The 121,896-nt window shown below is 41.6% G+C and overlaps 1 protein-coding gene across 2 annotated transcripts; it reads right to left on the minus strand.

Annotated features, from left to right (window-relative positions):
- Positions 1-42,798: 42,798 nt before the first annotated feature.
- Positions 42,799-114,008, minus strand: SNCA (synuclein alpha). 2 transcript variants are annotated; one of them, XM_068403573.1, is made up of 6 exons: positions 113,812-114,008; positions 111,899-112,044; positions 104,987-105,028; positions 96,249-96,394; positions 44,411-44,500; positions 42,799-43,406 (listed from the first exon to the last, which is right to left on the minus strand). In XM_068403573.1, exons 2-6 carry the CDS (start codon positions 112,017-112,019, stop codon positions 43,374-43,376), a joined length of 432 nt encoding a protein of 143 aa, XP_068259674.1. In that variant the 5' UTR covers positions 112,020-112,044; positions 113,812-114,008; the 3' UTR covers positions 42,799-43,373. The 2 variants fall into 2 exon arrangements, with proteins under 2 accessions (XP_068259674.1, XP_068259675.1); XM_068403574.1 differs by lacking the exon at positions 113,812-114,008 and adding an exon at positions 112,629-112,701.
- Between the last annotated feature and the right edge of the window lie 7,888 nt (positions 114,009-121,896).

Below are 121,896 nucleotides of genomic sequence, written 5' to 3' on the forward strand. Positions count from 1 at the left end.
CTGCAGCCGTGGCAGAAGCAGGGCCATGCGGGCACGGTGCTTAAATACTTCATAATGTCGGATGTTTCCTTACTTAGCCCACTCTCTCCCCACAGGCTGTATTCAGTGAGCAAATCTCTACTTACTGCTGTAATTCTGAACAGAGCCTGTTCAGAAAGCTGCAAGGTTTATCCCTGACATGTGCCCCTCACTTCATTTTTCCATCTGTTTTCTAAAACATAACCAGACAAAATTATTACTAAATACAGCAATTTTTCCTGCATGCAGCCTGTCGTGTTAGGTTAATGGTTGAACTCGATGATCTTAAAGGTCCCTTCCAACCAAAGCGATTCTATTCTATGAATATTTGCGTTGACTATGTAGTCTGTTGGGCCAGTTCAGATGTGACAGCAAGAACATCCATGTCTTAAGACTCCCTTCGAAGAAAAGCTGCTGTTACATTCAGTCATCCTGAAGTGACTTGCAACAGTCAGAAATCTCCAGTGCTCTCAGATGAGCTGCTTAGATTGTGTCTTGCATCGCCTTTCCTCTACCATAAGGAGAATTCCAGTGTGTGAGTTTACAAAAGGATCAGTCACCTCAGATGATACTCCTTCAGTTTGGAAGGTCTCTCTGCAAGAGCTATCAGCTCCTTCGAGAAAAAGATGTTTGAATTTAAAAAGGTTAATACGGATTCCAGCTGTATCTTCTGAGGATGCAATTAATTTTCTGGAGTCTGGCAGTGAGACTACTGTAGTTGTGTTATTACTAGTGTCCATCTTTTCTATCTACTTACATCTCAACAACTGTTTGCAATTCAGCTTGAACTCTCAAGGCTGTTCTTCAGAGGGAGGTGAGAACAAATTTTCATAATATTTAAAAGGAAATATTTTCTAAGTTAATTATGGGCCTTTTTTGCATTCTGTAAGGCAGCATGGCTCTGCAGTACTTTCATAATCATGAGTTGCCTTCAAACCCACATGACTGATGAAATTTCAGAGTCTCAGAAATCAGTCATCTCAGTTTTGCTGGATATAGCTCTGCTTTACCACCAAACTGCAAAGCAAAATTCACAAAAGCTGCACAATTTCTAAAGGTACACCTGAAATGGCTCAATATTGAGCACAGCTCTTTGCAAAAATTTTACCTACCATTAGAAAGTAGTTGATTGAAAGGGCACATGCAACTTTTCCAGACCTCTCCTGGCCTCTCTAGCCCTGTATAATGAACATTTTCTAATGCCAAAGAAGAAGGAAAGAAACTAAAAGGGATGAACTGCTCAAACAAAGCAAGTCAGAGAGAATTGCAGGGTCCTTACAGACATGATAACAAGAAAAATGAAGGTAGGTTTATTTTGGCAGGAAGAAGCAGTGACTAATAATGCACAAAGGAAGCCTCTATAGAGTGGGAGTTTGAGGTGTGGGTGGGGGAAGAAGTAAGAGGACATCATCAGGAGAAAGAACATTCACATTAGCACAACAGAGTATTTGTATTTTCAGTGTGTGGCTGGGATTCCATTCATGATGCCTCAATGTGTGTCAGTAGTACTCATCAAATCCAGAAACTGCCCCAATGGGATGTCAGGCAAACTGCTACCTACCTTGAAATCTTACAGAGCTAAAAGAAGAATGAGCAGAGAGCATTACATTAGATGCTGAGAGTTTACATTCGACTGAAGAGGAAGAGGAGGAGGGAAACAAGCCCATTATCAGCCAAATCTGCAAACAGAGCTGTACTCCCAATTATAGCTCTACTTAAAAGTAAGCACAAACTGTTCTCTAAGTCAACATCAAAGTAAGTAGCAAGAATCCAGGCGTATTCCTGAATTCCTCCTGAAGTCTATCCATACCAGCACCTGGGAATCCATCAGGGAAATCCAGCTCCAGGGCGCTGAAAATGCCATCATGGAGCTATTACAAAAACACAGACCACAGCAACCTTTCACCACCCCAAATTGTGTCCCTCCGTGTAGGTCTTCAAATGAATTAATTTCTGACTTAAAAGTGGACTTCATTTGCCTAATGCACTATGCTGTTATATGCTATAAAGAGAAGGATAAAAATTGTCAAGTTTATTTTACCTTAAACAAATGAATTTCATATGCCTAAACAAAAGCAGGAGTCACCCCAAAAAGTTCAAGCCTGTCTTCTGATTTTTTTTTTTTTTTTTTTAACCTGCAAATGAACAAGCTGTCAGTCTTTTAGGAGCAACTGGGCTTAAAACCAAGACCCAGCTATATATTGACCTGGTGATATAGTAATAGCAAAGAGGCTGGCCTGGTGCAGGAGCAGCTGAAGGCAATTTGTTTCAGGATCAGCTGTGTAGAGCACTAGTAAGATGCTTCCAGGGCCTGGAAATCCCAGAAGAGGTGAAGAGAGCTTATTCTGTGAGTCCCATCTGCATCTGATGAGCACGCATGTCACAACCCGCTCTTGGTACAACCTGAGAACCCACCACAGATTTTCAGCATTCCCTTGTCTGAAATGTGACAGAAATGGCCAGGGTAGGCCTGAATTAAAAAAAAAACAAACCAAACCAAAACAAAATACCCCACCAAAACCAAACAAAAAAACCCCAGAAAAATCACAAGTGTTAAATAACTGTTCAGTATCAGCTGGACAAAAATACTGCATTTTAAAAAAATAAAGCAGAGCTGACCTTTTAAGAACTGTCTGGAGGGATTTCAACTCAAAGAAGCAGCTTGAAAAGATAAAGAATGGGTAAAAGTGTCCCAGGAGAGAGAAATAAGTATTTAGCCTTTTCAGAGCAATTGAAAATAATTAACCAGGTAACTGTTGCAAAGATAAAACTAGGTACTAGGTGATGAACAGCAGACAAGGGCACATCACTGAAATGACAGACTGTATATAAGAAACACAAAAGGGGGGAAAAAACCCCCTCTAGATTATTGATTAGTTTCCTGGGGATGTTTATGCTGTGTTGATAGCTTAGATTTGGTTCTTCTATATGCTGGGTGCTGAGCTGGGCACCCTACACCAGTACAGTGGTCAGAAGCATAAGCCAAGCTCATCTGGGAAAGCACACACAGGTGAGCACATGCATGTCAGTCATTACTAGTTCCTGCTTAAGACTATATTAGGCTCATGAGATTTTCTGCTGGAAGAGTGTTGGTTCATCTGTGCCTGGAACAGAAAAAGTAAAAGCACCAGAAAATGAAAATAACAAATACTTCCTGAACCTATGAAATAACTTGATTATATGAAAGACATTGTTCCAGGTTAAATCAATCTGAAGCAGGCTTGCTAGCTGGCTTACTAACATCCTAGTCTGAGAAAGAAAAATATATATATTCAAGCATCATCTGAAGAACAGAATATCCAGCAGTTTTACAGTGTGGAGTCAGTAAAATTCTCATCCTTAAGATTATGATTTTGCCTTGAAACCTATATGAATGCCCTCAAAATTATTCAGAACTCAGTCCTATGGCATTTGCAGGACTTTTCTTCACATCAACAAAGATCAGTTGAGTCTTATTGTGTAGTGTAAACTCAACTTGGCTCTGTAGTCAAATTCTTAACACAAAAAAAAGGTAAGTTCAGAGACACATAAATGTATCCTGAGGCTTACAGACATATTCCTCAGCTGTGAAAAAAATGGAGAGAAGCTGAAACTGCAGTTCTGCTTAAAGATTTATAATTTTCAACAGAAAATTTGAATGGGGATCATCCATCCCTGCTGGGCAATTTCTAAGAAAGAATCTGTGTAATTGTGTGGTTGTTACACTTTATATTGTATGCATCTAAATTAAAGTAGGAAAGCCTGTAAGCGTAATCCAACTCAACTATTAGTCAAGTCATCCGTCGTTCTTATTGTAAGTCAGTAATGAGTTGCTGAAAGGACTTCTCTAAGCTGTATGGAAGGGCCTGGAAAAGATCCAGTCACTTTACACATCTAAGAATGTCACCAGGAAGAGAGGAATTAGATGTACAATGCTATATAAACAAATTTTCGGATCACTCCCAATGGTTTTTATCACCCTCTACAATTGTGAGAGACTGAAATGTAAAGTGATTGTCCCAAAGTTTGCTTGTGTGCACCGGCTTGACTGATAAGACAGTTGAACTGTGGAATCCACAAGCTTGTTGATGCAGCACACCACTCTTCTGCTTATCAGTCGCCGACCATTGTCTGGTTTACTCCGCCGAGTGATAAGCGAGGCCTAAGGTGCGTAAACAGCGCATGAGTCGTATGTGCATACGCAAAACTATAACCACACTGTTTCCAAGACACCATTGTCAAGATGATGAAACCCACTCCCTTACCTACATGATATAAAGGAAGACCACCTCTGAGACACGGCACCGGACCACCACAAGACCAAACACCGAAGACAAACAGGACCTGCGGGACACTGCTGGATCCTGGGTGGTGACTATCCTGTCCTTGCTATACTATCCATACTCTCAGCTTATTTTTCCTTCCGTCTCTTGGTTTCTTTTCCGTGTCTTTCCTCTTCTTTCACAAAATATCATTATCCACTTATAGAATATCATTCTCCAAGTAAACATAGCCAACTCTGAATCAATACCATGCCTCTTTTGTGCTTCATCTTTGTCTCTAGGATCAACTAAGAACCTTTCACTGGGGAGGTGAACCCCTGCTCCTGAGTGCACCGGGAGGGAAGCGGGGGCGAATTATTTTTAGGGGGCTCCAACCCACAGGTGGGTGGGGCTGACCACGGATTTTTTAGGGGGCTCTAACCCATACGGGTGGGGCTGACCGTGGAGTTTTTAGGGGGCTCTGATCCATGCTGGCTGGGCAGGGCTGATGGAGGAGGGCTGCGATCTGATCAATCGTAGCTGGTGGACCCCCCGCCCTGGTGGAACCTTATTGGTTCTTGACAACAATATACAGAATCACAGAATCACAGAATCACAGAATGTTAGGGATTGGAAGGGACCTCGAAAGATCATCTAGTCCAATCCCCCTGCCAGGGCAGGATTGCCTAGACCATATCACACAGGAACGCGTCCAGGTGGGTTTTGAATGTCTCCAGAGAAGGAGACTCCACAACCTCTCTGGGCAGCCTGTTCAAGTGTTCAGTCACCCTCACTGTAAAGAAGTTTTTCCTCATATTTAAGTGGAACCTCCTGTGTTCCAGCTTGCACCCATTGCCCCTTGTCCTGTCAAGGGATATCACTGAGAAGAGCCTGGCTCCATCCTCATGACACTTGCCCTTTACATATTTATAAACATTAATTAGGTCACCCCTCAGTCTCCTCTTCTCCAAGCTAAAGAGACCCAGCTCCCTCAGCCTCTCCTCATAAGGGAGATGTTCCACTCCCTTAATCATCTTTGTGGCTCTGCGCTGGACTCTCTCTAGCAGTTCCCTGTCCTTCTTGAACTGAGGGGCCCAGAACTGGACACAATACTCCAGATGCGGCCTCACCAGGGCAGAGTAGAGGGGGAGGAGAACCTCTCTTGACCTGCTGACCACACCCCTTCTAATACACCCCAGGATGCCATTGGCCTTCTTGGCCACAAGGGCACACTGCTGGCTCATGGTCATCCTGTTGTCCACTAGGACCCCCAGGTCCCTTTCCCCTACGCTGCTCTCCAACAGCTCTGCCCCCAACTTGTACTGGTACATGGGGTTGTTCTTGCCCAGATGCAGGACTCTACACTTGCCCTTGTTATATTTCATTAAATTTCTCCCCGCCCAACTCTCCAGCCTGTCCAGGTCTCTCTGAATGGCTGCGCAGCCTTCTGGTGTGTCAGCCACTCCTCCCAGTTTGGTGACATCAGCGAACTTGCTGACAATGCACTCTATTCCCTCATCCAAGTCATTAATGAATATATTGAATAGAACTGGTCCCAGAACCGATCCTTGCGGAACTCCGCTAGACACAGACCTCCAACTGGACTCTGTCCCATTGACCACTACTCTCTGGCTTCTTTCCTTCAGCCAGTTCACAATCCACCTCACTACCCGATCATCCAGACCACACTTCCCCAGTTTAGCTGCGAGGATGCTGTGGGAGACCGTGTCAAACGCTTTACTGAAATCGAGATAGACCACATCCACAGCTTTACCATCATCTATCCACCGGGTAACATCCTCATAAAAGGCTATCAAGTTGGTTGAGCAAGACTTCCCGTTGGTGAAGCCATGCTGAGTGCCCCTAATGATCCCCCTGTCCTTGATGTGCCTAGAGACAGCACCAAGAACAAGTTGTTCCCTTACCTTTCCGGGGATGGAGGTGAGGCTGACCGGTCTATAGTTACCCGGGTCCTCCTTCTTGCCCTTTTTGAAGACTGGAGTGACATTCGCTTTCCTCCAGTCCTCAGGCACCTCTCCCGTTGCCCACGACTTAGCAAAGATGATGGAGAGTGGCCTAGCAATGACTTCCGCCAGCTCCCTCAGCACCCGCGGGTGCATCCCATCAGGGCCCATGGATTTATGGACGTCCAGGTTGCTTAATTGGTCCCTGACCCAGCCCTCATCAACCAAGACAGATTCCTCCTCTATCCTGACTTCTTCTGGGGCCACAGGGGTCCGGGGCTCCTCAGGACAGCCTCCAACAGTATAGACAGAGGCAAAGAAGGCATTCAGTAACTCCGCCTTCTTTTTATCCTCTGTCTCCAGGACCTCCACCTCATTCATCAGTGGGCCTACATTGCCTCTAGTGTTGGCTTTACCTGCAATGTATTTGAAGAAGCCCTTTCTGTTGTCCTTGACCTCTCTTGCAAGGTTTAATTCCAAGGAGGCCTTAGCTTTCCTAGTTGCCTCCCTACATCCTCTGACAACAGACTTATATTCCTCCCAAGTGGCCAGCCCCTCCTTCCACGATCTGTACACCCTCTTCTTCCACTTGAGTTTGCCCAGCAGTTCCCTGTTTAACCATGCAGGTCTCCTGGTACCCTTCCTTGACTTCCTACCTGCTGGGATGCTCTGATCTTGAGCTCGGAAGAAGCAGTCCTTGAATGCTAGCCAACTATCTTGGGCCCCCTTACCTTCTAGTACCCTGTCCCATGGGATTTCCCCTAGCAATTGCTTGAAAAGGCCAAAGTTGGCCCTACTGAAGTTCAGGGTTGTGATTCTGCTAGCTATTCTGTTCCTGCCACATGAGATCCTGAACTCTACCATCTCATGGTCACTACAACCAAGGCTGCCCTCAACCTTCACCTCTTCAACCAGACCCTCCTTGTTAGTGAGGATCAGATCCAGCAGCGCTCCTCTCCTAGTTGGCTCATCCACCATTTGCATCAGAAAGTTATCATCAACGCACTGGAGGAACCTCCTGAACTGGGGATGGCTGGCTGAGTAGGTCTCCCAGCAAATATCAGGGTAGTTGAAATCCCCCACGACAACCAGGCCCTGTAATTGCGAGACTGCTCTCAGCTGCCTGTAGAAGGCCTCATCACCGTCCTCATCCTGATCCGGTGGCCTGTAATAGACACCCACAACAGTATCACCCCTGCCAGCCTGCCCCTTAATTCGCACCCACAAACTCTCAACTCGCTCCTGATCCGCCTCTGGACAGAACTCAATACATTCTAGCTGCTCACTCACATAAAGAGCAACTCCACCACCTCTCCTTAGAGGCCTGTCTTTCCTGAACAGGACATAGCCATCCATGACCACATTCCAGTCATGCGAGGCATCCCACCAAGTCTCTGTAATTGCCACTAGATCATAGCCCCCCGACCGAACACGGATTTCTAACTCCTCCTGCTTATTCCCCATGCTGCGTGCATTGGTGTACAGGCATTTCAGGGAGCGAGCTGGGCACACCGATTTCATCCCAGATTCACCCCCTGAATTCACCCCAGGGGGATGGGAGGCCTCCTGGTCTACCTCAACACTAGAGCGTTGCCCCAGTGGTGCAAGCCCAGCTACCACCCCATCCCCCTTCGAATCTAGTTTAAAGCTCTCCAAATGAGCCCTGCTAATTCCTGTCCCAGAACCCTTTTGCCCCTACGACATAAACCTTTCCCATGTATCACTGTCACGCCTGTTGTCTTATAAAACCAGGTATATACGAAGGTAAAACCAGGTAAATACGAAGGTGAATAATTTGCAGTGGGAACACAGGAACCGTGAGTAGTAACATTTACTTCGGGAATATTTTTGTCAGACACCTGCAGCCTAGGCACTGCAAAGGAAAATCAAAATTAAATCATTCTTCAGAATTACCTTTAAAATCAAAGTCAACCCTGCTAGGCATGAGTTGGGATTATTTAGAGAAGAGGCCTGAATGCTAATGTGCAGTGTTTGGAGGTAACTGATTTGTTTTATAAATCTCATTGGAAATAAAAAGCTATGCCTGATAGATCTAAGACTGCATAAATATTCCCAGTTTGTGCCATGCGTATTCTTTTCTGATCTAAATAATTTAAAATGCTGTGTACAGAAAGCCTACAACAAGTAATGCAGAAACGTAAGAGAGTCTGACATTTCACTCTTGTCGAGTTACTTTGACATTTTGATTTCTTAAATATTCTTTTGAGTTCCTGGGTACTGAATTAATGAATTGAAGGTGCAGAACCTGACCACACTCTGCTCCAGCCTCTGGAGTGATATCCTGAAATCCCTAAACCAGAGCTGGACATGGGGCTCTTAGAAATGCCAGTGTTCCCATGAGAGAGCTGGGCTGGAGGAGCTGGAAGTTTTGGGCTCCTCTGAAGTGACATGTACAGCAGGGATGCCCAGGAGACAGACACCCTGGGGACTCCCTCGCTGCTCTGCAGACCTCGTTGCTGGCAACAAGAATATTATGGTTCCCTGGAGCAGCTGACAAGTGAGGGAAATATTTTTGTTCAAATATATTGTATTCAAGTGCTTCTGAAATCAAATTTTCTTTGATTTCTGGTTCACAGATTTCTGCTTGAAATAGAAGAAATCAAATTAAAAGAATCAAATAATGTCTCAGAAACAGTGGACCCTGCCTGTGCAGCCATCTCTATGTAGCACTGTTCTCTAGAATAAAAGCTGATCTGAGGACATTTCCCATTGCTTTTCTGCTGGTGGATAAAACAATAACATGGATGTCTTGCAGCTTACTTTGGTTACACAAAATAGCATGAGGTAACCACAGCCTTAACACCTGTGCAAGAAACAAACATGCACAATTTTGCCAACATCAATCAATGCAAGAATCTTAAAAACAATGTGTGAAGCAGAAGTAGAAAGCACTCTGGCTCTGATCCATTGCTGCTTTCACTCAAATAATGTATTCATTTAAAAAACATCACCTGCAGCAATCTCTAGCAGAGCAATGAAGGACAGACCGCAATGAATTTACATCAATAGCTGCTAGTTTTCTTTTATGAAGAGGCGAGTTTAATGAACCTCTACAGGGATCGCCAACAGGCATGCTGCTTTCCTTGCCTTTTTCTGAATCATGCCCTATCCCTAAAGGATTTCAGCTTCCTGCTCAGTCGCACCTCAATGAAACTTTGCACCATAAGAGCAAAGGTGACTGGGGAATTGTGTTCCTTCCCACCTTCCCTGAGCAGCACCCTGCAAACCTGCTGCTGTGGCAGCCCGACTGGTGGACATCCTCTCTATCCAAATGATGTCTAAGACAGTTGAATATTATTTTGCTGTCTAAAGTGCAACTTCTGAGAATAAGGTCAAGCAGATGTCTGGAGCAGAGTTCCTTCCCCTCCCACCATGCCTGGCACCTACTAATCTTCTTTTGCTTTCTGGGCAGCTTAGTGGGCTGGCTTTTGTCCTCTAAACAGCAGCTGTGTAGTGGAAACACTTGACCAAAGACTGGCAAAATAGTCTCCGTTTCAGAGAGGAAACAGAGAGGCAGTGTGATTTTTCGTTTGCCATCCTCTCCAGCAGCTCTGCAAAACACCTCTTGCTAACAGGCAGAATCCAGCCGGTTGCAAGACCACGGCACCAGTGCCTCAAAAGAGCTGATGTGCTGAGTGGAGGGTACAAGCCCGCTCCCAGGGCTATGCACAGCCTTTTCCAGAGGTGTTTAAGATATAAGGTATCAGTAGGGCTCTTAACCAAAGACAAGCTTTGGTTAGTTCAGTGTGTAGAACAACAACGGATCAGGAAAGTCTCTGGAGGTCCTGGGAAGTTGGATTTCAGCCACTTAAACAATTTCCTACGATGCTGTTAGACAGTGCAGTCAGCAGAGGCAACACAATTACACACTGAGCCTACGCAGAAGTCAAGACTGGGCTGCCTCTGAAATCACAAAACCAAATTAAAAACAAAATCAGCGACATATACAGAATGACAGCTCTCCTTCTGCATCCAGCTGGATACTACTGCCCCATCTCTTCTTTAATTGGAAAACTGAAACAGTAAGAAAGAAACCCTGAAAACCCAGACTTCAAAGTCTCAAAGTTTAGGCTGACTTAACAGGCGGTGAGATTAGGGCTAGGAACAGGCCCTACCCGTGAAATGGCTGAGACTGTCCCAACACACACTCTGGTGCTCAGTCTCTCCTTACCAGCTGGGAACACTTGCAACCTAAGAAAGGATAGCGCACTCTTCCTCTAGTCAACAAGATAAGAGGTTTCCACTGCTTATACTCAGAAAACAACCTTCCTGAATGGCACCCTGACCGCCTAACTTCAGTGCCTGATGACAGTCTGCTCTCTAGAGATTTTTTGACAGCATGGTGCCCTCAAACAAATGCAATTCCAAGTACCTAGAGAAGGTGTGTGTTGCGACAGCCACATGTGAACACCACTAGTATTGCTCAGAGATACTAGAGCAAGCGAGTGAGCGCTGCTGGGCTGTAGCACCCTTGTGACCAGCAGGTGTCCAGACCCCTAAGCAAGAGGTTGATTCCAGTGTGAACATCCCCATTGCCTTTGGTGATGATTTCCTCCATAACTCCTTGGTAATTTGGAAATGTTATTTTGAGTACCGATACAGCAAAATACTAAATGAAATATTAATCTCTAATTGCTTTAGAAAATTAGTTCCATAGGCATCTTTTGGCATGATTTACTAGATCCATTAAAACTCTAGTAAATATTGGTTAAACTACATGAATTAGAGGCAGGGAGAGAATTTGCAAATGTATTTTTGCTCAGCTTTGCCTCACTGTTGGCACAGATGTCCATGGACGATGATTCATGAATATTCGGGTCAGATTTACTTTTAAGCCCAGAAGTACACTTACACTAAATGAACAACTTCATGATGCAGTTACTCCAGATTTTCTAAGAAAAATTAATCCTGGCAGTTCAAGTTACCCTGGCTGTCAGATAGCCTGCAAAATGTTTTTCTCAAAAGCCTTCACACAGCTTAGAGTGGTCTTTGGGCTTGTTTAATTCATTACAAAAGGCAGAGAGGGAAACTGGCAATATCACTCTCATATGAAAATGTTTCCTAGAAACAGTTAATGTAATTTAAAGAAAAAGAATCAAAGGAGACATTGCTTTTGTATGCTAATCCCTAAGCAGTAGCTAATAGGCTGGAATTTACAGAAAAACATAAGCATTCTGCCTATATTTCAACTTGCTTGCTAAATCTTCATTTACTAACATCGTGGGATACAGAAGAGGTTTTAGGGTGGGGTTTTTTTTCCATTTCAGAAGAGTATATAAAAATTGATTAAGGGTTCTATTAATAATTTAATTGAACATCTACAAGATAATTATAATAGTCTTTGGTAAGAAGTTTGCAATTTGTAATGTTTTGATGCGACTTAATTGGTTAAATTCACTAGATGATATGTGTACGTTACATCGAAGATGAATCCTCCTCATATTTAAGTGCTACATACTATTACAAACAAATTTGTAACAGTTTGGAAGATTAATTTTAAAATGTATCCTTCAGAAACCTTTGCTTCAAAGTTGTCCTAGAGTGCTAGGTCCCAGCTCACTGCAGAAGAAAGAATACAACAGAGTGGTTTCTGTCTGAGAAGGTCCTTCTTTCAGGATGTTTAATGCTGATGACATGGAGAGTTGGCTGGAGGAATGAAACTTGCAGCTAGCAATGTTGTGAACCTTTGCAGCCTCATGCAGGATTCCACCCACGCCAACATCAGCTGAGAAGAAACACTCTTTTCAAATGAATGGTTAAATATGTCCAAGGTGAATGTAACCGGGAAAATGAAGCACTGATGAACAGAGCTTTGAGCAACTGGAGACATCCATTGCAGTTTTTCTCTTTTACTTCAGGTACTTAGGTTGTATCTGTCAATAGACAGAAAATCATGGTCTTTATCTCTATGGCAATATATATCTTGCACAGCCCCTTGGAGACACCTCCATCCAATGGAGATCCTGAAAGGGGAAAATATGGTACAAACAGCATCACTACAAACTCACTTTGGTGAGGTCAGAATTCCGCTACAGTTTTCTCTCTGTGACTTGCCAATCAACACCACCTCTGTCAAATTCATATTTTGGATCGTATTTATATCTACAATACTAGACCAAATGCACTTTAACTTACGTATCTTCAGCAAATCAAATTTCTAATCTAACTTCTGAGCTTAGTGGACCTCTTCCTTTCATACTCAGCAGCCAAATGACCATACTCTCTCAGGCCCAGCAAAAGTACACTTTTACCTTCCTGAAGCTGCTCAACAGCCAGATGGAAAAGTCTACCTTGGCACTAAGTCTTAGCATATTTAATAAAATGGTCCCCACACACCATCCAGAGTACAGACTCAATGTTTTAGCACTGAAACCAGAAGGAGTTTTGTTGTGGACTTAACAGGTGCAAAAGTGGAGCCCTGAGCTCAAGGAATAATTCAGGGTGAAGGTGACAAATTCTGCTTCTGTCTAGGTTTGTGTGCAGGGTAAAAACATATCGTTTATTTCCCGAATAGGCTTTAATCGGGAACTATGTGCTAAATACTATCTGCAGTAATTCTTTGTAAGAAGTTCAGTTTGAGTGTTCACATTCCTCACTGGAGATGTTTTGACCAAACAAAGAGATCACCTGGTACATTTTCATGCCCTTGTTACTCTTCTGAATCACATTTCTACCATCCATATTAATTTTGGTGCACATGCCATTTCAGAACTGATTTTCATTACATTGATATTCATCAAAACTCACATCAAGTGTGTCTTTGGGGAAAATATTCTAGCCACCAAATGAATTCACTAGAAAGAGCGTAGACTGAACATCATGGCAGGGCTTTGAGACCACCTAAGAGCTGTGCCCACATGGAGACTCTTTAAGCTTGCAAGCAGAGCTGGCACTCTGTAGAGATCCTCTGTTCTGGGCTGGAAGTCATTCCTAAAGAACACGCATAAAACGTGAGCAGTTTTTAATCCAGTCCATCTTGAACTATAAACAAAGGTGAGAATAAAGTTGAACAGTACCTACCGAACTGTCCTGCTACAGAATATGTCCTGCATTCTCTGCTATCAAAATGAAATATACAGAATGTTCTGCCATTAAAGCGGGTTTATTACTTAGCAGCCCACAAACACATTCTGCTTTGCCCTTAATAAACTTGCTGCCTTTTATGACTAGCAAAAAGAGCTTGTCTTTCCTCTTAAAAATACTGCTAATCAGTGAGCCCAAATAGAAAGGATTGTAAACTGAAATGAGATATGGGATTTAAGTCTATTTCAGGGAAAGAAAAGGAAAAGGGGAAAGGTGGAAGGGGGAAGGGGGAAGGAAAGGGAAAGGTGAAGGGAAAGGGAAGAGAAGAGAAGAGAAGAGAAGAGAAGAGAAGAGAAGAGAAGAGAAGAAGAAGAGAAGAGAGAATAAAAGGAAAGAAAAGGAAAAGCAGTTTCAGTAGAATCCTTCTGACAAGTTCAAACTGAAAGTGGCCTTTTATTAGCTTTGTCTTCCAGCAAATGTACTGTATTATGCCTTTGTCCCACCACTACCCGGAACATTCTGCAGGACATTGGTGCTGCTGGGCTGCAGAAGAGTACCCCCTGGACCTGCTCCTTGTTGCAATGGCTGAAGTGAAAAATGACCAGGGTATTGATACGAGGTCTAACCAAACACATAATTCGTAAGGAAAATTAATTTGATACCGTTCTTGTGAACCAGGGCAAACACTGCAGATAGAGAAAATTATGAATTTGAGAATGAAAGCTCTTGATTGGGAAAAAAGATAAGAAATTCTGTTTTTAGGAGAATGAATAACACTAAATTGCAGTAGGCTTGTCACTATGAAAAAGTAGGTGAGTGTGTTTAATTAAAAATGCTGCTTTTTCATGTAAGAACAAGCAGTCTGGGCTGTGTCAACATGCTGCCTGCCTAATCGGAGTATAAAAAGAGCTGGTAACAGTGAGGTAAAGTACAAGCCAAGGCAATGTGTATTTCTTCTTTTTTTTTAATTGCCTCTCTACCTCATATTTTTTTTTTTATTCCCAGGCATTGAGCAGCATCACACTCTTTCTCAGATTTGTAGTAAATTGGATCATTCATTTAGGAACTGTCAAACAACAGGAGAAGAATCTAGATGACAGAGGGGGTTTCAGTAAAGACATGCCTTTTGCATATTGAGGTATGTTGGACCCAACAACTTTTGGAGTGCTGTTGGCCCAAAAACCTGTGTTTTTTTTCCAGTTCATTGCAAATTGAGTCTTTGCAGAATGGAAATGGAAGGGAAGGCATGAAGACTCAGTAAGGCTTTTGCATGCACTGTGTATACTGAATGTTTTCCTGATCTGCAGGGGAAGTAAATTTTTACGTCGTACATCTGAGACTCTTAAAAACCTTCAAAGCCATTTTGAGGGAAACAGAACACCACCTGAAGGTCTTTGTCAAATGTTGGAATTGGTTCTGATGGGCTTTGGCTCAGAGTAAGAGGATCCTCCCTGTACACAGCATATCCAAACATTGAATCAGTCAGACTAGGGGAAAAAAAAAAAGGGATTAAATTCCAGAACACAAATACACACCTCCAGCATATTTGACATATTTTCCCATCATCTCAGAATTGCCCAAGAAACGTGAAAAGCATAAAAAACGGTCAAGCTCTATGCATTTAGTATCCTTTAAATTTCTCTAAGTGCTACACTTGCATGCCAGTGATGCTGTAAATAGTTTTCAAGTTATAGTTACCATTAGGAAATAAAGAGAAAGATTTAGATTGTTTGCAAATTACAGCATCCCTTTTCTGTAAACTTCAGATTATGCTTTTAGCACTATGATCTAGTTTCTTTTCTGCATGTACCAGCTTGTTAGGAATAAAAAACTAAAACGAAAAATCTTAATACAAACGAGCAAATTCATTCTCGAATGCAATTACAACAACTCAAAGCTGAAGAGCTGGAGCAAAACAAATTGAATGGATTAAATACTAACACTTTTTCGTTGTTTATACACAAAAAAGAAGAGTTGAGGGAAAGAAGCTTTGAAACCCCTCTTCAGTCTCCAGTGAACCACAATCTGGTTAGGCTGTATTTTTTGGTATATTACCTGACCCCAAGTCAATAGCAGTTCAATGACAGCAGAGATCAGACTTCTAGTGGCAACAGAATCAATAGGCAATGCAAAGCTATGTACACATACAGGTTCTTAAATATGAGGTTAAAAAAAATAATCTTTTTGGTGATCAAAAGACAGAGAAAACTGCTAAAATACATACATTTTCATCTGCAATTTTGCAAAAATGTATTTTATTTAAAGTGAACAGAATACTTTTTTCCTGCAAATTAAGGCCAGCTATTGTTAACTACTGTGTCCTTAGTTTTTTCCTGCCAATATTTTCTTCCTGACAAAGAATTACTGAAGACAGTGTCACAGTTTAAAGCTGGGCCAGCTATTAAACCTGTGGCAGATGCTCTCTGTTAACCCTCCCCCCGCCACCCCGAAGGGAAAAGGAAAGGGAAAAGGGAGAGAGACTCACGGGTTGGAAAGTTAAAACAGTTTTAATAAACTATAATAATGAATAAGAGTATAATAATAATATTGGAATAATCAAATATATACAAATATATACAAAACCAAGATCGAGCTCCCCCGACATTGGCAATGTCGCCACTGGCACTGCAGGGCAGGCTCCGGGAAGGCCCAGGCTGGGCCCAGCAACGGTCGAGAGCTGGATTCAGGGATGCACAGATCGGGATTGGGGGCAGCAGGAAAATGGACAGAGTCCTCTTCGGACACCAGCCATAGCAGAAAGAGAGACCCTCATGATCCCCCCGCTTTATACTGAGAATGACGTGTACGGGATGGAATACCTTCGTTGGTCAATTTTGGGTCACCTGCCCTGTCCGCTCCTCCCTGCAGGTGCGACCCCCCTTCGGCTCTTCACTCGTAAGCAGTGAGGAATTTAGCAGTGACCTTGGTTTCTCTAAGACTAAGTACAGCAAGAGCCTTTCTGTATAACATCCTCTACCGGTGCCTCAGTGATAACTACAAACTTTGAGCGTTATCAGTCCTAGAAGCAGACACTGTCTGCAAAACATGCAGTTACTTTCAGAAAGTGCAGTTACTTAGAAGGGACTTAGCTGAAAGTAAAAATCACTGAAAGGAAAATTGGCCTGGTTTAGGCCAAACCAGGACAGACAGCAATATGGACATACAAAAAAGTGCCAGAACCAAGTGTTTAGCTGACTATGAGTTTGATTTTCTTTCTGCTCCTAAACAGAACGCAGTGAACTTTCTCAAGAGATGTAGTGTTTAAAAAACCAACCAACCAAACAAACAAATATTTATCGTTTGATTATCAAGCAACAGTGGTCATTTGTACCTGTTTTCCGGAGAATCAAGAATCACCTGCTGTCTGTAACACTCACATGAGTAGTGTAACAAGTTATATCTGTGGATATCACAGCATAGGACAGAAATTCAAAAGATACGATATATATTAGTTTTGGCGTGCACAGCTAGTGAATTTGCTCATCCCAAAATTCAAAAAGAAAAAGGAAGATGACCCAGAGAAACTAAGTCAACATCAGTCCCAAGTAAAATTATGGGGAAATTAATACAAGATTCAACTGATTGATAAATAGTGAAGGATGTAATTAATGCTGTCAACACAGTTTTATGGAAAACATCATTGAGGATCTATGGTTTTGTTTAATGTAGAAAACTGCAGGTGCGTAGTGTAGTGTTCATAGACCTTGCTCAAGTACTCAGTTTAGTTTTGCAGCGTGTTCTGATAAAAATTGGCTCATATAAATGGATTTGACTTGACAGGCTGACAGATTTCAAGAACACAATTTTATTAAGGAATCATAATTGAAATCACATTGTTTCTAGTGATTTTTTTTGCATGGAGCTATATTAGATGTGATACAACTCAATTGTTTTCACCAGTCATCCAGAAGTACTTTCAAAAACTTCGATGATCAAATTTTCAGATGGCAAAGACGGGTAGAATGAACATATTGAGATAGACAAGCAGACATACAAACAACAGAGACAATCTGAGAAGCCAAGCCTGGCCATGAAATTTTCATTTTAATAGATTTCAGTGCAAAGCACCGTATCTAAAGACACAGGCTACAGAACAAACTTAGAGCATGACCGTCTCCATCCTGGAGCGGCAACTCAGGGAAGGCTCTTCCACAATGTCCAGAAATCCCACCCTAAGGTCCCAGTGTCATACTACAACAGAAAAACATGTCGTGCAGCAGAAAGAGGAGCATGTGACAGTGACATTGAGCTATGTGTTACTAACTCCTTTGCAAAGCTGCAACAAAGATGCAGAAAAGTTTCCACAATGACCCAAGAGACAAAGAATACACCTTGCACTTGAAAGGCTTGAAGAGGACAATGGGTTTAGTGAGTATCAAAACAAGACTGAAAGGTGATGGGATTACAATGTACGAGCACTTCCCTGGAGGGGGAGCAAGAAGGTCCTGAAATGCTATTTAATCTAGCAAGGAAAAGCGTAACTTGGATCGCTTGATGGAAGCTGGAGAAATTAAAACTGGGAGTAAAATACAACTTTTCATCGTGAGAGTGATTAATCACTGAAGCACATTGTGAATGAAAGCAACCAAGTCTCCATCCCTGGATGTCTTCATGAAGACTGGGTGCCCTTCAGGAACACACATGAATGCAGCAGAGCATTAAGCTCAAACGGTGGCATAGCCTGAGCCATAGGCAGGGTAGTACAAGAAGGGCTCTTGCTACTGTCCAGACTCTGAAGAGTCCCAAGCTCAGCTCCAGGAGCAGGGACCATCCTTATGCCTGCTGGTGATGGGCCAGGGCACAGCTTTGATTTTCCCCTCTGACCTGCACCCTGCCCACAGCTCCCTGCCAGCAGCACTCACTCAGAAAGAGCTTTGGAGAGAAAAGTCATGGTCCCACGCAGAGCAGGGCTGTGCATGTCCTCCCTGCCTGTCAGATCTTCCTCTCCCTGGCACCTAAAAGGAGGAAAAAATGGATGGCTGTTCACATTGCAAGTTCAGCTGGTCATGGCTCCTCCTGGAAGCATCCCTTCTACTCTGGTGGCTCAGGTCCAAGAGGACCTCAGAGCTGCCATTTGACTTCAGGGGCCTGAACACCTTGTTATGGCTCCAGTGCTTCATAAACACAGAACAAAAGGCAGTGTCCCTTAGCCCCGGAAATTAAATAGCACAGATGCAACAGATGCAAATCTATTGGCAAGTGGAAATAAGCATTCCCATATTTCTGTAGTATTCACATGGATCTGCTATAGATGCCAATTAAAACAGCACAACAGCTAACAAATTAAATACATCAGAAGCATAAGGATAAACATTGCACAGGCAAAGGGGTAGGCATGACACTGTAAACCCTACTGCATTTCTCAAGGTGAGCAGGAAAAGAGAAACTGCATGGACACAAAGGTCTCTGAAACAAAGCCCTGCGGGCTGAGCCAGCTGAGGCTGTGTGATTCATGGCGTTAATGATCCTGGCTTCTGGGAAAATCTGGCATTTTGCACGAGAGTTGCAACAGCCAGCTGGACAAGGATCAACTCTGACAGCAATAGCGGCACGTGCTGCAGAAGGAAATGATTAATGCTGAAAGGAGGGTTGAGGATTCAACGTGTTTATATTAACCTGCACTGCACTGTTTCAGATTTCTGCCCCTCCACCCCCTTGGCTAATACCTTCTTGACAAGGTTTCCCTGCGCTGTCCTTCAGGGGGAGGTGCAGCGGCTAGATCTGATCCTGAATAAATGGTGTCTTAGCAAAAGAATAATGAGAGTCTCAGGGGGCAGCTTTCAGGCACAGCAGCTCCAGTCCTGGCCCTGGCAGTAAGTCAGAGCAACCCAAGTTTGTTCTAGCCTGTGACAACCAATTAGGACCACTAAGGGACCACTGATCAGCAGAGATTTGGCATCTGTGCAAAACCCTTTCCCATCCCACTCTTACTCATCCTTCCAACAACACGCCTTCTCCTTGGAGTCCTACGCTAACAGGGGTATGCTGAGGGTCCTCCAAAGGCCCACCTTGCTGAATATAAAGGACAGACAGGGGGATGAGGCATAAACGCATTTTGCTTTTTCAGGAATTCTGCCTGAGGAGTGAAAGGCGGCGACGGCCTCTTTTCTCTTCCATAGACAGACTGTGCTGGGAAGATTTGCCTGCAGCACAGGCAGAGACTGGGAAAGCTGTCATCTCTGAAACACCTAGCAGAGTTTTGCTTACACAAATTCAATTTTTGGTCAGCAGTTCTTTGCTAAGGCAGCAATTCTTGCTATCGTGCCATGCATACTAGTGGGAGTTCGTAGCCTTTATGTATGAGCTGGAGAACAGCATTTGAGGCATGAAACGTGCATTTATGACAGTACAGCACCTAGCACAAGAGAATTTTGAAACCTGATTAGGCTGAAACCCATATGCATTGCCACCCTACAATTAATAACATTATTAGGACTAAGAATTAAAACACAACCTGATCAAGTTCTGCCATGGAAATTGCCCTGTGCCGCTCAGACATGCAGAGACCACCTCTCCATCTCAGCACAGTGAGGCCAGGACCAGACTGCAAGATGCAAAAAAAGTACCTTCACCCCATCCCGATACCACTCAACTAGAGACTGGCTTAAGGCCTGAAGCCTGAGGTTTAATATCCTTCCCAACCCTTACTGTCGCATTTACAATTGCAGCTGGGGTTTAACTGACTGCTTTACAGGATGCGTCACACAGCGCAACTGCTTTCCCATCTCCCCAGGGGCTCTGGAGAGGTAAGGTCATGCTGCATTTCAAAGCAGGTAATCCAGCAGAAAACATCAGCCCAGGACAGGAAACCTTCATACAAGGGCTTTCATGATGCAGCACAGGCAGGCAATGCAGCTAATGCCCAACAGCCCCTGAATTAGATGTGCTCTTTACATTTTCCCATGGCCAGCTCCTACCTTCCCTGTCGAGAACCTGCGTGGGTGGGGGGTTCCTTCACACGTACACCCCCGCTGAACACAGCTGTCCTCAAGCCACACACATATGCCCTCACGAACAGCAGCCAATAACTGAGAATGGCATAAAGGAAATGAGCCTAAAATTAATTACAAAAATAAAAAGGATTTCTTCAAAAATGGAAGGAAGAAAGCCTTGCTTGGTCAAGCAGCAGGAAATACAGGTACATTAGTATTTGCACTGATCTTTACCTCCACTAATAACATTTCCAATAGTATAACTATGAAAAGGATGAGAATAAAAATGAAGCAAACAAACAGAAGGTGGGTAAATACAGCTATTAAACTAAAATCTTTTAAAAGTACAAGCTTGCTGTCTTGAGAGAAACAACGTCCCTTCCATTCCTAATTTGAAAACAAAAACTGTAATATACTAAATCAAGACAAACAATTTAAGGACCAAAAGATGAAAAAAGTGCTGTCTTTCATTGAAAATTTTATACCAGCCAAGGCAGGGATGTATCTGGAAGAGCAAGATGATCTATGGACTTCCTCTCATCACCACATTACCACCTGGTAACTTCAAATCAGAGCGTGTAGCACCATGCCCAAGTCTGCCCAATGCATTCCTGTTATACCTAAGGAAGAGTGGCAGCTTCCACCCGGTCACAAGTCTTTCCAAGCTCTGTGGCTGACTCCAGCTTACAGAGAGTTGGCTGATTCAAAGCCAGCCAAAGCCAAGGGGAATCCTACCCCTGATTTCAATGGATTTTGGAGCAAATCCTGAAATATTTCACATTAAAGCAGTCTTAATCCTGAAGTCTTTTTTTTTTTTTTTTTTTTGTGAAAGAACCCAGGCTAACTGAAATGACCACATCTATTATTCTCAGGAAAAAATCTTGAAGGACTTGCTTTGAGATACATACCTTATTTATCAGGCAGTCTGAGAATCTCTTCAAATCACAGTGATTTTTTTGTGCATTGAACACAAACTACACAGTAGCAGCTGAGCACTTTCAGACTTCAGTTACACTCGAGAAAAAGATGGCAGAATAAGGTTAAAAGGAAATATGCTTTTGTGCAGGACAGCACAAAACTCACTGCAGGATTTTGCCCTTAGCAAACTGAACCAGAAAGCTGCATGTGAGAGCAATTGTCTTGCCATTATGTTTTCAAGGATTTCCTTAGAAGAAAATCTTGTTTCAAACAGGTGAAAGCAAGCACGATTCATTTTCACAGCACACAGTGTCTGATATCTGGGCTAGGAAGCCCTTGAATCTTTATTCTGTCTGTTATCCCTGCTTCACCAACAGCATCAGAGACAGAGGAGTAAGTGAATCGTGGTGGAGGAGATGTCTGCTCTGGATGGCAGGCCGTATTCCTTTCTTTTTGTGCTGAATTTTCTTCTTAGGGCTAATTTCTGAAGGTACTGTCAGAGTAAATACAATATAGAGCTGTAAGGCAGGAGAACGTGAAGGCTTTGCAGAGACAATCTTTCTGAATGAGATGGAGATCAGGAAGAAATAAGATGCACATTTAATTGAAGCCTGAATTACAGAGTAATACAAAGAGGGCAAAGTAATGCCAAATATTTTCTCATTTTTGAGTACTTGACTTTGAAATCTTCTTATATGTTTTGATATATAGCCCTATATGTTTTGTTAATGGGATTTCTAAAAGTTGCTTGTTTCTATATAATTTTTCAGCCCCTCGGGAACTGTTAGGCATCACCTCCTCAGCAATTCCTGATATTTTAATGGGATTTCTTTATACATTCAACCTTTTGACTAATTGCAGAGTCTTTTGCCACTTGAGTTGACAGGGTAACTGAAAGTAGCCATAGATCGTCTGCCTCTGTGGATCAGAGGAGGAGCAAAATTAAACAATTTGTGGATGAACTTAATTGAAGGGTGATGGAGAGGCCCAGGAGATGATGGTGCTAGTTCAGGAAGGCAGCGAGCTGAAGGGGACAGAAACGCTTTTGCTTTCCTTTCCCCACAAAGCAGTCTATCTCCTAAGAGGAGGCTTTGTTTCATCTGCTGACAGAAACCTGCACCAACAATTTCTCATGGGATCGCCTTCCCTGCAGGCCTTCTGCTGCGCTCGTACCTGAGAGACCTTTGCTGGTTTGTGTTTGTGCTATTCTATTCTCACAGCTACTGGAAATTTCTTCGTGTATACTGGGAGTTATTCCCCAGCAGAGTTGATTAATTTTTCATACATGAAATATTCTGGTGTATTTGAAGGCATTTATTTTTCGTGCTTACGTGTTCTCGTGCTGATTCTCCCTCAAAATTATGTCTGAGAATATTACTCTGTCATTTTTCTGTCCCAATATGTCAGGTCTTTTCACCAAAGTCATCGCTACAATATCTAAATCCTAGGCAGTACACTGCCTTTTGACTTACTGCATCCATCGTTGCTCGAAGACACCCATCTGAGGCAGATTCCCATTTCAGCATGAGGAAACAGTGAAGGTATCACTCCACCTTTAAACACGCACGTTTGGGCACAGGCACCTCCACCCAAAGCAGTGGATTCAAAAGCTTCACTCTTCTTTCTGGATTGCCCTCGTCAGCACCAGCTGACACAAAACACATGCAGACCAAAGGGGCAGGCTGGTCATACAGAAATTTAAAGGGTAGAGGAAAAGCCAGAAAATACCTGCATAAACAGTATCTATACACAAACTCCCAGTCTTGCCCTGGGTAGAAGCCTGGTGCACACAGCCACGAGCTGTGCTGGCCCCCAGGTGAGCAGCTTCCTTTTAAAAACAGTTGCCTAATGAATTACGTACATCTCCGTTCACATCCCAGTAATGGTTTGTACTTTTCTTTCCCTGTGAACAGTACAAAGAAATACATTAATATTAATTTAAACCCTAGAGGTTATGGAAATTTTTCAGTAGAATAAAGCCTGATATAGCATAAGAAACAGACTTTACAAATAGAAAACATTACCTGCAACAAGTAGGAAAAAAATGCATTATTAAAAGCAACATGTCATTTTCCATTTAAAACACACCATCAGTTCTTTGCCCTGCCTACAAGCTCCCTTAGAGGCAGACTTGTTGGGCTTGGAGTTGGGGCTAAAATGCTAAAAGAAGATTGAAGAGTGACCTGGAGTAAACTAAACAAATTGCAGTACGAAGCCTGGTGGGTATCTAAACGCTACAGGCTCCTTTGAAAAATCCCATACCATATTAGAAGAGTGACAGGAAAGTCTGCTTCTTATTTTATTGCTCTGAATTGTCCAACTATTTAACGGTCATTGACTAGGAATATTTTTCAGCCAGGATCTAACAATCAAGTACCCCTTGGTGGTGATTATCGAGCACACAACAAATTATAATTCTTCTTAATGAGAATACACTGAATCATAAGTTAACAAGCAGCGACCACGAGTGTATTAAAACTAGTCTAAATTAATATACACATATTTGCAGATTGCAATATGCAGCTGTTTCTCAGCATGAGGATTGCAGTGTATTGCAACAAGCCTATTGCACTGACTGCTGCATTTTTTTTCGCAGTGTTACTCCTAAGGCCGAATATATATTTCCCATAGTTTCACCCAGTAGTAGATTTGCAGCCTATGGGTACTTGACATTCTATATGTAATATGTATATTTAACAAAAATATTTACTTAAAGTAGAGTTCTGTTCAATAGACATGGAAGTGTAATTGGTATATGCGGACAGGGAAGGCTGTAATTTAAGCCCTCTTTAACCTATCAAATCAGTGTATAAGGGCCTTGATGTAACATAAAGAGATGCTTAACAATCATAATAGACTTGTTTCCCTAGAAAAACTCAGGCACTTCCAAAATAACTGAAGCTGAGCATCATGAACAAACTGTTGATAAATGATTGAATCTCGATAGAAATTAAAAAAAAAAGAAAAAAGATGACAGAGAAATGCATGTTTTTAAAAGGAAAAAAAGGAAAAGAATGATGCTACTGTTCCACCCATTTCAATTGACTAAGATCTCTCTCATGGAAAACAACACTGGAGAAAAACAGATCCAGAAAGAAGAAATACCAGCAACCAAGACAGAACACTGCATCAGCTGAAGAGAGATGTAGGAGCGACATGCCAATGCTTTGAGCAGCAGGCTGAACTCCACACAGGCTTTGTCTGGAAAGCTGATTTACCATTTATAATTGATAGGCAGCACTCCAGTAGTTGGGCTAATCACGTCGTTTTTTTGTTTCTAATATTTTCAGGATGCTGTACAGGTTGGAAATGTAACACAGCAACTGGTAGCTTGTAAAAGGGCTGTAAACCTGTACTGAAAGGATAGAAGACATTTGTTTCCATCTTTTCTAAACTGGATTCCAGACAAGGTGCTGTTGGGAATAGGATGCAGTGAGAAATCTGTACTGAATTGACAAACCAACAGCCAGCATTCAGTCCTTTTATCAACCTGGAACCCAGTTCAGACCTGAGGCATCAAATGCTCTATCAGCAAATTTTCAAATGTGCTAGAATTAAAAGTCAAATTTTTATTGCAACTCTCCAGCCCTCTGCACCCACTCCAGATAGAAATAAACTCATTAGTCGAGACTGGAAATAGTGATTAAAATGTATAAAGGGGGAGGAGAACAATAGTATACCCATAAACAGAATCTGTCTTCAGAAGGGAGACATAAAAAGCTGGGGAAGAAATAATGAATTTTATGGAGGCAATGAGAAAACAAAGATAATTAAAAACAAAACCAAACCTCTTCACCATCATGGTGGCCATGTAATAGCTTCCCTACAGGAAAATAAAGGAACTATCATCTGAATATCCATATATGGGGGAAGAAAGCTGCATTTCTCTTGGCACCAGATATAAGTGACGAGTGGGGTTTTTTTAAGTCAGACGAGCACTGAAGAGATTCAACCTCAGCTGCTGTAACACTAGAAACATTCTGGTACCATCGATCTCCAGTCACTAAAGAAATATTATGGTGGCAATGCCCTGTACAGTACTTCAGCAGTTTCTTTCCCAGCCAGACTGAAAAGTATAAGGACTTCCAAATATTTTGAGTCCATGGAAAAGGATTAGTTGCAGTTTTGTGGAAACTGTTTTTATTGAATGGGTCTTTCCTGTTACTTTTGCAGAATAAGTGATGCATTTTATAACACCAAGGTCAGGTATAAGCATCTGGTCAGCTGAGAGGTGAACACCGCATACCCGGAGAAGGTAAAGGGATGACAAAACCTGCTTGCTTGTAGTGAGCAGAATACTGAGCACCACAAATGACCTCCCTGCTGCAGGGTTCAAGCCCATGAGCTCTGGGCAGGACACCTGGCAGAGGCAGGGTCACTGCCATTGCTGCTGCCCCAGCAGCTTCTCTCTGACTGTGCTGCCCAGTCTCTGAATAAGATGGTATGACGATTTCTCTGGAGAGGGAAACATTTGACTTGTCTGTCCAGCTAAGCCATAACTGTATCAATTAATTTCTGGTTTATTAATCCTTTCCTACAAGTGCTTTTAAGTGGAAACATTGCCTGGCCCATGCAGCAGTTTTCTGCTCACACTGCACTTTTCCAGCTCTTCCACCACCTGAGCTCCAATACTCATTGCCCACCTCAAAGCTTCCACTCCACTGATGTAACTGTACAGAGTGCAGAGATTGAGCTGCCTATTTTGAGAGCTAAAATGCAAATAATTACCAATAGTTACACCTTTCTTCCTGCCCATTAGGAATATTTTCCAATCTCCAGGTCTCACGTGTTTTTAGCTGCAGTTAAAAACACTTTTCAGGAATATCACCACATCATAGCCAAAGTGCTAGCAGACTGAATCCATTCCCTGGCCTCATGGGCAGTGACGGACAGAACTGTACCTGCCTCTCCATCTCTCCAGAAACCTTTCCAGCTGGAGAGATGCAGGCAACCTCAGCCCAATGCCCTGCCACCTCCCAGTGATAAACAGAAAGGCAGCTGAAAGCACAGGCTGCAGATGTAACTGCTGCTGTAGGGATACAAAAGATCCCATTTCAAGGCTAGTCTAAAAAGCCCACTGTGCTGTGCATGGAAATCTGCCAGTGCTTCAAGAGCAGGAGGCTTCCTGAGAGGTGACTGAGCACTTAAGGGCCGTTTCAGAGAGCATATAACCATGCATGCCAGGGTGTATTTAAAGATTGCTTCTGTATCTTTTATATTCTGTTATTGTTAATAATGCATCTAAGATTTAAATACTGTGCACACAAGGTCTCTGGTGGGAAGCAATGCCTTTGCAGATAAAACAGTTTAAGCCAACAGTTTCCTTTCGTGCAAGCCCCGTCTGAACCACCAGCTGCGTCTGCCAGAGCGAGCGTTGCCTTAACTCCCCCTCGAGACAGAAAGATGAGGCTGGCAACAAGACACATCTTGGAACAAGTTAAAAAAACCCAACCCAACACAACAGTCCATTAACAGCTCTGTGGAAGTGGTAAGTCTCACATACCCCATTGTAATCAGCAGGCTGAGCACTTTTGGAAGGTGGAGCTTTACAACTTAGCGTTTCAGCTCTGTCCCCGTATTGCCTATGACTTCATGCCAGGGCCCATCCCTGCCGCTGCTTCTTCACCTCCCCATCTGCTTTGAACTCACTGGACATGTAGTGCACAGCAGATGTCTGGAGCTGCCTTCCCTCCTTCCTTCCAGCCATCGATGCCCTTCAGTCAAGTTTCTGCTGAAAGAGCTCTCAGAGCCTCTGTCATGCCCTTGGTCTTTTCAGTTGAGCTAATTTTTGTAACTGTTTGTGTGTCACTGAAATGAAATGCCCCAAACCTACTTTCTGTAGGATCTTTACCAGGCTTCACCTTTGCCCTTTTCCTTGCTCTCTCCGTGATATAACTGATGAGGAAGTCCCTGGAGGTCCCACCTGCCCCCAGCACCAGCACTATACACTTCCCTTGCTTGGGGAAAAAATATACTGCATTTGAACTCTGAGAAGCATGACTGACTATGATTCTGGTGCACAGTTGAGAAGTACTTAATCCTATTTATTTTTAATTAAAGTCTGCAAGACATCAACCTAAAATTTAAGTTTTTGGAACAAAATTTTCACATTTTGACCAAATAGTTGGCAAAGGAGATTAAAATAAAAAAACAACAACAACAACAAAACAACAACAAACAAACGTAAAAATGATCTTTTGGGATTTTTGAGACTCTTAAAGAAGCACTTTTTATGAATTCTGCAATGCAGTTCAGGTTAAGATACATACTCAAAACAATTTACAGTTGATGCAGAATACAACAAAAGCTGTTTCTCTCTGTTAAGGACATCTATAACACAGTTTATCTATTTGAGTCACCTCAGCCTTTACAAAGAGTTTTTCTGATGGCATCAGAGGAGACAACAAGCCTACCTCCCCCAGACAAACTACTAAAACTAGCAGATGAACACTAAATTTAAACAGAACCCATTCTTCCTCTCTTGGAAGGATTTGATGAAGTTTCTCGATATTGTGTCTGCATCTATATGTACAGAATTGAAAATATACCATTTTCTTGTGCCGCTTTTCCTTTTCTTTAAGGAACAATTGAAGTATTATGCAGTCCTTGTCACTGTCAATATTCAAATATTATTTCATACTGTTTTCTTAGCAACTCCTGCTGAGATTCAGAAACAGTTTGCACATAAGGATTACTAATTAAGTTCAGTCTCATTCTTCAGCCTGCCCCCAGCCCACAAAGTAAAATATAGTTGTACTTTGAATTTAGAAGACTGACTAATCATGTAAGACACCTATCATTCATCTGTGCAGAAAGCAGCACTTAGCTGCAGTTTCTACAAGAGGATTCCTGCCTTTTGCCCCTTTGCACAGCTCTGTCTCAAGACAGAAGGACTATTCTGTGGACAGGGAGATAACAGGGCTTCTAACTCACACAGTCCCAAATCACACAGCCTTCAGTCCTAAGGAAAGTACCCATAGGTTTCAATAGCCTACTCTTTACAAGGACTGCTTACCATTAGGAGGTAAAGGATGCTTGACCTAGTATTTATAGTATGCAGCTGGGAGTAAAGGTGCACCTCAAAGTGCTGCCTTAATCTCAGTTTTCATATCTTGGCACTGAGAAAATGCCCTAAAGTCCAAGGAAACCGATGATGACACGATCTCTTTTGGGAAAAACTTGGCTAGAGTAAGTATCTTTTCACAGACCAGGTAGTTATCAGCCTCCAGGCTATTTTTTACAGTCCTAAAATACCTGCTGTTAATATTCATCCTCTACTAACAATATCAAAGCATCATAAGACAGAATAAAAGCCCTGCTACTACATCCTTCACACGTTTACCAATTTTCAGGTTTAGGGTCTTTTTTCAAAAGCTTTTGTAGATAAGAACAAAGTTCCAAGTGAGGAAATATTTGTCAGTGCAGCATCTAAAAAGAGCACATCTGGAACAGAAAGGGGAAAAAAACTTGCAGAGAAGCAGATCTCTAATAGATTGGTTGCATGTCAGAATCTGTCAGCAGATTCTGTGACTCATTCTGTGCTCATTTCTACTGTAATAAATTATTGCTTTTCTAGGCTTGAATTTTCTCACTTGCTGTTTCGCTACAGCACTGCATGAAATAACCCAGCGTTGAGCACTGCACCACAGGAGTGCCACATGCAGTTAATCATTAGCAATATAATTTTGGCAAAGGATGGAGCAGGGCAGTGCAATGTACGAATAAAGAAATATTAATCAAATAAACAACAAGCAGCAGGTGGATTAGAAACAAATGGCATGGCATGATTGCAGTATGTTATTTTACACTGAGTCATCAGCTTGAGTCCAGCCTGGTTTTGTTAATGTTATTGCCATCAGACAGCCACTCATGTTGCTTTGTCTAAACATGGTAGTGACCACAGTCTTTCTGAGATGGAAGGTCCAGATTTTCAAGCACAGAAAGCATGCCTACCAGCAACTAAGGGCAGAAAAAAGAAGCAGAGTATCACTCTGTCTCTGTTCTCCCCTTCTTCACAATAGACCTTTCTCTTTTGCATTTCTGTTCTTGCTCAGCTTCACTACAATCCTCTCGGCACGTCTTCTTTGTCCCAGCCTTTGGGCAGTTGGTGCAAAACCTAGAAGTCATTTCCTAGAAGCCACAGCTGGATGCTGGGAAGTATCAGTGAATACTGGGGTTTCCCCAAACACCCGAGATCGCCTTGAGCTCCAGGGTGGGTAAGTGGAGAAACCAGGAGTGCATGAATAGGGATGAAAAACAAAAGGAAGCTTCTGGTGTGAAAACGACAGAGTGGAAGACTTGCCTTGCTGGACATTTCTGCAGTAGTTTTTCCTGAGATTGGAGGAGGAAGAACTGGCTTTTTTTTCCCCACTTTCCTTGGGGACTTGCCAGTGGGGTTTTTTACTTGCTGAAAGAAGAAATTAAAAACTCAGATTTAAACCCAAAATCAGCCCCCACCTCAAACCCCACACTCTGTGTCTCCTTTAAAATGACCGTTAGGGTAATCCAATGCAAGGGTGATGTGGAAGAGGCTCGCTGAAAGTCAAGAGCTGATGCAAGAAATATTAATTCACTAATATGAAATGAAATATATTTGATGCAGAGTTAAATGAGTGTTTTTAGAGCTGCTCAAACAGAACACGTCTGTTTTCTTCCATTCTAGCAGATGTTGTTTTCCATCTGAGTTACAGACTACAAGTGACAAAAGGATCATGACTTCTAATCAACAGCAATTTAAAAATCAAGAGCAGTCTCTGTGGTGTGACTGCCCATAAGTACTGGGCAGGCTGCAAAGACAAGAACCTCCTCCCAAATAAAAGAGTAAACCAACAAAATCTTACTAGTCATCTCCATCACACTGGCTTGTGTCCTGATATCTTTAGAGCTAAAAATTTATGAGGTCAAGTTTTTAAAAGTATCCACAGAAAGCTGCTATTTAAATCCACAGGTGAAGTGGTTTCGGTGGCAGCACAGTAACCCTGGCTTCCTGGAAACCTACTCAGACAAAAGGTTGTACCTCTCTGTAACCCTGATATTTGTATTTCTGTGTGTCCCCCAGCAAATGACCTAAAGCCTTGAGTTGGAAACTCTCCAGACTTCATCAAGCTCTTCCTCTGTGCGAGACACTTCAGGCTGCGTATGCACATGCAGCACAGAAAGGAGAAAATGGGGAGCAGGAGAAGCAGCAGTGAGGCAGGGATGCACAGGCACTGCAATACAGATGCACTGCCTTGCCTGCACCGAGAGCCTGACTTGGAATTAATTTTATACCATTTTTCCACTAGATTAACTAAAATATAAACAATACACTATCATTCGGTGAATCATGGTGCTGGTTTTCAAGATACCCCACAACAAGGTTAGTCTCAGAAGTTGCAGGGGTCATTCATCTAAAATAATAGCAATGATAGATCAACAGACCATAATGTGTTGTGGGGGGAGTATAGGCCTAAGATATTTCTATCCAGATAGTAACACAGACAGTTTTAAGTCAGCTTCTTATTGCAAGGTAGAAATACTGGAAAGATCTTTCTAGAGTATGTGGTGCTAGAAGTAATATGAAAAATCTTACAAATTTCCACCCAAATTTAAATCCCTCATGGGATATAGTGAATTTTGCCAAAATCTCATTTAGCAGAAAAAAACTAAGTTGCAAAGTAGATTTTGAAATACGAGCATGGATTTCCTTTCTGTTTTGAAACCTTCCAGCTTTATAAACTTATGTAAAATGCAGTATTGCCCCAGCTCTTTCACTTTAAAGGGTTGACCTGTTGTTTATTCAGGACCAGTAAAGCCACAGTCATTTTCAGTACTTTGCTCAGAGAACAAATAGTGATAGCCTGGGATTTGTGCAGAGTTTTCTACCCTATTCTCAAGCCACTATAGAGACAAACTTCTAATTAACTATCAAAAGCAATAGGTAAGTGTTTAAAGCCAGTCTGATTATTCAGGTAGTTTACAATTAAACACAGCTGACCGTTAGCGCTCATACCTGGCTGTAGAAAGGCTTGGGCAACAGGATGAGATTGCCAGTCCTCATACAAGGCACCCGCCCCATGGAGGGGCCCTGTGCCTCGCATCACTGCTTGGTGTCTGCAACGTGGGGGGTGAGAATATGGTTTCCAACAGCATCACTTCAGCGGAGAAGCAGAGATACCCGCCAGAACGCTCCTGTTCCCGTGTTCAAGAGGTAAGGCATGATCGTACAGCTTAGGAGGGGAAACACTTAGCCTTGACCTTGCAGTGACATCCTAACGAAGCAAGAAGCACGCTGAGTGCTGGCTTCTCCTGCTGCTTGATGCTCAGTCGCCAACAGTACTCTACAGTTTACTCACTCTTCCATCAGAAAATGTAAGAACATTGCATTGGAGGTCATTGAGGTACTCAATCCCCAGCAGGTCAGTCTATAATCTAGGGTCTTTTCCCAATTAATTCTGAAAAACAATCTCCCTCACCCTCAAGGGTATGTAATTTGTGGCAAACGGGGGACTGATGGCATTTAAAATGAAAGTATTTCTGTCTTTCCCTGCAATGTTGTTGTTTATTTGCACGGCACTGGGGATATGCCAGATGTTCTGAAAAGTCACCAAAAAGCTCATCTCCCTTTCAGCTTTGTAAATAGCAGCTAATCCATTTACACTCTTCAGGTATGTTTCTTCAACCTGATATTTTAAAGCTCCTGGCCCAATTATGTCTAGGGCCTGAGGATGCTCTCCTAATGCACACAATAAATAATAACTGAAGCACCTGCGATTTCATGGCTATGTAACTACTGTAAAAGTGAGATCTGAAACAGGCTGCACACCTGTCCAGAGAATTTACAATCTCATCAGAAAACACAGAAATGACACCAGCGAGCTGGCCAATAAACTGTACATGACAGTCACAAATACCGATTTTCTTACGAACAATACCATTAAAAATGGCACTGGAAGTACACCACTGCGTGAACCTGGGTGAATGCCAATAGGAAAGTGATAGGTCCCTCTGTGCTTCAGCAAGCTTTCCTCAAGTGATCAGTAAAGACTTGCACACCCACAAAAATTGTAGTAAGTTACTTTTGGAGAAAGTAAATCTGATATGCACCAGCAAAGAGGGAGGCAGAAATGTGAAGCCAGATGCTCTCGGTGGCAGGAGGAGGAAATGGCTTCTTTTAGGATTTTTGAATAGCAAAGTACTGTGCAAAGTGGGATTCAAAAGAAACAGCAAGGTGACCCCAGTCTCCTTTCTGGAGAAGGAAATCAGATTGACAAGCATGAAAATAAACTGCTTGGTTTGGAATGAGTGGATTAATTAAATCTGGACTCTGAGGTCTGCCTGACTTTTAATTGTCCCTATAGTTAAAAATGGATTTTGCTTCTCCACACCTGGTTCTCACCTGGACCACTTATTCCACATGCAAACGCAAACTCACTACACTGTGACATGTAATCACAATCACTGATACAGAAAGATAATTATGGAGAAGCCACCACAATGCTGGTTTCCATTCTCTACCTCTGTTACTTTATTTTCCTTCAGACAGCCAAGCTACCTACTTATTATCTAGTAATGCACCCAAAAAATGAACATATTCACAACCATTTAGTTTGGAAATAACATAAATTTAAGAGGAAAAAGAAAGCAGGTTTTTTTTTTTTACGTCAGCGCATCTCCAATTGTCCTGACCCTGCACTTTCCGTATGTCGTGTCTCTAAAGAGATTCTACTGGGAATTAGGGATGTGCAAGGTTATGACCTGATAGTCAACACATCTTTAGCTTTGTAACTGAATGCTATAGATCAGCAGAAACACAAGGACAAAAGTTAAAAGAGAAAAAAGACTATTCTTTGGTAGGACTGTTTTGGGAACAGTGTCAGAACCATTGTTTGTGAGTGAAATTCTTTCCAGATCCTGGGAATAAAAAAAATGGCTGGGAAGGATGCACTCCAGTTCCTAACACTTGGGCACCACAATACCAGAGCACAAACTAGAGTCTTGCTGCCCCAGTCAACAAGCTCAGACCTGATCAGAGCAAGTCACAGGTCTCCTCCAGCCCAGGGGTCATTGCAGCAGAGATCTGGGTCTTGGGGTCAGCATGTGGCAGCGGCATGACCCCAGGCCAGGGAAGATGGACACACATTAATCTTCAGGTACCTCAGCTGCAAACTGACATTGTGCAAACTAGTGATATCCATGTGAACACTCATGTTTAAGTTTATTTAATGAGAAAACTACAGAATTTTTTGCATTTTACATCTAACTGAGCCCATTCTTTGCTTTTAGTTTAAATTAAGAAGTTGGAGGAAAAGACCTGCTATTGTTCTTTGCCACCAGTAGAACAATAAATGGGATATTAAAAAAAAACATGGTAGAAATGTTTCCTTTTTTAAAAAAGTCATCCTTCTATGAACGGTATGGCTTGGACACTTTTAGCAGTAATACCGGCACGACTCTGGAGAGCCTGCATTCTTTTGAATGCACTTTCCAGCTCAGCTGTCTTGTTGTGCTGTGTTTCTTAAAGTAAGAAAGCCATTCAGCCCTGACAAAAGACATAAAAACGTGTGACAGGAGAAGGCAGAGGAAAAGAAACGTCAAACTGTGGCAACTAGCTACAAATTCGTTTCCAGTTCTTTATCTTCTGCCATATTATGTCCTTATTAGTCAAGGGTGTTAGATTAGCTTCAGAGTTAGCAGTAATAACACCTCTCAGATCTGTGAGCACTTTACAAGTACAGCTATTTCTGTCTTGCTGTTGGGGTCATAAATTCAGTATCTTTCCTACCGCATCACCATAAGCAATTAGCAGAATTTGAATTAAAGTCGGCCTCTATATCTTACATTACAAAAGGATGCCCTTGTTGTGCTACAGTGTTGTAGGATCTGCACTTGTCCATTCATTTAATTTTGTAACGGCAACCCCTCATGCCCATCACAGATGCAAGAGCAGAAGCCGTAGCCCTACACTGGGTGCACTGCTTCTGCAGGTACTGAAGAAACAGCAAAGCAATACTTCCCACTTACCTCTAGAAAGCATCTGCTTTTTTGTGAAAGTGCAGCCACACACTCTTCCTTTCCTTCCCAGTTTCCATGATGAGACAAAGTAAATCTCACTTTTAAGTCAGCATCTTCTCTGCAAATTACATCCCTGTCAGCCAGGTGGAGGTAGAGCTGGTTCAGATGCTCAGTGGTGGGAGCTGGGCAGGCACAGGTACATCATCTTAAACAATGCCAAAATTCTTTGCTGTCGAGTAAATTCAAACTTGATTTTCCATGGCAGCACCTGTGTTTTGTGTAATGAGAAGGCTAGCAGGAACTCGGGCAACAGTTTATGAAGAGCTGAAGCAGCTCGCAGGGGCTGGGCGCTGAACTCTGCTCCAACGCCACCCGAACCCTTCTCCTGTGGATTTCAAAAGGGTCACCAGAGGCAACACACTTGACTCATGAACCTCCAGTTTAACAGTATTATCCTCACACTTCACTACATATTACCACGTTTCAGTAATATCTGGAGTCCCGTTGTACTAGGGAGTGAACAGTTATGGAATAGGTGTTGCCGCTTGTCTGTGGCAAGCTCCGTTCGGTTGCTGGCTGGCCTGAGGCTATCCGCACCCCAGGGCCATAGAGCACTGACACCAATGTGAGGATGCAACAAATGGCATTTATTTAACTGCGCAACAGCCTTATATAGTCGTCTTGTCCCGTACGAACTCGCACGATACTTGCACTTCCTGCTCCTTTCGCCACGCTTACCTTCCGTTACAGCCCGAGCTTTGCCGGTCGCCGTACCCTAATCTACCTACAATAGGCAATGACCTTTTCTCCAGCAACCTTGTAACATGTAAGACAAGACAAAGTGATTAAAGAGAGAAAACAGATGGGTGATTTATCAACATGTTAAATGCCTTTTCTCCCAAAATGCACTCCTCTTGCAGCCAATTCTCTTCTTTCAGATCTACCCACCCTGCCGAGGGAGCGCGCGCTTTTGCTTTCCTTTCCTTGAGTGACTTGCATCAGGCAGCTAACACCCTCCTAGAGCTGCCTTGCCATCAAGCTGCTCCAAGTCAGAGCTGCTCTGCTAACACTCATCTATTCAGGTATATATTCAACCTCAGGATAATTCCCTTTATTTAAGCAACTGTGACAGACAGAGTTTGTATGCCTTAAAAAACTTGTTTGACAACTCTGGCTGGAGGAGGGTATGTGTACTACAGAGGCCTGCAAGTCTGACAAGAGATAAGGGTCTTGGGAACAGAACAATACCCCTGCTGTGCCTTAATTGTTGTGATTTACAACTCTGGCTGGAGGAAGAGAAGTCCTGCGGAGGCAGGATGGTATCTTTTCCTTGGGACCAGCCTACATGTGCAACAGCTTTGCAAGGCCTCAACCATGCTTGTGCAGAAGCGGGGTCATACAGCGGACACCACAACTAGGGGATCACTATCACCAAACACCCCTTGGGGGACCACCGACTCATTTCGAGAACAATCTAAGACTACAAAGTGCAGGCGTCCCAATTAGCATGAGAAGCGAGCAGAGAGGGGAGATGTTACCACCCTCTCCTATCTCACATGCAAATGACCTAAAGTATTTAGACCTTCTCGCTTGGGATGCTGGCGCGCGCTCCCACCCACCACCTGAGGACTGATCCTGCAAGCAATTTACCGGAGGAGCAACTCTGCAAGCAATTTACCAACTCTACAGACAACTTACATCGCTGGATCCAAGGGTGGTGATCTCTCTTTTCCTCTCTCTCATAGTCTCTATCCTCTTTCTCTTTTCCTTTTTCCTTTTCTCTCTTTTCTCAATGCCTTTAGAAACCCAAGACACTTACAACCATGCAACTTTCCCTGTATTAATAAATTGTTCTTAATTTCACACCAGTTATTTGGTGTCATTTCACCTTAATTTACTCCAAGGGATTTATGAACTAGTTGCGACCAGGTCGTAACAGCAACATAGCTTAATGCTATGAAAGAGAGAGAGAGAGACAGACTACCCTGATTTAACATGATGGTTTACAGGAAGAGCTTGTTCATGGTCACATATGAGCCAACGTCCCACTGGCAGTCAAGGGTTCGAAAAACTACGCTGTTCCTAGAAGGCCAACCCCACATAACAAAAGTTTGCCAAGAAATCCATTGTGTAACTACGCAATGCCAGGGTTTCTGGATAGGGTGCTTTTATGATCACGCTCAGTCAAGTGGAACTGGCACCGTGACAAGTGCTTCAGCCCCTGAAAGAGCACTGAACACAACATGGGTGAGAATAAATGCAATTCTTGACTGATGTAGCTGTATCATCAAGATCATGTAATCCAGAAGTGTAGTAGCAACAGTGCATCTTTATTAATATAGTGTATTTCACTGTAAGGGACCAAACAATGCCAGCATCCCTGTGCTGTAGCTGAGATAAGCCACATCTTGATTTGTAGAGTTCTGTGGTTACACCTGCAAAACTCTGGTAATGCAGGTTTGGCCTGTTAGTTGTGAGGCTAGAATTTGGGAGCTTTCAAATATGCTACATAGTATTTATATTAAATGCCTTAAAAATGCTTTCCTTGAATTTGGGATAATCCCCCCCAATGTAGACCATTATTACAATAGTAGCGCTTTATAGTACTTAATGGTAATGCCCATACATACTTACTCGTATGTGTGCATGCACACACAGAGTATCCATTAAAAATACATATATATGAGTATTTTTATGTATCCAGTGTGATCCAGGATGGTGTCCTCAGAAGGATGTGTAAAATCATGTTTCAGACATACTATAAAATGTATGAAATTTGAAAAAAATGAAAGGACAACTCCTTTCCTTTCTTCAAACATTTTCCAAATAGCAGGTCTCTGTCAGCTGCAGTCAACAATAAACCTACATTATAAACACGCAGGCGCTGAACAACTCCTCATGGCAGGAAAAACTCATCTGTCCATGAAATGCGTTAATACAGGAGATCCATACCTTTAGTGCACAGCAACTGCCTTTTGCACAGACTGCAACAGACTGGAATTATCATCATATTTGAATTTGTTGAGCTTTCATAAAACTGAGAATGAAAAAGAAAATTGAAGGCTTTGAATTAACTTTCATTTATTTCACACCTAAGAACATCCAATTATTCAAATGAAATATATCACACTTGCTGCAAATCTGGGCCAGGAGGGAACTCTATTTTGGAGTGAGGGGGCTGAATAAATAGAAGGAGTTTTGTTTCAGGTATCTCGTGGGAGCTGCCATCATCTTTCTTTGCCAATGAAAGTTGCCACTTAGTGGACCGAGATAAGAGATTTCACTTCTTTTTGGCATTATTATGTAGCATTTATAAATCATTGTCTTTACATTTTTACTGTTAACAAATTTGTACACTTCTACTCAACAGCACTGTCTTGTCTTCTTGCTAAGGCTGCTCCTTGTAAGATTCTTCTGGTTTTGGGAATTGGGCAATGTAAGCAATTCAGCAGGATGCTATCTTATCAAATGCTAACATTAGATGACAACTGTTATTTTTGCAAGGTTTCACAGTTTTACAACCGAAACCTCACATGAACAGAACTCCTGATCAAACAACAGAGGGTAACAGTCCTACGGGCATTGCGCAATTCCCTTTTCTATGCAGCAGACTGATAAAATCAGCCTTCATACTTTGTTTTATATTTATTGAGCTAGGACACTCCTCGGTCAATTGCTTTTATTTTCTTGGTACAGAGTACTTCAGGGGGCAGAAAAATAGAAAAGGGAATTCAACATAAAAAGCCAGGTCTCCTCAAACAGCACGGGAATTCTGGCTCACGGAGAGCAAAGCCGCCCTGTTCTGAATTCACTTGGCTCCTTGAGGTGCCTGTCCCTGGAAGCATTGTAAAACCACAGGTATTTTCTATCATTAGCCTCTTACATGAGAAGCACTGCCTGGGGGAGGGAGGCAGGATGAATGCCAGCCAGTTCTCAGCAAGGCTCTCACGCCTGTTTTGCTTCCCCAGCCTCCTCCTCTGCCTTCCTTGAACAGCCACCGTGCCTCCCCACTTCAGCATTTTTGGGCAGTGCCTCTGCCTTGCCACGTCTTTGGATAGAGTAGTGATGGGAGCATCCCCAGGAGGAGACGAGCTGTGGTCCTTGCTCTTTTTAGAGGGAGAGTCAAAGACCAAACCCCATCTCTCCAGGCATGCTTGCAGCCTCATCACAATGTGCTAGGCACAATGGCTGGAATAAGATTTTGCAATAAAATGGATACTTGGCAACGGGGACAGGGTAAGATCTCACCATCTGAAAATTTAGGAGACTAGTGGAGAGAAAGAAACAAATGGGAAAGTGGTGAGACGAGAGAAAAAGAAAGTAAGTTGAGATATCCCAGCAGTTTGCTTTTTGTAACAACATTCTCCTTGTTAAACCTGAAGTTAATAATCAGAAACACAGGGGTGCTCTGGCCTCTTGTAAAGAGGTCTCCTATGCTGCAGCTGAAAAAAGCACACTCCTAAATCTCAGACATTCACCTTTTCCACAGAAATATGCCCTATAGATGTATCAGATGCTGATAGACTGACCTATTCAGAGATGTGAATATTAATGGAAAATGCTGAAAACCCACTTTTATGCCTCCACTGGAGGAAGCATTTTCAAAGCATTTCTTCCAACGTGGAAGAAATCTCATCTGACCTAGTTTCCTACCCTGTTTGTTACCTCCTGGCTGCCTCATCTGAGGTTCCACCTGCTGTTTCTCCATCTGCCAGCCTTTTTCAGATCAGAGGAACCTTCCGACTTACATATTAAATGTCAGGCAGGCTTGAGAAAAGTTGTTTATGTCTGCATTTAAACAGACGATATTTTCCATTAAAAATGCAGCATGGAGACACTGAAGGCTAAGATCTCATTTGCTTTTGGTCCCGTAATTCAAGAGCAAGTCTGCTTATGTGAAAACTGTTGCTATTAGTTTAGACCTGAGTATATCTAAGCAGAATGATGATACCCTGTGAAGACCATTGTTAGTGTCTTTTCCAGTAATACTGAAAGCCTTAAGCTGGGGGCCAAAAAGTACCAGATAATTTAGTCAAAGTCACTGAAGCCTTGTGTGGACTGAAATCAAACCCAAAACCAGTATCAGGGAACCATCCATCTTCTCCCACTTACCTCCTAAGCTATACTAGAGCAGAACACAAAGATTTAGGTTGCATTAATATGTCATTAAATATCAACTACCTGAAGTAGTAATTACCTCTAAGGTTGCAATACTTAAGGGCAACTACTCCATTCAAACCCAACATTTGAGGTATGATGTACCATGTGGTATTTACAGTACGGTATTCTGCCAGTGTATAACATCACAGCACTGCTGAGAAAGCCTGGTGAGGACTTAGCTGTGGGATTTTATGATAATCTTTGTTTTTCTGCTACTTTTGCTATTCTTACATATTCTGCAGAGGGACCTTGATCATCTGATCTCTGCATCTCTGAGTTCTATGCAGACAAGGATCCTCCACACCCACCTAAGTCAATGAAAAGACTCCTTTTATTTTCAGCGAGTTAGGGATGCGAGCCCTGGAGCATGACCTCCACCACGTACCATCTGACAAAAAAAGTACTGTACTGCCAGTGCCTTAGGAAATCCTAGAAGCAAGGGTTTCAGCAGTTATTTTCTCCCTAAAAAGCATATAGAAAAGAACTGGGAACTCATCACATCAGTATGGAATGCCACACATCATTTGTATGAGGAGATCAAATGTATCCTGGAGCTATGAGTGAAGCCATGTGCATGTGAAGCCAGCAGGAATCTTTCCACTGATTTCAGTGAACTTTGGATCAAAGCTTAGAGGCAATTAAGTAGTTCTACATGGCATATTAAGATTTTATGAACATGCATAGGTAGCCATTCTGTACCTGTCTTCTGTTGTGCTCCTGGAAGAATTCAGCCATTAAATGGATGGCCCTGAATTTCTGAGTCTCCCAGTTCTTGGAGGCAGAGGTCTCTACTCTGAGTTTGCAGCAGCTGACTGACGCACTGTCCATGTCAGATGCTTCCATATGAGAATCACGGAGCGTAGACTGCCCATGCTATGAAAGCCAGGATGAGTGAAACACGTGCTTCCTGAAGAGATGCAGGCATGTTACTTTTCCTCGAGTTTAGGACATTTTAATTAATCTTAATTTGTCTACAACTGTCTCGAGGGAAGGAAGCAAAGTCTTGGTGGTGGGAGGAGGGCATTTCTTGCCTTATCCCTCAAACACAATGACTTGAAAGTCATTACACCAAAGGCACATAACACAAGTATTAACACTATGATTTACAGTAATAAAAACATTATTACAATGTGCCTAATTAGGAACCATTATAAGACCAATTAAACTGTCAAAATAGAACAAAAAAGCAACATGTTTTTTCCCTGGAGGACTGGGATTATGCTGAGACTCATTATTAACTCATAATTTGAGGACAGAAGATCGCTTTCAGGTTGAGTTGAAATCTAGGCTCTTAAGGAAAAGAGGGCTCTGAGGTATATTCCTCTCTGGCAGACACTGGTTAAGCAAATGTTATCACAACAGCAGAACCATTTTTTAATATCCAGGGCAGATTCTTAAAAAAATCTGAATAAAACAGTATCTATTTAAGTTCAGCTTTAGCATCCAACACAATTCTGACATTTGCAATCTGCATGTCAGTATTCATCTCACTGCAGGAAATAAGACAAAATGGCACTTAGTTTACCTGGAAAGGATAGTCAGACAGCCCTTAAAGAATCTAATTAAAACGCAGCTTGTTACCAGAGCAGTGCATCACACTGTGCTGCCATAGTAACGAGGGGTCCCACGGACTTTCGGGGCCATCTGAGGGCATGTTTGCAAGAGGCACAAGAACTAAACTGATCGCCTATGGTACATTTTGAATGACCTGAAAACTCTGAATGATTTCCTGATGTTAACCTATGAAAGAAGATAATTAACTCCTGCATGCTCAGACAATGGGCCGGTCTCAGGAGTCAGTTTATTCTTATTACTCTTTTTTTATGAAATAGTGCTCCCCACAGCTTATTTAAACTTATTTGCAACATGTGAGCAAAAAAACAGTTTAATTTGATTCCCTAATAGAGAAACAATAGAGCAATCAAGACCTGTGCGCTGCGGAAGAGAAGATGAACAACAGAAATAGTTATTCTACTTAGGCTGCTATTTCCAGTGCTATTTCCTGAAGTATCAGGCATCTCACTGCTCTCAGTTGTTTTTGGTGGATGAGTCCCTGATAGCACACTGGGAAAAAAAATCACACTACAGCTCTGGCCTGTTCTTCCTTAATCCTTCTACTAGAACAGAAAGATCCTTAAACAGCATCAATAGTTATAAAAGCAGTATCTTACATTGTGCCCTGTCCTGATGTTAATTTTCCATGGCCGCAATCAATAGATTTGCCACGGAGGCATTAAGATGACTTTTAACAGTAAAGACGTCCAAGTCAAGAGATTCTTTTGACACACCTGCCTGTGAAGAAGACTGCAAATTGTTAGTGGGTTGTTGCAGGTTATCAGGAAAGATTTCTGCTGCTGCAAAAGAGTGCAGCACTTGAGGCTCCATTAAGCAATTTAACTATGGATGAAAATACTCGCAAGTTGTTTGAAATGATCAAGGGGGTTTTTAACTGCTTCGAAAAAAGAGCTTGATAGCAAATCTTCTGAAATAAATGAATTTCCTTAGAAATATGGGGTTGGGACTGGGGGATGACATGGGAAATTGAAGCACCGGTTTTCTAAGCATCATGAAATCAATATGCTCATGTGATTTTTGGCTCATAGTATTATACCATCAGCTCTCACTGTATACAGCTAGGACAGATACATACCTGGAAAGATGTGTTCCAGGCTGGGCATGCTAATACCAGAAAGGTTGCAGAAAGCCAGAAAGAAGCTTAGTTCAAGAACAAGTTGAGAGTTCAGCCTCCAGGGTTTTGCGTCTCTTTTTGTACATACCAGTGGTTGTGCCTAAGTTTCCCCATTTATAAAACCAGACAATAATACTTACCTGTTTTAAGATCCATGACACAGAACGCTGGAAAGACCAGCTGTAAGGGAAGTTCAAAATCTTGCTCAGGATTAGAGAACCTTAAACAAAAAAACCCACTGTATCATTCAGGTTAGAGGCAACACTTGATCCCAGATAACAGATAACAAAATGTGAAAGAAGGAAATTCATCTCACATTTAATTTTTTTTACTATATGGAAAAGTATCCAGGCAACAAAATAACTAACATTACCATGTCTAAAAACAGACAGTAGACTGTACTTTTGCTAAATGTGACTCTATACAAGTATAGACAAATTGATTGCAACTAATCCATCACCCTTCTGTATAGCCCAGCACTTTTAACAACCTTGCAACAGTAATTCTTCAAAGGGCCTCATGATTTCCTGCTAATGTGCTGCAACACATTATTAATGGCTTCATTCAGTCTCAGGTTCTCCTTACAACAGAAAGTTTATTAGCACTACAAATGAATCTATTTTGTCAACAATTTACTCCACCTGAGGTACCAGCCCTGATACTCTCATTCTTCATCCTTGTTTTCATGCACTCTGGGCTTCCATTTGCTGGTTTTGTTCCTCCAGTTGCTTCGCAAGAAGCAACACAGCCTGAATGCTTTAACATGAGCTTTTGGAGAGGAAAGAAGGTGTTATAAATCATCACTAATTTAGAAGTTCATTTTAATGGGTTACATTTTATTCACTTCAGTTGAACACCATTATTTACAGACACAAGTTAATAAAACACATCACAAAACAATTAATTTTCAACAGCTAATATTTATAGGTGCATAGTTCATGCTCAGTTACTTTTTTTATATGTATAATACATACACATATATATAAAGCTCTCACGATAAGTCATCTCTGCACAGAAAGAATAGTCATAGGAAACAAATAAAAATCGTATCATAAACAATATCAAATTACTGACAGCCTATCAACAAAACATGTATAGAGTTAGAAATAAGCAGTAGACACTTAGGTGTTTTTATTTAGTATTTTCTTTTATGACTTTTAAACTTGAAGCCACAATATCCACAGCACAACAATGACCCTGCCAACCAGCTTTCATTTCAGCAGGAGGGAAATGCTGAAACAAGGTGGATGCAGTCACAGATACTCCAATCATTGCTGATGGAAGACTTCAAAATACACCGTAAAAACTGTAAAAAAATTTTACGACTGGGCACATTGGAACTCAGCACTTGTACAGGATGGGACATCTTTAGTAGTTAGTAGATTTCAGGAGATATAAAGGAAGGAAAGGACCCTCATGCTTCAGGTTCATAGTCTTGATACTCTTCCTGATGAGGAAAGCAGAAATCAGTGCTACTAGTGTTTTAGATAGATACATCTTACTTTCACTGCTTGTTCTAGTCCCAGTGGATTCAATGCCAAAATGTTATGGATTTTCATGTGATCAGGACCTTGCCATTTATTATTATCTTTCAGATACTGTACCCTCACAAGTTGTGGTATTTACAGGAGAATTAGGCTTTTACAGTGGTTACCATGCCATACAGCTGGTGTTGCCAGGAGCTTATGAAGCTGCCCATGGCAATGCACTTGGAGAGGGAGGAGGACCACCCTGGGCTGAACAGTACACCAGGTGCTGTAGGTACCCGTACGAGTCAGTAAATCATTTAAATGTCTGTTTAACTACGGGTACGTGAGCAGCCTCCGTAATTTCAGTGATATTCAAGGTGTTAGCAATCAAGCATGCCTTTAAGTCTTTTATTGGATCGTGGCCTAAATGTTTTATACCTCTCATTTTCAGCCTAATTATCTGCGCTACTGTAAAACTGCCACTCCAACTACCACTGCATCATGCCAGACATTGTAGTAATGTTTTAGATAGCAGGTTCATGAAAAGCAACAAAATAATTTACTCCCATAATTGCATTAACTTAAGAGTATAATAATGAATTACTGTGTTTTACAAAGCATGATGCTTTGATAAATGGCCAAGCTATTAAAACAATCTATGAAGATGCAGTTTTTCCCATATTCCCTATCAAACACAAGAAAGAGATACAAGTTTCCTGTGGGTTACTCAGAAACCCAGGCCCAAGTGTTTTGAGACACACACAATATTTTCCCATTAAACTTCCTCACTATCAAGAAACTAATAGATTTTCTGACTCCCAGCATTATACCTCTGGGAGACCTTGGCCAAGGAGACTGCGTTTCTGCTGTGCCCTTGCAGCTCGCAGCACCAGCCTGTGCCTGGCTAAGGTACTTGAGCATGCAGCCCCCTCCTGCGCCCTTCTCCTACATGCATTCACAACAAATACCACAATAGATTTACCTCTGGAGGCATTTCGTAAGCCTCGTTCTCAGGATCCACAGGAACATCTGTATTATTCACCATTCCCTCTTGCAGGAAACCTTCTTCATTCTGCATTTAAAACAGGGAAAGAAAAGTGACAGACTGTAACTTGCCTCGCCATTTATGCCAAAGTGCATCTTTCCTCCCCATCAATGGCTGACTTCTTGGCCTGTCCTTTGGTTGCAGGATGTTGCCAGGGGTTGTGAAGAGCTAGAGGACATCAGCTCCAGAGAGATCTTCTCCGTGTTCCACAGGGGTATCCATGGGAACGACTACTATCATCTTTCTGAATAGCTGAAGTGCTGATATGCCATTTCTCTCTTGCCATGGAGAGGCCAAGAAGTCAATCTGAACAAAAGAACTGTACCACCACCACCCTGCTGAATATCTTTGGAAAAACTTTTAATCCCACAGAAAATGCTTTGGTCAAGTCATGAATCAAACCAAAACAAGTTTTCTGCTCCTTAAGAAACTGATCTGGGAAACATAGTCCCACACAAATTATTTAAGTAGGTTATCACATTAATTTCTGTTTAACTACTTGGGTGAATACAGTCACAGGTAAGCAAAAGGAGTTGTAAAAGCAGGCTGAAAGAATTGGGTAGTATCAAGACACACAAATGAAATAGTAATTCAATTATATATTTTTTTTAATGTTAGTAATTCAACTATATATTTTTTGATGTTATAGACACATCAGTCCTCTCATAGATCATTATTTATTTTACAGTTTTAGCCTTTTCACAGTACATTTCAAAGTGGCCAAAAAGGGAGACCTATTATAACTCAGACTATTGCATGCTGTTTTTTTCCTTCGGTTTTAGAACCTAATTGTATTGGGAAAAGCTTTTTTCCTTTAATGGGTCACACCTCTATATGCTTGCTTATGTCAACCAGCATGTTACTCTATGCAGTATTAGTATATGATACATGGCACTACCCAATAACCCAGCTTCTTACACTTTTTTCTGGGCATCTGTTATTGACCACTATAGAAGCACTTCTATTTTCTATAGCAATTTTCATAAGAATCTCTTGGAATTAATGGGATTGCAACAGCGTAAGGAGTAGCTTGCTGAGTAAGATTACTTAAATGTTGTCCTAGAACTACAGATACTATTTACCACCTGAAACAAACACAAACTATAAAGGAAAAAAAAGCATTCCAATTGGGCCAATTCCCATAGTAGTTGTTACTACATAAGTTCACAGAGAAGAAACATGAGTTTTGCCAGAACAAAGACTGCTGGAGTTCATCCTGAACTGTAAGAAAATTAATATGAAAACAGGCAGAGTAGCTCAGTGGAACTATTGTGACCATGCTGATTTATAGCAGTTGCCAATCTAGACAGAAATGCACTAAAAAACCATTACAGACACTCAGGAAGAAATTCACTTAGAAAAACCCCTGCAGGCTGGTAGCGTAGACAGAAATACAAAATTAAGTCAGCCACAAACCAGACTAATTCTTCAAAGTCTGCAATTTATAGGATAGTGATGCTAAATTAAATTTAGGATATACATAAAATGAGGGTAAGAGAAGCTAAACCTGAAACTTACCTCTGCGAGTTTAACACAAAATGGAAAATAATATGCAAAACAGGAGGCATTAAGCCCTCTTTACCTTCACATAGTATTTATCATGCTTCTGCTGTTCACCATTTACCATGTATCAGCTCCCTCTGTGGCTTAACCAGGTGACCATAATACTCTGTTCCTCACTTGCTGCATCTCTCCATGCACAAATTGTGACTTTATGTGCCAGATACGTATCCTGTTCTTCCTTGGTTCGGTCACCTTTTCTGGCACTGATGCATGTGTATGTACACATGTTTTTCACCCTCATCATCAAAGTCCATGATATGCAGAATTTATATTCATAGAATGGTTTCGGTTGGAAGGGACCTTAAAGATAATCTAGTTCCAACCCCCCTGCCACGGGCAGAGACACCTTTCCACTCATAACATGGATTCTTCTCTCTAGCTCTTACTTCAGACTTTAAAAGGTCCAGTATGAAGATATCTGGTCCCATTGCTTCTCAGTGGAGCCAGATATGCTTTTTCCTTTAGAGGTAAACAGTACAGTCTGTGTGGAGTCAATGCCTGCTATTCTGCCAAGTTCCCTCCATGCATGTGCCTGCTATCAGTTAACACCCTACACCGCTCTATGGCATAGATAACATGGACAAATTCCAAAAGTCAAGGAACACCAATGAATAAGGTTGCTGATAGCTTTATTTAGGCCTGTGCCTTCCAGAAGAACTAATAATTTTGGGTGTTCAACATGATAGGTAACTTTTCAAACATGAAATTATCAGAAAAAATGGGCCCAATTACAGTTCTTATCAAAACACTCGAGCTCCTATGATTATTTGATGTGCAATATTTAATTACCCTTGCTTCTAAACAAATTTTTAGGAGTATTTATGCCTATTATGAGAAGTAGCATCAGTCCCTATCAGCTTTGACTGAAATAGCTAAATAGTGTGTGTGATGTAAATTTTAAAGCTGTTACTGTGCACTTGATCTAACATATCAGCTCTAAGGACCTACAGCTCCAGCCTACTGCTCTCCTGTTTAATCCAAAATATAATTTAATTTCTGCTTCCCCCCATCATTAAGAAACCGCTTCGGCTAACAATGAGTACATCAAGTAACACTGTGCCCAAAATCAGTCTTGAGGTTGCACAGGGAAGAAAGCATGCAGCCTAATGTTATCTGTAGCAGGAAAACAGATGGCAAGTAGAACTGCCAGGACCATTAGTAACGATGAAGAAAAAGATTTGCCAACCGAATTTCAAGAAGAGCTTCAAAGCTCGTACACTGTTTGTGTACATGTGCCATGGGTCTGGGCTGTCCCCCAGGATTACAGAGACACAATGCCTAAAAAAGGCTGAATTTATCATCTTCCCAAGTTGCTTCAGTGAGTTCAGGATGGAGATTCCTCTACAGCTTCAAATAAAACAATCAGCAGCAGTAGTAAAATACAACATCAATCACAACACCAATATTTTTTCAAATGAAGCAAATCATAAGCCATACCAAACCATCAAGGGAACTCTTTGCCTGGGAAAGGCTTATCACCCCAGTCCAGCTGCAAACAGTAACACAAACGCTGCCTTTCATAGTGATGTCACTGCAGTTCAGATGAGAATGACACTACTCAAGGTCACATTTGTTACATTTAAATGTATAGCACAGGTGACCACATCATTTGTAATCGTGGTGCTCTCCGCTTTTGATGTACTGTCGCTCCAAAGTGAGGGTATCACAAAAGTAAACGACCACCCCCAGTAACACAGAGCCATCTAACGGACACCTTATATTGTTATTTACCTCCTTTAAAACAAAGAAATGCGATTTTATGTTCTCATGATCAGTAATTCCACATTCTAATTCAGTTATGGCAGAGGAAAAACACCCAACAGACCAATTCTCGTCTTAGTATGAAAGACACATTTTTCTCTTGAAGCTTCCACCTCTATTCTTAAACCATATAGAAGGGCATTTCCAGAGGGAAAGCTTTTTATTAGAAGATCTGAAAAGCTACACAGTCAGTTTTTAACTAGGGAGCATGAGCTGTTTTGCAGGGAAAACACTTTAAAAAGGGAAAATTACAACTCACGCAATCAACAAGGTGTTAAAAGAATGGTAATATGAGGATATCTGCTTGTCCCCTGAGGATTCCCTTAAGAAAAAGCAAATGCCCCCCTATATCTTGCTTTCAAGCACGGTCACTCTGGGTAAGGCTTGTATTTCTACGTCTCCAGAGAGTTTTGTGCCCTCAGACCCCATGTTATGGAAAGCAAGCTTTTGTGGCTAGCCAGAGCACAGCACACCACGCTGCCGTTCCCAGGTACCAACAGTGGTGCCGGTTTGTGCTACCAGCACTCCCACCTGCCTTGACAAAGCTTCATGACTATCAGACTTGCACAGCCCAAGACCTGTGTGCTATCAGGCGACCTCACAAGCCCACCCACACCTTCTGCAGGAATGAACGGCTACGGTGTACGCCCTCCCTCCCAAAGCAGGCGATGCTCTCATTTTGTCAAGTGACTTAACGTCATTTTATGAACAAAGGGGAGACAGTGTCCCATCATTGTAAAGTGGTACATTTGCACGATCCTAGGCGCCAGTTCTGACTCAAGGAACAGGTATACAAAACAGCTGGTATACACGAGCGGCAAAAATAAGATGTGAAGTAGAACTTCCTATTTCATTTGCTGCAATGGCTCCAAAACTTTGACACCTCCTCCTTTACTATGGGAATGAATCCTGCTAAGCAGTGCATGTGACAGCGTGAAATGACCCACTTTTGCAATAAAATATTCACCAAACTAATTAAAAAGTCCTCCTGAAGACCTGGCCCTGTTTAGATTACGGAGAATTTGCCAAAACTTCAGGCCTATTCTTTTTACCAGGAAAACGTCACCAAATGGGTTTCTCTTATTTCAGTGTTTTTGGTGAAAATTGCACCCCGTTCTTTCCCTTCACCCTCTTTCCCACATTATAACACTTTTGGTGGAAGGGGAGGGACTGTTTAAGATCCTCTACTCAAGGAAAACAGACCAAGTGGTCTGCTCATGGTACCACACTTATGCCAGCACCATGTGGCAAAACGGTCACCTTCAGGAGTATGCATGCAGTCTTCTCAGTGGCGTGTCTTTGAATGCCAAGTTACTACCATCAGAAATAAATTATTTTATCTCAAGTCACGGACAAATGCAACTTTAAAAGGAAGCATTGTAATTGCAATTTAGCAGTTAATCTAAGCATTATAATTTACTACCTCCCTGGTTATAACCAGTTTTTTCTTTCCATTATGAATGCTGAAGCAGTCTTACAGTCATGACAATTCTCATGATTACTGGAGACTAATTCGTTCTGGAGTGATTCCATATTCTGAGATAAATAAACCTACCTACCAAGTGTCAGCTCTTAAAACTTTTATACTGGCAAGAGGAGATCACCCTGGAAGCCACTTCCACTAATCACAGAGGTCAGAAGGCACCTCTGGAGATCACCTAGTCCAACCTCCCAGCTCAGAGCAGGGTAACCTAGAGTAGGTTACTCAGGTCCATGCCTGGTTGGGTTTTGACCATCCCCACAGATGGAGACTCTACAAGCTCGCTGGATAACCTGGTCCAGTGTTCAACTACTCGCACAGTGAAAAAGCTTTTTCTTACATTTAAACGGAGTTTCCTGCAATTCAGTTAGCGCCCACTGCGTCCTGCCATTTCACTGGGCACTGCTGAAGAGGCTGGTTCAACCTCCTTTACCACCAACCCCATCAGTAATTTATACACATTGATAAGCTGACCACATAAACTTTCACATTCATGTTGTTTCATGCTTGCTGACTTTTCTGTCTGTTCTTGAGACCTCTATGAAATTTCCCATGCAGATTACTGTGGTAGGATTTTTTCTCTAGTAGAAAGCTCTACTGTCCACATCAATTATATACATAAAAATAAGGAGAGGCTTGCCTCAAACACCTAACAAATTAATGTAACATGAGAAGTCATAATGAATGTCAACAAAATAGATTATTATAAACTCAATGAGCACTGGTCGCACCACATCACTTGCCAGTCTGTTATTTTGTGTTTTATAATTATTGACTAGCTGTCAACCAAGATAAGAGGCACTATGGAAAAAGCAGTGAACTAGAATAGGGAAAAAGCTAGTTTACAAGAGAATTTTGGTACACCTCGTTTGTAAAGATCTTTAAAATCCCTTTTCAGAAGTCTTTTGAGACCCCCAATGAAACTGCAGGACCAGCCACCCTCTAGCAGCATGAACAGTGTGAGTTCCCACTCCATTACACACAGCCCCAGAGACAGCACATGTTTCAGTTCTGTACCCCATCTCGTGTGAGTGTATTCGCAAAGCAATGAAGTAACTTCATTTCCAAGGATGTTTTTAAAGAAAGAGAGAGGGAGTTCTACAGGTAGTAGAAAGAGGGTAGGGTTTTCTCCCTTTTGCTTTTCTCCAGAGTGTGAGCGGATAAGCTAACGTAATCAGCATTGACTCATTGCTTTTACTCTCCAGCACGTTGAGCTGTGGGCTGACAGGAGAGCTAGTGGCAGCACAGTCACCTTTGAAGGCTGTAACTGATTGGCAGGACATGCTGTTAGTGAAGTGGTTACCCTGCAGTTATTATCAGTGAGCATCTCTCTTTAAAGCATTCCTTCAATTCCAACAGCATTTTACCTAGCTGGGGTATTTTAAAATATGTTTCTTCTAAGGAAGAAACCAGCACTTGCTCTGAAAAACACCTGCAGCAATTATTTCAGCTATAAAGGTTTCAGGAATATTTCCTTCAATTGTGATCTATTCAGCAGCAGACCAAACACTACAAAAGACTAGAGAGTCAGCCTGCATTTTAAAATTTATATTCCTGAAGTATCCCTCTTAATTTGGAAGCAAGCATACAACTATTCAGAGCTTTCACTTGCATTAGGAAAGATTACTTCTCAGTCCACTGGCATGAAACACAAACGTCACAAACATCTATTTACTTTATCCTTCTCCTGTAGAAGAAAGAATTCTTTTTAACTAAGTGGAAAGAATTATTTAATAAAGTTTACTTAGTAAGGTGTAGAACACGAGGAGACTCTTAGAGGACTAGTACCTAAGTATAAAATACATGAGTATCTGTGCTTTCTTTCCCTCCTCCCCCAGCACTGTTACCGTTACCTTTGCTTTTCATTTCTGGCTTACATGAAGGAAAGCATCAGACTGAAGTCTGCTATCCTCCACACTGCGTGAGAGTGGAGTTCAAAGCAAAACAGCCTTTCCTAGGCCAAATTCTGCTCTTGTCTATGTCAATATAAGGCTGGTGTAACTCTTCACCTCAGTAAGCCATTTTTATAGTCATACCTGTACCGCTGTGAGCAGCCTGTCTTTATAATCCTCTTTTCAGACATTTGCTGCTGTTCCAAATGGGATATATACCATAAAAACCTTCACTACTTCTTCATATATTGAAAATCGTAAGAGTGCAAGTTTGGATTGGCCTTGAGTAGTCATCCAAGTCGCACCTTTGCTTCAGGCAGGTTCAGCTTTCCCTTAATCATTCCCAACAGAAGCCTAGGAAAAGACACCTTAAAAGCCTCCAGTGACAAAAATTCCACAGCATGCCCAGGCAAAATAATCCTGTGCTTAATTACTGTTACCGTTAGCATGTTTCCTGGTGTCTAACTCTCCCTCACTGCCATTTAGTGCCAGTATTTCTAGTCCTATTCCGAGTGGACACAGTCCCCTTTCTCTCTGTAGCAAGGGTTTGATACTGAAAAGACTATTATCCTGACTCATTTCAGTCTTCTCTTCTCTGGAAAAAAACAGCTCGTTCTGTTCATACAATACAGTTAGGAAAAACCTGTTGAGCACCCACTACCCTGTTATCTCCGGTGCTCTTTTATGAGAACTGCACACAAGGTAAGTGTTGCTAGAGCCGGGATGTGGCTACTTGGTGTCTGGAGCAGAGTCAAGCAGGTCAGAGATGCTGCTCATCAGACTGATAGAGGAAAGGGAGGGCAAGCCCCAGCAGCGTTTAACATCAGAAAACTACCTGATCCAGTGCAGGCTGATGATCTCTTCAGCCACAGATTGAGCTTCAAAGGGGAATTGTTACTGAACTGTTTTTACCAGAAAGAGCCTTCTATCAATAAACTCCATCAAACCATCTGAAATTAAAATGCAGAGCTGCTTTTAAAGGATCAAAACAGCATAGAAGGTTGTCAGAATTGTTAGAACGACACTTTCTCTCTGGTCCTTTCTTATTATTAACCACAGTAGTTCCCCAAACTTCACCTGCTAAGCAGGGTTCTGCCCTCTGCACCCAGGAACAAACTGGAGACACAGCAAAGCAGTCACCATAAACTGCTACAACTCACAAGCAGCAGTTGATCCCACAGCCACAAGGAGCATAAGAAGAGGGAATTATCCTTTTCTGCACATCTGCTTTTATGGCTTGAGAGGGGACTCTAATCATAATCCAGCCACCACCCCATTAATATTTAAGCATACAAGAGGGAAAAATGATGCATACACACCATAGAGGCAGCACACAACAAAGCAGTTGAAGCAAAGCATTCATTCTGTTCACTACATCCAGAACAGCAGGAAAAAACACATTTCTGTCAGGAACTTTTGAGTGAAATACTGTTTAGCAATTGCACTCATTACACCCTCTACTTTGAGGATAAATAGAAAAAACAAAACCAAGCCACTTTTCTTCAAATTCATGGCATAACAGTCAGCTACATGGGATTTAGAGAAGTTCATATGAAGCTGAGGAAGAATAATTTCATGCATGTCACGCCAATGAGAATGACTATAAAAGCTTATTCTATAGAGACGAGGGTGCTCAGTTAAAACGGAGGAACTGAGAGAACACATATGGCAAATCAATTACAGTCACTACAGTTCTTTATCCTACAAGCCACATTCAGAGTTCCTGCAGTGAATGTTGATATGCTGCCCAGAGCAATACATCTTCAGCATTTATATTCTCACTATGGTGGAGCTCTTTCATATTTTCCGTACCGAGGATGATGCAAAAAGACTGGCAGGACCAGTACATGCTTCAGAAGAAGATGGTGCATTTATAATATGACCCCTGCAGTCTGAAAACAACACAAAAACCTATCTGCTACCAGCCATAAAGATGTTTCTCTACACATGCTGCTTGATGAACATTTAGATAAGAACGAGAGCCAGGATCTTGAGAATCTCCCATGCAGAACTGAATACAAACAACTCGCATGATTGCCACAGCTGGATGCCCAAGTGTTTGCAAATACTCAAGCAACACCAGTTAGACACCCAGCTGGTGAATTTATGTGCAAATGCCATTTCAGAAAAGAGCCACACTAGAAAGTACTTACGTGGAATATGAGGTTAAAAGTAAATGTTGTTTGCCATTAACAAACAAACTAAATGAAATTCAGCAGTATGCTACATCATCATCTTTTAATCATGATTTCCAAATAATTTTGTTTCAGTTATCTGATAAGTATTTGTGCATTCGCAGCACAGAGGTACTTCAATGGCTGTCATTAGAGTATGATAATTTTTGTAGTGGTTTACCATACAGCCAGTTGACGTGTTTACTATTTAATAATAAGCATTGTTCAACAAGTAGATTCAATGAGAAACCATACTGAAAAATAACGGTGATTTCTGTTATATATGTGTATTAATTTCTGTAAGAGCAGGCAACAAACCGACTGGTTCTTATTCTCTGGTTTAGTAGCCCATCTGCCAATAATTATCCAAGAAAGGCACTGGTATTGCAAATTGCAAATTGTAACAGCGACTGCTCTAATGTTATTAATCTCTTTCCTACACTTGCAACATTCCAAACATATATATGTAAAGTGTGGATGCCTAGGGGGCTACATTTACCTAAACCGGAGACACTTCTGCCAGGATGTGCCTTGGACCATCCTGCATCCTCAAAAAGCTATTTACAGAATACTAGCTGGTACCACAAACATTCACAAGCATTTTTCTGAATGGATTCTTGCAGAAAAGGAATTCAACACACTCTTTGCAACAACGACAACAAATGTATACTACATATAACCAATCTGATAAGAGAAGCTTAAAATAACATTACTAACGAAAGCTTAAAAGCTGACCTACTTGAACTTGAATTATTTTTACACATTTAAATTCATATAAGCCCTGATTCAGCAAAAGATTTTCAAGCATACACTTAAGCAAGTAGTTAGTTCCATGGAAGTCAAAGCTTTTACATAGGTTTAATACTAAAATAACTGTAGTGAATCAGGAACTAACTTCAGAAATCCAAAGTGTTTCCAGTGCCAAAAAGCAAACTACTTAATACGATAAGGTATGACATCTTTGAAATCTGATGAAAACCATTTTTATTCAGCAAGATAGACAGACTCAGCATTTATCCATCTGCAATTTCCCAAATTAAATCAGTGACAAGAGACCTCTTCTACTGTACCCCCAATGCAATAGGAGCATTAAGATTCACATATAAGGGGATAGAATTCAAGCAAAGTGTGTTCTTAATACACATTCCAATAACTTTGTAGAAACCAAGGTTTATGTAAGTCAAAGCAAACTTTGGACACAATATTCCCCCAATAACTATTCACTGCAGAAGCAGAACCCCTTCAGCACTGAAGTTATTTTTTTATACTGTTGCTGATTACCCTGTGTGAAAGAAAAACGCTCCAGTGCTTTTTGTTGTGTGGGTGATGCTCCCATTTCCCAACTGAGTTAGGCCCAACGTTTATAGCAGGGGTGAAGTATTCTAAATTTGCTTCTATCAGTACAGTGACTCAGTGATCACTGGGCAAGTGGGAGGACTTCAAGCATTTGACATTGCTTCTCATATTCTTGCTGTCACAAATGCAAATGTTAGATAATTTAAACTCATTTTTATCTTGTCGTTTTAAAATCCTAAAAGGGACCTTTGATCGTTCAGCAGCCTGTTAAATATTTAGCAGTCAGGAAGAAAGGATTTTTTTTCCTTCCGTGATTATTTAACTGGTTTCATCTAACACTAATTCCTTCATGTGAATACAATGTATCACCATTTGCCCATTTCTCCACCAAAAAAAAAAAATCCTCAAATTAAAAATTGATCCACCTCCTAAACTTTAATGACAAAAGAAGACAGTGTTAATATAAACGTACAGAGGATGGGGTTGTGAACCCCATGAGCTACACAATCTGTATGCACAGAACATATATACGTCTTGGGGGCTTCTAAGAAATAAATTTTAATTACTGTATCCCCTTTCAAAGCTAACTGCCTCACGAACAGTGGCTAAAGACACGCTCAACTCATTGAACACAGAATTAACACTACCGTCTTCAAAGGTGTAGGATGCCAGTCCTGTGGGCACCAATACCCTAAAGCACTTGAACACATTAACCCCATTGAAGTGCACGTGACTGTTTTTCATTGCCACATGAATCACACACTCATCTCTAAACGATGAGCTGAAATTAAACACCTGGAAGCACTGAGATTTCACCAGCCCTGTCGGTCAGGCTCTCCTCCCTTAGCAACCTAAGGAGAGGTGGCTCCTCCACCCTCCCACACAAACCCCCTTCTGTGCTTGTTAGCGTGTCTGTTATATTAATGACTCATCTACGTCGTAAGGCACAGGTTCAGACTCTTCATTAATCACCTAAAGCACGCTGGATTCTGCAGTTTGCTCAGAGTCCCCATTCTATGAATAATTCAGGCTTCAGCCTTACAAACACAGGGAAGGAATTTGTGGGTCAGGCCTTGTACTTCAGCACTGACTTTGTAACTTACACAGAAAATGCCTTATGATCATAATCCTTTTTATCTTCAGCCCAGTGCTGGGTATCTCCTGGATATTTGTTATGAGCCAAAATATTGCCTTTGAAACATGACTGTTAAATGCATGGGTGGCCAGGTGGTCACCGCTGGCACGCATTCCCAGGGACGTGCTTGTACAGAGAATTAGTCCTGTACCACAACCCAGCCTACGTTTCCTGTAGAAAAAGCACTGACTAGCTTATTCAACAGTATGAAAAACCTAGAGCAAATAACGAATGCACTGCACTACAAATTGATTTATTCTTCAGGGGAAGAAAAAACCTCCCTTGAAGTATTCTGCAAAAGGCGCTGTATGTTTTATGAGAATGAGAAAGCCACTGAGAAGAGCTGCAGGTTGTGGGGAGAAGTGTTGACTTTTGAGGGACTATTGCCACTTTCTCCCACATCCCAGCCTCCACTAGATTAGATTCACAGCTCCTTCTTTACATCCCTTTCAACTTCAATTAACTGTTTCTTAATTATTTCCATAACAACTTCATTTTATTCCTTTTGATAAATGACCTTTTTTTTTTATTAACGCTAACTGCAAAGTAACTTGGCCTCATACTTTAGAATAAAACAGGTTTTGCACAAATAAACGTCAGGACAAAGTGCACTGTTAGCAAAAACTAACAACGTGTAACTGATGTAAATTTACATCCACCCATCAGTTAGCCCATCAATTTGTTCTCTGATAAAACTTCAAAACCGCTGTCAATCATGCAGTCAACCCAAGAGGCTTTACCACAGAGACTAACAGAATAACTCTCCCTTCTAACTTCTTACGTCAGTAAGTGTACCATTTGATACAGAGGTTAGAGCTCAGACACAGCAGCACAGGAAACTTGATAGATATGTGATACATCAAGGCTGTACCACTCCTTGACATACCACTTTTTGAAAATACGTATTTTCTACGTATCTAGAACCACATATTTGCAGGTGTATATCAGAGCAGTTGTTCTGACTTCAGACCCCATGACTGATCACTTATCTACCATGATAGATCGCTTATCTACCAAGACTGTAATTTACCCCATGTCATTGCAACTCTAAAAGCAAAATTCATTAAGGCTACAAACCTTCTTGGAGAGGCTTTTATACAGTTCTAACTGAACACTCAGATGTAAGATTTAATTAACTGGAATATAAACCACTGATACAATTTCAGAGGAAGGCTGGTCAATCATACAGTCACAGTGTGATTTGAATTCTCCCAGTACATACATATTAAAGAGCTGAGACAGTCCTGATTAGGCGTAACTGTTCAACCGCACTGTGTGAAGGCAGATAATTTTGGTAGGGACTTGGTTCTGAATGATCCTGCTGGTTCATCTGAAAATAGAAGCTGCTCCACAGCATCTTGTGGAGGTTTGGTTGTACACAAAGTGAAATTAAATTTATTAGTTAGTTTATACAGTGAACATACCAATGGAAAATGATACAAAAAAGCCAGGAACACTATTACCATAAAAACCAAAGTTCACATTAATGAATACACAGAGGTCCGTGAAAAAAAATGGTAAATATTTTCTTAATATTATAAAGCTAATGAACCTCTCCAATGTTGAAGGAAAAGTAACTTCAAGTAATAGAAATTTAATGATGAGAGTGATGCTAGGAGAGAAAACACACTCATTTTGTCCATCTGTGAGGGCTCAAACTGCAGCTGTTCATAATTTCCTAGGCTTTACTCTGTAAAAAATAATCATCATGTGGAAAAATCTAGTCTCTCCCTTCTCAGTAACCATGGCTGGAACAGTTATTTGGATATTAGATTTTGGGTTTGTGTGGCCTTGTAACCATTCCTTATTTTTATCTTCTTTTGTCACATCCATCATAACTGCTTTTCACTGCGACAGTTTTAAATGATTGTATTTTATTTTGGTTTAAATCTGGTGAGCAATTTCCACCTCAAGATTCTAAAACTGGGCTTTTAAAGTGCTAATGCTTCTTTTAGAAGTTTCAGAGCATAAATTCAGAGGAAAAGAAAATACTATAGCAATATACATCTGTTTGGGAGGGATGCAGATTTGATAACAATGGGCCAGGAAAAAATAGGTGTCATTGAGCATTTGGTTCAAAACCTTGCAGAAAATTTTCTTGAACCACAAAGATTTTCTCAGATATTTCTGACTGCCATTAATACTCACTCATTTTGCTTCCTTCCTACAGTCCAGGCAGAATTTTTGCAGCTTTATCTGAAAGCTTTACAGCATCAATTGATTTGGTAACTCAGTTGTTGCTCTGCAATGAGTAACTAGCAATGTTTAATTTCAGGGATATTTCCCTGTGGTGTGACAGGGAAGGAAAATGGAAATAAATGACCTTCTGAATATATAAAAATAATAATAATATTTAAAAAAAAAATCAACAAAGTAACCCACACATGAACTGAAAAAGCTTATTTGCATCTTTTTGGGCACTGATTCCCAGAGAGCTGGTTAACTTTAGCTCAAGTGGTCTGCTTCAGCCAAGCCAAAGGCAGAGATCTTCACCTATGGCTCACTCCGCAAAGGAAGGGGTAACCTTCTTCCCTGACCGTGGCTGTCAGATTGAACCCACAAAATCCTATAGCACCACTAAGACTGGATGTACCAGGCTAAGCAGGTAATTCCCTAGCACTTGTGTCTTGGAAACACCACCCTTAATTTCCTTCCACAGGACAAGTGTCTGCAGCTAGCCTAAAGGAAGCATTCATTCCTCCTCTTGCCTGCCTAAAGAAATACCTTTCTGGCACAGATGTGGCTGAGCACAGAAAACAACCTACTTTCATACATGCTACATACAAGCAATACATTTTGCTGTCAGACAACAGCCTGAGACCTGAGCTCATCACAGCAAGGGGCAGACCCTAGCTGACAAAACTCCCAAGCCCAGCTGAGCTCATGTCTCAGGTGGCTTTGCTTTTCTGCCTGAAATACATTTTGTTTCCCCTTCTCTTCTGTTTTTTTTTATGCTTTAGGATCACAAACTGCAAACCCAGCAGCCATGTGTTGCCTGCCCCTCAAAGTCACAGCTCCTCTGGGGAATGGCCCCTCAGCGAGGAACTCACCATCTCCATCTCACTGTGCTTTTCATCTTGGGTAAGAGCAGTCCTCCTCCAAGGCACTGACCTGTTGCAATGAACAGTCCCCTGCCATTATGTGGGAAGAAGTCCTTGCCCAAGGGGCCAGACCTTTGGAAGTGATGAAGCTTCTCTCCTCCACGTCCCCAGAGGAGCACCTACCCTGCTCCAAGCCCTAGGGTTACTGCTGGATGGCAGTCAGCACAACTCCTCCAGCATGCTGGCCCACTACTTGAAGATTAACAAAATGCAGTACTGACAAGACCTGCAACATCCCTCAACACTCCAATTCAGGCAACATCACTGCTGCTGCTTCTCCACCACATTTTAACTGACCCTGAGTCTTGAAATTGCAGTAAACCATCCAGTAGGTGTTTAAGTGTCACAGCATGGCAAGAGTACTTATCAAAATACTAAAGGAGCTTTCCAGTTCAGATAAAACAACTTTTTATCCCCTTCCACAATACATTCCTTTGCTTTAGTCACGGAAATCTGATCCTGCACAATAGCCCATATTTAACCAATTGCAAATTAAAAGTTGTCTTTCTGCATGGGAGTCTGACAAAGTAATTAACTCTAGCTTGCCAACATGCTGAGTGTACTCACCTTGCAGAAATCCCAGACTGAGTTTCCATTGGAAAGTTCTGCTGGATTAGTTGTACATACTGGGATCATGAAACTGGTCTGTCTTTACTGATATGCCTATACTGGCAGCAATTCTTATAACGCAGTTCTTTCACCTGTATGGTGTACTCTGAAAAACTTCCTTAAACTAAAACTATTTTTTTTACTATAAAAGCAGTGTTGACATTTGGGCTGAAGTCCCTCAGAGAGCTATACCAATATTTCTCTGTCTTCTAAATATAATCTTTCCTCAGACATCTACCATAACCTCTCATTGTATGCACAGAATCTGTTCAAGCTTTCCATACATTCAGTGACGGATTTAACTCTGCGTTTGCCAGGCTGGGAATAGTATCAATCTGCGAGTACTTCTCCGACAACATTTCTTTCCTTTCCCATCCATTATTAGACTGCATAGTTAGTTGTTTTCTCCCAGTGCCACATGACTGCTGAGAAAGAGCCTCTTTCAAAGTCTGTAAAGTTCACGAGCAAAAACTGCCCTTTGATGCTTGCTCTTTACAAATTGCACAGCAGGAACCAGCTCCCAGTCCTTCCCCTGGACAACCTCTCCATTTCCCAGACCGCTTCTTGAAGTTCATTTGAAGTGTGGAGTGATGAGCTTTGCACCGCTATAAAGCCAAATAATCCCAGAGGCTTGCCATGGTTTTGAAGTCAAGAGCATGCCATGTTTACTTACAATTTCTGTTTTCTTTGGGAAGTTTTGGAAGGAAAAGTTAAAAATAAAATGCTCACTGCTGATATAAAGCAGTGCCTTTCAAGCACAAACAAATCTTTGTACACATGCAGAGACACTCTAGGTACCGTGCTGCGACATTACCAGATGCGACCATAACACAATCTCTGCTTTGAAAGTTATGATTATTCTCACTTCATATTTTTTTTTTTTGTGAGAGAAGGAAAAGGTTAAAATTCAGGTAATGTTTTTCAAAGGGCTACATTAGCGATACCAAGATAAGCAAAGCACTCAAAAAATCATGAAACACCATCTGCTCTCCTTTATCTCCTAATGTCTATCAGTATTTGCCAGTGTTGCCAACATTAGTCACCCTCCTCATGATACTGGCTGTTTTTCTTATGCTCTCAGCTCCAATAATCAAAATTACACAATTGCATTTTATTTAAAATAAATTTTTAAAAAGCCAATTCACCTGATCCCTGAGAAAACTAGTGCAAGCCAGAAGCTCAGAAAAGCGAGTTGACACTATTTATTCAAACAGATTTGGACTGGTAAATTTATTATGGTATTAAGTTTACTCCAGGGACTATTTTTCAAAGTAGCTCAGCTTCCACAAGGGTACCAAAGGGACAACGAGACTGAAGAACCTGTGTAGCATCTTGAATCTCTCAGAAACCTGGTTTGTAACTATGACTGCAGAATATTTGAAAAATCCTGTTGCAAGCCCCATTTTTAGATTGGTGTAGCTCTTGACAGAGAAATCAATTGAATTCTGCCTTTGGAAGCCAGGCAGTGCTCAAACACTGAAGCGCACATCAATCACAAGTGTCATTCCCTCTTCATCCAAGCACAGCCCGCATTAGCATCTAGGAGAAAGCAGTGAAAGCTCTGCTCCTCCTGCCAACTTTACACTATCAGGGTTACGTGCTACTCAGCTGCTTCACACGGTTTTTACTTTTACATAAAGCAAAGAAGGTTTTTGCTATTCTTAAGCAGAAAGTATGCCACGGTTACTGCCTGCTGACACCAGGGTGCAGCTCACGACAAGCGCCGTAGGCACTGGAGAGGTACCAGCACACCCTGGGCTGGCAGGTGGAGAAGGGCAGCCCAAGCAGTGCTGCTCACAGGTGCTCTTCATCAGACTCAGCACAGCTGTGCTGGGACCCAAGTGATTTGGGTTCCTTTAGGTATAGCTGGCACCTGGAAAACCCCCTGCTCTCTCCCCTTTGCATCCCTGGCATAGATGCCAACCAAAACCTCAGCCCCAGCCTTTGCCTTTAATAAGATCCACAGTCTTTAACCCCATCATTCTGCTCATCTGTTTGAAATGGAAAGTAGGGGCTGTGCTACCCAAACCACTCCACTCTTTGAATGCTAAGTTACAGCCTGCATCTTCAGAAGTGCAAAATGCTCCATGACTAATATATGACTCATGTAAGGTCTGTATCACCACCAGCATCTACCACAGCCAGAAAACAGAGTACTTGCCCTCAGGTTTGAAGCTATTTTGATGCCATATGTGTTAAGAATGAAATATGCACAAGCCTCAATAGCTGGTGCAAGCAGGACTGAAGGAACATGATGTGACCCTGATCCCCACAACCCTCACTCAGCCCAAGCACTGGGGTTTCCATGAGAAAGTTTAAATTAACAATACCCACCAGCTCAACTTATTTTATTAACAGCACTCTGATGTCCTGATCCCACTCAGGATTTTTGCATACACACGCTTAAGTTCCCAAATCCAATCATACACATGGTCCTTTGCAGCAACCAAATCCTGGTGTTTCTTGCAGTGTGATCTGTGGGAGGCAATTTTCAAAGTTGTGTATGTTTGCTTTCTATATTTTCCAATATAAAATAGTGCAGTTAGTAATTTCCTTAAAACTGTTAGAGGTTTTTCCCTCCAACTGAGCCAGGAGAAAACCAGGATTTCAGAACATTTGAATGTTTCTTATAAAGTCACCTCCCTTTTTCCCTTCACTGCCAAGACTCCAACCTCAACAAAACAAAGCCATTCCTCCCCCCATACTTAAAACCACTGAGCTCATTAACTGCTTAACAATTTTTGTGCTTTCTTGCTGCACAGCTGCAAGCCTCAGCCTATTTTCCAAGTATCATTTTTTTGTTGTTGTTGTCATTTTTATTACCCAGTTTTGTGCACAGAGGTTTCCTGGGTGCCGTGCTGACTGAGCAGTGTTCCTTCACAGCAGGAAATGAAGAAATTGACAGAACAGCAATATTAAAATTAATATTAAAACATTTATTTGATATGTTAAATAAAACTTAGAGCACCAAACTCAGAAGCTCCTAATTATATTACACTAGATTAAGAAAACATAGACAAAGTGTGTAATATATACTGAAAATGGAAAATCCTTGATTAAACATATTTCTAGTTTGAGATGTTATCAGGTACACTGTTTCACAATATAATTTAAGTGTACAGTAAAAGAGAATTGCCTAAACCTCAGACAATTGTATCATTATAGTTTATCCACTATGAGTAACTCTGCTAGAGACTGGCCTGTAAGGAATTCTTTTGGATGAATTATCAGAGGGTGGTTGGATATTCAAAACAAGACATCTTTCAGAAACCTGTTTCTTGAAGAATATCTTATTTAGCCTTTTCTGAAAATCAGGCCACATTTTTATTTATATATCTGCCAGTGCAGATCATCTAAATCAATCATTCAAGTTACATTTACTTTTTATCCACTGATTTTAAGAAAGAGAAGAAAGAGGAGAGACCACACGATGGTCTGCTTGATGCTACTGCCAGTGCAGATGTTAGGGGAAGAGCAGACATACGTTTGACCCATGCAGGAATCCATCTTCCGACAGTGGCAGCAGCAGCAACAGCGACTTGAAGTTAGTGCGGGGGCAAGGGCGACATCGGGCTTAACCGGGCAGTTTTCGTACTCTGGGTGCCCCCCAAGCCCCCCCTGCCCCGAGCATCAGCCCCGAGCTGCTTTCCCCCCCCCCCCACCCCAGACCCAGAGGTTCCCAGCAACAAATCAGAAGAGAAGTGGGCATAGCCAGAGGCACCGCGGGCAATTTAAGCGATTTAAACGCACCACCCCCTGTTGACTGGGTGATAAAAAGCCTCCTGGAGGGCAGGAGAGGGAGACTCAGCTGTGACTGAGTGCGTCCCAGGGTGGGAGAGGCCACAGCAGTTTGCAGCTCGTTGGGGAGGGTGCTGACTTCCTCCCAGTGCACAAGGCGAGGAAGGTGCCAAGGAGCTGTGAACCAGGGGTGTCACCAGCAGGCATTTCCCAGCTCAGTAAAAGAACAATGGTATCTACCCGGCGGAAGAAGACCAAAATGGATGTGGGAACCCAGACAGAGCTCCCACGGAAGGAGGCAATGGTGCAGGTCGCAGGCTGCAGGGAATGCCACAGCGTCTCTGTGGTGACAAGGGGCTGTGTGCGCTGTGAGCAGGTAGATGATCTGCTTGGCCGAGTGGCACAGCTGCAAAGCCAGGTTGAAAGGCTTCAAGCCAAAGTAGAAAGGCTTAGGAGCATTTGGGAGGCTAAAATGGAGATAGACTGGTGGAGCCAGGCTCTGCCTTCCCTGAAACAAAAATGGGAGCACCTGCCAGAGAGCTCCCAGGATCGAGGGACAACTGTACTCTGCCCCTCTCGGTGGAAAACAATAACCTAGAGGAGAGGAGTGAGTGGAGGCAAGTCTATGGCTGTGGCAAAAGGCAAGTGCCCTCCTTGCCTACCTTGCCTCCACAGGTGCCTCTGAGCAATAGATATGAAGCCCTAGTGGAATACAGCTGGTCCAATGGGGATGTGGTGGAGAGGCAACCTGTATCAGAGGTCCCACCACAGTCAGAAAAACCTGACAGGCATATAGCTACCTCCTCCACAAGGAAGAAAAGAGTTTTAGTGGTTGGAGACTCCTTCCTAAAGGGATCTGAGGGCCCAATATGCAGAGCTGACCCCCATCACAGGGAGGTCTGCAGTCTGCCTGGAGCCTGAATCAGGGATATCACCAGGCAACTCCCCAACCTGGTGAAGGCCACAGACTACTACCCCCTGCTGATCTTCCAGACAGGTGGGGAAGAAGCTGCATCCTGGAGTCTGAGGGGGATGAAGAAAGACTACAAGGCCCTAGGACGGCTGGTGAAAGAGTCTGGGGCACAAGTTGTTTTCTCCTCCCTCCTTCCATTTTCAGGTGATGACGTGGGATGGAATAGCAGGATTCTCTCTATTAATGCCTGGCTACGAGACTGGTGCTACAGGCAGGGCTTTGGGTTCTTTGATAATGGCTGGTTTTATAAGACACCAGGCGTGACGGTAATACATGGGAAAGGTTTATGTCGTAGGGGCAAAAGGGTTCTGGGACAGGAATTAGCAGGGCTCATTTGGAGAGCTTTAAACTAGATTCGAAGGGGGATGGGGTAGTAGCTGGGCTTGCACCACTGGGGCAACGCTCTAGTGTTGAGGTAGACCAGGAGGCCTCCCATCCCCCTGGGGTGAAATCGGTGTGCTCAGCTCGCTCCCTGAAATGCCTGTACACCAATGCACGCAGCACGGGGAATAAACAGGAGGAGTTAGAAATCCGTGTTCGGTTGGGGGGCTATGATCTAGTGGCAATTACAGAGACTTGGTGGGACACCTTGCATGACTGGAATGTGGTCATGGATGGCTATGTCTTGTTCAGGGAAGACAGGCCACTAAGGAGAGGTGGTGGAGTTGCTCTTTATGTGAGTGAGCAGCTAGAATGTATTGAGTTCTGTCCAGAGGCGGATCAGGAGCGAGTTGAGAGTTTGTGGGTGTGAATTAAGGGGCAGGCTGGCAGGGGTGATACTGTTGTGGGTGTCTATTACAGGCCACCAGATCAGGATGAGGAGGGTGATGAGGCCTTCTACAGGCAGCTCAGAGCAGTCTCGCAATTACAGGGCCTGGTTGTCATGGGGGATTTCAACTACCCTGATATTTGCTGGGAGGCCTACTCAGCCAGCCATCCTCAGTCCAGGAGGTTCCTCCAGTGCATTGATGATAACTTTCTGATGCAGATGGTGGATGAGCCAACTAGGAGAGGAGCGCTGCTGGATCTTATCCTCACTAACAAGGAGGGTCTGGTTGAAGAGGTGAAGGTTGAGGGCAGCCTTAGTTGTAGTGACCATGAGATGGTAGAGTTCAGGATCTCATGTGGCAGGAACAGAATAGCTAGCAGAATCGCAACCCTGGACTTCAGGAGGGCCGACTTTGGCCTTTTCAAGCAATTGCTAGGGGAAATCCCATGGGACAGGGTACTAGAAGGTAAGGGGGCCCAAGATAGTTGGTTAGCATTCAAGGACTGCTTCTTCCGAGCTCAAGATCAGAGCATCCCAACAAGTACGAAGTCAAGGAAGGGTACCAGGAGACCTGCATGGTTAAACAGGGAACTGCTGGGCAAACTCAAGTGGAAGAAGAGGGTGTACAGATCGTGAAAGGAGGGGCTGGCTACTTGGGAGGAATATAAGTCTGTTGTCAGAGAATGTAGGGAGGCAACTAGGAAAGCTAAGGCCTCCTTGGAATTAAACCTTGCAAGAGAGGTCAAGGACAACAGAAAGGGCTTCTTCAAATACTTTGCAGGTAAAGCCAACACTAGAGGCAATGTAGGCCCACTGATGAATGAGGTGGGGGCCCTGGAGACAGAGGATAAAAAGAAGGCGGAGTTACTGAATGCCTTCTTTGCCTCTGTCTATACTGTTGGAGGCTGTCCAGAGGAGCCCCGGACCCCTGAGGCCACAGAAGAAGTCAGGATAGAGGAGGAATCTGTCTTGGTTGATGAGGGCTGGGTCAGGGACCAATTAAGCAACCTGGACATCCATAAATCCATGGGCCCTGATGGGTGCACCCGCGGGTGCTGAGGGAGCTGGCGGAAGTCATTGCTAGGCCACTCTCCATCATCTTTACTAAGTCGTGGGCAACGGGAGAGGTGCCTGAGGACTGGAGGAAAGCGAATGTCACTCCAGTCTTCAAAAAGGGCAAGAAGGAGGACCCGGGTAACTATAGACCGGTCAGCCTCACCTCCATCCCCGGAAAGGTGATGGAACAACTTGTTCTTGGTGCTGTCTCTAGGCACATCGAGGATAGGGGGATCATTAGGGGCACTCAGCATGGCTTCACCAAGGGGAAGTCATGCTTAACCAACTTGATAGCCTTTTATGAGGACGTAATCCGGTGGATAGATGATGGTAAAGCTGTGGATGTGGTCTATCTCGATTTCAGTAAAGCGTTTGACACGGTCTCCCACAGCATCCTCGCAGCTAAACTGGGGAAGTGTGGTCTGGATGATCGGGTAGTGAGGTGGATTGTGAACTGGCTGAAGGAAAGAAGCCAGAGAGTGGTGGTCAATGGGACAGAGTCCAGTTGGAGGCCTGTGTCTAGCGGAGTCCCTCAAGGGTCGGTACTGGGACCAGTACTATTCAATATATTCATTAATGACTTGGATGAGAGAATAGAGTGCACTGTCAGCAAGTTCGCTGATGACACCAAACTGGGAGGAGTGGCTGACGTGCCGGAAGGCTGCGCAGTCATTCAGAGAGACCTGGACAGGCTGGAGAGTTGGGCGGGGAGAAATTTAATGAAATATAACAAGGGCAAGTGTAGAGTCCTGCATTTGGGCAAGAACAACCCCATGTACCAGTACAAGTTGGGGGCAGAGCTGTTGGAGAGCAGCGTAGGGGAAAGGGACCTGGGGGTCCTAGTGGACAGCAGGATGACCATGAGGCAGCAATGTGCCCTTGTGGCCAAGAAGGCCAATGGCATCCTGGGGTGTATTAGAAGGGGTGTGGTTAGCAGGTCAAGAGAGGTTCTCCTCCCCCTCTACTCTGCCCTGGTGAGGCCGCATCTGGAATATTGTGTCCAGTTCTGGGCCCCTCAGTTCACGAAGGACAGGGAACTGCTAGAGAGAGTCCAGTGCAGAGGCACGAAGATGATTAAGGGGGTGGAACATCTCCCTTATGAGGAGAGGCTGAGGGAGCTGGGTCTCTTTAGCTTAGAGAAGAGGAGACGGAGGGGTTACCTCATTAATGTTTATAAATATGTAAAGGGCAAGTGTCATGAGGATGGAGCCAGGCTCTTCTCAGTGACATCCCTTGACAGGACAAGGGGCAACGGGTGCAAGCTGGAACACAGGAGGTTCCACATAAATATGAGGAAAAACTTCTTTACGGTGAGGGTGACCGAACACTGGAACAGGCTGCCCAGAGAGGTTGTGGAGTCTCCTTCTCTGGAGACATTCAAAACCCGCCTGGACAAGTTCCTGTGTGATATGGTCTAGGCAATCCTGCTCCGGCAGGGGGATTGGACTAGATGATCTTTCGAGGTCCCTTCCAATCCCTGACATTCTGTGATTCTGTGATTCTGAAGTCACTACAAATCAGATCAAATGACCACCTGGGCAGCTTTCAATAGCTGCTACTAACAGTGGTCACCAACACATGTTCAGAAGGCATCTTTGAACTAATCAGTGAGCTCCCACTGCAATAGCTTTCTAAGAAGAAAACAAGCATCTACTATACTGGCACTTTTTCAAATTCATGTTTTACCTGATCAAAACCACATAAGGCTTAAGCTTAATGCTTGCCATTAAGGAAAAGGCCCCAAACAAAGCCAGTGGAATTATTTCCAAAAGCCCTGTCAGTTTTGGATCGAGCTTTGTGACTGCAAGTTTTTCAGGACTAGAGCTGCCATTTGTCTCTTAGGCTTATACTCTTGGATGCTTCAAAATGATAATAAAAAGCAAAATATGAGGCTGTCAGCCTTCCCACATCTTATCTGCATCACATGAACTCCTCTAGCATTAACAAAATTCTTCACTTGCATGGCCACAAAAAGTGCAGGTGAAAGTAGTTAAGAAACAGCAGTGATAGTGGAAAGCACAATCATTTCAGGAAACAATCCTACAGCAACCATAGACAGAGACAGTGGCAGCATCTTTCTCCACATCCTCAAAGCCTTCAGTTACCCTGTGGTGAACCATGGGGAAAATCTCACCCTTTGTTCTAGGAGGGAGAGAAGAGGTGGGTGCACAGCGAGGAGGAGCAGAGGACGTGGTTTTTAAGAGTAACCTTGTAAGCAGAGTCCACAAACCACTAGCAAATAGCTACAGAAGAACTTCAAGAAAAAAGGAGAATGAGTCACTGCCACAGGCCAAAAACTACGGTCCTGTCTCTTTGTAGAAACTTGTCCTGAGGTCAAAAGTCAAGTCAGGTGTCTTGTTCTTGCCTACAAAGTGGGAATAATTAGGGATCCTATACAGCCATTTCCCAGCAACATCTATATGAAGAAGAGTATCCTTCTTTTCTCCTAACCTATCAACCTCAAAAAAAAATTTTTTTTAGAAGAAATTTATCCTGGCATTCATATGTCTACAGTGTTGTCCAAATTAGTAGAGTAGATTTATTTTTCTTTTCCTTCTTTAAAACAATAGAATTATTTTCAATATTTAAATAAATAATTTATGTTATTTGGCCTCTAAGTATTTGGTATAAAAACAAAGAACAGAACACAATCAAAATGTGTAGTTAGCAACGGAAACACTCTCTTAAGATCTTACTGTGTAAAATCAATATGAAAAAGGAATGAACTGACAAAAGCTATCATTACTAATCCAACTTCCATGCTGTAATGAAAGGAAATGTCTCATGGTAGCTTTGGTGAAACATATTAAGTCCTTGTTTTTGATTGCTCTGTTCCTCTAGAGTTTCTGATGGGAAATATGTGAACTGAGGAAAAAGATCGCTCAACTACTCAAAACCAATAAGGAAACAGAGGAAAAAAAAAACCCCAAAACTAATAAGATAGCTTCAAACACCTTCTTACATTCAAGGCCTCTTCCCATCACTTCCATGTAATGCTTCATTTTTTTTTTTTTTCCCCTAATGTTACCATTATGAAAACAGCTATGTTACCTATGAGCCCCAGTTATTGGACAACTCCATCTTCACTTGATCACCTTCTGGCAAATAGATCACATGGCACAAAATATCCAGTGTTAACCTGTCATGCACAGGAATGACTTCTGGGAAGAGTGGTGCTCAAGGTCTGCCATGGAGTTAAACACAGTCTATACACCTCTGTGAACCACATCCGTGAATTTTAGTGTTCTGAATGCTTTACTAAACTCTGTCCTGATGTTCACCTCTGCAGAAGTCTTCAGCTTGCTTACAACAGCAGCGTGCCACAGAATCACAGAATGTCAGGGATTGGAAGGGACCTTGAAAGATCATCTAGTCCAATCCCCCTGCCGGAGCAGGATTACCTAGACCATATCACACAGGAACGCATCCAGGCGGGTTTTGAATGTCTCCAGAGAAGGAGATTCCACAACCTCTCTGGGCAGCCTGTTCCAGTGTTCGGTCACCCTCACTGTAAAGAAGTTTTTCCTCATATTTATGTGGAACCTCCTGTGTCCCACCTTGCACCCATTGCCCCTTGTCCTGTCAAGGGATGTCACTGAGAAGAGCCTGGCTCCATCCTCATGACACTTGCCCTTTACATATTTATAAACATTAATGAGGTTACCCCTCAGTCTCCTCTTCTCTAAGCTAAAGAGACCCAGCTCCCTCAGCCTCTCCTCATAAGGGAGATGTTCCACTCCCTTAATCATCTTTGTGGCTCTGCACTGGACTCTCTCTAGCAGTTCCCTGTCCTTCGTGAACTGAGGGGCCCAGAACTGGACACAATATTCCAGATGCGGCCTCACCAGGGCAGAGTAGAGGGGGAGGAGAACCTCTCTTGACCTGCTAACCACACCCCTTCTAATACACCCCAGGATGCCATTGGCCTTCTTGGCCACAAGGGCACACTGCTGGCTCATGGTCATCCTGCTGTCCACTAGGACCCCCAGGTCCCTTTCCCCTACGCTGCTCTCCAACAGCTCTGCCCCCAACTTGTACTGGTACATGGGGTTGTTCTTGCCCAGATGCAGGACTCTACACTTGCCCTTGTTATATTTCATTAAATTTCTCCCCGCCCAACTCTCCAGCCTGTCTAGGTCCCTCTGAATGGCTGCGCAGCCTTCTGGTGTGTCAGCCACTCCTCCCAGTTTTGTGTCATCAGCAAACTTGCTGACAGTGCACTCTATTCCCTCATCCAAGTCATTAATGAATATATTGAATAGTACTGGTCCCAGTACCGACCCTTGAGGGACTCCGCTAGACACAGGCCTCCAACTGGACTCTGTCCCATTGACCACCACTCTCTGGCTTCTTTCCTTCAGCCAGTTCACAATCCACCTCACTACCCGATCATCCAGACCACACTTCCTCAGTTTAGCTGCGAGGATGCTCTGGGAGACCGTGTCAAACGCTTTACTGAAATCGAGATAGACCACATCCACAGCTTTACCATCATCTATCCACCGGGTAACATCCTCATAAAAGGCTATCAAGTTGGTAGCAAAATGTAAGGTGTCAACATCTTACATTTTGCAGGGACAAGGCAGAAACATACTACAAGCTTTACCAGCAGGGGAATGGGGCTTATAAGATGTTCAGTGATTCAATGCAAAGCCAAATGAAGTTTATGATAGAGCAGAACCATTCTGTCTGCTTCTCCAGCAGCCTCTGTCCATGGATCCAAATTTCAAAGCAGCTCAAAATGCATCCCAGGCATTTTAAGGTCAAGAGTTAAAAACTAATTTTGGCTAGCAACATGCCCTTAAGTTATCTTACTTCAATGGAAGTTGTTTCAGTGATCCTTTTTGCTATAGAAGCAGCTAGTACTCAGTATTAGCCATCTCATTTACAACTGGTACTGGAAGGACCTGGAAAAAGCTTCACTTGATCCATCCAACCTTGAATTTTCTTCCCTGCTTACTACACTAATCCTTAACTGAATGTTACTGTCTCCATTTCCACCAGAATAGCAGTTCATAGAATTTACTCATTTTTTAACAGTACAATATATCAATTTCTGATTTTTCTCTTGACATCCTGGGAGGAAGCACAGACTTCACTGCAGGGTCACCAACTGCAAATGTCACTTCCAATAATTTTGCAGAGCTTCTTTTGCCTGCTTGCTTGTCTGCCATCAGGCAGGTTATGGTGCATTATTGTTGGTTTCTCTGACTGCTTGTTTACAAGGGCAAAACAGCTAACTGTTAATGATTACATCCCCAAAATCTACCGGTGTCAAACTATCCCTCAATTCAACTAAAGATGCCTTGACAAAGCCTTCACATGTTCAGTCTTCCCCAGTTTCATCCTATGAATAACTGTCCTTTGAACTCCTTTGTCTTCTATAAAGAAAACCTGCCTGCGTGTGCTTCACATACACAGCATCCTCCCAGTCCTCAGCAGGCAAAAAGGACATGAATCTTACATCGAAAAAAAAGTTTTCCTCATTGTCTTCATTTAGCCTGCACCCAGGGCTAAACAATAAGCAGCTGTTCTATCCCCTCCCCAACTAAGAAGGAGAATTGGGAAAAGGAGAGAGACTCATGGGTTAGAATTTAAACACATTTAATAAAATAAGGAAACTAATATCGATGCTAATACAAAAGACACAAAATTATACTTAGCCCATAGAGTGGTGGTAAGTCCCTTCAGGGATAGTAACCAGTGAGTAGAGAGGAAAGAGGGAAGAAAGAGAGCACAGCAAAGAGCCCCCCCATCCCCAGCAGCTTTCCCATTTATAGTGAATGTGATGTTAATGTTACAGAATACACCTGTGGGCCAGCCTGGGTCAGCTGCCCTGGCTTTCACTGCTGATGGCCTTGATCACCATACCACAGCTGGCCACAAACTGAAAAAAAATGTAACAGAAAATTGATCCTATAAATTTTATCCCTACAAAACCAGGACACTCATTTAAACAGTTTTTCAGTGGGAGCCATATGAAAGTTTGTGTATCACCCAAATAATGCTGTTTGGGATGAATATGCCTTTCTCTTTTTTTTTGCCAAAACATCAACTGTCTCTGGGAAAAAGGACCCCGGATTCTCCACATTGGATACCTTGCTGGGCCTTTGCTGATCACTTTATATGCTGTCACTGCTTCTTATCCTTTTGTCTGTTGAACTAATGTTTTTTATTTATTTTCACATGCTGTCTTTTGGAACAGTGCAGATTGCTTCCCCAGTGTATGTTGTTCCCATCATTACCTTAGCCACAGGTTGTGTATAGCTGTTTTGGCTTCATCCCCTCATTATTTAGTGTAGATTACAAACTCTGATAGTCATTCAGCCCCTATGCTGATCTTTCAAACACAGAAATATAGCCAACCAATTACTTATCTTCAGTCTCTCATTGCAGCAAGTACACTACCTGTCATTCTTTCTGTAATCCCTGGCACCTCAGTTCATTGCCCTTAAAAAAAAATGTTGAGTGCATGCAATAGTACTGGATTCTCTTCTGCTCAAATGACTAAGTGGGTTTATTTTCTTTTCCTGCAGGAAAATCTGAAGCTGAGTCCTCAGAGTGTAGCTAAGCATATCACCTGCTAGTTGTGAGCAGCTCCTTGGGATATTTGGTAGGCATGCCACCAAAGCAAAGCTCTAGAGCAAGGCTCCACCTGGTAGCTGATGCCAAGTTCAGATTGTTCACAGCATGGTTATGCTGGCAGAAAATGCAATCGCAGATTTTAGTGGTGCAGGGAACTCTCCATCAGTTTCCAGCAGAAGTCATAACTCACTAGGATGTTCAGAGAAAAGGTATCTTGACATGCATTGTAGCCAACTTTCATTTCCCTGCTATCTCCATTTTAACTCTCAGTTTGTTTCAATCCTTTTTTTGGTCAGAATCGTTAGTGTTTCTCATGTTGTTCAAAGAAATCACTGAGAACCATAATAAAACCACTTCCTTGCAGAATTATGTATCAAAACATGTTTTAATGGGGAACAAGTTAAATGAAACATAAAAGGTGCTGAACTCTCAGTAAAGGTAGAGAGAAATTAAGCCAACATTGTTAACAATGCATCTTCTGAACTTCCAAAATAGAGATCATTCCTTTTGCTTTAGTGACTACAGCTACAGACTTTAGGAAAATCTTATATTTAAAATTCTCTCTGCTTTCTCTCAGTCACTCTGTGGTGGTACAATTATTAATATTTAAGATTTGAGAGGTCTGGCTAAGAAGTTTATCCTAACTAAAAGAATATTCCTTTTGACTTAAAACTAACAGTCCGTGATTGTTTCCAACTCCCTACTTCTGAGTTAGGGTGATACCAGGTGTGCCACTCCTACAGGCTCCACCAAGAGCCATCTCCCCACATTGTCATGTTATTTACTGACGCCTTCTGAGAGTCAGCAGGCTACTTGAGTCCATCTCTCCCAGGGTTGGATACCTGGCTTTGTTAAGATTGGAATGACTGTTTTTCCTCACCTATTTTTTTTTTCTGAAACAATCCATAGGTTGGATATCTGCAATCACTTGGCAGAGGACAAGGGAGCAGAGGTGAAGAGGCCATCCCAATGTTCTCACACCATGTTCATAGTTAATAAAGCTTCTGTCTGACCTGCCCTAAATTGTATTTGTGTGGTTACGTGCTTGGAGTCCTCAGACTCTCAACAACTCTGTACCACATTTGTTTCAAACACAACAGAATCATATCTTTCTCAGAGGCTCAAACAAATGAAACCAATGACCTTATTTCATTTCCTTTTCCCAAAAGGAGCAACAATTTCAGGGCTGCATTGTAGCTGCTGGAACAGTACGTCTTACTAATTAAACAGTGAGAAATAGTGTTCCCAACAATATACTGAATAATGCAAGGCTTGGAGACGTACTATGTTTTTTCACAAGTCTTAACATACTGTATTCATCTATTCACATTGTACTGAATCCTCCTTTTTAGAAAAGGCTCCTACATGCGTCATGCTAACAAAGATGACATTTACGAGTTTTACCATGAGCCTTTTTAATTTTCAACTAATTTTGCCATGGTAGGAGTATGTCACTTATTTATGGCATTCATTTGGGTGGAGTGCGGGGTTTTAATCACCGGCTTGAGGAATTTTTGTTGTTGGACTATTTGGCCAAGTCTGTGTTCATTTAGGAGTGGTTCAGAATTAGTAACTTGAGGAGCCCAGTTGGAGGCACTTTAGAAATACCTATTTTAGCGCACTTCTAATTAATCTCAAATTCGACACCCCAAAGTTAGAATCCTAATTACGCGTCACTCAACTACTGCCTTGGTCAGTGCCCTAATGTTTAATGCTAAAATGACATCACTTATTTTATTGCTGCTGAGAAGGAAACAAAGTAATTAGTTGTTGCTCCTTAAAACACAACAGGACAACCAGCAATTTAAGTTTCCTTTACCTAGAAGTAGTCAAAATTGTAGAGTTATCTCCAAAGAAAGCTTCACTGAATTGCTTTCTACACTGCCAAGGAAGGGCTCCCATTGCACAGAGAGCAGAGGCTGATGGGAGAGAATTGCATCATTAGAAAGCTAAAATGGGTACATTATTCCACTTTCTCAAGTAAACACTGCTTCTCCTTGTTTGTAGCCTTAGAGACAGAGTAAGAACATTCCCTTTGAAGGCAATCTTCCCTTCAGTTGCTTCAGTTGCTTCAGAGGAGGGAGTACAATTAACCAGGACAAGCCTACATGAACAAACAAAAAAACCCAAACACAAAAGATAAAAAAAAACACCTAGAAGTGAAATATCATGTTTTTTTCAAAAATCCAGTCACCCTCCCATCAGATTTTCTATCAAATACTTGACCAGATCTTCAGGTGGTCTAAAATAAGCATCAATGAAAATCAACTGACAACCACAGAGAGTTGCATGGTAGTCTGGGACTTCATGAACAAAGAGTTAGACATCTAGGGTGGGGATTTGTGAACCACACCACACAGGCCCTAAAGCTGCTCTCACAGAAGAGATCAGTACATCTCCCACTGACTCCAGTGGTAAGAGACACAGGCCAATACTATGCACAGCTGAAAATCCTGGGACTGGAGGAAAACAGAATCACAACCAATAAAACACAAGAGAAAATCTTGTCTGACAAGATAGCTTCTTTCACACACAATGGCAAAACTAGTGGATTAAGGGGGCACGGTGGAATTAATACAGTTAGATTTTAATGAAGCAGCTGGTTTTGTACCTCACCATCTTAACTGAAAAATTAATTCAAATTGATTTGAATAAAAACAAGGCCTTGGGAGTTAAAATTGAGAGGCTGAAAAGAAAGAATAACAATAAATGCCTGTGTTTCAGTTTGAAGGAAGGTGCCTCATTGGTTACTAAAGGGGTTTGCTGCCTTTTTTTTTTTTTTTTATCTTCCCTAAATATCTGTGACAGAAAAGACAGTGTACTAGTCACAAATTTAGAAGTGATAATGAAGTGGAAGGAATTCTGAATACTGGCACCAGTACAGGAACACAAAAATCTAGAAACTGCATCTGAAGCACAAAACCTGCAGAATTTATCCCAGAATCCGTATCTGTGTTTGTTCACAAGCCTGAAGTTTCACTTTAAAATAAAGACTATTTCTAGCAGGAAATCTTAAAAACATGAGCCAAGTGTAACTGTTACATACACGTGTGCGCAAAACCGCAGAAAGACCCAAATGACAGCTCAGAGATGCCATCTTTCCCCTTCACTTCTGGCTGTTAGTCTGAAATCAACGACAACAGTTTAAAGGTCAGCACAATTAACTATCTCAGTAAGCCTCACTACAAAAGAAGCATCCAGCTAATGCCCATACATACACACAGTGGCAGATTTGCTTTCCCACCAAAATTTCCAACATCAGCTGTGATGATCTCCATAGAGAGACACTGCTTAGTCTTAAATTTTTTTTTAAATAAGCAGATGTCCAAATTATTGCACCAAAGCATTTCTGAGACAGTAGCAGTTGCATGCAATTTGTCTTGGACTAAGTGGTACTTTTGCTTATGGATTTTTTTTTTTTAAATAAAGTATAAAATAACTTAAGGCTTATCATGCAGAAATAGCCAATACAAATTTCTATCTCAGTGGTGCATAGGAAAGAAATTTGAAGACAGTGTCTTTACAACGCCTATTTTAAAAAGTATCCAGGAGAAGCTGCAGTAATGCTAATCCATCACAAAATATTCCAGAACACTTGTACAAACACAATTTTTATAACCATTTCAATTTCATTCACCATTTCTATTATTTACATTCTATTATCACACATATGAAAAACCACTGCAAATATGCATGCAGTAATGTATTTGCCAGGGTATTTGCACAGTCTCTTCAGAAAGGCTTTGTGAGCTTGGAAGACTTTCTATCCAAGAGCAGGAAACATTACGCACCATCAGTGATCAAATGCAGAGTACAAATAACAAATTGCAAATAACAGAGCACTCAATAGGCTGGAACAGCCAAATAATTTTGAATAATGGGCAAATTCATGGAAATTGAAATCTGTTCACACAACAGTTGTGGACACAACAGCTGAAATTTCTGTGTAACAAGGTTTCGAAATAAGCATGAGAAAAGGTACTATAGGAAAAAGATGGCTACTAGGACCAAGATGGATGGATTATCCTTTTTTTTTTTCCAGTTTCTTACAATCATTCAGTCTATGACAACAAAACACAGTTCTACTGAATAAGTTACATAAAAATGTAGGATTTCCCCTTCTCTCCCATTTTATTAAACTGTAAATATTTTTGAGGAAGTGCAAATAAAAACAGAAACCCAGTTAACATCAAAAAATATCAGGATGAAGAGCAAGTGAAAGAGCTCAGATTTGATATTTTTTTTGATCATCAGCTTGACCTTTACCTGCTAAAAGGCACAGAGATGATAAGGAATGATAGGTCAGCTGTCTTCACAGACAAAAACTAAAGGACATCAAATAAAATCACCAGTAGCACAATCAATACCTTACCATAGGACATTGTGGCTGCAGAGGGTTACACGCATTCAAATAACCGCTGGGCATCGTGGGGAAACAGCACTTTTCATATAGCCTACTGGCACCTCTGAGCTAGGAAGTCCCTCAATTGCAAACTCCCGCTGGCAATAGGAGAATATTGTGGAGTGAGGCCATGCCACGCATGTCCTGCATCTTCGAGATGAGATTCCCATGCCACAGCAACATTTATAGCTCTTCTTAGGTTCTTATATCTGATGCATTCACAAGCAAAGGGACTAAACACCTAATGCTATTTCCAAGGTGGGGGAAGATGGATAGTTGTAGCAACCACTTACATGCCTAGGAAATCAGTGTGACTCCTTAAAGACTGAAAAGTTTTCTCTCAGTCAGTAGGCACCAGGATGTGCAAAAAGAAAGTGGCCAGGGACAGCTCCCTTATACAAAGCAATGTGTTCAAAATAGCTTACACGTGTGGAAGGGGAAGTACAAGAACTCAGAATGTGTCAAAGGCCACTTCTGTCCTCTGTGGAGATGAAAAGAGATATGGTGATTAACAGCCTTAGGGCTTTTACAATTACCTCCACCATATGATTGACTCCAGTATGTTGGAGGGAAGTTCTCAAGAAGGTAGAGATCGCTTCAGCTGTTATTTTTCCTGATACTTACCATATCTCCTTGAGGGTGAATATCCCTGTAAATATTCTCCCTATTCATTCACTTGAGAGTGAATAATCCTGTAGATAAATGTCCTTAAGCGCTTCTCTAATTTTTTTACTGTAAGATCAATGTCTACGCAAGCTAATGGCAACTGAAATCATAAATACTGCCAGCATCAAGTAAGAAAAATAGCTGGGGGGGTAGAGAAGTTACATAACACCCATCCCTCTTTTTTTTTTTATTTTTTGTTTCAAAATTCTCCCCTTTTCCCTCTGAGAAGGAAAATTATTTCTGTCCTTAATACTGAATGCTCACTGCGGTCATTCCCAGGAATTACTTGGGTGTTCATAATCACGAGTTAAATCATTTGCTCTTCTATAGCAACAGGATGATGTGGCCTGCTGAGTATAAAACGTGTCTCATGTTATGAAACAGCATTCTAGACAGACGGATTTCTCAGCCTGCTATCATATCCCAAATTGAATATAGCTTCACTCTGACCTGGTGAAGGTCAGAGTGAAATCAACCACAGTGCTACACAGAATAGTTTCCAGGCAGACAAACTACAGCTGATATTCTTATACATTCATTTTTAGATGTTTTGGACACAAGAAACAAATAAGGCTATGGCAACACGTTAACTGAAGTTCCAGCCATTTGAGTCTGGTTTGACTCTAACAGAATTTAAAAAAAAAACAACATTTCCTTTTAGTTTAGCAGGTAGCATAGAAGGCCAACCCCCTTTTTTTCTTCCAAAATCCACAAAAAAATATTAACACCATAAGAAACTTCAAACATTTCAATGTGCTGGTTATACATTTCAAGAAGCACAATGAACAATTTAAATCTACATTGCAAATCTGGCCCAACGCTGAACACTCTGAAGCAGCTGAGTCTGAACAACTCAACTCAATATCATGTTTGAATATCATGCTGGTCCATGAGACTCCTCCTTGCCTTTGCATTAGAAGCTTTTAAATAGAAACATTGTTCAAAGAGATTGCTACCAAGCTTTGTGTTTTCCTGTTACCGTAAGAAACTTAATGGTTAAAAAGCTAAAGACAGTCATCACCCAAATAAAATTTTGATTAGTTTAAATTTAAGAGGACAAGTGATTCTTCAGGGTTGGGGCTGTGTCTGACTAGACAGATGGCGTCAAGATTTCTTTCAGTGTTCAGAAACTGTTGACAGCACGGTTTCTAAAATGCTTTAGGAGTGCTGGCGAATTTTAACCAGTGTAAATAGTTGTTGGTAAAGCCCCAGGGGATGTTCCAATAAGTCATCTAAACACTACCTGTAGGTGCCTAAACCAATACTGAGGCAGTGAATCTACGCTTACAGACATGTCTCTGTTTGGCAGACCACTGGCCAGTTCAGGTTTCCACCTCTGACATCAACATTACTAATTGGACTAATTAATGTAGCTTATATTCTGCCTCCCAAACAGCAAGAGAAGGCAAGCTTCCTGCCTTGCCTTTCCAACAGGCTAGAAGCATCTGCTCTGAAGATGAAAACTGACATTTGGCTTTTAAGTTCTTTGAAATAATCTGCATGGTTTTCAGAGTGTATGAGCTAATGATTTTTGTCAGTTTAAATTTTCAAGGATCCTATTCTAGTAAGCTACTTTTCCTTTGCTTTTTTTCTTGGATAAAATACAAAAACCTCCCAAAGCAAAAAAGCAGCACACCTACAAAGCCTGGAGAACTGTATTCCTCCATCCACCCAAACTGCACTCTTCAGGTTACAGTGTGACTTCAGACAACAGCACAGGACTCTTCACCCAAAGATTACTAAAAAACATATCATGTTCTAAATACAAGCTTTTATTTCAGTTCATACTGAGTTTGAGGGAAGCACTGTGGGTGCTTAGAAGACAATCTGTTGTGACTGGGGACATGTTTTTGGTGGGTCTGGTCCAGGATCAGAGGTACAGAAAGAGAAGTATCAACAATGATCAGCTTTAAGCCAACACTGGCTTGTCTGCAAACCGCTCCACCCCCCCCCCCGAAATGTGACTCATTAAGGCACAAGGCATCCTCCTGCCCAGCCATGCGAGAGGTGAAGTGATTCACTCTCCACAAGGATTGGTCTCGAAGCTAATGCAGTCAATGCTGAGAGACTGACTAGGACTCATGGTGTTCTCTATCTTCTAGAACGGCTCAGGACCATGCAAATCCAGTTGTTTCTGCAGCATCCATGTCTATCACGTCCAGACTGAACAAAACAAGTCACATGAGCTCAGTGTCGCCAGTTCAGGCTGTCTGAATATGTACTTTTTAACTGTATCGTTAAATACTAACTGAACATTTTATTCAGTTTCCCTTCTCTTTTCTCAAGCAGAAATAGACATTTATATGTGGCACTTGAGCCACTCCTGTCTAAATAATGCGACACAGAAGACAGATATTGTCAAGAAAAACATGCGCAGAATGGCACTGCTATCATACCTCATGCTACTGCATATGTGTTCTGGTAGGAAATGTTTCAAATACAGCCCAAGTACTAAGATAATACTTAAATCACAAGGATGAAAGAATTAGTATGCACTAGAAGGTTTGGCAAAAACAAGCAAGGCAAAATTCTTCCTCTGAAATTACAAAGGTAATTACTTTGGTGCAAAATTTCACAGACATCTCAGAGATTTTAATAGCTTCAGGTCTATTCTTCTGAAATGTCTCCCTGTTTCAAACGTCTCCATCCTTGATCACTGCTAGCAATAAGACTCAAGAATTTTCAAAGAATCCAAACTCCACAGGAGTCAAAAACTTCCCTCTGTTCCCTTTCTGCCTAAACCCCTTTCCTTTCAGTGATGGACACGCAGAACAAAGTCTAGAATATATGGTGTTCTACCACTCTGTCCTCATAAAATAACTGCTCGAGAACCCAAACGAGACAGATGCAATTGCTCTATCCGGTATCAAATAAAAAACTCCCATCACCTTGCAAAAATTGTCTGCTTCTCTGGCAGCCTGAGAAAGGCTCTAATAGCTTATTGTATTCCAGAGAATATGGCAGTGAAGACCCAAACTGCTTGGGTTGGGAAAGGAGGAAGGAGGAGGGGAAAGCAGAAAGACAGGATAGTTCTAAATTATTACTTACTACAGAGTTAAAAAAGTCTGCGTTCAGAGTAGGAAATATGCTGGTCTTTCATAAGGGAAAATAAGTTAAAAGGCAGTGTATGCCATCACTGACCATGGCACATACAATAGACCAAATGCATATTGACACAATAGTACTTCAGGAAAGCAAACACATGACAGTCTGGATGATCTGTCCAATGGCACAATACACATCTGTGCTATTTTTTTTTTTTTTTTATTGTGAAGCACTTTCTGTGCAATGCTTGATCGAACATTGTTTTGCACATTCACAGCTGAAGAACCAAACACTTTCCCTCTGACAAGAACATCCTGCTCCCTGGCTTTTGTACTTCTTAATCTTTTTACTAATATCACAATTATATTAGTACTGATGATCAAGAAGTGGAACAGAGTATTCAATAAGAAATCTGGCCATGCACCAAATTATCTCAGATTCTCAGATGTTCAGTCTCCACACAGTTCTCAAAAAACAAAACTGTTTATATGGCATAATTAAGTACTCAAAGACCAGAACAATCTCAAATAGAAAGCAGAATAAAAAGCAAACACCAAGTAAATGGAACATTAGTTTTTCTGTTGAGTAGGTTTGACTGACAACATCATCCCTTCCTGTCTTGCCCCATCTTTCTTTGCTCTCCTCACCCTCACACAGTGTCAGTCCATGCTGAGGTAGCTGAAAAAAACAGTGAGATTAAGAATTTACTGTCAAAGGAAGTAAGAAAACTCAATTGCCACCTTTGCCCAGCTGCCACCATACCAGCCTTACCCTCTTGCCCCTAAAATTCTAGCTTCCTTAAAATCTTGCCAATCTTCAAGACATACCAGGTTGATTAAAGAAACAATGTTACAAGCTGGAAGTAACAGTGGATAGGCTCAAAACAGTCCTTCTGTTCTTCATATCAATGGGATCAATGGATGAATTTAATAGACCTCAAAAACATTCTTGCATGTTAAGAATACGATGTTATTTCAGCACTCCTGGACAAAGATGATCATGAGTAGCACGCACTCAAGCATAAGCGTGTTTTTTCAGTGAACGCTTATTTCGGATGCACAACCCCTCCGCAAACGTGAGTCCCAGGTTTTCCCCAGTGCTAATCCACAGAACATGCAAGTGTTGGACTCTGGTCTCCTGCCCTTTGATTTTGGGACTGAAGCAGGCTGTGCTTCTTGAGAGCCACAGTTCATCAGCCAAAAGAGGAGCTTCTTGGTCACACTCTCTCACTCTTAAGCTTGCTTAGCTTGGATCCTACTAGCAGATTTTCTGAACCTCTATTAGTTACTCGCTGTGAAACTAGTGAAGAAACTTCACGCAATGCCTCATTGTGAGGAAGAGAGCTCCTCTGATGCAAAGATAAACAGGATTTCTGCACTACTTTGCCCTTATCTCTCAAATTAGTCTCAAATGGTGGCACATGCAGAATGACATTTTGTCAAAGCACAGTGTGTTCTTCTAACAAAGAGAGCCAGTGATCAACAGTCGGGTGTTGTGAAAGACAGGCCACAATGTCTGGAGATGAGCCAGCCAAATTCCTTCCTCCCCTCCAGAGAGATTTAGGAAAAAACAAACAAGCAAACAAACAAAACAACCCAATGCATCTCAGATATCACAATCTGAAATTACATGAGAGTCTTGCAATAACGGACATAACAGATGAGAGACTGTAACACAGAAGCTCTTCATTAATACACTACACACAGTAGCTTGAAACACAGTCAGGATTTCAACAGACACATTGAAGTGATTTTTGCAAACAGCACAGTTTGTGTCAAAACAAAAATTACAAATTATTTCAAGTTTTTTCCTTCTAAAGAATCCTTAGTAAATGCTATGACAGGTGTGGTTTTCTCTCTGAATGCCAGATATGCATAGTTAAATGTAAAGAAAAGCCCAAAACTCAACCTGAGATCTTCCTTCCCTTGGACCATCACTATTAATAACGATGTTTCTATCCAAACTACATCTTCAGTTTCTCCTGCATAGCCACACTGGATAAAATCATGTACCTGTTTACACCTGGGCAAGCAAGCTAGTCTTCAATAGATTTAAATAACTGAGTACCAGGATAATAAAAAGCCTAGTTTGCCTTGTACATTGACAATTTGTAAGAAAAGCAGGAAAGCATCACTCCAGTTCTGATCTCCTCCCAGTCTACCTGGGAGGTCAGGGGCAGGAAGTGGTTACAGCTGTGGTGTACACACAACAAGCACTCCTGGAACAGTAAAAACAGGTGAGAGGAGAGCCAACACTTAGGACATTCGTTACACTTTGTTGAAATTGTTGGCTTTTCCTTTGAGTGTCAGCATTGTGCCCAACGATAGACACTCAACAGCATTTTGGCAATGGACACTGCCAGGATGGATTTAGCATCATCTCTCCTGGTCAAAACAGTTACCTTTTTCTCAGGCCATTTTTAAATCCCAAGGTGCACAAACAAAACTTGAAGTAACTGAACGTCCTTAACGGTCTGTAGAACACACTAACTTGGAGAAGACAGCTTTACCAGCTACGCTCACCCATTTTATTTCAAGTATGACTGATAGTTCTCCATGTTCCCTTCTCGTAGCCTGCATACCAAGATGAATTGCCAAGCATGACTCTCACTCAGGAGGCCAGTGAAGGCTTATGTTCAGTTGCTTCCCTTCCCATTATGTACTACACAAAATCTAGAGGCATAAAACTGAGCAAAGGAACAAAGCCGCCAGGAAGAGATGAACGAACAAATACACTACCCTCATCTTAACTGTTGTCAAGGTGTTTATAACACTCCAAATAGATCACAAAGCAAGGTCTAAGCTTTGCTTTTTAAACAGGTTTCATTACTTCCCCCAGCCTCCCCTATTTCGCAGTTTGGGCAACAGCAGGCACTTACAGCAGTCCAACCAGCCGTGTTATAAAGCACACATCTGAAATGAAGCTCAGAAAAAAACTGCAGAGAGAACTAAGACTTAAAAATCCCATCTCAGTTGCATACATGGTGTGTAGGAGGTGGAAAGAAGCACTGCTAAATCTGTTACCTTTCCTGTGAATGATGAGCACACCACCCCTTCCAAAAATAGACTATGAAGGAAGCACGATGCTGATGACCATGAAAAGCAAGTTCACGACTCTGGTTTAGATAGCAGGTCAGCTGTACGTGAACACATGCCCTCCTTCAAAGCTACTAGAATAGCTATTACTTTACTTTTCTAAAAAAGTAGAGAAATTTATTGGAAATAATGATGTTTGAAAAAAATTCATCCTCATTTCAAAAAGCTGTTTTTTTAAATTCCAACCTAACAAAAGGAAACAACTGACATAAACAAAGCTCCTAGTAGAAGTTTCCATCTTCCACCTGTTGGTCTGACAAGCCCGTGCTACACTCTATCACAACAGCCATCACTAGTCCCTCCTGCCCTTGCTCTTTACATTCCTGCTACGCAAATACTTGCTGGTAACGGGGTAGTACATAGCCTCTCTCCATGCTGTGGACAAGGAAGAGCGTTTAGCTGCTAAATGCATTGGTCCAGCACCATCAAATACAGCAAGTGCTTTTCAGACATATTTCTAAGACCATGGTGGGGATGAGGAGGAGGGGGGAAATCTTTCTTCCATCTGCGGATCAGGGCGAAACACATTCATATTTACATCACCTTTCCAGTGACTTTTCTCTTGACCTGTTAGAATAATTTTCTCCAGAGAGGGAAATTAATTCAGCCTCCAGCTCTGTTTGATCTCTGATCTCTCTCTACAAAAGCATTTACATACAGTATGTCTATCTGAATTCTGTCAGTTATATCTTGAGGGATTTGTAAGATGAAATATGGCATGCACAAAATTAAAAGCGACCCAACCATTAAAATATGCTACTAGGAATCTGAAAAGAAGCATTTGTTCAGATCAACTACACAAAGCATTAGCTAAGTCAGACAGGGGTTAAACAAGCATCTTAGAATGCATTTCTTACATGGCTAGGATATGCTGGGTGTTAAGTAATGAACTGAAGTGTTTAATGTACACTGTAATATTATTTTTAATTGCTGTAAGTATATTCATGAGTCAAAGTGTGTTTCATGCACGTATTATCATCTATAAACTGCATTAGGGATATAAATGCCACCAAACTGGGGTTTTGGACAGTTCAATGACTGCATATATGCTTAGAATTAAGCCACACATTTCAACACCTTTAAAGTATTAATTTATTATAAATTATTAGCTTAATTAATTATAAATACTTCACATTAGAAGCAATCAGAAGGTGGTAGCCACTTCTCAGTACTAGAACTGCTAACAGGTTTCACGGCTTCCAGCCTCCTTCACAAAGGCTCACACAAAATTAAGAAAAGCTGCAGGTCTTAAAAGTGTTCTCTACCCTATCTCAGTTGCCCTTGTAATTTTCTTCCCCAAGCATATTTTGCATTTCCAGCTGTAAAAACAAAAGTCTTTAGATGTGATAGTTTGTTTCAACCACTGGGATCTTCCCTTCTTCAGCTTGAATGGACACTCACTGTTAGAAATACTGTCTCTATGGATAAGAACACATTTCTCACGAGTGACACTCACCCTGACACCCTAATTGAATTTTTCACACCACTCCAGGGCTGTGCACATCCATTTAGACTAGAGTGCACCCTTCGGGCCCTAAACCCATTACAGCGAGTTAGTATGAAAAAAAATCCCCACATCTTCTTTACATATAATAGCACATGAAGAAAGGATTACATTTCACAATGAAAAGGTATAACAAAGGTTGGCCAAGAAAAGCCTAGAGTCTTTGCTTTGTCTCACAGCCCCAGAGAAGAAATATGCATTGCTAACATAATACTGACAGGGTATCAGCTGCTCTAGGTGATCCTCCTTCCACACAGGATGGAGTGGGAGGTGGGACAGAGGGATTAAGCAGCCTCAAAGGCACAAACCCTGTTTTATGTGCTTCTGAAGGAAGCACAGTTACAGACTGCTCCTCTTCTGTTCGTAGCTAACCCACTAAGCAGGGCAAAAGAAGTTCTTTATTGTCTGTCTCCTCATCTTGAGCTTCATTTTGACTCTTCTGACCCAAGCCTGGCAAACCTCCTGGGCACATGCTAACAAAGCATGAGCAAACAGCTCTGAAAGCTAACACCAAAAGCTTGGAGGGCTATCAATATGTCCAATACATTTCAGAATTGTGTTCTCTGCATGCTTCACTCTTGCAAAAAGCATGGTTTTTTTAGAGGACAACTTTAGCAGCTTACACCTCCAGTTTCCACACAGGGAATATTTTGCATTAGACATGCCACTGCCAAAAAAAAGGTTTGCAATCTAAATTTTCACGTGTATTTCAGACATTCAATGTAGCTTTCTCCAGTAAAAAAAATCCAGTCTCCAGATATATCATGGAAGCTTTTGAAACACTTTCTTTGAGAGAAGTACTTAAAAACTGAAAAATTATTACCAATAATCCTTACACAGGCCACTTAACTTTCTCGAAGGTCCTTCAGAGATTTAACACAGTGAAAAAAGGTGAGAGCCAGTTAGTTTAGTGACAGTTTACTGTAGAAAAGATGGGTCACCTCTTCTCTTTCGTTACATGCTAGTGGCTTTGAAGAAGTCCCAGACATCCACAGGCTATGTACAAGCTTTTATCTATTAACCCATAAATTCTTCAGGAAGTTCTATCAGTGGTCACAAAATGATGCATATCATATGCCACTGGTAGTTGCTGATTATCACTACTCCTCATATGAACTTCCTTTTCACTAATAGTCTAATAGTAATAACAGCACTGCCTAGGTAACTAGGTAATTCTAATAAAAGCATTCTGTCTTCTTTCTTCCTTCCTCCTTCTCCTCTTAACCTACAGGTGGGGTTTATTTGGTTTTGGTTTTTAGGAGATTACATTGGATTGATATTCTGAAAATACAGATTAATGTACTTCTCCACAGAGAGGTATTTCCTCTACACTTCGGTCCTCAATCATTTTGAAGTTTAGACAACCCTCATCACCACATCAATCCAGGACCTCAATTTGCCACTCATACCTATTAAGCATCCCACTGCAGTGCTTTGCTGAATAGAGACTGGCAGACATAAACACACATTGCAGTGCTTTGCCAAAATGTAACTTCAGCACCATAAACTTTCATTGCTAGCTAAAAAAGCCTACCAGCTGCAATGTTTGGCTTTTACAACATCAGTAAATGGCACCAGCTATCATCACAAATCCGCTGAAGATAATGACTTCCAGATAGGCACTGAATGAATCCTATTTAAGCTCCCTGACTTCCAAGGCTTACACACTTCATCTTGGCCAACAGAGGAAAATAACACTGAAACATGGCAGAAGATGCTAAGGAGACCATTACTGTAACCCAGTAGTGTTTGCAAGCTTATAAAAGCTGCACCTTAACTTGCACAAAAATGGCACTATGAAGTTTCCCCAACTATCATGGCTTACATAAAACTATTTCCCATCTGAAACAGACGAATCTTTCACGCAACAGTGGGCAAGAACAGGAATAGTTGGCATCAATATGAATCATCCCCAAACGAACTTAAACATATTCCTCTCAGCAAGCAACACCTTCCTGAATATTTAATGTGGGATTGGCAACTATTTAGAGCAGGAAAAAAAAAAATTTCTGTGCGTACTGCATGAAATGCCACAGATGGATGCATAGGAAAGACTGGGACACTGTGAAACAGAACCAGTCCCACGTTAGCCTGGGAGACTTGCACAATGCAATGGCCATACATACACAGGGGAGACAAACACAGCAGCCTGGAACGTGCCACAGGGGCTTATTAGGTTAGTTAGAAAGGAAATTGGAGATGGAGGACATAGGAGGTAGAAGGGAGACCGTAGTAAAGAACACAAGAGGGAGGAAAAAGAGCATAGACTGCAGACAAGCAAATCCTTACAAAAAATTCAAAAATCAGTCTCCTAATAAAAGGATGGGGAGTGTCTTTTGCTTCTCCATCACAAGTTAAAGAAATGAAAAATTGTGTTCTGCTATTTGTAGATATTACAAATATTACATCATTATAATGACATACAAACAATTCCTAGTAGAGAATGTGTTCACCCTTCTATCTGCTAGCAAACAATTCTTGTTCTTTGAGACCAAGGGAGATAGGCACATTCAGTTTAAGGATGGGCATTCTTTATTTCTCCAGGGTCAAAGCTAAATATGTGGTTGAGCAATTGCTAGAAAACAAAGAGCAACATGATGCCATCCAAAAGCTCCTCAACTTAATTCCTCCACAGGCAATTAGGAACACATTATAGTCAGAAGCAGTGAAGGCAGCAGGTAGACCCAGAACATCAGTCTACACAAAAATGTTATGTCACAGCATGAAAGCCATTAGGAAACCAGGAACACTCACAAGACCTTACATTAAACTCATATTTGTTCCTGAATTAATGAAGAGCAATAACCTCCAGGATATTTAGATAATACCACACAAGTTTTCTTCCCTTGTGGCTCAACTCAAGTTCTGCTTGAGTCACAGATGGCAATGCATGGAAATGCTCTGACACAGAGAACGTGGTCTTCCTTCAAATACTGCTATTTTGCCCTCTTAGAAAAAATACTGACAACATGCCCCAGAGCAGGAAAGGCATTTTCTCTACTAACCAGGGAAGCCAAGCACAGGCTGCAATTCAAAATCCTCCCAGCACTTCAACACTCTCTTCAACAAACACAGAAACTCTAGCACTCCTACCTGGAGTCATCCATCTTTCACCATCTGTTTTTTCCAGAGTATTGTTATTTTCTGTGCATGTTTATCTCTATCTTGCCCAGACTAATTTTAAATATTTCAAATAGTGGTGTTCAGAGTGAAATAAAATTAAGCTACTCATGTCCAGAAGTTCTACCAGAACATGCACATACCTGCTGAGAAGGAAGTGACAGGTAAGATCTTTTCATAAAGCAAAAGAAAGGTAGAAGAAAAACATGGGATTTCTTTGCTGGCTTTGTGACTTCTGTGGCCTTCCTATTTCTCAATCTGTTTTCTGTAGGCATCATTAGCATATTTCACCAAATAAAACTCCTTGTAAACAATAGAGTCTCCTTCAAGCACTCTGTACTGTTCTTTACAGTGCTATTATGCAGTATCAACATATACTAAGCTACATACGTGGGGCTTGCCCATGTGGAAACACCAAAGGAAAGCAGAACTGTGTTAATGAAACTGCATTAAATGGCTTCAACTGTAACTGTTGAATTTATTTTGGAAACAAATTACAAATCATTGAATCAAAGCCACTTGGCATTCCAACACAGAGCATTCATACAGGATCATAATGCAATTTCACAAGTCTACTGACATTCATTCCTCTGTACAACCTAGAAGATTCCTGAGCTTTCCCATACAAAAAAATATGTGCGCGGTCATGAGGGGGAGATTTGACTCTGTACATACAGCAGATTCATAACCTTAATATCGCCTACCTATGGGTGCCTTATGATTTATAATAAATCAGAGTTTCCTGTTTCAAGAATATAGATTAGCTTTACAGAACTGATTTGTTACAGATGTTTTAATACAATACACCATTGTTAATTCTGAGACCAGTAAGAAAATAATCCCTACCAAAATAAATCAGTCCAGCTACGCTACAATCAAAGAGATATGTCAGTTCACTGGCAGTCCCACTTCCTCCACAAATTCAAAGTGTCCTGGTTTGGCCTAAACCAGGCCGACAAAAAGCTAACAAATGCTTTCTCTTCAGAGGGGTCTTCTGTGATTCCGCTCCTGAGCAATGTGGATCCCCTAATGGGGAATCTCTCTCCTCATTCTTCCACTCAGTCCATCTACATACATTAAAAAAGGAAACATCACTAATTGCTGCTAAATATCCTTTCTGTTTTGCAGCACTCACTCATACATTATGCATAGATTAAGAAATAAAACGGTAAGGGAAAAAGTAAGACCAATCTCAAACTACATGCTCTTCACGCGTTATGATTTAAATAGAAATTTGAAAGCAAGTATTGTCTGATTGATGTTCAGTTGTGACTGCCTGAGCAGGCCTTCTCCTACACGTCATCTAAAACACTTTGGCTTCCTTGAGGAAGATTTACTGTCTGCTAGTTATCCTACCAGAAACCAAGGTACGCAAGCTTTCCAGACCACTGCTGTAATTGCTCCTACAGACTGAGCAAGAGTGTCACATCAGAACCACAGTCGGGCGCACCCTAAACAACCAAAAATCCCACCCCTCTGCATTGCACCGCAAGGCAGAACTGGCACTGATTGGCTCAAGTGTAGAGGCTTAGACCTCTAGCTGCTTGGCAGTCTTGCTAGGGATCTAGATTACATATATTTAATCATAAACTTAGCCATTCTCTACTGTGACCTTATATTAGAGCCATAAACGCCATGAAGTAGTTGAGAAGGGCAATTAGATGTTGCTGCACCTCTTGCAGCCTGCTTGCTCTACAGTGTCTACAGAAAAGTATAAACTCCAGAAGCTAACTGGGTGGAGGCTATTTCTGCATTTGCCATGCCAAAACCTTATTAAAATTTCTTTGATTAATTCAAGGCTTGACTTTTTCCTCATAATAAGCTCTAGGGGCGATGAATAAACCTGCTTATTCCAACGAAAGAACAACAGTTTAAGTCTCACGTAACTCTCACTTACTGTCCTGCTTTTCATTGGGGTCTATTAGCCTTTTGGGACATCAGCTGGCTAATAGCATAAAATGTAATGGAAAGGTGGAAAAACTCACTAACTCCCTTTCTGAAGAAGTAAATTGGATACCTCTGCTCAGTAGCTCTTCCTTTGTGTTTCTGAGCTAAGCTTTTCAAGATTAATGGACTCGCCTACGGACTGGAAAAAAGATGGGGAACAATGATCCTTTAATGAGCCAAGCACTCTGTAGAGTATACTGAGTGTAAAGATGGTCGGAAAACTAGGAGATACTCATATTCTGTCAAAATGCATGGTTCAACCTAAACCAAGATTCTGTCATGATTAGACCTATTTCTGGAACCTTATTTACAAAAAAGTGCACTAAAAAATCAGTTTTTAAAAAGTTCCAAGAATTTTCCACATGGCATGTTGGTATTATGTCACAGTAGGAAATAAAATATGCAAAATACAACTCAAAGAGATAAAAAGAGACAAAATGAGAAAATGTCTGTTTGAGCTTTTTCAAGTACTAAGCAAGGCATTTATATCATATGCAGGTAGCAAGGGGGCTACTGAAACAGTGATGGGGACTTTAATGTTAGGTGTTGAAACCTCGAGGACTGCTACCCAAGACAACTTCAGTAAAAACCAAATGTCGATCCTAAGTTTCTAGTTATTTCCACATAAGTTTTCTACAGAAGGATTTCTGAACAGATCTCTGCATTTTTAAAATGCAAAATGTGAAGTGCAAAAAATAAAGATTTCATATTCAGCTTTTTTTCTTTTTAAACTACAGGTGGTAATTAACACTTTTTTGGGAACACCCAGGAATCTCAGTTTGCAACAAGACAGAACAGAAATCTTTGAGATATGAGGTATAGCCTGCATTTCAAAATGGGGATTTAATAAAGGAGAAAAGAAACCTCCATTCTGCCACTGAAAAAGAGGCGAATCTTCAGAAGCACTTATAGGATTTGCATCCATTCTCCCAGTAAGATTGCCCAAAGCAACAAATAGCTGGCTGGAGTACACTGTGATGCTTGGCATCTTAATCAAAACTGAGTTGCTCCCATTTCATCAAAATTAAAAGGTGTTTCATCATGTCTTTATTCTCAGCAGTGCACAATGTCTCATGGAGCTTCCCTGTAAAAAGGAGGAAAAAGGGTCCTACATATCGGTATATTTGATTATGGCGATTCCCCAAAGTGGATTCACCCCGGCTCTAAGTAATGCAAAAATGGAAAAATTCAGTTGTTCATAAGACTAGGTATTCTGACTAAAAAAAGTAATAATACAAGAAATATTCTACACCTGTGGGTCCACTGCACTGAATATTCATGCTAGGACAGTGTTTGGCTTCTAAGGAGTCCCAGGAAATACAGCCTGGGGCAGGGGGAAGAAAATATAGCAAAGTTATCATCACTTTCATTCTTCTAAATTATTCTTCATATTAAATGCAGTTAGCAAGGGCTTTTAGTTAAACAATATTTTCTATGGAAAAAAAAAAAAGCCTAACACCTCAATTGGCAGACTTCCCACTTACAGTAGTTTTTTCTGCAGAAGCTTGGAAATTAAACCAATGAGTTATATTACCTACTGCCTAAGTATATTATCTATGTTATCTGCTACTGTAATTTTATGTTTGTGTTTAGTGCTATTTACTGTAAATGTGTTAAACTAAGAGACACTCTAGAAAGAAAAAGGATCTAGCACATATAGATACCAAACAATCCATATAGATCATATAGATCCTAAACATGGCAAGGATGAGGCCTGCTACTCTATTTACTTCAGTAAGATCTACAACACAGAAAATCTAACTATATCTTTGCATACTTTGTACTTTGTACTCGAAGTACCTTGAGGTTTCAGCTTGACTGAGGATTTTGGTGCTAGAACAGCATAAACAAAATTATTCACCATAGAAATCATAGAACTTATCAACAGATTTATTCTTGAGATGCTAGAGAACCAAATGACATGAATTTAGTTATGTTAAGAACTTCAATTAGTTAATTACTTATCTGAAAATAATAAACTTTATAATCCATATTTTGTTCTCAGGCAATATTATACACTAGATATTCACTAGCTAGTACCCCTCCATACTATCTGGATCTATACGCTCATGCAAGCTGAAAATAGAATATTCAAAGGATTTCACAGCTTTCTTAACTTAGAAAAAAAACCATGTTCACTTCTACAGTAAATGTAATTATCACTGATCTTCCTTTTTTTTTTTTTACTCGACTAATATAGAAGCACACTCACACTGCACACAGAAATAAAACATGCACAGAATAAATTTAAAACAAATGTTTTATCCATATAACCCAGTACTTCAGTTTATTGTCTTCTCTTAACAGAGAGAAGAAAGCACGGAGAAGCAACTTTCCTGCTTCCAGGAAGAGTCCCAATGATTACAAATAACAGCATTATTATGGGCTGATTTTAAAATGAGGCTCAAATTTGCAACTAGTTTATAAAGAGTTAATCCATTTTTAATAGGCTCTATGCTAAATGCTAGTGTGCACTAGAAAATTTTTGAGTAGATGCATGCTGGCAATGCATGAAAGAACTTTTGGAATCTAAATAATTTCAAGAATGGTTTTGTCATTTATTAAAATGCTACTTGCGGTATGTTAACCCTTTTAAAATGAATACAAGCCTACTAGCTGCCACCACCCTTGTGTTAAGGAGTGAGTTTCTGCCAAAGCGTCGATCCCCCGGGCAGTCCTCAGACAGGCACTGTCAAGCCAGCCCTGTCACTCACTAGTCTCAGCTGTCACTTTGCACTGCCTGCTTACCCCAGCTACGGGGTCAGTAGGTGACAGTGTGGTGTGACAGCAGCCCTCCAGCCTGGCCTCAGTTCGATAGTTAAACCTGTTCTTCATGGTCCAAAGCATGCCAGTACTAAAGGCTGCACTGGGCAACCTAGGACAAACTTCTGGAGAAAGCATTTTGCCAAGAATCTACTTTGTATTTCCTTTGCATAGATTGTTGTACCCACAGGTAAAGAAATGCTACGACTGTTTTCAATGAGTTGAAAGTAAAAACCAGACCTGAATCATGGCACAAGAAAAATGCCAGTCGCCACGCAAGACTACAGGCTTTCACACAGGCGAGCAGATCATTAGTAGCAGATTCCAGCAATGACCATTAGTTTAGATGGGCTTCTAGACATGTTTGGAGGCAGCTGATCATATTTATTTCACCGTCCCTGATCCTGTAATTGATGGAAAATAAGCAAACTCCTCCAGTTGCATGGAAGCTGAGTTTATAGCAGTTCACAGAATAATTCAGGTTGGAAGGTATCTCAGGAGGTCACTGTTTGCTATGCTCATTTGGAGTATTTGGACTCGATTATGCATGTCCATGTGAACTAGAAGAAATCATTTGTCACACATTTAGAAGCCAACTAAAATAATAGATTATTGGCTAATGCCTTTTAGTCTTCTGTGCAGAAACAATCTGTAATCATGCTTCTACCCACTTTTAATGGATAAGCTTCATTTGCAATTCCCTGTCAAATCCCATGACTTGTTTACACTGTGTAAGCAAGGTAAGTGTTCCATCTTGCATATGGGATATGCAGCCATTTGCTTTAGGACAATCCTAAATGGATGTCTATAGGAAGAATGATCTGCCAAAGGCATCGCTAGCCATGCTTAAGCTCAAGGAACGAATTTGCTAGTTGTGGTCTCTTATTCCCAGTTCAGAGCAGACTAGAGATATCACAGCCTTCAGAGACATAACCTTATAGAGATAAAATACACAAAGTTACATTTTGATTATATGCCTGGTTGGTACCTTCTCTTATTTCAGAAAAACCCACCTTGTTTCCTACAAGGGACCTGTATGCCACTGGTATTCTGAATGCCCCCACCTGGTCCCCACCCAACTGCCAGTTTACCTGGAAAATCGAAGCAAAATCAATCTCGTGTACCTCTGGACTGCACAGGAATGAAGACATACTAGGTTGTAGAATATCTTTACATAATTGAATTTTGATGTTAACATTTCTGAAATGGCTACTTAACCCTTGCAAAACCGGTAAGAGACAGAGATGCAGAGCATTCCATTAGGAGCCGTAGATACTAATGAGTTAGATGGCCATACTGCATAGATGACTGAGAATCTCAGTCTAAAAATACCAGTATCAAGAATCAAATGAATGGGTTTGCGTATCTAAAGAACAAAGCACCAGTTCAGAATAATGAGGCTATTTATAGGGCTGTGGAATAATGTGCATGTACATTATGGATGTTCTTTGATTTCACAGATGTGATTTTATTCTGTTACAGACATCATGACTCATTTTTAAGCTTTACAATATACAGAACAGAATGAAATGAAAGTCATCAGAGATTTGCTTCATACTTTATAATTATAAGGATCTATATGTGTATATTAATATTAAGATAAAAAATATGAGGTATGGTCAATACTGAAGTAGATAAACGTGTATTACAGCAACAATGATCCTTATGACACTGATCTTGAAGAGCTACGAACAGAAAAGAATATTCTCAGCATAAAACTATGAAAGAGCTTTAGCAGAAACTAAGGGTACAGACTACTCTGGCCATGATACTCATGTATCCCCTGGCAGTTCATTAGATACTCGATTTTGTAAATCTTCAACATAGCTTTTACAAAGGACCATGGCCACATCAAAAGCAACATTTTACTTACAGCTGAACAAAAAAGGACTAAGAAGATCCCCAGGCAAACTGCTTTGAAAGAGAACAAAACCGCTTGTGAGATGTTTTTGAGACCAATCCACCACAGTGAACTGAATGCCTACCACAATGTAATAATACTCCTTTTTCACCCAAACTAAAGAATTAATAGGATTTGTCAGACAGACAGGAATACACTTCAATGATAGATGAAGATAAAAAGGAGTTTTTAAGGATTCAATTTTATCAGCTCCTCTGGACACTAACTGGAAATAAGATACACCATATAACTTCACGATAAATCCATATGACACCCATATTTTTGCACAAATACCAATATTCTTCATAATCCTATTTCTTCCCTAATGCTTAAATGTTCATACAGAACACAGTACAAAAGGAGGTGTTTATCTCTTCTGGGTTATTTTTGTCTCCAAACAACACTATAACATCTTGGAAAGCATCATTCCCACCAGCTATCTGGGGTCACTTTTCACCTAGTGTAAGTGGAAGAATATGACTGCAGTGTATCAGCAACAACAGTGTAGTAACTCTTGGTATTGTGCAAATACTTAATGTTTGCCTTGGTGCAGAAATGAAAATATCTACAGGATGTTTTATATGATGAGATAGAGAAAATTTAATCTGAAGAGTTCAGAACAGTTCAGAGGCATTTTTGAGTGCATGTCACTATATTTGTGGAAGATAGCAACTCTCCAGCTAGATCTTGATGTTAAATGCAACGTATCTAACCAGTCAGTGGATTGGTACACAATCCTTTCTGCTCTTCATCTGCAGAAGACACAAATTGTGCTGTTAAACCTGAGATTCGCTGTTTGATCTTTACGCTCTAGTGGGTTGCTTTTCAATCCTGAGTTATTTGGAAAAATAGTTATCTTTCCCTTCAGCTGTACAGTGAGCCTACAGCTGCTGACCCCCCACTAGAGCCTGCTGAGTTCAGAATCACCACTAGATCACGCTTCAAACAGCGATCCAAACCTGTTAAGACTTTTCAGAATAGTAAAGTTCCATGCGCAATCCTACTCAAGTTCCCAAATCCTGCCAGTCCCTCAAAATACAAGCTATAAACAGCAGACATTTTCTTTGCTGTTCATTTGTTTAGCGTAACACAAATCATCCTGCATCCACACCACTGACAGGCACAAAAGAAAACACTCCATCTGCCCCTCAGTTCAGGGAGGCCACTCATCATTCACTTCAAAGACTGTAAATAAACAAACCTGTTTGGCCAACTGATCCTTCTTCACCAAGCCAGTGGCTGCAGCAATGTTCCCTGCTCCTTCCACTGTCTTCTGGGCGACCGCCGTCACTCCTGTCACCACAGCTCCACCAACATTCGACACTTGCTCTTTGGTCTTCTCAGCCACTGAGGAGAGGCAGAAGATGGAAAAACACATTACAGTTTTCGGAGCTGTAAGTTTTTCAGAGAATTGTATCTATCACTGACAGCTCAACCTCACAAAGACCCATAAGGCCATTACACGTTGTGTACCCCAAGTGGATCTTCAGAAATGAGACTATCCACCTGGTAACACTGGAGCAGCAGAGGTAAAAATAAGCCTTATTTGTGACTCAATTTCTTTCATGTGAAAGACGTTTGACATTTTCATTCATGTCTAGCTGTACTTTAGGGAAGAAAAGTCATTACTTAAGGGCCCTTATTATGCTCAACTCACTGTGTAACGTATAATAATTGCATTCAATATATCCAAGTGTGGAAACGCATTCCAATTAGTCCACCTTGCTGCATGTTACAGGGCACAGAAGACAATTTTTTTTACATTAGACTCAAAAGCCATTGATTATTCTTTTATTTTTATTTTTTTAAATATACCTGATTAATAAGCAGAGCTACTGTTGCTCAACCAGAGAACTTTAAATACAATCTTTTATCTGATTCTCTGAGATTTCTGCCCCACTGACGGTGTGTCCATATATAACATACTAATCTACAAAAAGACTCAATGCCAAAGATGCCAAAGCAAACTGGATTAATAGCCAACTTCCAAGCCTCAGGGAAACAACAACTCATTTAGCCTACATATGCATCAGCAGTTACTATTCTACCTTTCAGAATATCACTGGGTTCTTTCTGCTCGTTCATCCCCAAGGGCTTTTTCTGACAGCAGCTTGCACTACAGTGTAACCACTCTAAGAAAAGAGATGGGATGACTTCATATCTTAAAGTTACAGTCAGATTTTTGGAAAAAAAACACATCTACTCATCTAAACAAGGGACTGTTCTTCAAAAACATCCAGTATATGGTTTTGTAATTCTAACTAATCCTATACTTTCCTCCAGCCCAAATCCCATCTGATCCATAAAATGTATTCATAGTTCTATTTGCACCCTTCATGAGCACAGGATGGATTCTGCTTGGCAGATAGGCCACCCTTTCAGAGACTTTTTTGGGAAGCACATACAAAGAGAAGACTTTCTATGGATAAACTAGATTTCTTTAATTCCTTACATAAAGAGTATCAGCTGTCCACGTCACAGGGCACACAGCATAGATAGCTATGATTGACATTAATGACACAATTAGGAAAAAGCTAGAAAGGTTAACGATGTGCCTAATATGTTATTTTTGTTAAAGACCCAAATAATAAATATCTGCTGACTGAAAATGCAAGCAGACCATTTAACACTCATCCTAACTAACTTAAAGTGAAAAAGTTAGTAACCGATTATGATCTCTATTATGACCAAAACCTGGAGCTTTCATTACAGAGCAGGACAACAACAGACATTGTCTGAAACTAGAAACGGAAGATGTCTGCTCCAAGTATCTTCCAACCTATACATGCTAGTAAGATGCAAATTAACAAGAAATTCATTATATCCATGCAGTACTCTATTGCCATGCTTTTTCCAGAAAAACAAACAAACCAAAAGTGGGTTTTGCTCAAAAGTGAATGTTGCCCTCAGGGAAGGTTTGATATAATGCCAGCAAGTGCAGACAGACATCTATTAAGATGCCCCATTTCATTATTACGAGCTACAGACTACAAAAAACTCTGGATTCTACACATAAAAATCTATTTAGGAAGTTTTTCACTAGTTCTTGCAAATGTGTATCTTAAGGTGTGTGTCCTAGTAACACGTTATATCTTCCAAAGAATGTTAAGATCTGATTGTGCAGTCTTTCAGAAACAAACTGAGTAACATTATGAGATGGAAACTTGTTAACACTTTCATATTATTTAGAATGGCAAGAAGAAATCTCAAATAGAGCTACATAAAAAAAAAAGTAGCATCTTGCAAAAATATGTTTTAAAGTGATATTCTCCAAGAAATTAAAAAAAATAGAAAGACGTGTTTTGGGTCAGTTTCAGTATGGCTTTTTATTTTTCCTCTGTCTCATTCCTGTTCTGGGAGGGAAGGAAAAAATAAAACAAAACCAACAGAAGATACAGAAATCAAGGTCCTTTTTATATACAATTTTCTTCTGTTAATTTTCTTGTATGGAAGTGACATACACAGTTTTGAAAACTCCCTTTTCCAAAATACGTTGAATGGCAGAACATTTAAAAAGAGATTCAGCAGGCTTGATGCTGACAAAGAATCACATGCTCAGCTGCTCTTAAGTGGACTCTTCCCTTCTGATAAAGTGGCTGCCCTATGTTCATCGTCAATAGTCATAATTAGTTTCATTATAGAATCATAGAATCATTTTTGTTGGAAAGGACCTTTAAGATAATCAAGTCCAACCATTAACCTAGCACTGCCAAGTCCACCACATGATCTCAAGATCTTAAAAAAACCTGCACCTCAAAAGCAAAATATCAAGAAATACAGTGAAATTGAGTGCACTGTGGATGCTGCAATATAAAACACCTCATTCCCAATGCCATTATTAAATCCACATTTCTCAGACTATGTTGTCATGGCAAGTACGACCACCTATCAAGAGCAACTACCCAGTGGCTGCTGTTCCCACTATTAGAGTGTTTTGGGAAGGGTCTCCCAAAAAACAAAACAAAAAAAGCAAGGAGTCAGGTCACTAACACCATTACTGGCACAACAACAAGATGCCTGACAAAAGTAGTAACAAAACCAGTACATTTAAGATTGCCTCTATTTCAGACTGTCGTGGTTTAACCCCAGCGGGTAACTAAGCACCACACAGCCGCTCGCTCACTCCCTCCCCCAGCAGGTTGAGGGGGAAGAGAATTGGAAGGGTGAAAGTAAGAAAACGCGTGGGTTGAGATAAGAACAGTTTAATAATTGAAATATAATAATAATAAATTGTAATGAAACGGAAAATAACAAAGAGAGAGAGATAAAACCCAAGAAAGACAAGTGATGCAAATGAAAACAACCGCTCACCACCAATTGACGGATGCCCATCCAGTCCCTGAGCAGCAGCTCCCCGACCAACCTTCGCTCTAGTTTTAGTGCTGAGCATGACGCCACGTGGTATGAAATATCCCTTTGGTCAGCTGGAGTCAGCTGTCCCAGCTGTGTCCCCTCACAACTTCTTGTGCCCCCCCAGCCTACTCGCTGGTGGGTTGGTGTGAGAAGCAGAAAAGGCCTTGAACCTGTGCAAGCACTGCTCAGCAGTAACTAAAACATCCCTGTATTATCAACACTGTTTCCAGCTCAAATCCAAAACACAGCCCCATGCTAGCTACTATGAAGAAAATTAACTCTACCCCAGCCAAAACCAGCACACAGACGTAGCATAAGAAAGCTGATGCAGGAGGTACCAGGAAACACCTCTCATACACTGTTTCAGAAATCAGAGCCATGAAGATAATAGCACAGATTTGCAAAAGCACTCATATTAGTAGGAAAGAGTCTTCCTTCCTGTCTCTAAGGAATACCTAAACACCATCAAAGTCCCTACTACTAGAGTGACTCTGTAAACAAACTCCAGCCTGGTGACCCTTCAGCTCTAGAACTCTAGTGACAGGAGAAGAAAAAACAAAACAGGTTTCCAGTCTCATGTATTTTATTAGTTACACTAAGTAGTAACAGGGGAAAAGCATTAAGTGCGCACAAACATATCAGTTCAGAATGCAGGGGGTTGATACCAACTAATTAAATTAATCTGAACACCAGGTTGTTTAATGATCTTAAGCCATTAAGTCTTTTTAAAGCTGATGTCTGCTTTGCATCACAGTGCTGAGAAACAGAATAAATCAGCTTCTGCAGAGCTCTGCCGTGCTATGGCCCGATTGCTTCTGTGCATCTATGCAGAGACTGTCCATTCCAGCAAATGATCCTGGGATGGCGTACAATGACCATGCCAAGGCTAACTTTGAAATTAAAGTTCTAATACTGACTATAGCACCGTGTAAAAATTATTAGCATTGAAGCATCCTTTTCCCTACTTATTATAGACAACTGGGTAGCATACGACATCAATGTGAAACCTTCGGAGCAATTCAAAATGAGAACTAGCTGCTTTCGATTTTGAACATTAAAAGCAGATGAAAGTCACAGGACTTCTTCGAATTAATGAAATTACTCTTACTGCACTAAACATACTTTTGAATATGTGTTTCAGACAGTAAGGTTGCCTTAGGTACTTGAATTCATTTACAAAGAAGCCATAAATACATTGGACGTTCTTTAATTAATACAACTTAAAGATACCTGATGGAGTTAAAACAAACACAACATGAATATCAATGACTAAGAATGTTAAGAAGAACAAGAATGATCAGATAAAAGAATTAAGCAAAAGATTTGACTTGGTTCGTAACTATTGATACTGTGTCTTGACTCAGCTTCAGGGAACGGACACATGGTTGAAGCATCAAGGGCTTCTTGGCCCTGATCTTTTGTACAAACCAGTGCTTTACTTTGAATATCAGGAGATGGACTGTAAATATTTCATCGTACATACTGTACATTTCTGGACACTTATTCCTGGGAGATAAGCAAGATGGATGAATTATGCATTTACAGTCAAAGGCCAATAGACATGTTAATTAGGCAGGCAAGTCAGATACACAAGCTAACACCCCATAAAACCAATAAGCAAAGCTGCTTCATCTTCAGAAGTTCTGAGAAAGGGTGACCTGACAAATAACATGCTCACCATATTCCTGTGAATTACAGCCTGGTATCCTCACTTTACAGTGTCTCGATGCCACTAAACCTCAAACAATCAGGTCATACTTTGTTTAAAGCAAGAAACATCTCAGACCAGTATTTCTGGGTTTGGAAAGCAACTGATTGAAAAGCATATTTAGTTGTTCAGCACTTTGAGGTGTGTCAGCTCCCAGTCCCTTCACCAGCAAAGGGTTTTAAACCACCAACTATTCAAAAATAGCAAAACTAGCAAGACCTTGGAACCCAGACAGTAAGAAAGGACTGACTGCACAACTGTGAACACAGACTCATTTTGTTCTGTGATTGTAGTTTGCATTTCACTGTCTCCAATCTCTTGGATCATTTTTATTCACATAACAAAATGTGTTTCACATGACATTAACACCCTGGTGCATCATAAGATCACCAGAACTGGTGAACTCCTAGTCCTATGTAAAGACCTACTTGTCTCTTTTCAAGTGCCTAAAAGGCAGTTTTGTCACATCAGCTTTAATAGTATTGATTTAAATGGATTCAATTTCTAAGACAACTTCACTAGCATTTCTCAGTGTCTTCATATCTTGTAGCATCACTACAGTGAACCCAAATCTGGTTTTATGTACCTCCTCTGATTGCCAGAACAACTCTTCACAAACTTGCATATTTTTTTTAAAGTATGTGCCCAAGCAATTCCTCTGTTCTTACACTACCAAGCCCATACCGTTTCATTTTAGAAACTGCGCCCTCTGGATTTTGCATTAGGTCTCCTCTTCTCACTTCCACATTTCAACCTGCACGCTCTCTATTAATTTTCCATTTTCATTCAACAGCCAAACTCCTTTCAAACAGTTTAATAGGCCAGAAGGAATCAAACTGTGCCACGGAACCCATTATTCCCAAGCTTTGGGTGTTTCACTTTGTGTCACCCATTTCCTAAAGCGGGCGAGGAGCGACCACTGTTTTGCCTAAAATTCACAGTAACTTTTCTGAATTTTCTATTCATAGGTGCAGCACGTAACAGACGTGTTTTCCTTATGTTTGGCTTTATAGTCTGTTTCATATCTTCGAGAACAAGATCTAACATCTTTTCAAATCTGTCCAAAATTCTATTCATCTACTTAAAATTTCCTGTCCACTACACATATTGCAATCAGATAAAGATGGATACTCGCAGCATTTGGTATCTGTTGTTTCTCTCAGGAGGACAGAAAGAAGTTCCCTACTAAGTTAGCATACTATAGAGTCCCAGTGCTTCAGCAAGTTTCATACATCTGCAAACGTTCTTGACTTTATTCTACCACAGTCCAGCTTGGTGAACATCACCTCTATTAACCTGCTTGCTAGTGCTGTCAGTTGCTCTTCCCACATCTGTGATGATATTAGATATATGTGCCTCAAATCTCATTCACTGAAATACTCTACTGGTTATAGTAACGATCCCTCTGAATATTTCTCTTAATTGAGGTCTAACAAGCTGAGATTTCAAACCTCATAACAACAGCATGCATGTTCAGCCTGAGGCTAAATTCTGAAGGACTATCACAGATGTTCTGTTCAGTTTTGTTACTAAAAATACTCTTGATTGACTTCTCAATCATTTATTTGGGTTGTGATATTAAGTACTGTCAAGTTAAGTTTACCTACAGTTCTTTATCCTTTGCATTGGCTTATGTGAGCACAGCTGAATGATACACTGGCCGTACACAGAACAAAAAGACAGAAGAAATCCTTTTCTACTCCCTTACTTATTTGATTTCTATTTTCTTAGGGGAAAAACACCTTAGATTTCTTGACCATGCATTTTCTTCACACCTTCAGAAGTCCCATATTCTACAGCAGAAAATTACACGTTCTATTCAATGCACTACGGTCAGTCAAGGCTTTCCTGCACTCTGAAGAGATCAAGGACTTCCATTCATTTTGCCACTTACTACAAATTATTGGTTACTGGTTTCGATTCATACCTAAAATGCTCCCTGCAAATCAATTTAAAATGCAAATTTACTCTTTTTCAGTGTAGAAATGCTAATGTGAATATACATGCCTGGCATTAACTTCAACGTTTGAAAGTGCTGTTGCTACTGAGAGATTAGGCAGTTCTAAAAAACATTTCAAAACCCCCATAACTGTGAAAAATTAAAATCAGTTTATTGAAACTCTGAAATTTGTTTCTTTCCTGTAAGCCATTTCCCTTCTATCTTCCCACCCAACCAGCTCCAGTGGGAAACACTGATGAGTCACAAGAATCTTCTAGGAATGAAGGGGGTGATGGGGCATGTCTACACTGCAGTTGCAGCATGACTGTGGGTGCAGAAAGCACAACTTATCTGAAACTGCACTATTTGTGTGTTGTTGGAACCAGACCTCAGGCTGGGATGAAGAACCACTAAGAGCACAGGTGATGCTCAGGTATTAAGTTCACATGGAATTCTCTGCGGCCACAGATGTACCAGTTTAAAGCCCTCTCAATCAGTCCTGCCAGCTTACAAGCAAAGACACATTTTCCTCATCAGGACAGGTGGATCCCATCAGGCCCTAGCATACCTTGTGTTTCAAAGACTCTTCCATGATTATAAAAAACAAAATTCTGACAGAGGCACCAGTCCTCGAGCCAGGTATTGGTGTCTTGGGCATGCTTGTCTCTCCCCATTACTGGAAGGATTGAGGAAAACACTACGTGTGCTCCTGAACCTTTTAGCAGTCTTCCCAGGGCCCTGAAATCTCTTTTGATTGACCTTACACTTCTGGTTGCAAGATCATTAGTACCCACATGAAAGATTAGGAGTGGGTAAATCACACATGTGGGGATCACCACCCTCAGTGAAGCTGCAGTCTCTCCCTGCCCACGTGGGTCCTATGTGCGGCCCCCACTGCTGCCCGTCACCCTGCCAGCCTCATGCAATCGTTATACTATGCCATCGTTACACAGCAGCCAGCCTAACGGTAGCTTGGGTGTAATCGCACAGGCTGCAGCCAACAGCAGCCATTGTACAGCAGGGCTGAGTTAGCAACTGCAGAGGTGCAACTCCCATTTTGCGTCCCATCTTCACTGTGTAGAGTCTAAAAGACTCAAGTATGGACACGCTGCTGACCTCATCTGCCTTAACTGCAAACACTCCCTGTGGTTTTTCCTTTCTACCTAGCTCTTACAGTCCCTGCTGTATGAAGGAGGCTCCTTCTACATTATTTTCCTCCCGTCATTTGTGGCAGTAATTCCTGCCTCATCCACTAGCATCAGTCCTGTCCAACTATAAGCTCCTAAATCAGCTCCTAAATCAGATTAAAGTCCTCCTGACATACACCCAAGTGCCTCCTCACTTTGCCTTCCACAGTCAGCCTCCAGTGGCATTCTTTTCCACTCCCACCTCCAGATGCCACTGTTATGCCTCCTTAGATCACCAGGAGACAAACCTGGACATGCCAGCCAGGCTTTCAGTTTCTACAGGCAGAAGTTCTTCACAGGAAAAAAAAAAATACAATTAAGACAGACTTCACTTTTTTATGCCAACTAGCTTATAACTTCCCAGCACAGAGTACTTCACCTTTGGCAATAAACAAACAACAGAAAGACTCTCGATTTATCTATTTCTACAAAAGCAAGTTACTTCCTTCTGTTTAGGAATCTGGTTTCATTAGTCTCCTGGCTCATACTAATACAGCTTGACTCAGATTCAGAACATCCCTCAAAAAACCCTTCTCACATAGAAACAACTATATTAAAGTTACATACTTGACTGTAAAACAGCATATGCATTTTGACAAAATGAATGTTGCTTTCTGCCTTTCAATTTTTCTATGTTTTTCTATCATTCATAAATTGGAGTGCTCTCAAAAAATACACAGAATTTTTAACAGCTAAATGGTTGGTTCATCAAACATAGGGAAGCAGTTGAAATTAAGATATAATTGTCTTACCTGTTGTGACACCATGAACAACTCCTTCCTTGGTCCTGGAACCTAAACAAAGAACAATATTAGGTTGAAATTACATGTTCTTAATTACTGGCAAAGACTAGATGGATAATAAAGAAGGATGAATATATAGACTACATACAGTTGCATACAGTACTTCCTAAGAGTATTAAAATTAATTCAAGAGAAATTCAACCTAAGGGCAAAAACATCAATAAAAAGCAACTGCATGAATGTATATTGACGGTGGAAAGGTGAATAATCCTGGAAACACTTCTGCCGTTTATTTCTTGTACATACTGACTTCCTTGCCATTTTCTTAACAGCCATGTTAATTAATCCTCCCATTTTCCAAACTCACACGGATGACTGCACGGAAACCATGTTACTGTTAATGTCCTAATGAGACTCATGCATGTGTTTGCAGAAGATCAGAGACAAAGTTTCCAGAAGATCCTTACAATTTCATCTTACAGCTCTTCTCCAGATCTGTCTGCAGGGGTCAATAACCATTACTGAACTACAGAAAGGCCGAGAGGTTAAAATCATGGGGACCTGGAAGTGCTAGCCAGTTTAGCCAAAAATTAATGTGAAAGGGAAACATTAAACAGTAGATAGGATTCAAACATGAAAGTGCCACGGGGTCAAACCAAAGGTCTGCCACATCCAGGGTCCTCCTTGTCACAGGCACGTGTGACAACTCACATAAAGATTCTGCAGACAGAAAACTAGTACTAGACTGAGACGTAACACAAGACCTGTGTAAGCAATGTAACTCTGCCATCCTGACAACCAAACTGATTTCTGGAACATGTATGTAAAACTATCATTACTTTTTACCATGCTGCACAAAAGGGAACAATCTCTCCTGTCTTAAATGCGAAGAGAAACAAATTAGCACATATTGCTTTTGAAAATGTAACTCAATGTCTTTTTCCCTAACAGAGCTCTATTTGTCCTTGTCAGGTTTCATAATTTGGCTACATTTCAGGGATTAGTACTCATCTGCAGATTATGATGCTTAACAATGTGCAATTGAGCATTAGAGAGAGAGAGTTTATGGCTCCTAGTTTATCATCTTACCCTAGTATGCCTGAGATAGGATGACTTCTTTTTATTACCAAAACAGAAATTGCCTTATTTGTAATGCAATTTTTTGTCTATTTGAGACATTATAATTTACACTTCTGACTTTACACTTCAAACATCTATATAGTTTTAGCTTAACACTATGTATAAAATCATATACAAGAAGAAATATATTAGAAGAAAATGTATAAGCAGAAATATACTAGAAGAAAGCAACTTTGTCCACAATTCTTTACAATAATACAGTTAAACACCGAAATAAAATATAAGTTCATTCATGAATATGTCTTACTTGCTGCTAAGTTCATTCATGAATATGTCTTACTTGCTGCTAACGCCAATTTATGGAACTTAAGCCATGTATTTATGGCACTATCAGACTGATCACAGCATTGATAAGGGTCTGTTATTGATGAGCTAGAGCAGAATAATAATCCATGATAAATAAGAGGAAAAAAAATGCTGCATCAAGTAAAATAATATGTTCCTTCAACTAGCTAATGATGAGGTTAAACAGCTGAGAAATCTTTTCCTCCCTCTATTCTGATTTTCTCTTTTAAAAAAGCTTGTTTTCTCTCAAGGAAAATATTTACCATTGAAAGAATCATCCATTTTATTAAATCCAAGGTGTTAATGTCTAAGGACTTGTTTTAGGACTTTGGTTCTCAATCTTGTGGCACCACGAGACCTAGGGAAGCAAAGCACTTTGAATGCATGCTGGCATCTAAGCAGATGATGGTTCTACCGACTTCTAGAAAAGAGACTAAACACCATTTCAGGCTTACAGTGTGTCTACCAGAATACTTAACATGAAGCATATGCTTTTAAGCTCATTGTTAGACCTGGCCAATATCTCATTCGTCTTGTTGAAGTTATTATCTGCAATCCAAGCCACTAACACATGGAAACCTGTGAATAGCAAGTACTCAGTTCCCTAGGGCTGGTAAAAGATGGACGGTATGACAAAAATCCCTGAGGACCTCTGCAATACACGTTATCTCCAGAGGGTCATATGCAAGTTGATTCTTACTTCACTTACCTTGATGTAACACTGCTATAACCACAACTAATATAGAAATGCTAGTCTCTTTCTGTAAGTGGAAGACAGACTTTTCTTTAGCAAAAGCTCAGCTTGCAGACCCATACAGAACAGAGATGTATATAGCCAAATCCATTAACTGGCAAACAACCAGCTACACAGTGGTCCAGACCTTACAACATATGTTAGAGCTCAATACTATTTGCCTCAGTACTGCACACTTGCATGGAAGTAGCTGTTTCTGCAGTCACAGCTATAACAGGATCTAGAATTACATTAGGATCTGCCAGAACAGGCCTATAAATACAAGTTGAATTCTGTAGGACAACTTCTGGATGGTGTGTCCATTTAGCCTGCACCCAGGGCTAAACAATAACCAGTTGTTCTATCACCCAATGTCCCCTCCCCAGCCGAGAAAGGGAATTGGGAAGAGGAGGGAGACTCGTGGGTTGAAATTTAAACAGATATAATAAAATAAAAAAAACAATATCAATACTAATACAAAAGACACAAAATTATACTTCTCATAGAGTGGTGGCAAGTCCCTCCAGAGATAGTAACCAGTGAGAAGAGAAGAGATGAGATGAGAAGAAGAAAGAGTGAGATGGAGAGGAGAGCAGACCAAAGAGTCCCTCTGTCCCCAGCAGCTTTCCCATTTATAGTGAACATGACATTAATGTTACAGAATACACCTGTGGGTCAGCTGCCCTGGCTTTCACTGCTGATGGTCTTGATCACCACACCACAGCTGGCCACAAACTGAGACAAAATGTAACAGAAAATTGATCCTATAAATTTTATCCCCACAAAACCAGGACAGCTGGCAATGAAAGAAAGCTGGTCATACACATTGTTTCTGAGAGCAACTAGCTGTCTTTCATTCTGGCATTCTCAAAACATCAATAATCTTGCTCATTACACCCTGCATAACAGGGGCAACGAAGGAATCAGAGTAGGGGCAATATAAAGACCAAGGAACCTGACACTGACCTACACTACAGAGGTGATACAGGAGCAATAGTAGTTCATGGTAATGCTACTTTCCCTTGCTATAATACACACTTGTGTGAGGGGAAGGAGAAGCCAAAACCAGAATTTTTGCCTTTGTGTAATTATAAAAAAATACAAAAGACTCTCTTCATTTCAATATTTATTACCATCACTATTCCAAAATGAAAGTTTGGCAATACACTCATTTCTGGGCTTTTTGAGAGATGAACAGACTATTCCAAGCAATCCTTCCTTGAGATTCAGGCCACTTAGTAAGAGATGGTTAAAGATAGGGAGACATAAGCCCAAATTAGGGAAAGGAGAAATCATTGTCTAAGGAAAACACTCGCTCCCAAGTGCTGAAGCCCATTATTCTACCAGATGGACTTCGAGTCCCTTGACTAGTCTGCTGGCTTTTCTATTACCAAAGCAAAATAAGAAACCTTATGCAAAGAGAGTGCAGCAGAGGAATTTGGATGGTCTTGCCAAATAGGTCATGACTGAACTGTTCTACTCTAAGGCCATGTGCCAGCTAAGCACAGGGAGCAGTAAACAACTCATCCGCTAGCCACCTTGCTCCTGATAAACTATTCCTTTGTTCTGCTAGGGTATAACACATCAAAAATGATCAGACTGGAAACTTCCATTCCTGAGCACTGAACGTGGACTCAAGAGTCAACTGAGCAAAAACTTCAGCTCCCAGGTAGCACACACGGAGCCCAGAGGAGCTCTTGAGCAGTACATCACTGAGAGCATGAAAGAGCTTCTTACTCTCAGCTCCTGGTTTCAAAGCGAGTTGGGTAAGTATTGCCACTCATTTCCTCATTGCTTCACACCAACAGCTCTTGAAGGATACATGGAGACCCAGTTTTAAATTTATGGCATACACAATGCAGCACAGGATTGCTGAGCCTCAGTCCTCCTTTCTAATCAATGATCAGGCCATTCTTTGGCATAGGCAAAGGTCCTGATGCTGTGCTTGTGTAAGTCAAGACAGAGCCACCGATTTCAGCTGGCCAATGCTGAAGTACATCAGTAGAGGAATTTAGGGAAAAAAAATACCTGAAAGCATAAACACACTATAGACTGTATTGAACAGTATGTTGCGAATTAAAAAGCAGGACAAAGACAGTGGACTGAGGGAAGAAAGAACAGTCTTCAGCATGGAGAGGGAAAAAAAAAACCAGTTAATCCTCCAATATGGCACTCTCCCTCAGAGCTCTAAGTTTTTCCCTGCGCCAAAGGGAAATTTTCTTGTGCCAAAAAAGAAAAAAGAAGAAATAAGTTACAACGACCACATTTCATCCCAAGCAGCAGCTTTTTTTAACAGAACTCTTAGCAGGCAGAACTATGTTACAGTCTTTCACATAACAGCCAAGAGCCGCCTGGACAGAAAAGTCCCAATGTTTTCCACATTTACTTAAATTCCACTGATTTCAGTGGGAGACCGTATCACCCAGGGAATCTGGACCAAAGACTTTGCATCTTATTAATTCTCCAGCAGCAATGGAAGGCTGAATGTTATGGAGCTGACTGTCGAAACTCAAAACGATTTATAGGTCCCTCTCAGACCAGTGTTGTTAGGTTCTTTTTTGCAAGATGTCAGGCAGCTTTCTCAGCATAATCTGGCTGTGAAACTTGTATCTGAAAACCCAACTATAGAGATAGGGAGAGAGAAACCTTCAGGAGCTCTAATGCAGTGTGCTGCTCCTCTCCTCTGCTCATAAAGGGGTCTCACCACCTTTTGCATTGCAACCATTACCAGCCTAGAGAACCGAGAGATTATCACACCAGCCTTTGCTAACGCTGCTCAGGAGGAGAGCCGCCCCTGCTGCGTGCTGGGGAAGCAGACAGAGAAATACCTAGCTCCTCACTGCTCCCTTACCCTGCTTGATCCTGCTGAAACTTCAGCTGGGGGAACTGCAGCTCCCTACAAGCAGGTGCGGGCAGGCACACACCCAGGCACAGGGGCTGCCAGGGATCCCAGAGACAGCTTCCAACCAAGGGCTTTTTTGCCTGCACGACTGAAACTGTGCATATAACTCTTCCCCCCTGAAAAGCAGGCATCTGCTGTGGGAAGGATCCTTCACCATTACTACAGTCATATGCACAGATCCCTGTTACAGCTCAGGGCTCTACTATCCTCAGTATTTATTCTTGAAATTAATAACAAGCCTGCCCTCCAAAGTTCAACCTCAGCAAAAGCGTCTCTGAAGACAATAAGAAATCTGTTGCCTTTGGGAGCAGAACTAGGTTCAAATATTATTACGGTTTAGGAGAACAGGTCAGACACAAAGACTAATTCAGCACACAATGCAGGTTTCTAACACAAAGAAATCAATGACCCCAGAAGCATGATCAGGAACTACAAGAAAAAAAAATAAAGAAAAGAAAGCCTTGCCACTGAAAAATAACTCCAATATCAAGCACAACATGCAGTGAAAGAACATCTATTTTGATATCTTGAAAATGAGCAGACGCTCATTTTAAAATAGACTCATCTCACAATTAGTTTTCAAAATGACTGCCATCTCTGTTGGCAAGAGCACCAAGCTTTGCTATGGCTCAGCAGGAGAAAAGTGTGTTCCCAATGAGTAGTCCAAACTATCTGGAGCAGAAATAATTTGTTACAGACTGGCACTAGCCAGCAAGGGCAGAGGGAATCCTGAAAAGACATCAGAATTGCAGAGACCTCAGTGCCCCCATTTGAAAGAAATGCCTCTAGATTTCAGCTCTGTTTAACTTCTCTCTGATATCTGTGCTCATCTCCCTAGGTACATTGTAGGTCCATTACAGAACTGACCTGCTACAATATCAGAAAAAAAGAAAGGACCTACAGAAAAGAGTATCTTTTCCCCTCCATTCTTTTAGAGACCAACTTTATTTGATGAATAGGATAAACAAATCCATAATTATTTTTAAATGACCACTTATGCATAGTCTTGGCACATTCTTTTCCTGTGAATTTTTCATGGCAGCATTTACAAGGTAGTCCTCTGAAGCCCGATACTTGCTAAGTGAAGATGACGATCATGCAATCAAAGTACCGATCCGGGATTTGAAAAGAATTCTATCCCTAGCTCTGTGCAAGATTCTTGTGTGGCCTAGATAAGTCGCTTAACAACTGCTTTGCTACCTTTGGGTCTATCTATCTGCCCTACGTCATTAACTCTAGTGGCTCTTCCTTGAGAAGTCATGGAAAATATCTGCTATGGATATGCAATAGTAAGAACAGAACACAAAGTTAACTTCAAAAGATGAGGAGATGACACTTTGTCATACAAAATGTTACTGTCGACATGCCAAGCAGTCAGCATGGCTTATGCTCAGTTCCTGAACTAACCTCTCAAGTTTCTTCTCTTAAAATCCCACTTAAAATCCATGTGTTCTACAGGATGCTGTGAAGCTACCTTCCATTTCAGCTTTTACATCTTTTTTAAAATTTATTTTTACTGTACCAACTACCCCTTCAGCCTTAACCTAGCAAACTTCTTGAACAGAGTGCCAGCTAGGGACCTGTACTGTAAGGCACCTCCTACAACACAATCTCGTTCTGTATGGCCTTACAGTTGTGGCTCCACAGACCAGTAATGCATGGCAAGCACAACACAGTGACATAAGAACCAACATTTAGCTTCAAAGAACTGGAGCTCAGGAGGGCACAACTATCCTCTTCTTTTGCAATGGTCTCCTATGAGCAATTACATTTTTTTTTGCAGAAGAATAGGTCTGATGAGGATCCAGCTGTGAACACCAGGGTACACCGACAAGCAGCATGATCTCTGCTGTCCACCTACCCACATAAAGGACGCCTTCTTTCGTCTTTCCTGCCGCCTCTGCCACACCCTGCTTGGTTTTTTCTGCTGCTGCTACGACTCCCTCTTTTGCCTTGGAAAGTCCTTTCATGAACACATCCATGGTTGAAGAATTTCTTCACACAGCTCTAGAGAAAAAAAACAGACAGTACACTTTTGGTAAGATTTTTTCAGCTTTTTATCCCAGAAAGGGAAGAAAATTTTATTCAAACTAAATGAGATCACAATTACCTAAAAAATATATTATTTATACCTCCATATTACGTAGCTTTCATCCTCATCTCTATTAGCAATACACAAACACCTCTCTGTACATGAGGTTGCACTCAGTATTTCAGATAGAAAGAACAGTTAAATAACTCGAAAGAAAAGGCATTCGATTACATGAATCACCTTTACATTTTCTCACATGCTGGCATACATAGTAAGTTGAACAGAGCAGTTCCCTCAATTCAGGCAAAGCTTGGGGATCCTGTTTCCACGTGGTGCTACAGAGAGGTTGCTGATAACACGGTTCTAGTTGGAAGATGGATTCACTGATATGACAAGTCCCTTCCTGCCTACCGAGGCATCATCTTCTCCAAAGGACAGTTCTGTTCGTGTGCTGATTGCAGGATTTAGCCCTGTGATTTGATGATACTCTACCTCTCACCCAGAGGAAAAAGCCAACTTAAGGAAACACTAACAACTTTAAAAAAAACCCAAAACACACCTTCTAAATGACAAATGTTCACTTGTTCTTGTTACAAGAAGCTGCCATTACAACCCAGAAGGACTGGAGCAAGTAGGAAATGCTGCTTTTCCTGTAGTCCAGCATTTTGTACACAGTCCACGTCACTCTTCTGGAAATTGAGTTACCCTGAATGGGTTCTTTGCATGTATCAGGACTGAGAAGAGATTTTACTAAAAAGCAAAAGCAAGAATGCAGGATTTTAAAAGCACTGCACTAAAGCTACCAAGCTATGCAACCCAGTGCTACACTGAAACTACTAAAATAGTAATTAAAACCAAGAAGTCAGGGTCCCTTCAACGAATCCATTAGCGATAATCCTTTCTCTTCCTCCACCCACAGAGAAAGAAGTGCTGCCCGTTATTTTTCTTTTCTCTGCCAGAGGCTGAGTAGGAGGAACGGATGTCTAGTAAGGCATCTGGGCTGCTGCAGCTTTCTAACTGGTGATGAGCGTGTGAAGAAAGGCAGTACTTGTGCTCCAGCCAAACTGCCTACGGTACCTGTCACCCTGGCGCTGGGGGCGGGGGGTGCCTTATGCACACAGAGACGGGGGAGGCAGGCCCCAGCCCGCGGGACCCTCCGGCTCCTCCGCCACGGGTGTCCCCAGGCCCGTCCCCATCCCTGGGCGGGGGGGCAGCGCTGCGACCAGGTGCGGGGGCAACTGGGGACCGCGGGCGGGAGGCGCGGGTCTATGTCAAATAATACACCGGCACCTGCAGAGGGAGGGAGAGGTCATCGGTGACCATATAGATACACATGTATAGAGAGGCACCTACCGAGGAGGGCAGGGCCACGCGACCGTATGGGCACCCACAGGCTCCAGCCGACACGCCGTCGGCACAAGGCGGCCACAGAGCCCGGCTTCTCCTCCCTCCCCCGTGCCCACAAGAGGACGTTCAACAGGAAATATATATATATATAATATTTTAGGTATTTTTTTAATATATATATCATTATACGTGTACATATATATACACGCACCCCTACGGCTACACAGCCACAGACAGCCCAGCCCTCGGCAGCACCGACGCGGAGCGGAGCCGTTCACCCCCGCCGCGCCGCTCCCTCCCCGAGCCCGGAGCGCCCCGGGGGGCCCCCGCCCCGCAGCGGAGCGGCCCCCGCGCCCCCGGCCGCTACCGGAGACGGCGCCTGCCCTGCCACTTACCGCCGGGCTCGTCCGCCACCGGCGACCGACCCGTTCCGAGCAGGCGTGGGGCGGTGGGGAGGGCGACAGGGGGAGACGGAGGGCGACGCGCGTAGGGGCCCGAGGGGAGCTGCCCCTTCTCAGCACATCCCCGAGGCGGGGGGCAGCGGGCCGGGTCTGCGGGCACCACCCCCGACGGCAGCCCCGCAGGCGGCGAGTGTGAGGGAGAGGCAAGGGCAAGGGGTGGAGAGAGGATGCGTCGCGGCAGGGGGGAGGAAAGGGGGCGGGAGGGAGGAGCGGACGGAGACAGGGAGGCTCCCGCCGCGCTCCTCCGCCTTCTCCGGGCCCACCCTCTGCTGGGGTTGCGCGGAGGGGCTGCGCCCCCCGCCCGGCCTCCTGCTCCCAGCCCCTCGCGTCCTCCGTGGGAGGCGTAAGAAACTGGGAGCGCTTGTGCCATGGACGCAGACCAAGCGAGGAACAAGAGTAAGAGGGAGACCAGGCGACTTGGTCCCCCTGTATCTCCGCACATCCACCACTCACTCAAAAGGCTGGAGCACCCCATCTTAGAAGAACTGTAATGAAGCTGTTGATGGTGACTGCAGTACACAGGTGTTTCACTCCAACTTTCACTTCACCAAAGCCTTAGAAAATCTCCCCAAGCATCTAATTGCTTTTTCTTCTACTTCCAAATCTTCAGCCCTAAGTGACTGGAGTTCAATGTGACCGTTTTCACAAGAGTTATGATCCCAGCTCGTTTTTAAGTATGGGAGGTGATGCTCTTGCAGCTGTAATTTGAGTCTTAACCCTATTGCACACACACACAAAATTTCATCTCAAATCAGGAACACTGTGAGAAGCCCCGCCTCACTCCTGCCAGGTTTGCCCTACCCCTACACCTCTGCTAGCATCCTCCACTGTACACTCCATGGCCACTGCTACTCAAGTCTGATGCATAGAAGTCCCTTTTTCCCCAGAAAGGGAAAGCTATCAAACTTCTCTATTTTGGTAGCAGAATTTAGGCATGAAAAGCCAAGACCAGTAGGAGACAAGGCATTAGAACAGATGGACCTTCAGCTTCAGTACATCAGTTCAAGTGCAAAAAAATCCTGCAAGACCTATAGAAACAATTTGTTTTCTTATCGCACTCCAAAAGGAGAAACAGAACACGGTATAGATGAGATACAAGGTTATGAGCTGCAAGGAGCATCTTTCATCCATCACCCCGTGCAGACAGCTGATGCATCCGTGGTTTTGTTTTCATTCTGAACACGTAGTGCAAAGTCTTCCTTTTGTCAGGTTTCTTCATAAGCCTTAATGTTTCTATACGGTTTGGTAAACTTTCTTTTGGTTCATTCCACTACTGGTTTTAATCAACCAAGCATTCAGCAATATATTTTATTTCTTTGTGTAGCAAGGTGTGGACTAAGAATACAAATCATTTCCTCGTAATTCTGCCCTCAAGAAAAGCCTTATCAAAAAAAAAAGGAGCCCCGGAATTAAATTAATTAAGATGCCTCATCTCATTCATCCCGCGCAGCACATTCACACTTAGTGGTGCAAGAACTAGGTGTGGTATTTCTATTTCCTCCCAAGTTGGGGGAGAGGAAAATGGGTAGAGTTTCAGACAGTAAATTGAAGTGAATCAGAATCATACTCTTTCCACATGTTGTTAACTGGCCCAGCAATTTATATATATTGGTATATAAATTGGCTTATTGAAAGCCACTCCCTCAGGCATTCTCTGCTACCCAGGCCAGAAAACTTAGGCCTGAAATTCGAATTAAAGTGAATATTGCACTCCTTATGTAAGTATTATCTTCCGGATTTAAAGCAGCCTTTTGTTTCTCTAGCATGCAAGTGACTGAGCATGAAATGTTGCTTTTTATTATGCTGATATAAATCTGGATAGACTTATTTAATTATGTTAGCAATAACAGAGAACCTAGTATGATAAATATTCTTGTATATTTATGGCTCTATTTCTGAAAACTACAAAGAAGAGCTCAGATGTTTGCAACTCCCAGCTTTTGCAAGGGTTCTTTTTTAGCCTTGTGTTTATCAAAGGCAGACATTATGTTCTGCTGTTAAACAAAGTAACAGCTTGTCAGTTAATAAAATCACCCGGCTAGAAATAGAGAGGTGAAGGCAAGAGGGATCAGTTACCACAGCAGAAATAAAGCTTAAAATTTCAGCTGTAGTATTCAAAATAGGCAGCTGTTAAATTCTAAATCAGAGGGTAAGAGGCACAGAAGGAAAAAAAAACCAGTGTGTGAACACAAGAAATTCTTTATTCTGAAAATGGATGGGACTTAAGTGGAAAACAGAATTAAATATGGTCGGGAATTAGCATTGCATCTCCAAGGTAATTCCTATTTAAACCACATTGTCTACAACAGCTAGGCGGTTTTTTTCTTTTTAGGTTGTCTCCTCTGTACTATTAGTATCACAGTAAGTTCTCCCCTGAAGCCTTTCCTGTCTGAAGAAAGGATAGTAACAAGCAGATTGCCCACTGATCACATTTCAAACAAATCTTTATTTAATGACACTGCTTATTTTGCATGAACATCTGGGGCAAAAATCAATTAAGTATTAATAAAACCTCCTTCAATCCATCTTGTGTTGCAGGCTAACATTGGTTTAGTTGCTAGTGATCAAGTAAATCTACTTTATCACTATGAAAAGAATAATTATTGACAATTGAACAATGTTGCAGAGTAAAACTGATCAGAATTTACTGTCTTCAGGTTAAAAAATTAAAATGTAAAACCCTTCATGTGGAAACACTGGGAAGGTGTTCCCCTTGAACACTACATGCTAGATTGAAAGCTTTCCCCTGTTTATTCGATGAGTGGCTCACACGGGCTCTCTGGGTTACCACAGAACTGATGACAGGTGATGTTACTCAGAAGAAAGGTATGTTTGAAAACCTGAAAAGCTGCGGTATGAAAGGAAGCTCTCTTAGGGCAGGCTATGCACAGGTAACATTGATTATTCCAGTGCAGGGTCTTTCTACTGATTGCAGATAATCTGAAAATGGTCTTAATTGGATAAATCCATTACCTGTGTGAAACAGTGCAGTTTTAAAGCAAATATATTTCAGTCTTTGGATTTCTTACAGAACAGTTTACTATATGCATTGCTTTAGAGGCAACTGGGAGTTCAGACCCTTTTCATAGACTCTTGCATCACGACGTTTTCATTTCTATTCCCACTCAGCCATTGCTGTAGTCACTGACCATGCTGTAACTACCTGTGTGTGTGAAAAACTTCTGAGAACTCAAAAAACATGCTCAATTTCAAAAAAAGTTGAGTATGACCTTTCATTTGCTTACAGGTAAGCCAGGGGTTTAGCACATCATTATCTTAACACTTAAGATGCTCTTAAGTGTTGTAGTGTAACACTCCAGAACATGGATGTGCCTCACTTGCATGCTATTTCCAGTGATGTGTGCTCAGCTGAAAATTAAGCACATGTATTAAAGCCTTCGTACAATCAAGTTGCAAGTTATCATTTCAGAGTTAGTTTTCCAGTGGAAGCGTTTTGTTTATTAATTTAAAATTCATATCCGTTATTATGCAGCAGTTGCCATTTCCAATTCATTCCTATTGCAAAGATATTTTGCTCGTGAACTGTTTTGATAGGTACAACTGGGTGCTGACTATGGGCTATATGACTATGGGCTATATGACTATGGGCTATGCATGACTAGTGGGCATATCCACTGTCATGCCATGCAACCATTGACAAGAGACACAAATAGAGCTGAAGCAAGTTTGTTTGAAATCCAGATCGATATTCTCAATGTCTTTGTGCATAAAGCGTCCTTCATCTCAGATCAAAACCAGAGCACGGACAGAACAATTCATAGAGACAGACCTCCATGACCAGACCTAGCTCCAGACTTTATTCTTGTTGCTTCTCCTCTGATTTACCTGCTCTTCTCTGGCATCAAGTTCTTTCTCAGAAATCTCACTTTTCTGCAGTTCCAGACAGATCTGACTATGCGTTTGACACAGTCAGATCACACAACTGGTCTAGTCCTGCTCTCAGCTTAGGTGCACACAGCACAGCATGTACCATCTTATGTCTGCAAAATACAGGCCAAGCCATGTCCAGCTTCAGGCCAGAACATGTCCAGTGCAGGTGGATGCAAGAGAGATCTAACCAAGAAAAAGGTACATGGGTGGAGACCATAGAAGAAGGAGGGCTTCTTCCCAAGTCTTAGCATTTGAACAAATTAGGCTGGAACTGAAAGAGTATCTGAAAAAAACCCACATGTATACCTCAACTGAGGTTGCTAACCTCAAATTCTTTCTTGCAAACATGAACAATGTAAACATTCTCAAAAGAATTTTCTCAAAAGAAAAGTTCACCACATTTTAGCATGGGTAAAACGTAAGATTTCTCCCCAAAAGCTACTCAGGCATAGCTCAGCCATTTTAGGTGATTATGTATATGTGTATATGTATAGGTTTAGGTATATGTGAGAGAGAATATTTACAAAGTATATATATTAAAACTGTTCTAATTGAGACAGACATATACGACAAAATACCATGTTGGAGGTATGTACACACATACACACACATGTGTATGTATACATATATTTAAAGAAGGTTAATGTATGTCTCTGACCTGGTAAATATCAACCCAACTACACTAATCTTGACATAGCTCTAACCAACAGAAAGAAGGGTCTCATAGCTCTATACCACTTCTGTTACATGCAAAATCTGCCAGACCTTCACCCCCTTTACTTGCAGTCAAGTTACATATACATCACATCTTTCACAGGCAATGGTAACATTTCATAAATTTATTAATTTATCTGAGCTAGAAATTCAGTGCTGAAGGGCAAAGCAACTCTGTTGCGCCTGGGACCTTAAGTAAAGCCATACTCTGAAAAGCAACAGCTTAAGTGTCAGGGAGGCCATCTGGCAGCATGTTTCTACTCAGAGGCACCCAGTACATCAGATGATGCCAACCTAAGGGTGCTTGGCAGAATCTCTGTTGATTGTTCTTTGAGATGTTTCCCGTCACACAGCACCAATGGGTTGATTGTAACTGAAAAGAATCATCTTCCTCACATGTGATGCAACATGTTAGCAGTGTCTCATATAACTGAAAATGCCAATGCTAGAAAAGTAGGAATCGTCATGCAGGGTCAGGTCTGATGCCTGCCTTGTCCCAAATGCTGTTTGAGTGAGAGGCTGGCACCAGATGTCTCCAAGGTCAGCGATAAGACTTCATTCTCTAAAGTACCCTGCTGCAAATATAGGTATCTGAGCCAGTGCAGGCACAGCACATTAATTACCTGGATGGCAGCATTTCTCAAGAGATACACCAGGAAGGCAGCAGCTTTAATTAGATACTAAAGTTAGTCACCAGCAGACTGTTTAAACAAGTGCAAAACCCAGACAGGAGCCTACTTTATTCTATCAAACTGTCTTCTTTCTACAGTTTCTAAGGGAAAGTAAACATCACACAAAAGAAAAGTGGCAGTTTTCATTCAGATCGCACTTTTGCCATCAGAGGTATTAATAGTCCAGAGGCGATAAGCATACGAGCAATCCAAACACATGACTGCATCTTCACACAGAAATTTTTGTTTTTCATGTTGCTTGTGAACAAGTTTGCTTTATTGCTAGAAGTCAGTGATCTGATACATTTAATGAACAAAAGTTCTATGTATCTGATGTTCACCATTTGCTATACAAAAAGGAGATTCCCTTTTTGAACATTCAGCATGTGCAAAAAATACACATACAATATATGAACAATGATACACAGAATAAGTACATAAAGACTACACAGTTTGTTTTATTATGTTTTGCCATATTAACCCATAGGGAAAAACTAAAGTCTTCTCTGGAAAAGGCAACACATCATTCTTTTCTCATTTCTCTGCTTACAACACACAAGCTTCCCAGCCAAGTAGGTCCCTTAGATACTGTTTGCTGGTGCAGCTCCAATCACCAAAAACTCATGACGTGGTTATCAGTTGCCGGCGCTTTTTTTGTAACTGCAACTACAGGTCCAATTCAACTCCCGTTGATGCTGACATTAAACCAGAAATTGACTCAGGGGAACCAAGAATAACAAAGGAAATATCTGCATAAGAACATTATTATCTGTTCCAGTTTCTTTGGCTCCATTTTTTATTACATGGAATCATTTATTGGAATCCTACCTTAGTGCAATTTCCAACCCACAGACCTGTACCTTCTTGTCTATGTTTTTATTGCCACAAAACATTTAGGCACTTGTCTTGATTTAAAATTCTCAATTTTAAGGCAACACCTGGGCTATTAAGATTTATCTATGATGTGCAGCACTAAGCAGGGCACAGAGTGACTACAGGGAGCCATTTCAGATCTCTTCACAAGGGGATGTATAGTCAGACTTGGGCAATGTAGACAATCAATAGAAAAAGAAGATTATTTTTCCTCATATTCACACACAAAATAAATGTGCCTGTAAATTTAATTTAATTTAATATTCCAGTTACAGCCTAAAGCTCGGATCTTGGAAAAAACCTACCTTAGAAACATTTAATTTCTGTTAGGCTCTCCAGTTTGTTTCAATTCACAAGCAGTTTGAAGCATTCACATTTACAGTGATGCCCAGGAGACAGGAGAAAAAGACTCAAAAGATCACTTAAGCAAGGGACGAGTTAGTTAGGTAAGGGACAAAAGGAGGACAAAGCAGCAAATGTGGTGGCAGTAGTCACAATGGAAGACCACAGTCAAACTCAAGTCATTTGTGTAGGCATCTCAATGAGGGGTTTGTCCAGAAAGGAGTTACAAGTTGTCAGCGGGCTAAGTAGAGGTTTCTGGAGAACGACTTCTCATGCATGAAGATTGGTGGGGGCAAGGGCATGAAACGTTTTCAGACTATCATTAATGGTCAGATGGCACAGGCACCTGGCAGAAGGGAGGCAAGAACAGGCATGGTGGCAGCAGGAGGTGGTCAGTTAGGTAGGGACAGGCCACAGGGAGCCTTGAGGTGTGCTGTCCAGGGAAAAGAAGGGACAGTGAGGACACACAAAAAGAGTGGTGCCATGGTGGAAGCAATGTGCTATGAAAACTATTTCTCAAGTTTATTGAGGGGGTACTGGAAAAAGACTGCATTTGTCAAAGTCAGAGTAGAAGCTGTACTTGCCAAAGCCTACAAGCTCTTGGACAATCAGATCATTTTAAATGCCCCAAGCCAGCAAGGTCAGAGTTACAGCAATCACATCCTACCTCTACTAGGATAAAAGTTCGTAAGTCCCAGCTGTAGGAATGCTTGCTTCCCAGGCTGTTCATACCATCGGTGACTCTAAGGCGACTCACTGTCAAGGATGAGAGATATTCAAATTTTAAAGCTTGGGTGAGTGAAGTCAGTCACCCAAAGCAGCTAAACCAGTGGCCGGATTTTCAGCATCATTGCCTGTAACAGCCCCCAAAACCAGGGCTACTGATTTAGTTTATCTCAATAGGCTTTTTCGTTTAGACAGTTAAGGCTTTGCACCGTCCTGAAGGCACATTCGATACCCAATGTTGTGGCTCAGACCCCTTGGTAGTCACTCTTCTGCTGTGTGCTCCATGTAAGAAATCCAAATGATCTTGCCTGAAACAGCTGAATCTTCTTTTTTAAAACAAGCAGTCAGTTCCCTGTATCTTCAGGAAAAACATCCTAAAAGACTGGTCTGCTTTCATATTGGGCATCTGCATTTTTCCCTAGGCCAAAATACAGATTTCCTTTTGTGTTTTGAGACACAGATGCAGAACTTGTGCAGAATCAATGTCTCAGGATTTTATCCACTCCTCATGGTCCAAATCTACAGGAGATATTTAAAATCTTTTCAAATTTAAATGTTTTTCTAGTGAATGCATTTTTGCATTCATTTCTTATTAGCACTCATAACTGATGATGAAGTGCTTGATCTTTTACAGCCACGATCAGACAATATTCTTTGCTCAAAAAGGCCTATTATCTTGGTTTCACAACAAGATACAAACAGGGAAATAAAGCACAGATGAAGGATGTGAGAAGGACTAGTGAGAATGAAACAGGTGAACCATTCACAGTAACCCATAATCACAGATCACTGCCTGCCGAGG

The sequence above is a fragment of the Nyctibius grandis genome, chromosome 6 (genome assembly GCF_013368605.1).
Source record: "Nyctibius grandis isolate bNycGra1 chromosome 6, bNycGra1.pri, whole genome shotgun sequence".
Lineage (NCBI taxonomy): Eukaryota > Metazoa > Chordata > Aves > Nyctibiiformes > Nyctibiidae > Nyctibius > Nyctibius grandis.

Bases quoted from the DNA above. Each gene is read 5' to 3' on its own strand.
- SNCA (XM_068403573.1), bottom strand. From the start codon at position 112,019: ATGGATGTGTTCATGAAAGGACTTTCCAAGGCAAAAGAGGGAGTCGTA. The intron at 105,029-111,898 runs GTAGGTGGACAG...TTCTTTGTTTAG, and splicing joins AGAAGGCGTCCTTTATGTGG to GTTCCAGGACCAAGGAAGGA. The intron at 44,501-96,248 runs GTTTGTTTATTT...TTTTAAATGCAG, and splicing joins AGGATCAGTTGGCCAAACAG to AATGAAGAAGGTTTCCTGCA.